This window comes from Macaca mulatta, chromosome 7 (genome assembly GCF_049350105.2).
Source record: "Macaca mulatta isolate MMU2019108-1 chromosome 7, T2T-MMU8v2.0, whole genome shotgun sequence".
Taxonomy (NCBI): Eukaryota; Metazoa; Chordata; class Mammalia; order Primates; family Cercopithecidae; genus Macaca; species Macaca mulatta.
Window position 1 is genome coordinate 28,586,960 of NC_133412.1, and position 121,896 is coordinate 28,708,855.

General features: G+C 45.2%; 1 protein-coding gene across 2 annotated transcripts; it reads left to right on the forward strand.

The window, feature by feature from the left end:
- Positions 1 to 50,310: 50,310 nt before the first annotated feature.
- On the forward strand, positions 50,311 to 121,018 carry GLDN (gliomedin). Of its 2 annotated transcripts, none has more exons than XM_015142242.3 (10): positions 50,311 to 50,882; positions 90,047 to 90,098; positions 96,059 to 96,076; positions 96,409 to 96,516; positions 107,535 to 107,681; positions 110,196 to 110,324; positions 112,907 to 112,990; positions 113,088 to 113,213; positions 114,305 to 114,455; positions 116,980 to 121,018. In XM_015142242.3, exons 1-10 carry the CDS (start codon positions 50,520 to 50,522, stop codon positions 117,455 to 117,457), a joined length of 1,656 nt encoding a protein of 551 aa, XP_014997728.3. In that variant the 5' UTR covers positions 50,311 to 50,519; the 3' UTR covers positions 117,458 to 121,018. The 2 variants fall into 2 exon arrangements, with proteins under 2 accessions (XP_014997728.3, XP_014997729.3); XM_015142243.3 differs by lacking the exon at positions 116,980 to 121,018 and adding an exon at positions 115,052 to 116,939.
- Positions 121,019 to 121,896: the final 878 nt, after the last annotated feature.

Genomic DNA, 121,896 nt, shown 5'->3' on the forward strand with positions numbered 1-121,896 from the left:
CTTCTTCCTTCCCTCCCAGCGTCATGTTGCTCTATACATAGGGGTTGAGATTTTGCCTCCTTTTCCCAAGACTCTGGACTTCCAACTGGTCCTCTAGTGCTGCCCTGGCTTTTAAGCAGCTTGGCTGGGACCCAGTCATTGATCTTCTTGCCTAGGATCTTTGCCCTGAGGACCAGAGCCCAGCGCCCAGGTATAGGTGAAGCCCCATTTCACGTTGAGCATCATTAGGGCCCTAGAGCATTGCCCCAACCTCCAGATTGGAGGCTTTGGGATAAACGCTGGCTACCCTGGTTACCCTACCCCCTTGGATTCTGTCACTGAGGTCCCAGCATGCCATGTGATTGAGCCATCCTAAGTTTGGCAGAAAACTAGGTTTGAGGCAGATCATTAAAAACCTTGAAAGTAAAGGTATGGAACTGAGAGTGGGGGCACTGGCAGTTTTTGGGTGGGAATGTGATCTGAAACATGCTTCAGGCAGTAGTGGCGGGCAGAGAGGATTGGGTGGGCAGAGCCTAAAGGCAGAGAGACTGGTTGCATGGGCCCAGATGACGTCCCTTAACATTGAAAGGAGAGGACCAACGTGAGAGTTGTTTCCAGAGAAATGGGCTTGCAGAGGTGCAGGGGAGGAGAAAGTACATTATTACAATGAAAAACTAGATGATTCCAAGCCCACTATAGAGGGGAAATGTTCATGCTAATAAAGAATAGGGAAGGAGACCAGCATTTGACAAGTGCTTATTGTATAATGAGCATTGGTAGCATTCACAGGACATGAGAAAAAAGGACTTCATTTCAAAGGCCACACAGAAAAGTGTACAACTAGGATTCCAACCTAGGTGTATGACTCCAAAGTCTTGATGATTTCTCTAAAGAAGCCGCAGCAGGACCAACATAGAGAGGGGAGATGACAGTCTTGAACATGTTGAATTGTGGGCATTGAGGACTGGACATAGATGAGACCGGCTGAGATGACTCTGGGAGTCTGTCGCAGAGTTGTTATCACGGAAACCCCACGAGTGGGACAAATCTCCAACACAGAAGACAATCAGGGAAAAAGCTCAGGCTAGAACCTTGAGCAATACACTCGGCTTAGGCACTAATGAAGAAGCAGAAAAGCAGCCACGAGGGTAGAGGTAACTTGGAGAGGGTCATTTAACTGGAGTCCAAGGAAGAAAGTAGAAAAAAAGGAAAGAGAAGCCATCAGCTTAGAACACTTTACACTGACAAATAGGGTGGGAAAACAAGAAAAGACTGGCTACTTCAGCAGTCCAAGATATTGTGACCTCTCGTCAGTCAGTCACTCAGTCAGTCAGATGCAAGGCAGAGAAGCTATTGAGACAGCAAGTGTGGACCCTTCTTTCAAGAAATTTGGCAGTAAAAGGAAGAGGAGAGACCCAGTAATGGTGGATGAAGGTGGAGGAACTCTCCTTTGGACTAGCCTAACAATCAAATTGGACAGGCATAGTCCCTCGGCTCTCAACCCTGGTGATGGTCAAAGAGAGAAATCATCCCCAACTAGGGTTAATTATTGGCCCTGAACAGACTATACTTTAGTGGCAACCGTTTTATAATGTTTCTCCTTTCATCCCCAACTGCTTGCTGGTAGTGAGTTTATAACCACCACCAGCCTGCAGAATAATGTATTTCAACACAATGCTAGGCTCCTGGACATCATCCCCGCTGCAATGGGATTGACCCAGCATGTGACTGCAAGGTGCCTTGTGCATCCCAAATTTATGGAAAGCTTTCAGCATTTTCATAAACTGGCAATCATCTCTGTCACAGGTTTAGTCTGTCCCTTGGCATATGCCTTTCAATGGTCTTGAGCCTTTGAATTGGGAAGGCAGCTGTGTGGGGAAAACAGCGTTAAATAAACCTCAGGGTAAAGCTTCCTTCATTTGCACTGGGGCAAGGGAACTGAAATCCTGCCCCTTCTTTCCTGCCAAGCTTTGTATCTATCCAGATGGGACACCTTTTCCTCAACTGCACAAAGGAGCAGACGGTAGTGGGGGTCCTGCCTATGCATTTACACTGGGGGGAAGGTCGGGGTCCTTCTTCATGGGCAGAAAGTACCTTTTTTTTTTTTTTTTTTTTTTTTTTACAGGAGAAGCCTTTTCCTTTGACTGGGGCCCTTTAGTGAACACAGGCCTGGTCCCCAAACACCAGGTGCTCTGATTCTCTGCTTGGCATTGAGGAGCATGTCTGGGAGAATATGGATTGAGTGCTCCACTGCCCATAGTGTCTTGGGTAGAAAAGGCCAGCCTCCAAAGGAAGCGACTAAATAAAGCAGAGGAAAGGACCAACACAACTGGCTGAGCCGTGGGAACAAGGAACAAAGCTTAAGAGTTCAGTGCCTTATAAAGGACTTCGGGGATTTGGGGGAAAGGGTGGGAGGGGGTGAGGGACAAAATAAAACACATTGGGTATGGTGTACACTGTTTGGGTGATAGGTGTGCCAAAATATCAAATCACCACTAAAGAACTTGTTCATGTAACCAAACACCACCTGTTCCCCAAAAACCTATTAAAATAATAATAAGTAAAAGAGTTCAATGCCTGGTGAACAATATTGCCAACTGTAGAATTCGCACAATTGTAAAAAAGTACTAGCAAGTGTGAGCTAAGAACTCCCTGGAATGAGCCAGCTGAGACCAGACTACAAGAGGTTAAATCATGTGAAAACTCTTATTTTTAAATGGAACTTCATTTAGTAAAGAACCACTTGTGTAGGGTATGTCTTCAAATCAGATATTCTTGCCATTTGCCAGAGAAAATGTGCTTTAATTCCTTGATGCCAAAGAATGTCTGATACATTGTATAATGAAAGCAGAATAATTGAGCTACTTGTTCGTTACAAAGATCTCTAGCTGAATACTCAAAATTCTTCAGCAGCTGAGTAGGCTTGGGGCAAATTAACAACATGGTTTTTTTTTTTATTTTTTTTAATTAATTTGAGGTAGGACACAAAATTTACAATAGAATTTTTTGTGAAGCACTGCTGAAGTCTCTTTACTCCAAGAAGGACCATACATTATTCTTTGTTGACAATGCCAGGGTGATTCAGAAGGACAAGTAAAATGTTAGCCAAGGCATTACACAGGAGCGCAGACCAGCCCCTCTTCTCTCAGTTTCCTTAGGATCCTCTATTACTTGCTCCCCTCCATCCCTAGGCCCAGCCTATCATGCATCTCTCTGGAGTTACTGCCAGATTGCCTTGCCTCACTGTAGCTAGAACATCTATTTTCCCCATGAATCTGTGAGCCCTGCAAAGGCAAAGACTGTGCCTTACTAACACCCTAGTCCTCAAAAGCACACAACAGAGTACTTAACACCCAGAAGCCTCTCAGGAGGCATTGCTGTTGAGTATAGAAAGCTAGAGTTAGGTAAGACACTGTGGAATATAATGGAAAATTCTATTGAATGGAATATAGTGGAAAAACCAAGTCCAAACTCAGAAAGACAGATGCGGGACAGCACTGAAGCATGGTCTTGGCATCCTCCCATCTCCTGGGCAGATAAAAGGACGTTCAAGTTCAGCTGGGTCCTTTGGGTCCAGTTCTGGATGGCTTTGGGGAGCTAGCCAAACCCTTCTGTTAGGAAGCCCTGGCAGCACAGAGGTCTGTGGAGGGCAGAGAAGAGTGAGAAAAGAGGAGTGACACAGTCAAATGTGGCCAGACCAGGAAAGGCAGGCGAAAGAATGTTTCTGGGAGCGCACGAACGTTCTCAAGAACACAGGTTGAGGATGACCATGACCAAGGACAGACTCCTGGATTTCCAGAATCTACTTGATGATTCTTCCATAGATTCCAGAGAGGGGAGGCTAGAAGCTGGATAGCAGGGAGGCCAGAGGGGCTGGGGTCTGAGAAAAAGACCACATCTTTCTAGAACCAGCATGAAGGGGAACAGGCGGGGACAGCAGCAAGGAGAGGCAGGCAAGTCAGTTGGGGGCCAGGAAAGGGGACAGACATGGGCGCTTTATTTTAGCTGTAATCCTCTGGGCAGGGATTTTTGTAGAAGAGGCCTTGAGAGAAAGAATCCGAGGAGCAGAGGAAAAGTGTGTTTTTCCCCTGAGACCTGAGGGAAAGAGAAAGAAATGGATGTCGATTTCACATGGTTTTGTGAGTGTCCCTCTCCCAAGTCAAGATGGCACGTGGGGGCATGACAGGGTTGGAGACCTTCACAATCACTTCTCTGCAGTGTGGGCAGGTCTCTAAAAAGAACAGACAGGCGGTCATGGGGATCCACGGGCCTTTGTCAGAAGGCACTGGCACCCCTAAACTTGTGATCCCCAGCGTGCCAATCCATGGGGCGGGTGTACGTCTGTGGGAAACTCGCTAAAAGTATGGACAATGAGGCACATTTTCCATAGTGCTAAATTCAGCTTAAAAGGTTGTTCCTTTATGCTGAGATTATATTCTCCTCACTTTTTGGTGTTAAAATGCTTCATGTTTGCTGGACATTAAACAATGATGGTAGATTGGAGTTTGAGTGTTTTTCCTCAACGTCCTTACTTAGCAAAATTTAAAAAAGGTGTTCTTAGTGGATCCTTCCTCCCACCACCATTTATTTTTCATATTCCTGTTCGTAAAATAAATTATTGGGGAGCAATTGTTCTAAAACTAATGTTTACACACCTTTACAGTTTTAAAAAGACCGTTTTTAAAAAATGAAGTATTTTTGAACACCCAAGGGGAGAAGTTTCCGGTTTGCTCTCCCGGTTAGGATGTACAGCCTCTCATGCCAGTGTACCAGTTGGACTGCAAACTGTTTTCTGTGAGGCCCTGGTTAAAAATGACCAGGAGGCCAAGACTTTTTTGACTCAACTGTTTCCAAAAGAGCCAAGTGACGACTTTTGTGTCCATCTCTCTCCAGAGACACCAATGAACAGGTTTGAGGTAGGAACAGGTTCACGCAGCCCTAGGATCCCAGACCTTTAGACCTGGAAGAACTTTAGAATTTATCTTGCCCACATTATTCTAATGGAGCAGATTGACTTAAGGCCATGCAACCAACTGGTGGCAGAGCTGAGACAGGCCCAGACTCCAAACACCCCGGCCAGCCCTCTCCCTCATCTCCACATGCCCCCCGGTTTAGGTTTACACCAGCCTCCACTTTAACAGATGAGCCTCAAGCCAAGCGACAGCTGCCTTTGCCCAGCATGCTTAGGCCCACCGGGGGAGACAGAGTCCCATGGAGTACAGTGCATTTTCTCCTTTGTCATAATGGCTGTTTGCCTCAAGCGTTCAATGTCTTCCTGATTGTGTGACTCAGAGCTGCTTGCTACAGCCTCTCATTCCCCTCCAAGAGGGGCTTCTTTTTCAATGACCCAGGGGTTAGTTCTAAGACCCAAGCTCCCATAAGCTACCTCAGCCTCCATGATTTTAACAAGGCTTTCCTGCAGACACCCCCACTGCTCTTCTCCCTCCCCTATCTCCCTCCCTGTTCAATGTCTACCGCAGTAGGGGTATCTTGTTTCTAGTAAACTCTACCTATTGTGGGTCCCAAATCTCCTATATTGGCACTAAAATTCTCATTGTAGTCTCTTTGTACAGTCAAACCTGTTCATTGGTGTTTCTGGAGAGATTCACTGTAGGAATGACAAAAAGACAAAAACCAAACCAAAACAAAAAAAACCCTAGGCCTGGTGGGGGCCTAACACAGTAACGTTACAATGTGACTGTAGGGGTATTATAAAGAGAGGAGGCATTAGGAGAGGATTTAGGCTACTCTGAGGAATGGGGAAAGATGCAGGAAGGCTTCACAGAGAAGACATTGGAGCTGGGTGTTGAAGCAGGAGTTAGATGCAGGGAGAGGACCTTCCAAGTGTGGCTCCCTGCCCCTGGATATTGAATTAACCCCAGAGAGCAAAGCAGGAGCTGAAAGGAAGTACTGCATCAAGAGCCCAGGAAGACATACCAGCTGGAATGCCGCCACTGTTCAGGTGGTCCTTCCTTACTGATCTGGATATGCCACCAGCTGATATTTCAGAGTTATCTGTCCATTGACTATAAACTGAGATTTAATACCCCAATGTCATTTAAGTTACTCTGTGTCTGGGGTTTGTTTAATTAACTTAGAGTTTGTACAATAATTTAGTTTTATGGAGCCCATGCTACAAAAAATGAAGTGTGATAATTGAAACTCATTAAAACAAAGAAATCCAGAAACATTCTACTGATCTTTATGGAAAGAATATTCACATAGGAATCAGGAAGAGCTGGCTTCCAGCTCTACATCAGCTGAGTGCCTCAGCCCTAAACCATCATCCACTTCACTTTCTCATCTGTAGAAATTTTCTAGGGAGGGAGAAAGCAGACTAGATGGTTTCTAAGGACTCTTCCAGCTTGGCCATTTTTAAGATTAAATTCAAGGGATTCCTTTTTTGAACAGCAGTCCAGAACATTCCCTTCCATGCCCATCAATCACATTTAGCATTTGCTTCTGAGGCTCCAAATTCCCCGGCTTTCTCAGGAACTCTTAGCATTGGTAGTTTGTTGACTTAAAAATAGCTCAACTGCTGCTGATCATCATCCCACATTAGCTACTGCTGAGGAGAAGCCAGCAGGGCTGAAGGAAGTTAGAAAAAAGAAGCTGCGTCTGGGGCAAAGAATCACCCCTGGGATAATGGGATCACTGCTTTTCCTTAAATGAGCAAAGGAGGCCTGAGCTCACTGCTAATGTGAGTTTGCCCACGTGGCTAGTGGGAAGTTGGGAGAGGAGTGGCTGGGACCAGGCACCCTATCTGCCACCCCCATGCTCCACGAAGGTTTGCTGGAACCGGCAAGGCCTTTTTCTGCCCCAGAGGGCTTCACGAAGACGTGAGGGGCCTTCCGCCAAGACAGAGGACCTTTCCTTTGGAGGTCCTGTGTACTCCTCTCCATTGTTGATGGGCATCTTCTGTCTGAAGGGCTGCTGGGCTTCTTGCCACCACCAGGGCTTCCATCTGATCCCTGGTTTACATGGCTTTCTGTTGAGCAAATAAACTCACACTCATCCCTGCCTCCAACAAGACAAAGGCGATTCATTCACAGGAGCTGCTGCCCAGCTGACAGATGTTTTGGCCTTCTGGTCCTGAATCCAGACATGCTGCTGACCCCAAAGGTGAAAGGCTCTGTTACCCATTCTCATCCCCCATTGGCCAGTTGCTACCCAGGATCATCCAAGAATTTTGACATTTGTCTTTCCTCCTCTACTTCTGCCTCCACAGCTCTTGTGGCTCTTAGAACTGTTTCCACTGTGGCCTTTGGTCAGGACAGCTAGAGAATGGAAAAGATGGGCCATGTGATCAGGGCTGCTTTGCCACAGCTGCTCAAATTCTGCGTTTGCAGACCTAACTGTGCCTTTGCAAAGAAAAGGCCATGAGGAGTGTTTTCATGCAGTTCCCCCCACACAGAATAAGCACCCTCAGTGAGAAGTTCCTTTACAGGAATTTAATGGCATCTGAAAAAACAAGTGCCACCTTTCTGGCTTATCCTAGCTTCGATGCTCAGCAATCTTCTACTCACTTGTTGACAGCCCAGCAGGGGAGATAAGACCTTTGCTAACACCCTCATTTTTAGAGTGTAGGGGAGCACCCAACCAAATGGTGGTTGAGTCCAGAGGAGGGAATATTGACCTCCCACTGGACACTCATTGAAGGTTCTACAGAGGAGGTGACATTTGAGCTGAGCCAAGAGGAGAGGTAGGATTTCGCTGGGCAGAAATGGGGATGGGAGTACTATCATTCATGCAGTTACATTTGTTTGAAAGCAAGAGAATGCACAGCCAATCTGAGCAACAGGAAGAGTGAAACGGCAACCGGTAGGCAGGACCAAACCATTGTCAGTATGCTTCTGCAGCGTGTCTATCAGCTCCCCTCAGAGTCCTGAGCCACCAGGAAGTACTGACCCCAGTTTGAGTAAAACTCTTATTTAGATGATTTTCTTCATAGAAATCCATTAAAAGGGTTTTGAGGAGGAAGTGACTCCTAAGGAGTCTTTAAAAGAGAAGGCAAATCCATGATCTCAATTTCTTGTCTAGGCTCTGTGGAGTCTTTCAACATTTTTCTACACAGTTTTACTGGGTTCTACGCTTATGACCTAAGCTACAACTAACAAGAGGGCTGCACGTAGCCTATGAGCTTCTTATTGAGAGATAAGACTCTCAATAAATCACTTTGGTGCATTTCAACGGCTTTCATAGGAGAGATCATCTCTGGGGCAGATGGTTGGGTGTGATAGAGGTTTGAGTCACCTGTAGGAGAATTGAGTGAAACTGACCCCTTGTTCCCCAATCAGTTTCAAAAAGACCACAAAGGGCCTGCTCCTCCCACCATGCCTGCCAGGCCTGGAGCTCCGGAACCCCCTGTGCCAGCAGCCTGAATGCAGCATGTGAGCAGTACCACCAGCAGCTCCTCCTCCAACCCTATACTGGGAACCAGCAGCTCCTGCTGCCTTTGCCTCCTACAGCGAACATGCTTGCCCCCAAATTACACCCCCGTTCTATGCCTTTCTTATTGTATCAAATGCTTGGGGATCCCTATTCATGCAAACTATTTAGTTTAAAAATATATGGTTATGAGGACATTCCTCAAAGAAAATTGTAACCCACAGAGACATAAAACAGTGGTAGGTCCCAAACTGAATTTGAACACCAATATTATTGGAGGCCAGCAAAGTGTTTTTGGAGAAACAGCAGGAAGGAAAAAGAGGTGAACAGAAGTGAATAGGAAGCTAAGAAAGGGAACTACCTTTCCAGGGAAGACAATGGAACCAGTTCACAGGGTGGTGGGGAAGCTGTCAGAAGGGAAGTCAGATCCAAAGGGGACTGCCACATTGAGCATTAAACAGGTATTTCGCTGGGGCTTGGAATGATCATAGGAAAAGGGCCTTTGAGGCAACCTACTGGGGGCAGACAGAAGCTGGAGAGACCAGCTGAAAGAACAGCTATATGAAGAAATCTCCAGAAGGCAGGTTTCTCATACTGGACTTGGCTATGTTGCCTCCTCTCTCTGATATCCTGAGATTCTTTGTTCTCTGTGGCTGTTCTTGCCCCTCAAAGGCAGACACTGAGCATAAAACTGAGATAGCACAAAGCTTCCTTTCCAAGTTAGATCAACTTAGCCTTTCTGGTCCTGACTTGACAGAGGCAGGCTTCATCTCATTTTGGATGCAGGGGCTACACCTCCAAGACCAAGGCTTCTTCCGCCAAGGCAGGTACATAAAAAGTGAAGTAGAAAATGAATGCTCTTCCCCTCCCAAGGGGTCTTAGGATTGGAGGCCAGAGCCCTGCATACTGACCCCTATTTGGGCTGACCCCCTGCATGCCTTCCTTCCCTTCTTTTTCTGGCCATCCAACACATGCTAGTGCTCTCTCTGGCCTAAGTCTTCTGCTCTTCATCCTTTGATTGACTAGACCTGATTTATCTGTCAGCTTCTATTTTAACAAATATCACTGGTTGCTTTGTCTTTGCAAGGCTAGGTTTATTGCTGGCTAAATTCAGCCCACTGGGAATGATTAGAATCCTGGGAAAACACTGGTTATGCTGGGATTTAAAAACAAAAGTCCAAAGCATGTGGTGCCACCAAAGATAAAACAAAACTTATTTTTGAAATTTGCACAAATATTATAAAAGTTAAGATTTTGGTAATTATTTCCCTGTCAGAGAAAAAAAAATCACAAGATTCCCTCTGTAACCTCCACAAAATGTAGAGCTGCAATTCTAAAATAGCAACAGTGGGGGAAGAAAACCAGGTACAATAAAGTATAGGCTTCTTAACCTCCCCCTTTATCACCCAGTTACCCCTTCTTGATCATTTTTGGGAGGTTCTCATCAAGTACCTCACTGTCATGTTCTTGCCATCTAATGCCACCTTCAGTCTTTTTCTTCACCTCTACCTGCCCTCATACTCTTCAAAGTATGTGTCCATTCTCACTCTGCTGACAGGCATGAGCTAGTCAATAATCTGGAACTATTGCAAATTCAATTGAGCAGTCCTGGACATATTCACTTTTGGGGATTTCTCCATCTGCTATTCTCCTGTGAAGGAGCATTATTCCCCTGAGGGAATTCGCTGACCAAGAGGACTTGCCTAGTCCCAAAGGTGTGTCATTAGCTCCACCTGGGAATCACAGACTCATAGAATCATAGGGCTGAGAGTTGGTTTAACTGCCCTCAGAGGGCACTTGTCAAATCCAAGTCTGAGTTCTCAACTTTTAGCTAATTCAAAACAGCGGCCTATTTTCATCAGGGCAATGGTAGGCAAGATGTTAAAGCAGGCAAAGCGTGATCCTTGGTGTCCTCTTACTAGGGAAGGTGATCAGGGTCTCCTTGGCCTTTTACCCTTCCCTGGCTTTCCCCCCTCTCCACCGCCCTCACAGATCACAGCCTCAGACTGAAGGTGTCTGCTCTGTAACTAGCACCACCTCCAGGCTCTGCCTGTGGAAAGTCCCCTGCCATCTTTCGAGGTCCAGCTCAAATGCGACTTCCTCTAGCAGGCCTTCTTTGATGTCCAGCCCGTATCTTTCTCTCTTCTGAAGTCCTACAACCCTTGAAATTTCCCTGGGTTGAAATTGTACTTGGCACTTTTTGCCAGTAGACAGTAAGCTCCTCAAGGGCAGGATCCATGTCTGATTCATCTCTGAGTCCCTTGCAGAGCAATGCCCCATAAACCCTCAAGGAGGTTTGCAGGCATGGTTTGGGGAGGAGTAGGCTGTGAGGAGCTCAGCCTGGGAGTCTGCTTCTTCCTGAGGCTGGTAATTTCCCTTCCCTCTTGGTCTCACTCCCAACCCTGAAGGACCTCTCTCTTTCACGGTCCTCAGCCAACTGTCACTGGGGGACAGAATCCTTTGGAAGGCTTCAGCTGTTAACAGTTTAGAATGTTGCTGTTCCCAGGAACCTTTGCACTGAACAGTGGAGATGGGGTGGGCAGGCGTGGAGGGGTGAAAGAGGTGAGGGGTGAGCATCTTTACTCCCCAGTGACCTGCACTCTGATGAGAGAATTTAGGCAGGACCAGCTGGGCCAGGAAGGCCTTTTGAGGGTGAGAGAGCTGGTTCTTGACACCCTTCCAATCATAGCCCCTTAGTACTCTGAGCTGCTTTTCCTCTCCTTCTGCCTATAAAAAAAAGAGAGAGAGAGAGATGTCCTGGCACGTGCTAGTCCTTAAATAAGTAGTAAGTAGTATTGTCATCACTATAAAGTCAAGAATGAAAACAACATAAAATGTGAAAATATACATAGCCCAGCCTAAACACACGAGTGCTTGGAGGATGCCAAGTAGGAGATGTAGGTGGGTTTTTTTTTAGGCAGAGCTTCTGAAAGGCAGTGTCCATCGGGGTTTTGAAGCATCTGCCTTCTTGGTGGAAAAAAATGTCTGAGCAAATACAAGGAAGTGAAAACCAGCAGGTATACACAAGAATAGCTAATAACTGAAATGATGGTCCCTCTAAGGGGCGGATAAGAGCTGATCAGATGTCAGGAGGCAGTGAGAGGGCAGAGAGGAGCCAAGCTGAGGGGACACTTGACAACCAATTCACCTTTGGCTGCAATTGCACGTGTCCATGTGTCAGTAAAAGGAAATGTCTTCTAGGAGCCTGAAAATCCCAGGCTGAGGATAATACATGGGACCTCATCCAGAGCAACAAGTATAAAGCAAGAGGCAAGGTGCAGGATGCAGCGGGGTGTTCAAATGCAGAGGGGAGGGCAGTAATAGTGGTGATAATAGTGGTTTCAGCCTTTCCATGCTCACCAATTGCAGCAAAAAAGTTCAGAAAGATAAGACCACAGAGAAAAATGGAGGATCAGGCAGGAGGAAGTCATTAGAAACAACTGTGCTCTCAGGGCAATTTCGTTTAAAATACTGACATTGTATTTAGTATTTTGCTAGTGATTTCAAAAATTAACATTTTTATTGTTTTTCTAGGTTGGGAGGTGTACTGAGGGCTTGACAAATATTGAGTTGAAGTTCTGGCCTGGCCCCACTCCCTTGTGCTAAATTTGCACAAGTGGTACCCCTTATCTTGGAAGTGTTGTGGAAACCATTGCTTCCACCCCACTCATCTCTTTTTAGCCCCTCGCTAGTCAGTAGATCTTGCCAAATTAAGTCCTCTTTACATAGCTTGTGCTTCCCCCTACAGTGTCACTACGATAATAAGTGAGTGTGGAAGGGAGCCCGCAATGCTTTCCAGAGATAAAGCTCTCTCCCTATTTTTTTCCAACCCAAGCCCACTCCCATGTCAAGTTAACCATGGTTTTCAGTGGATGGTAAGATCACGGGAAATGTTTATTTCCTTTAAGCTTTCTGCATTTTCCAAATATTAATTCCATAGCTAACTTTGTTTTAAAGAAAGAAAAGTAGGTTGCAGATTACTGGAGTTTATTGAAGTTATTCTTAGAAAGTCTTCTGAGAAAATCCTCCAAAGCATGAAATTCCCAGTGACTTGACCCTGTCTCTGTGTCTCTTTCAAGAGAAAATCCTCAGTGTAATATGCAAGGTTTTTAATTTAGTTTTTTAAAAGATGCATGACAAGAAACTCTACAAGGTGAGCTTTACAAATGCATTTCTAAATAGAACATTTGCCATCCATCCCCCAAGTAACTGTGTCTCTTCCTTTTTTTTTTTTTTTTTTTTTTTTTTGAGACAGGGTTTCACTCTTGTCACCCAGGCTGGAGTGCAGTGGCGCGATCTCGGCTCACTGCAACCTCCGCCTCCCAGGTTCAAGCAATTCTCCTGCCTCAGCCTCCTGGGCAGCTGGGATTACAGGCGCCTGCCACCACGCCCAGCTAATTTTTGTATTTTTAGTAGAAACAGGGTTTCACCATATTGGCCAGGCTAGTCTCAAACTCCTGACATCAAGTGATCCGCCCACCTCGGCCTCCCAAAGTGCTGGGATCACAGGCATGATCCATTGCACCCGGCCGTGTCTCTTCCTTTCAATGTAGGATGTCACTCATGAGCATCAATTCTTCACTGCATTAAGGAATGTGTGATTTTGGAAAGTGCCTGAGTATAGAATTGTGAGGGCATGGCCTATGTCTTAGGCCTTGGAGAAACTCAGCTAGCAGAGAAGAATGGAGAAAGTGGTCATAAGGTTATGATTGTCTCAAAACCAAATGCAGATAATATGACCTTGAGCTGTGAAGCACAACGTGCCACAGAGACAGGGTGGTGGGATGATGGCGGTGACAGACAGAGACACAGGGCTTTGGGCCTAGTGAGACCCTGAGCAGAGGAGCCAGCTGGTACCATGAGATAATAAATTTGCGTGTGTGTTTTTGTTTGTTTTGAGACGGAGTCTTGCTCTGTCGTCCAGGATGAAATATGATGGTGAGATCTCGGCTCACTGCAAACTCTGCCTCTTGGGTTCAAGCAATTCTCCTGCCTCAGCCTCCCGAGTAGCTGGGACTACAGGCATGCATCACCACACTGGGCTAATTTTTGTATTTTTAGTAGAGATGGGGTTTCACTATGTTGGCCAGGCTGGTCTCGAACTCCTGACCTCAGGTGATCTGCCCACCTTGCCCTCCCAAAGTGCTGGGATTACAAGCATGAGCCACTGTGCCCCACCTTGTATTGCTTTAAATTAATAAGCTTTGGTAATGACATAGCAACAGAAAACTAATACAGTGAGTAAAGAGGGAAGTAAATGTTGAGGACCGAAAGGGTGCTACATCTAGGGTTCTAGGAGAAGCTGGGAAGCAAAAAAGCATCGTGGCTGGCTGGAGTCATTCCACCAAAGGTGTTGAAATACAGTCAAGCAAAGAAAACCTGCTCTCCTCCTTAGGAGAGCAGCACTTGAATCCCCCTGGCAGGGATGAAAACCAAAGTCTCCTTTGCGAGAGAAGTGCTCAGGTGACTGGTGCCGGCTATGGCTCCATGACTGCTACCCAAGGAAAGCTTGGTAGGGAGAGTGGAATCAAGACAGAGGTGAGGTGTACACACTCAGGTGCACACAAGCGCTGCCATTTTGTTGTGCATTCCCAGTTCTTTCAGAATATTGGAGGAAAAAAAGCACAGTTTATTTTTCCTCCAAAAGAGCCAATATTTGGGTTTTCTTTCTTCTTTTTTACATTTTTGGAAGGGTCACAGCAGTTTAAAAAAAAAACCTGGTGAATCATTTTAATGTTTGAATAATTTAAAAGGGTTCAGAGGGACTATTTCTTTAATGTTGGAAATAATTGGAAGTTATATAATTTGCACAGGAAGAACAAATAGCTTTAAAAAAAACCCTTTATCTCCTTTTCTTGCACCATCTCAAGGGCCCTAAATCCCCACTGGAGACATTTTTAATGACAGAGTTATCTTTATGAAATTGCAAAGTTCTAGCAAATTGAATAATAGAATATTAAGTACCTATTCTGTAAGAAAAGCATGGCAGTGTGCCATGATGATGTCTACAACACAGAAGCAAATTACAGACATAGAAAGACAATTAACAATACAGGATAATTGTACCTGGCACGAGGAGTCCAGACAATCACAAGTGGAATTGCTAAGGAGGAGGGAAATTATCTAGAGTCAAGGCAACCAGACTTAAGCCCTTCTTGGAAGGAAGGATGACTGTCCATCAGTGGTGAGAAATGAGAAGAAGGGAACTCAAAAGGCACGGGTAAAGCTGGGAAGATCAGAAGGGTCTAGACATATTGATGCACCAATAATAAGTAAACCAGATAATAGTAAACCAGAGATAATAAGTAAACCAGGTGGTATTCGCAACAGGAAGTAGGGGAGATGTTTGGAAAAGCAATCAATGGTGGAAGTTTTGATCGCTGAGTCTAGACCTTTCCAATCTGCAATGGAAACCACTGAAGGCTTTTGGAGCCAACAAAAGCAAATGTGCCATGAAGATCCATGGTTAGTAGTGTTTGGTTTTGTTTGGATTGGTGGCAGGGAACCTGGTGAGAGTTTATGGCACTGATGAGGACCCAGCCAGGGCAGTGGCAGTGGAAAGGAGAGGAGAAGGTGGCATTCAAAATACAATATATAGAAAAATCAAAAGGACATGATGCCACTCGAGAAAATCTATTGATGTCACAAAGCTTCAAAGGTTTGGGCTGGGACCTTGCTTCTTTGAGGGGGGACAAGTGGTCTCAGGCAATCTTCTTTCTCTTTGCAGAATATAATTTTGGTGTGCTTACTCTAACATTCTTACAGAATTAGCTCATGACTAATTAAGAGTGTCAGAGATTTAAAAAATTAGTCATGTCTGGCACAGAGCATGGTAATGGTGTGAAAGAGCTGCCTGCAGCAAGTATGAGACAACTTTTAAAGATGCTCTTTGGGTGCAGGTGGGTGCCAAAAGGTGCTGCTTGAGCCCTGAGATTCCATGGGCTTCCATATATCATCATCTTTGGTTCCCAGCTAAGCTGTCAGCTTCTGGGTTTGCCTCAATTTCCTTCTCATGGAAATAGGGCCTCAAAAGAGGAGCACCCTGAGAAATGTGTGTGATTAGCCCTAATGCCAGTCTCATCTTCCCCCACCCAACCACTTGACATTGTTCTTGCCTCCTCTCTGCAGCAGTTGTGAAACTGAGCCATCAACTGCTGCCTTGTGCCTGGAGATCAGTAAAATGAAGGACATGGAGACACTAAAGGTAAGAGCTAACATTTATTGAGCATCTACAGTATACCAAGCCCTCTTTTTTCTAGAAACAAACGAACACAAAGTTCTTGGAACAGTGCCTGGCACAGTCGGGCTCCATCAAGTTTCATTTCCTTTCTCCATGCTATTAAATGAGAAAGAGGGCATGAGGAGGTGGGAGGAAACGAGCCAGAAAGGGAAGGTAGGAGACTGGCAAGAAGAAGCCCTGGCTGCTCTGAGATGCAACATGCAGGTTCCCCCAACCCTCCTGGAGTAGGAGGAGAAGCTGCCCCTCACTGACCACTCAGGAAGGAGAGAAGCCTCCCATGTCAATGCCCCCAGCTCTCATCTGGGTCACAGCCAGCAATGAGGACAGGTGGGAGAGTAGAAGGGATGACTCTTCTCCCCTGGGCTGCCTCTGATCCCCACCAAGTCTGTCCTCTGTACCCAACTTACCCTCCTGGTCAGAGGAAAATGTCCTGGGAAATAATCCCTGCCTTCCCTTGTTTTTTCTTCCTTTGTTTCATAATTAGTTTCTGCACCATTTTAGCTTTTTTTAAAGAGGGGGAAAAGCACTTGATTGAATTATACTCCAGGGAGATATAGGTCTAAAGAATCTGGGATCTGGCTTCCAAGTGGGCATCTTCCTCTCTCGTGAGCCCCCAGACTCTGCTGTCAGTGGTAAGGTCTCCTTTCCCCACACTCCTCCCCAGTATGGCTCACATGTCACTTAGGAGACTGCTGGGGCTCTAGTGGTATGAAGAGGTACATATTCAGACCCCAAAGTCTTAAAGGCTGGTGCAGTAGGTAAACTAGATAAACAGAACCCACACTCAGGAGACCTGGATTCTAGTCTACAGTTTGCCAGCTAATAGCTTGAGAAAAATCACAACACTTCAGAGTCTCGGTCTCCTCGTATACCACACAGGAAACACAACACTTATCACACAGACCTGCTGGATTGCTGTAAGGGTGGTAAGATAACTCATGCACAGGGTACCCTTGTTGGTGCATGGCATCTACTTGTGCTACCTAAATGGCTGAACCCCGATGCTTCCCTCCCACCTTTACCTCCTTTCCCAGATCCAATGCTCTGGCATTACATCAATGCAGAAAGAGAAGGTAAGTGCTTTCAAAGAGAAAAGGCAGCAGAGGTGGGCTGGGGGAATGTTATGGACTGAGTGTGTTCCCCCACAATTCACATATTGAAATCAAATCCCCAGTGTGATGGTATTAGGTGGTGGGGCCTTTTGAAGTGATTAGGTCATGAGGGTGGAGCCCACATGAATTGGATTGGTGCCTCTATAAGAAGAGGTACCAGACGACTTTTTAGCTCTCTTTCCACTATATGAGAATACAGCAAAAGTTGGCAGAGACCCTCCCCAGAACCTGTCTCTGCTAGCACCCTGATCTCAGATTTCTAGCCTCCGGAACTATGAGAAATAAATGTTTGTTGGTTAAGCTACCCAGTCTATGGTAATTTGTTATAGTGATTTGAACTAAGACAAAGATATGGTTAATCTGCTTTATGAAGGATTATCTCCTTGGCAGATGGCCCCCATCTCCCCCACTCTTTATTTTTAAATATCAGATTCGATCTACTAAAGGTGCTAACTGAACACTCTCCATTGTCTTCACTTCCCTTTTGAGTTCTGGAGCCCTAAACCAGACTGTGTTCTCTAAGTCTATGTTTAGTAGGCAAGAAGACTGTTACAAACAGGTAATCTAGGCATTTGTAGAGTTCACAAAACAAAAGGAGCATTTTATATACTGTTTTTTTTAATATACAGTGCTTTGCTATTGGTTCCCCTCAGAGGAGAGAAGCAATGATAGAAGTTTCTAGAAAGGCAAAGCTCCAGAATCAGGCTAGAAATTGCTCTCTGACAATATGTTGTGGTTCTGGGACCCACAAGATGTCTTGGGAAAGAAGCTTTCAAGCTTGGATCCTAAATTTTTACTGCAAATCCCTTTATTCCACTGGCCTATGAGCTCCTTGAGGGTGGGCACTATGTCTTCGTGATTTTTGTGTCTCCAGGATATAGCATATGGTGGGCACCCACTACCTCTTTGTTGAATGAGCATTGTTTCACGTGTCTACCCAAATCAGGTAGAAAACTTGGAGCCATAGACTCCTGGGACCTGCCACCACCAGGCCAGGGAATATAGGATTCCCAAATACAGGTTCTATTTTTGGATTCTGTCTGTGAAAGTCCTGGGGATACACTAACCAAAAAAGATGAATTCCAAGTGTGTTGCTCAACTTCTAGTTCCAACCAAATGGAAGGCATGCATTGCACACTATCTCCCTCATGATTACAACCAAACACTCTTAACAAAATACAAAAAAAAAAAAAAAAAAAAAAAATGAACCAAGGTCTCTGAAAAGTCCTCTAAAAGCAGCTAGATTGCAAAAAGAAGTCAAAATTTGCTGAATGACCAATATGGTGAATTTCCTGGAATTTGTTTTCTCCTGGCTTTGACCCAAGGGTGAGCTGAATCATGAGACCTCCCAGCAGTCATGGACAGCAACAATGCCAAGAAATGGCCCATCTTTCTGGATAGATAATCTAGAAAAGGGGCCCCTGCCAGACAGAAAACGTGGGGAAAATCTTTGTCTTTTTTTCTCTCTCAGCTCAGCCCCACAGTCAGATGCAGCCCCCAAACTGCACCGCCACCACCTTGGCAGCAGCTTGAGCACTAAAATCTCGAGAGAAAACCTGTCCCTCTGGGTAGAGAAATTCAGAAAAGGGGTCCCCGTTAATGTCAAGAGTGTCGGGAGAGTCCTCACTTTTTTCCTCTTGCACTTTGCTCTAAGGTCTGGCCAAGTTGAATGAAAGTTTGTGGTATCATCAGCGGCTCCAGCTCTGAGAGAAATCTATCCTTCTAGCTAGAGGACCAGGAAAAGGAACTGGTCCTTTTCCTGCAAGAGAGAAATCTTTCAGAGGAAAGAGCGGGAGAAAGAGACTTCATGTAGGAGCCAACACAAGTCCTGAGCTCACCCCCAAGACGTGCACGTGTGGAACACAAACAGCTTAACAAAGGCTTTGAAAAGTGAGCTGACATTGAGACCACTGCCTACAGGAGTAATGAGACAGAACTTGCTGTTGAACTTAACGGGGTTGATTGCCTGCTAAAACAAAACAAAACTCAACATGCTTTATGATTTTAACAGGACCCAGAGTCTCATAATGTACTACATGAAATGTCCAGGATACAATTTAAAACTACCCAATGTGATAAGGACCAGGAAAACATGACCAGTTCTCAAGGGAAAAGATAAGACAATATTGGAATTACAGAAAAAAAAAAAAAAAAAAAACTCCAAAGCATCTATTATAATCATCCTATGTGACATAAAGGTGAATGCTCTTACAATGAATGGAAACATAGAAATTCTCAGTCAAGCAATAGAAACTATATAAAAGAAGAACCAAATGGCAATATTAGAACTGAGAATCACAATATCTGAAATTCACTGGATGAGATGAGCCCAATAGCAGAATGCAAATGACAGAGGTAGTGTCAGTAGACTAGAAGGTAGATCAACAGAAATGATCCAATCTGAAAGATAGAAAAGTGTTTGGAAAATAATGAATAAAGCTTCAGGGATCTGTGGGACAATACTAGATGGTCTAATGTTCATGTCATTGGAATCCTTAAAGGCAAGGAGAAAGAGATTGTTACAGAAAAAAAGTTTGAAAAAACAATGGCTGAAAACTTCCCAGATTTGACAACTGACGTAAATTTAAGATTCAAGCAGCTCCTTAAACCTTTAACAGGATCAACATAAACAGAACTGAACATCTCACAACTCCTTACCTTCCCACTTGCCAATGCCCTCCTCCTCACTTATCTGGACTCTGAAAGCGTCTGAGCTTTTGACCCTGAGGTAAGGGAAGGGGCACATGAATAGGAGTCAGACCTCTGGTGATTTTAACCCTGGCTCACTGACATGTGTGAGAGCTGGAGAAAACCAGTCCTTCTGCCTGGGCCTCAGTTCCTCACCTGAAAAAAATCTCAGGGTTGAACTAGACAGTCTTCTAAGTCCCTTCAGCTCTAAAATACCAACTCTTTATCAACTCCTATGTGAACTTTTTCTGTTCAAAAATGATATTATGTATCAAACCCTAATGCTATGAAACAAAAAACTACTTTTCTTCCAAGAGTCTTTCAATCCTTATAATGGTGCAAGTGACTGAAATTGAAGATGGTTACAAAACAGAACCAAAAATGGAGTTTCATAGCAACCGGAATGGAAGTCAGCTTTCCCAGCAGCTTCCGGCGGAGCCCTGCAAGCACCATGGGAAGCCTGGAATGCATTGGAAAGGACAGGAAGCTCTGTAGAAAACTTTTCATTTTCAATAAATGCATTTCCAATTTCATCATGTTTTCCAGATGCTAAGGCACAGAATATAATGCCCCTATTGCCTTGGACTCTGAGTTTGGCATCCAGTCTGTCAGACTGTGTTAACTCACCCACATGTGTAAACACGTTAACAAGCACCGTTTGCATAGCATTTTACAGTTTACAGAGCAGCTCCCATGCATTACATCATTTCATCCTCCCAGCCTCTGAGGTTGCAATCATCTGTTTCTTCAGAAGAAACAGTTTGAGAGAAGTAGACGTTTTCCTCCAGACCATCCAGCCCTAGCTTGTCTGGCTTCCAAATTTGTCCTCTTTCCTATCACAAAGAACCAGAGTCCTGGGTAATGCCCGAGCCACGCTGTGAGCACCAGTCATTGGCCCAGGGGCCGATTGTCTCACATTTGCAGAACAGGCTGGAGAAGATTCAGATCTTCTCAGCTCATTTCTCCAGACAGAAGTACAGTGCTGAGAGCTGGCTCCAAGACTCGTCTGTCCCGCTTCCATTCCCTCCTTTGCCCTGAGGCAGATGGCTTGGCTTGGAGAGGCTCTCTGGTGTTAGACACAGCAAGTTTTTCATTCCCACACCCCACATACGATGGCTCTTTTGAAAATATCTTTCCTCCCCTCCTTCCAGCTGCTTGTGAGGGTGCAGGGCTTTAACTCAAGCAGACTTGGGGATGGATGGGACTCCTTCAGGTTTCACCATTGATTGGCCTTGAAGAGCTTTGCGGCTTGGCCCCCACTTGCTCTCCTCTCTGCCAAGGCGTTGCGATTCCCTCCCACTCTTGCACCTTCATGTGGCCCTCACTCTGCCCTGGTGTGCTCGAGGTCATTCTCCCCTCCCTTCATGAGCCATTTTCAGCTCATTTTTTGGCATATTGTCTCTTCGTTTTCAAGAAGAAATACAAAGTAGTCTCTGTGAGTGTCATGATTCTGAGTCATTGCATGCTGTCATCATTCCAGAACAAAAAGATGTCAAAAGGTGGGTGGGTTCATTTCATCTGCAAGGGAATAGGCCTTCTCTTCTTTGTTTTATTTTCTTCTTTGTTTTACCCTTGATGACTCATTTAACCTGAATCAAAGCTGAGTAGTCTTGGCCTTCAAATAGGAGGCTGGGGTTGGGGGGAGCAGAGTGGAGGCACCACCTAAACTGGGGCCATAGGCCTGAACCTTAGGAGCCATGTTCTTATGGCATGGAGCCTGCAGAAGGGGCTGAGAAAATAGAGAGGTAGCATGTGGAGCCCTTGCTCATGTTTGGACCTCAGTTTTCCCGTCTATAAAAAACTCAAGGCCAGGCACAGTGGCTCACGCCTGTAATCCCAGCACTTTGGGAGGCTGAGGCGGGGTGATCACTTGAGGTCAGGAGTTCAAGACCAGCCTGGCCAACATGGTGAAATCCTGTCTCTACTAAAAATACAAAAATTAGCTAGGCATGGTGGCGGGTACCTATAATCCCAGTTACTCAGGAGACTGAGGCAGGAGAATCACTTGAACCCAGGAGGCAGAGGTTGCAGTGAGCCGAGATCATACCACTGCACTCCAGCCTGGGCGACAGAGTGAGACTCTATCTCAAAACAAACAAACGAAAAAGCTCAAAAGGATCACACAAGAGCAGGTTGGGAAAGGGCTTGGGGTGTGTGGTCTCAGTATAAATATTTCCCTGACTCACTGTGCTTTCCTACCTAGGAATTGGAATCTTGATTCAAGAAAGGAGGTTCAGCCCTCACCTGGCTTAGGAACCTGGACAGATGGAGAGAACAGGCTTTGCTGTCAGACAGACAGGTTTGGGTACTCCCTCTGCTGCTTCCTGGCTGTGTGACCCTAGAATACCCAACTTCTCTGAGTCTCGGTTTTGAGAGGTTGAATAATTATTCTAGGGTTACACAGCCAGGAAGGAGCAGCGGGAGTACCAAACCTAAGTCTTCCATGGCCTTGGATTCACGTAGTCTCCCTGATGGGTTTGCAGGCCTCACTCACCAGTGCAGCCTGCGAGGCAGGACTCTGCCGGAGCCTAGAAGTAGTGAAGCAACACCCTGGGATGGCAGCTCTCAATATGGGGACTGGACCACAGCAGGAGGCCTATGAGAATGAAAGTATTGATTTTGAGAAAGAGGGACTTTTTGTCTTTGTCGTGGTGGAAGCCACTGTCTATGAGGGTCTCAGGCAGGCTGGGCTGTTTAGTGATCCACTGACCCCTTAAGGTTCCTACACAGGTGGCCCAGGGGTCCATGAAGAGCTCTGTGCCATTCTGGGAGAGTGATGAAATTCGTCTCTGTAATCCCTCCTTTCAATAAGAGTTTTAGTTAGCACCCCCTGGAGAATCAGCTCTTTGGGAGTCTCCCAAGAAAACCATGACCAAATCATGCTAAACAAATCACACACTGTTCTGCCTTAGAACTCTAACTTGCATCATTGTTTAGCCTGGAATGTCCTCTCTACCCACCAAAATCCTACCCATATCTGAGACCAGCTCCAATTCTAACTCTTCTAGAAAGTCCTTCAAAACCTCTATAGCCTACAGCGATTTTTCCTTGCTCAAAATACATGGTCATGCCGCCATTTTCTTCCCAGAGTAAGGCTATTGTTTTTGTTACCCTCTGTCTTTGTTTCTTCATAAATGTTGGTTTCCTCCATTTTCCTCATTTCCTACTTCCAACCCAGTCACCAAACCTGTTGGTTGTAGCTCTTAAAGTAGTCTCAAATTCCTCAACCTCTCTGCACCTCTCTGGGCTGTTTCCTGGTTCAAGCCACCATCCCAGCAACAGCTCCTAATTGACCTCTCTGAATCCAGTCCTGCTTGCTTTCATCTACTGTATATCCTGAGGCCAGAGGACTCTAACATACAAATCTGCTGCTTCAAGTCCTTTATCTCACTGGCCTTGAGATAACACAGAAACTCTCCAACAGGCTTTCAAAGTCCTTGACTTATGGGCCCCTGCCTACCTTTCTGGTGTTTCTCAACATTCCCCACCTTTACCACCACCATCACCCAGGCCTGCCGCAGTCTGGTCAGAAGGTTATGCGTGCTCCTGCACATTCTCTCCACGGGGAATACACTTCCTTCCCACTTGCCACACCCCTCTCGGTGCATGCTTAGCTTACACATACTCAGTCTTCAGATCTCCACTGTAATGATATCTCACCCACTCGGACTTGCCACGCCATCCCAGTCTACACCCAAAGTAATCACTGCAATCTTCATTCCATTTTGCAATTGCATCACTGCAATCTTCATTCCATCACTGCAATCTTCCCATCACAGCAATCTTCATTCCATTTTGTAGTTGCCTGTTTACTTGCCTCTGTCCCTCACTAGACTACAAGCAATTTTAGAGCAAGAACCATATCTGCACAGTTTACTGTTGTATACCCAGTTACATGGTTCTTGCTCTAAACCCAGTGCCAGGCTCAGTGTCTGCTGCTAGTAGAGGCTCAAGAAATAATTCTTGAATAAATGGATGAAAAGTAGAATGAACCTATACATCCAGGCCCTCAAGGGCAGTGACCATTCCTCTTGCTTCCCTGGATCTCCCTTCAGTGCCTAATTCAGGGCCCTGCAGATTCTGGGTGCCAAGGAAAGGAAGTGATTGTTTGCTCTTAGCAAAAAAGCCTTGTTATTTTAATAGCATGCTCCTCTATTTCTTCATGTTTCCCTCTCTTCAGATGGAAAGTTTTTGAACTACGTACTGGCAGGAATGTGGCTGACAACACGGTGACCTGGATCTGCCTCCAGGGGTGCTGGCAGAGCAGGGCCCTCATGCAGGGTTAGGAGATGCATGGAATTCAAGGCCTCCGAGTGACAGTTAGCAGAACCCGAATGGGCTGCTCATCAAGGAAACAGCCCTGATGGAGTCCAGGAACTTAAGTTCCAGTTCTGGTTCCTTCGCCATTCAGCTGTGCCATGATAGGCACATCACTTAGCCTCACTGGAGTTCAGTTTCCTCAGTAGCAAAATGTGGTAAGGCAAGGGGAAGAACCAATAATTTATCTTCACTTACAACTCTGAGTTATTATTCTATGAAAAAAGTATGTTGGCTGAGCACGGTGGCTCATGTCTGTAATCCCAGCACTTTGGGAGTCTAAGGAGAATTGCTTGAGCCAGGCGTTTAAGACCAGCCTGGGCAACATAGCGAGACTCTGCCTCTACAAAAAAGAAAAAAGAAAAAATATGTCACCATATTTCCACTAGAGGTGAAGAAAAATTGGGCTGTTTTCAACCTAAAAGTCAGGACAATTAACTTACCTAAAATGAGTGAAGTGTTTTGTAATAATAATCTCATGTATTAGATAAGACTTTAAACTTCTTAGTGAGTTTTTATATTTTTTATGCTTTCAGTAACTGCGGCAGAGGCAACTGTATGGGTTGCCAATATCTGTTCTCCCAGCCACCCCTATCAATTTTATTAGAAATGGCAATATGGCCAGGCATGGTGGCTCACCCCTGTAATCCCAACTCTTTGGAAGGCCAAAGTGGGTACATTGCCTGAGCCCAGGAGTTGGAGAGCAGCCTGGGCAACATAGGGAGACCCCTGTCTCAAAAAAAAGAAAAAGAAAGAAAGAAGGAAGGAAGGGCAATATGTGCAGTTAAAAACTATATTCCCCAGCCTCTCTTGCAGCTAGATATGACCATGTGACTAAATTGTAGCCAAAAAGTTATAAGCAGAAGTGTCATGTGCAGCATTTAGGAAGCCTCCCTCAAGGAAAAGAATACATGCTTTGCCCTCTTCATCTTCTGCTGGCTGAATGAGAATAAGATGTCTGAAACCCAGGCAGCCATATGGGACTATGGGGTAAGGTGCCAAGAGTGCTGGTGTGGCAAGACAGAGGGAGCATGGGTCCCCAACAAAAGGAGCTACCTTCCCAGTCCTGGGCTATCCTCCTTTTAGGATCCTTTGGCATAATCACTTTTTCTTTTCTTTTCTTTTTTCTTTTTTTTTTTTTTTGAGACAGAGTCTCGCTCTGTCACCCAGGCTGGAGTGCAGTGGCATGATCTCAGCTCGCTGCAAGCTCTGCCTCCTGGGTTCATGACATTCTCCTGCCTCAGCCTCCCGAGTAGCTGGGACTGCAGGTGCCTGCCACCACGCCCGGCTAATTTTTTTTTTTTGTATTTTTAGTAGAGACGGGGCTTCACCATGTTAGCCAGGATGGTCTCGATCTCCTGACCACGTGATCCACCCGCCTCAGCCTCCCAAAGTGCTGGGATTACAGGCATAAGCCACCGCACCTGGCAAGAGAAAAATCACTTCTAACTTGCTAAATAACTATTGTGTTTGTTTTCCTGTCCCAAACCTAATCCTAACTGAGAAAACAATGATCTGCTTTATGCAAGCCCCTGTGCTAGATGCTGCAGGGGATGCAAATGTATATTGGCTTTAGATACACAGAGACTTGGGCATTCACCCCTACACAGAATGCAGGAACATTCTGTCTAGGGGTGAAAGAAGTGCCCAGAAGAGTTTGATATGACAGAACAATGTGGGCATGAAGAGATGTGGTGAGGGAGTATGATGGAAGGCTCTTGAATGCCAGGCTAATGAGGCTGGAGTTCATCCTGTGACAGAGCAGATAATCTTGTTCCAATGTACAAATGAAGAAGCCCAGACCTCAATAGGTTGAAGGACTTGTCCAAGGTCACCCAGCCAGGGAGTGGCAGAGCCCATCTCAAGTCTCCTGACCCTTGGTCCAGTGCTATCTTTCAATTTTGTGCTCTTTGAGAGAATCTGGGGCAGACACAGCCAGAGAACAGGACTATATCTCCCCACCCCCATCACACCCCAACAGGTTCAAGAGGGGGTTTTGGGGGTTGCTACAAGTCTAGGATCTGGACCTATCCTTAACTCAGAGCCCACTCCATGGGCCTCCTGTGTAGCTCCCCTCACAAGGCTATCACAGCTGTGGTGCTATCCCACTATGGAATAAGTATCAATGTGTCTAGCACAGTGCTGGGTGCTTTATGTACATAGTCTAATTTACTGCCCTCAGCAGTCTAAAAAAATTAAAAATATATTTATTTTATAGGTGAAGATGCAGAAACTGAGTATCTAAGAAATGAAGCCACCTACTCAAAGCCACTCAGTTGATAGCAAAGTGGAGATGCAAAGCCATGTTTGTTCAACTCCAAAGACAAGTTCCATCAACCACATTCTAACATCTTCCTGATCCCTGCCAAAGCATAGAACAGTCTCCTGTCCCTACTCAGACTCCAAGAACTTACCTGATTTGATGGGCTGACCAGTGCCAGGGACCTCCTGTCAGGTTCCAGCTGGTCACGTTCTACCTGGAGCCAGGAGCCAGTTTCCCCTCCAGCAATCACATCACTCATGCCCTGCCCATGACCCCACATGGGTCAGGGATCTCCTGGACAGGGGGCAGGCCCCCGCCTTCTGTGACCTCAATCTTCCTGGGACTCTTAGTCTTGGTTGGTCATGGGGCAGGGGTGTCAGAGTTTTCCCAATCTAGTTTCTAGAGTTCACAGATTCCAGAGGGCTGTTTCCTGGGATCAAGGACACTTTGTTTTGTGTGTCCTGACTGTGGCTGTCATGGTTAGAATGCATTAATTATGAATCGAGCTGACATTCTTTCAGGAAACAACTGGTCGTTAGAACAGAATCTTCTCTCATTACCAGCATTTGGAAAGTTGAGTTTCATTTTGTCAGTCATTCAATGTGCATCTTTCCAATAATGTGGTATGTCCAGCGTTCCAGCATGAACCACATATTTCCCCAAGCTGACCATACAGCTTTCTTCTGGAACTTTCACAGGAAACACCCTGAGATGTAGCCTGCAGAGCTGAAGGCGACAGATGAACCTCAGCCCCTCTGCATTCATTGCGCAACTATGAGGGGACAAGCAGTTTGCCCTCAGTTGTCATCAGCCCACATGATTCCTGTCTGGCACAGCCTCCCTTCCCATTGGCCAAACTCTCACCATTCCTTTTCAGGCTCCGCCTAAGTGTCTCACCCCTACACCCTTTCCCTTAATCAGGCTGAAGTTGGAATGTGTTCACCCAATTTTATTATAACTAAATATATTCAGCTTGACCTAAGCTTTAGCAGATTTTAATAGTTATTAATGGAATATTCATCTATTTCCCTATACATACTGTAATCAACATTCCAATTCTCAAATGCACTAAAGTATCTGAAGATCAGACACTTTAAGTAATTTAAATTTATGACAAAGTTTTCTGAAGATATAAGCAGATCCTGTTAGATACAGATGCACTGTAGCATGATGAAATTCTTACAAACACTTTCATGCACTGTAGCATGATGAAAATATCTGACCAGAGCCTGTCACTGTACCTTGTAGACATTCTTACAAATAGCTCTTATCTAATCCTCATAATCCATCATCCGTCACCCACAGGTGACAGTTAAACCATTGGATCCACATGATTACTGAAGGCTTGCTTCTTCATTGGCTGCAGGAATCTCATGAAAATCATGTCTTCATATATAGCAAAACTTTGGGCTTATGCATCCTTCTAGGAAGAATAAGCAGTTAATGGGCATGACAGGCCTTTGAAGCCTATGTAACCCTGCATGTGTGCAAGCTGCTCTTTTAAGTGGACAACAAAAGACAGTGGCAGAAGTCAGGCTGGGCTCCAGACCCAGCTCTACCTTAATAGTCAGGTGATCTCTATCAGGTCATTTGTATTCTCTGAACCTCAGGTTTCTTGTCTGTCAATGGAAATTATAATAATGCCTGCCCTACTGTGAAGTTCAGATGAGCTCATGGATGTGAACACCTTTTGTGGGTTACAGAGCAACACTTGAATGCCAGCCATCCTTTGTTAACGTATATTAACTCTTAGTTCCTACAATACTAGGAGGTAGATATCATCCCCTCCTTTCACAGATGTGGAGACTCCAATGAGTAGACCCTTGAGGAGCTGACCTTCCAACTCAGATCTCCCCATCCAATGCTCTTCCCCTCTGTGCCCAGGCACCATCCTCGGCTCCCATCCCTGCTCACAGCTGCATCATGTGCATACTGTGAGCATCACATCATACAGTCTTACCTTAAATCTGGGGTCAAATCAGTTGTCAAGAGCCACACACTGGGAAGAGGGAGATCAAGGAAAACCAGCCAAGCTCCTCCCAATATAAGGATGTTTGCCAAGTTCCAGGGAGCTCCTGCTACCCCCAGGCCTGGGTGAAGTAAGCACTGGATAGAACAGACAGGATACAATGGCATTGCCCTGAGAAGGCTTTCCATCTGGCGAGGCAAGGACTCAGAGACACAGGTAAGCAACAGTCAAGCACAAAACAGCACATGGGGCTGGGCGCGGTGGCTCACACCTGTAATCCCAGCACTTTGGGAGGCTGAGGCGGGTGAATCCCGAGGTCAAGAGATCGAGACCATCCTGGCTAACACGGTGAAACCCCGTCTCTACTAAAAATACAAAAAATTAGCCAGGCATGGTGGTGGGTGCCCATAGTCCCAGCTGCTTGAGAGACTGAGGCAGTAGAATGGCATGAACCCGGGAGGCAGAGATTGCAGTGAGCCAAGATCGCGCCACTGCACTCCAGCCTGGGCGACAGAGTGAGACTCTGTCTCAAAAAAAAAAAAAAAAAAAAACCAGCACATGGTTAGGTGCCAGGTGACTGGGGAGGCCAGAGGGACATTCCAGGTGCTCCAGGTAAAGACACCGGCAACTTCTGAAGCTCCTTGTGGCCCCAAGAGGCCCAAAAGCTGCCTCAATCTGGGAAGATACCAAATCTGCATCATCTCTCCTCTTTCCTTAACCCCACTTCTCAGGTTTTCCTCTCAGCCCTGTTCCTCCTGTCCCCAAAACTTTGCCTTATTATCTTCCCCTCTAACCCAGTGCTATCCATGGAGATAGAATGTGAGCCATGTAAGTAATCTTAAATTGTGTAACACACAGATTAAAAAGAGAAACAGGTGAAATTAATCTTAATATATTTAATTCAACCCAGTATATTCTAATGAAATTATTTCATCATGTAATCAATATTTTTAAAATGATTGAGAATTGTACATTCTTCACATCAAGCCTTCAAAACCTAGTGTGTGTCTTATCCTTAGAGCACATCTCAATTCAGACCAGCCACACTCCAGTGCTCGAGAGCCACCTGCGGCTCGTGGCCTGTACAGTGCAGCTGGAACCCAATGGGTGGGTTCTCTCTTCCCTGTGCTTTCAACCCATTCCTGTCTCCCTACTCCAGCCAGCTTACTCCAGGACCTTGCTGTCTCTTGCCCACATCCAAGCTATAGCCTTTGAACTAGACCTGTTCTTCCCAACCACCCTGCACACTGCTGGCCAAGCCCCCCATAGAAGTCATCTGTGACCCACCAGTGCCTCTCCATTGCACATGGAATTCAGGCTCTTCACAATCATCACTGATGGACCCTGTGAGCACCTTTCCCCATCCACCCACCATGCCCCTAGACCCCCCATGACTGCCTACTGTTGGCGGAGGGAGCCCACCACACTTTCCTTCCCAGCCTCTGCTCACTCTTCTCCCTCTGCCACAATCCAATTTCCCTCATGATGCCCTGCCCAGTTGCCACCTTCTCCAGGAGCTCCTTCCCCATCTTTCGATTTGAAATCACTTGTGCCATCCTTAGAGTCCTCAAACCAGTTCATCCACCCCCTTTGGCTCTAATTTCGTCTGCATATCTAGGGGTAGATTATCTCTGAGTTCTTTAAGAAAAGACCTTCTAACTTGATCATATCTCTCTCTGTCTTGTAGGTGATTTTTAAGATCCCACTTGTGTCCCTCATTGGTCTACAGGCTCCATGAAGTCAGGTATCAAACATTTCCATTGCTATATTCTCCAGGCCTAATCTGGATCCTCCCAGGGCGGCTCTTCAGTGAACGTGTACTGAACTGAACAGACATTCACAGAGCAGATGGACAGCACTAGGGACTCATCCTCTGGCCCCAGAGGCCCATGAAAGAATATCCAGGCAGGCTGGACTACGCTGGGAAGGGGGAGGCCTGGACTCTCATCGACAGGGAGGGGCCCCAAAAGGAAGAGAAACCCATCAACATCCTGTGAACTAAATGGAAAGAAATGCTGTTTAGGAAAAAAAAACATGATAAATAAAATTCCTGAGAGCAGCTGCTAAGCCAGGGAGCACCACACTCATCCCCTTCTGCAAGAGAATGAAAAGATGGAGCTACAGCTCCCGTCCCACATCTGCATCTGGTGTGGCCTTCCCGCCACGGGCCAGGGGTCGGACCTGGTTCCACAGGCAAAGGGGCTGCTTAGGCTGGGCTTGAAATAGGCTGAGTGGAAACCTGCGCACCCCTGCCTGCCTCCCTGTACGTGGAAAGGAGCTTTCAGTGAGTATGGAGATTTCTGCCTTTGTCAGAGGAAGGCGTCCTCATCACAAGGCAGGGCAGGTGTCTGTGCCCAAGAGCTGAGCAGAGAACAAGCAGCCAGTGGAGGCTTTCGCTTGAACCGTGCAACCCTTACCTGATTGGGAAGCGCAAGTGACAATTAATAGTGAGTTACTTTATGTAAATGCCTCTCTCTTTTTGTATGCTATATTTAGAGAAACAAACTGCTTTGGCATTTAGAGATACATTTTATGTAAGAGTTTGTTGCTGATGCTGCTGTTACTGTTCATCATCCAGATAATAAAAGCAAACTAGAAATACTCAAATGCCAGTACCACCTCCAAATATATCCTAGGCCCCTTTCAGTCATCACATTCTTAATTTTTAGGAAGAGGCCTTGTCATAATCTGATGCTTGACAAAATGCTCTCTATCCTTGCATCACCCCCACTCCCCGCTTTCCCACTATGACTTTGCAAGTGCATTTGACTGTAACAACCTTAGGGGACACTAACTCACTGGTGGCGTTGAGCCAGCCCCTACTGTGCTGGGTCTCACCAGCTGGATTCAGCACCTCTCAGTTTCTCTCCCACTGTGGAGACTTTTTCAGCTCCGTGAGTCCATAACCAGTGATCCCATTAGGAAACAATGCAGTTTCTAGAATTTTATGTCTGTAGGGAATACATCCACTTCTGGCTGAACTGTCCCTAAAATGCTGCTTAACATAGAGCTTCCAAACTTTCAAGCCTCAATAATGGCTCCAAGGAATTCAGTGTTTTCTTCTGCACCAAATGAATGCTGGAGCCAGAGGAAGGGCCCTGGACAGGGCTTAGTTGGTTTGGTTTGAAGAAGGAACTTGACCTTCCTGTTTTCCCTTGCAGTGGCCTCCAGGGCCGCTGTCTCTGGGCCTCTTCCCAAACCTCTACCACCATGTTATCACACCCTGAGAGTCCAGGCCCTTGGGTGGCCCACAATTGCTCGCCATGCCTGGCCTTTCTCCAGCTGTCTCTCTCCTTGCCTGCTGAGAAGCTCCTCCTTATAGGAAGCTGCTCTCAGGTAGGGAGTAGCCACACTCAGGCATAATACTTCCTGAAGAATTTAAGTGCAGATGTCCTATAGAAGGAAAAAGTCAGTTAAGCTTCCAAAGAAATTAAAGTTAAGTAGTAGAACTTGTGGGATCAATGATAAACGGAGATGGAAATGTTTTATGGCATGAAAACCTTCCAGCACAAAATTTTTGGATTTGGGTGTGTCTCTACTTTTTTTTTTTCAACCATGTGGTCTTAGGAAATTTATTTAACCATCGTAAAATTCTATGTCTATGCCTATAAAATGGCTATGGAGCCACTGATCTACCCCCACAAGATAACGTGAAAGTGCTTGCAAACTGTAAAGCTCAGCACAGACCTCAATGTCCATGCCCCGCCCCCAGTACCCTGCCTCCTCCTCTGCCAGGGTGTCATCTTCATCTCAGCCCTGACACTCAGAGCCCTGGAGAGAAGAGGGAGGGATGTACACCGGCGCTTTCCCTTCCAACCTTCCCACACTGCATCCCGTCCCCACCTCCCAACTCACCACAGGGATTTCCAAATGTTGCTTTGTGTGTGTGGATTTTTCCCCCCAAGAACACTCCAAATTTCTGGAATCCACAAGCTGAATTTCACCACAGGGTTTCTGACACCGCCTATGAAAGGACAACGGGACTCTGTGCCAGGGCGGAAGGGAGGAGGGTCTGTGTGGAGCTTTTCTACGTCACGGCTAAAATCAGGGGACCTGGGGATCTTGCTTCTTTTTTTTTCCCCTATCCAAAAATGTGTCCCTTCTGACACTATTCACAGAATCTCTCAGCTCCCCCTACCCAAAGACTGGGCAGTGTGACGACAGGCTTGGTCCAATTTTACAATCAAGCAGCACTTGGAATGGGGCTATTCCCACACATGAAGGCCAGTCAGAAGACTCCCCGCCAGCCCCAAAAAGAGTGGACACACTTATTTATGTAAAGGTAGACATTTCTGGTCATTGCCAAAGATGAATATTTTATAAAGTCATAACTTCTTGGGAATTATTATAGTTATTTCTAGTTACCATTAGCCTCATATAATAACAATTTGTTCCCAAATAAGTTTAGGAATTTTTCCAAAGATGCTAACATAGAAATCAGAGTGAATAAAACAAAGCCAATTTATAGGCTACTAGAACATCATAAAGAGAGGGGCCATCACATTGACTGAGCCCCAGTCTGATGAATTAAGTAATGCACCCTGTGTGACAATGTAACAGGCCAATGAGGGGTAGGTTAGAACCCAGTTCTTCTAATCCAGGCCAGCTCCTGGCTGGTTGAGAATGAAATGGCAATAAAATAATATAAACTAAAACATAATTATGAGCCAAAAATAAAAGGCAGCTTTAAAACTGGTTAAAAATGAAATGTCTATTTAAGTCCAACTAACAAACAAACACATACAAATTAAAATTAAGTGAGAAAGAGCAATGGAAGATGCAAATTTCAGACAGGTAGAGTAAATGTTAACAGGAAACCCTTTAAGCTGTCCACTGATCTGGAATTTTTAGAGTTCTAGGGACCCTAGGGGTTGTAAATCTGAGGTGGAAGTGATTTTATGTTGGGAAAACAAAAGTCGTTGGGAAAACAAAAGTCAGAGGCAAAACAATAACAAAATTCTGGGGTTTGTTACAAATTAAAGTCAGAAGTAGATTTGTAACCTCATTTTTGGTGAAAATGACAAAACAGGATAAATAAACACTTCCTTTCCCCTCCTCACAAAGGGAACAAAATACCAGTTACAAGAAAAACAAAATAATTAAGAGAATTCCTGAACCAGACAAAATTTACAAGTTTAGGGCACACAGTTATGTGCCTGCAGTCCCAGCTGCTTGGGAGGCCAGAGGAGTACTTGAGCCCTGGAGGCTGAGGCCAGCTTGGACAACAAGCAAGAGACCCTATCTCAAAAAACATTGCCTGTTTGCCTAGGGTTAGTGTCCAAGCCAAGTTGCTACAGGGTGAAGCCCTTATAGTGGATCTGAACAGCAAGCTGAAGACAGATGTCCTGTGGGTGTTCTTTGCTGGCAGGGTGTAGGGGTGGTGAGGACTGAGAAGTCTGGGAAGAAAGAGCCCATTGTAAGGACGTGCAGTCCATAGATATTCGCCTCCCCTGCCATCCGCTTTCTCTGTTCTAGCCTGTTGGGCTAGCAGAGTACAACACTAACCATGGGGATTGAGCCTCATAGTTATCCAACAAGTACAGGTGCTCCTCAACTTACCACTGTGCTCATCCCTATATGTCCATTGTACGTTGGAAATATTGTAAATTGAAAGTGCAGGCTGGGCGCCATGGCTCATGCCTGTAATCTCAGCACTTTGGGAGGCTGAGGCAGGCGGATCACGAGGTCAGGAGATCAAGACCATCCTGGCCAACATGGTGAAACCCCATCTTTACTAAAAATACAAAAATTAGCCAGGCGTGGTGGCGCATGCCTGTAATCCCAGCTACTTGGGAGCCTGAGGCAGGAGAATAGCTTGAACCCAGGAGTCAGAGGTTGCAGTGAACCGAGACGGCGCCACTGTACTCCAGCCTGGTGACAGAGCCAGACTCCCTCTCAAAAAAAGGGGGGGGGTTGCATTGAGTCCACCTAACCTACCAAACATCATAGCTTAGCCCAGCCTACCTTAAATGTGCTCAGAACACTTACATTAGTGCACAATTAGGCAATCATTTAACACAAAGCCCATTTTATAATAAAGTGTTGAATAGCTCATGTAATTTATTGAATATTGTACTGAAAGTGAGAAACAGAATGGTTGTATGGGTACTCGAAGTACAGTTTCTACTAAAAGTGAACGTCACACCATTATAAAATTGAAAAATCACAAGTTGAATCACTATAAGTCAGAGGTGTCTATAATTAAGATAACTCCTGAGTCTTCCCCAGATGTTCCCAGTTTGATTAGGGTAGGTATCCAAACCAGATTGTCACAGAGTAAAGATTTGTCTTACTGAGCACTGTCAGCTCAATGCATAGTTTACCCCTGGAGCTCCCACGGCCCAGCTTCCAAGTGGCCAGACGCGAAGCTCTTCTAGAAAAAGAAAGGAAGAGAATTGCATGGGCAGCATCAGATGTCCAGAACTCTTGAACAATGAAAATGAGACTAGAACAAAACTCATAGTAACCCAACATAGACCTTACAGTTAAAGAATTCTTGCTGTAGAATTTTCAACTACGATAAAGTTGAGAATGTGGCTCAACTTTAAGCATTATACTAGTAAATCCCAGGGATCTAGACTTTCAATTTTCTGTATCAGATTTGTCCAAAATCATACTAAGTACCTAAAGAAAGGAACAATGTATATATGATGCAGTGGTGTCCTTGAAAATAAAAAATGACAAGTTATGGAATAGAATGCAATTGTATAACAGAAAATGTTCTTTTTCAAATTCATTGGCCAGAAACATAGAATTTTGAACCTGGAAGAAATTAATATGAGACCCAGGTTTAGGATAGTGATACCGTCTAACAAAATGCGACACAGGGCTTTGGAAGGGGCCAGGGCAATGAGAGGCCTGAAAGTACAAGTATTTTTAACTTCATGTTGTATCTACTATAAACACATCGCTGTGTAATTCCTCTGAATCGTTGTTTACTGCATTTCATTGAACCATAGGTTTAAACCTGGAAATATGAACTAGCTTGCCCATGGCCATACATCTAGTTGTGGGGAAAGTCTGGGGTCAAGCTCAGTCTTTTGCATCCAAACCCAGAACTGTTTTCCCTACTCCCACTACATCTCCAATGACTCTGCATACACCAGTAATGATCCAAATGCAGCCCGTATTTTTTGGTTTTGGGTAGTCAAGAAAAGGTCTTAATCGTCTAGCATCTTGAAAGAATAAACACGAGTAACATTTAGAAGTAAAGTTACCTAGGACTTAGTCCAGCCCTAAGGCCAGTGGGTGATCCACGGCGCCATATGCCAGGCTGGTTACTGCCCAGATCTCTCCTGTGTTCATCACTGTTCTCCATTTCTTTCAGAATCAAGTGCCAGGGCTTAATTAAACTCCTGAGTAAAGCCTAAGGCACCATTAGGGGCTCAGTTGGTGAGCTGGCTGGTAGAAAGCACAAAGCAGTTTCCTGTGTTTGATTTCCACAGACACTGGGATTAAATTAGTAGAGCCATCTAATGTTCTCATCCCCCAAATCACGCATGCATGCATTCACTCATCCATCCATTCACTAATTCATTTGACATTCTTTTTTTTTTCTTTTTCTTTTTTCTTTTTTTTTCCCTTTGAGACAGAATCTTGCTCTGTCATGCAGTGGCATGATCTCAGCTCACTGCAACCTCTGCCTCTGGGGTTCAAGTGATTCTTCTGCCTCAGCCTCCTGAGGCACACACCACACCCAGCTAATTTTTGTATTTTTAGTAGAGATGGTGTTTCACCATGTTGGCCAGGCTAGTCTCAAACTCCTTGCCTCAAGTGATCCACCCACCTTGGCCTCCCAAAGTGCTGGGATTACAGATGTGAGCTGCCATGCCTGGCCCATTTGACATTCTTAATGAATGCCTTAGGACACAGAACACATCCATTTCCTCCCTCAAGGAGTTTACAGTCATTTTGAGAACATAAGAAGTGAACTTATGAAAAAAAAGTTAAGGTGCAGCAAGTGGGCAGAACAGAGAAGTGGAGAAAGAGGCTCCTCGATGTGGAGCGGATCAGGGAGGCCTTCACGGAGGAGGCAGGGCCTGCAAGCTTCTGGGAGGAGCTAGGTGTGAAGCCTCTTGATTCTTCCATTCCTTGGTAGAACACAGAAATATTCCAGTGACACTGAGGAGTAGGACTTATCAGTCAGTTGCTTGGGGACTTAATCTCTGAAGTGTCCTCAAAGTGGAAAATAAGGTAATCAAGGATCCAGTGCCTTCGGGATCCAGTGTCCACAGGCCCCTTGGGGCCAGGCTCAGCCCAACAGACAGATGTGTGTTCTTCACAGGCACTAGTTCAGTTGAAATAGTGGCTCTCTGCCACATCAGTGTCCCTTCTTATAACATAAGACTCCGTCTCAGAAAAATCAAACCAATGAAAACAAACAAACCAACACCACATAACTTGTAACTCTCCTTTTGTTATGCTCAGTTGAAACCCATAGATAATATATCTACCTACACACAACATTTTCTCCCAAAATTCATAATATCAAAAAAAAAATTATAATGCACTCACTGGGTTATAATCAAGAAAGAAAGAAAAGCAATTTTATAGAAAAATAAGCATTTCAGTATCTGAAAAAACTTGTACATGACTACACTGGAAAACCTAGTGTGTAGTTAGATGTCTGCACCTATGTGTAGAGTCGCCATGAATGCAATAGATATAAATGCACATAGATTCACATGTGTTTTTAGGATGGCTCAAACACTGTGATCACCATTGCCATACATAACATGATTTTCCAAAATGGTGAACAATCTTCATAAAGTCCTGAACAAACATGTACCATCTTCACTCTATGCTGCATTCCTGAAAAATTCAGTGTATGTTAAAACTGCAAAAAAAAAAAAAAAAAATCCTGTGTGTTTATATATAAAATGGGGTTGGATGCTAGATCCACCTAAGTATACACAGGTTTTCATGGACATAAACATCAAGTGGGACATTTGAAAGTCATGAGGGACAGTCACTTGTGATGTGGATGGTCCTGACCACTACAGAGCATCTGACATCCCCCCCACCCGTCCCCCATCGACATTTATTGGACAATAAATATTAATGGCATCCCACATTCGTCATCATAACAAACTGTGATAGTAACAAATGCCTCCGTAAATTTCCAAAGACACCTCTTAACGGGTGGAACCACCCTCACTGGGAATCCTGAGTTACAGGGCAGGGGTGTGTGTGTGTGTGTGTACGCACACATGTGTGTGTAGGTTAAATGTGCCTTCCAACAGCTGGAGTTGAGAGTTACCTGATCACCCTATTGCTCCCTGTGATGGTTAATTTTATGTGTCAACTTGACTGGGTCATAGGATGCCCAGATATTTGGTCAAATATTTTTCTGGGTGTGTTGGGGAGGGTGTTTCTGGATGTGATTCACATTTAAACGGAATGAGTTGCAGTAAAGCAGATTGCCCTCCCCAGTGCAAGTGGGCCTCAAAAAATCAGTTGAAGGCCTGAATAGACAAAAAGTTACCATCCCCCGAGTAAGAGAATTGCTGCTGCCTGACTGGCTTCAAGCTAGGACGTTGGCTTCTTCCTGCCTTCAGATACAAACTGAAACATTGGCTCTTCCTGGGCTTTGAGCCTGCTGGTCCTCAGACCGGGCCTACACTCTCGTAGGTCTCCTGCTTGCCAACTTACCCTACAGATCTTGGGATTTGTCAGCCTACATACTTGCATAAGCCAATTCCTTATAATAAATCTCTTTCTGTATACACCCTATTGGTTCTGTTTCTCTGAAAAACCCTGACTAACGCACTCCCACACGAGTCTGAGCCATGTTCTTGCCCCGGCCTGCCTCCTCTCTTCTCATCACTGACTCTGGGATGCCAGGCTCTTGGCCATAACAGCCCTTGGTCCATGCTGAGATGACCTGGAGCACTCTAACAGGCGGCTACTGCTTCCACACATAGGGCCCCACTCCAGACTCAGCAGGAGCCAGGCAATGGCAAACCAGAGAGGCAGGAGACACCAACAAGGCACCCTCTGAGAGCTGACTGCCCCAGGATTTCCACTCCTTTTCAGTGTCTATTTGGATATTAAGGCTAGGGGCCTTTTGAAAAACAGCTGAAGACATGGCTATTAGTAGTGCCCCCCAAGAAGTGTAATGGGAAGGCCAGCAAGGCCAGGGCCAATGACAGAGGGAAATTTTACGAGGTAAACACGTATAGAGAACTCCCTTCAAATACCACCAGGGATGAAGAAAGTTTCCCAGTGGAGAACCATCTCTCAGTGGGCAGAGGGTGCTGCTGGTATGAAACTGATCACTCCCCTTCAGCAAGTGAATCCTGTGGTCAGGAAGGGAGATCTCCAAAAGAAATTGTAAGGGCACTGCCCTCTGTCACACATTCACTCATTCAAAAATGTGTTGAACATCTACTACATGCCAGGTATGCATGAGGTTCTGGGAGTATTAGATGAGCAAGATACAGGCGTATCCCCAAGGAGTTCACAGCCTGGCAGGGAGACAGACAGGAAGCAACAGGCCATTGAGAAATGACCAGATATACACCAGGATGGGTAAATACAATTGCAGTGGAAGCGCACAGTCGGGGCAGATAGCCCTCCCTGGGAGGTGGGACTGAAGGGCTTCCCAGAAGGGACAGCAGATGTGTGTTTTAAAGAATAAAGTCAGCCAGTCAGAGAAGGGGAGAAGAGGAAAACAGGCAAAGAAATGAGCATGACAGTGGCAAAGAGCAGGGAGGGAGAAGGCACCTCCCGGAAGCTGGAAGAAGGAACATAAGGCACAAGGGCAGAATGGTGAGAAACAGGGCAGAGAGAGAGTAGGCAGAGGTGGGGCACGGAGGGCCCTGTGTGTGAACATATCCAACGGACTGAAGAATCGAGTCTGGGCTCACAAACTAGCAGACTGGGAGTAGAAGGTGCACTTGGAGAAGTGGCACGGTGACATCGTTGAGGTGTGTTGTGAACCCAAACTAAGGTGCAGGACAGAAAGGAAGAGGAGGAGGGAAGAGCATAAGAAATGTCAAGTGAGGAAAGGATTTATACACATATACCTACAAACATGCACAACTGATCAGTGAAATACGAAAACATCTTGCTGTCATTAATAAAGCAACAAAAAATAAAATGATATGGTACCTTCTTCCGTCACACATGGAGTCACACCACCGGTACTTGCCTGGGCAGCAGGCAGGGTTTGGGTATGTGGTGGTCAGAAGCCTTGGCAGTGGATTAAATCATCAAGGAAGAGTCAACAGCGTGAGGATGTAGGGCACAACCCTGGAGAACACTAGCAGTTGAGGTGCACAGAAGGTGAAGAACAGTTCAAGGAGGCTGAGAATGAACAATCAGAGAAGTAGGAGGAAAACCAAGAGAAAGTAATGTCATGGAAACTCAGAAAGAAAGGGATGTCAAGGAGGAGGAAGTGATGAAGAGCTTTGAAAGTTGCAGAGACGTTCAAGTGAGATTGACCTTTAGACTGAAAAGTTTTCATTGTATTTTGCAAATAAGTCATCAGCGACGTTGGCAGGATGGGTTCAATGTTTGGTGGGAGGAGAAGCTACATGACCATGACTTGGGGAATGAATGAGGGGTGAGGAAGTGCAGCTGAGGAGTATAGCCGTATTAAAGATGGCTGGTTGACTTTGGGAAGAATAAGGTGGCTTTGGAGTTGTAAGGAGACCCCCAGAATTGAGTTCCTGTTTTCTCCACCAGAATTCTAAACCAATCAGGTGGTAGGATGAGAGCCAGGCAGATGGAGATCAAAACATCCACTTTATTAGGGATAAAGCTGACATTGGAAATGGTGACATTAAATGCTCAGCAACAATTTTTCAAAATGAGAAAGACAGACCCACTGATCACAGGCAGCACTGAACACCCGAGGCCTTTCTGCACAGAGGCTGCCCCTGGAGAGCTGGAACTACTTGAGTGTAGACCAGAATGACAGCTTGCTGATAAGGCTGGCTATGCAGAGGAAAGAGGAGAGGTGAAGAAGATGAGTCAGCCAAGACATTCCTCCTCTCTGGGGAGAAGCAAAGGGGGAGAAGGGGAAAGAGGACATGGGACATTTTAGAGAAATCTCTCCTCATAGAAATAAGGAATGGGGGCAAATCTGTAAATACTGACCCAGAAGGAGATAAGTATTGTTAGCATCTTTTGTCTGCGTCTTTGCAAGTGCATATGTATTTGTATGACCCAGAATGGTTATTTATGGAGTAGAACTGGATAGAATGGGAGCGAGTTCAGGGGGGCGCAATTTCTTGCTGTCTGTAAAGAAAAAAGGTACTGGAATCACACATGGCTTTACTAGTTTTCACATTTGATTTTTAACACATACTGGTTAGTGACTTTTTGCAAATTATTATCTTATCATTACATAGCAACTCTGTCTTATTCAGTGCTCGTTACATTTCATTTTGTTGGGTATTAACATAGTAATTCTTTCCTGCTTTGTTATTTGGATTTGCCTGGTATTTTTTCTTGACTTTTTATTCTCAATCTTTATCACATTTGTTAAATGTGTTTCTTTCTTGTGTTTGTGTGTGTATGTATATAGATATACATATATATATATAAACAAGAAAGCATATAACTGTCTGCTTTTAGATTAATCTAATAGTCTCTCTTTTAAGAATAATTCTATTCACATTTAATAATACACTGAATTTTATTTCTTCTATTTTACTTAATATGTATTACTCATCTAAGCCCCCTTGATGTTCTTTGTATTAATTAGTTATCAAGTTGCTATTCATTATTTTCTTTCTCTTCTTTATTTGGGAGCTCTAGTCTAGTTTTTCATTCTACCAGCTCTTTCTCATTTTTGTCACTGGTAGTCAAACTCATTCTTTTAGTCCACTATACCAACATAAGAGTCCAACTGTTTCCCCAGATTCTCTCCTCTCCTGCTGTTCCTCCTCCCCCAGCATGAGGCCTTTAGAGTGCTTTCACTTCCCACTCTCACACACCAATGTGAGACCTGTGGAAACTTCACTTCCCCTCTTTCTCCTTTAGAACTTTTTGTTCCAGGCTATTGTTAACATTTCCCTTGAAATATGTCTCTTCTATTTTCGCAATTACACATTCCTGAACTATCTATTATTATCTGTCTGAATTTAACTGATGATGTGTTGTAAGGCTCCTTTCTCGCCACTAATTTTTTTCTCCCTTTTCCTCTTTTCATCCTGCAGCCTTTAAGCTGATGCGTCGATTGTTTGGTTAGATCTTAACACCCTTTTCTCTGATGGAAGATATGGGTGACAAATCTTTTCCTTGTATATTCTCAACTATGTTTCCTTGACCCTGACAGAGAAGTGGGGTCTTGCTACAGGATTCTTGGTGTGCAGTATTTTTCTCTCAGTAATCTTCACGCAATTGGCCTCAATCATCCCTACTTCAGGTGTCATAGAATAGAAAGCTGATGCCCCCATGATCCTTCTTCTCCTATAAGTCACTTGTACTTTCTTTCTAGAAGATTGTAGGATTTTCTTTTCATCCTTAGACTTCTGGAATTTCCCAACCTGTGAATCATTTGTCCTGCCCATAACTTGCCAAAACTTTCCAATAGGCAGACTGAGGCCCTTTCTTAACTTGGAAAATTTACTTCCTATTAACTACTACCTCTCTTTCCTTCAGCTACTGAATTTGTCTGCAGATCTTGTCATTTGGTTGCAGAAAGCCTTTTTGTGCTCTACTGGAATTTTTATGTCCTAATGTTAATATTTTAAAACGTATTACTGTTCCCTAGTGGCTTGGTTTCATGTGAGCCTCTTCTAAGAGCATTGCTATGCCCCTTAGGTATGAGGGTAATGTTTTCTTTTGTCTGCTCTCTAGGCTCAGGCCCAGCAGCTGAGGTGCCTTCTCAGAAGGGACAGATCCACAAATGGTGGTTATCAATCCCCTATCAAGTCACTGCGGGGAGACTCTCATCTTCCTGTTTTCTCACACCTCCCAGGCTCAGGAGTAGAGATAGACTCAGCACACCTCTACAACTCCCTTACCTCATCCAGCCAGGTCCATCTGCCAGGATACTCACTGATGCCCGGATACTGGTGCCCTCTTATGATTACAGAATCGGGGGTGGTTTGGAGACCATGTGTTTGCTCACACAGCTTTAAGAAAGTAGCACGGGTTTGGGGTCCACAGTTTGACCTAAAAAGTGACATTTTCTAGAACTCAGCACTTCCTTATTTCATTTGGAAAGGTGGTTTTAAAGGCTAAAGTTGGCCCTGGTGGAGGTCAGAGATCATACATGGCTTCCATAGTGACAGAAGCCACTGCAAGTCTTGGCAATAAAAGGTAAGCTTCCCCTAGCTGGGGCCGCTCATCTGGTCCCTGGCTTGAGTCTCCAGGCTCAGCAGATGGGGTGTCATCTTCTTTAGGCTTGATATTGGCAGGAATCCCTTTTGGTCACTCCCAACCAGTCTCTTTGGAGAGGTAAGGCATATCTATTCTAGTTTGTTACTCTGCCTTTGCAACCCAGGAAGGAAAGGTCTTAGGCTACCAGGCCCCAAATTCACTTTTTTTTTTTTTTTTTTTAGGACTTCTATGCACCTATTCACTGCAGAGATGACAGTTCCCCTACATGGTTTTTAGGAAATCATGTAGTTACATCATTGCTCTCTTAAAACCCTCCTCACTCTGCTAGACCAGGCTTGGCTTTCTCTCTTGACTAGCTTACACATTCTAGCATTCAGCACCTGCTCCAGGTTTGTTTTTAAGCCTTGGAGCCAAGTGCCAGTCTGAGCCCTTTTCCACTCCATCACTTTGAATCACCTCCCTGCTCTACTGTTTCACTTCCTGTCCATCATTTTGAGCATTCCTCAGTGGCCTGAGATGGGGGCCAAAAAAGTTCCTACTTTTGATAAAAAGGGCGTGGGTGAACGCTGATGAGGTTTCAACAATGTGACCTTGGGCAGATTACTTAAACCTCCTGAGCCCTGACTTCCTCATCTGTGAAATGCTTATAAAACCTGCCCTGCCCCCTTCACAGGCTTATTATGGGACTCAAATGACATGAGCAAGTGCTGTGAAAACTGAAGTGCTCTACACATGTAAGGCTTTGTTTTATCCTTTCAAAAACAGTGACTCGAGTTTCGTTAAGTGGAGCTTTGCAGTTTTAACTTACTTCTGTGGATTTAGCAGTTTCAAATTCATGAGCCATTCTCATGATTTCACAGAATCCACTCTTAGAGCTTCCCTTTATATTTTCATTGTTCTGAAAACAATCGCTTTTTTATTCATTGAAAGGCCATAACTCCAGGTGAAAAAGGAAAAGATTTCTTTCTACAGCCTGACACGGTTACAATTTAAAGCCTTCTAATGTTGGAATGGCAGATTCAGGTGGTTGATGTGGTAGACGTGCACAGCACTTTCAAGAAAGGACTGACCGCCTGGCTGCAGAGATTAAGATTAAAGCATGCTTCAGCTACAGAGAGCCACCTGGCCCCAGGGCAGCCCACATCTGTCCTGTGACTGAGTGAAGTGGGTAAAAGCCCAGTCACTTTGGCCTGACACGGGACACTCTGATGGGCAATACAAATCCAATCTTCCCAGTGGGTTGGCTGAGGCTTCACAGGGTTGGACTGTGCTGGATTTCTCCCTCTGCCCAATCCTGCTTCTCCTTCTTTCCTTCATAGGTGCTGATCCCTAATAACCATCTTGTACTCCAAATTCCATCTCAGCACTTGTTTCCAGAGAATCTAACCTGTGACAATCGGGTACACTACACTAGAAAGGTGGAGTGGGGTGGGGTAGGAGGGCATGTTTGTTGTGAAGAAGGAGAGAAAACAATGGAAAGCAGGGATTTGAAATGGCATTACCTTCCCAACCACAGACAGCTCCATGTCAAACAATGAGTGTGCAACTCAAAGCTCTAAGACACTGCTGCTACGATAGGTAGAAATCTGTTGTTACCAGCCCGACTTGGACTAAAATCTCACAAGGGAAGCAATATTGTCTATTCTTATTCCCAACCCTAGAGATAAGCAGATTTGGTGCTTTTACCTGGAAGCACCAAAGGCTAACTTCCAAGAAAATGCTAACAACACACTGTGTATTATACAAAGACCCCTACTAGTATCAAGATTGGCTAAATGATCTAAATGTTAGTCACGGTTCTGTTTTTCAACTACTTTTTTACATACAGATGAAAGAGAAAGTGACATTTTCTAGAACTTAGCACTTCCTTACTTCATTTGGAAAGGTGGTTTTAAAGGCTAAAGTTGGCCCTGGTGGAGGTCAGAGATCATACATGGTTTCCATAGTGACAGAAGCCACTGCAAGTCTTGGCAACAAAAGGTGATCTTTTAAAATGAAAATCTATCATCCATCTACCCACTCCTTCCCATCCCACACACATGTAAAACTCCTCCTTGGTTTCTCATTGCTTTTATAGTAAAGGCCTCAACCCTACACGGCACGTCCCACCCACAGAGTCTGGCCCCTGCCTTGCTTACAGTCTCTTTTCACTCCCTCCTCCTTGCTCCTGACGCTCCATGCAGCACCACATTGCCTTCCTATTGTTCCTCAAATAAGCCATGCCATCTCCTGCCATAGGGCCTTGAACATGTTGTTCCTCCCCTCTGCATCTCTCCTCACTCCCACCTTCGCCTAGTTTACAACTCAGCTTCAGGTGCCAACACAAGCATCCTTTTCTCAGGGAAGCCTTCCCTGAACCACACATCCAACTCTAGGACAGGCTCTTCAGTGATACGATCTCAAGGAACTGCGTTCCTTTCTTCCAGAGGATTTATCTCGTGGCCGCATTTAGAACTGCACCCTCATGTCTAATATTGCTTGGTAAATCTGTCTCCCCACTCTGGACTTCAGGAATGGTGCCTGGCTTTGCTCTCCATGCTATGCCTGGCTCCTAGCACAGTTCCTGGCAGATAGTAAGCACCCAATTACCATTTGCTGAGTGAATGAATACCTGAAAGAACAAAAGAAAGAAAAAAGGGAGAATTGCTGACTTTGGTTGGGTGGTGTGAGGTTTCCTGGGGTTTAACAGTAGGAATGGGGAGTTACAACCAGAAGAGGCTGAGTGGAAGGTACATGTGGTAACAACTTTTAGGGTGGCTCTCTCCCTAATCACCAGTGGGGTGGAAGGGCGGTGGGGCAGCAAAGCCATCAGAAGTCACAGCGTAGCTGTCAATCTCATCACTGAAGACAAGAATACCCGAGTGCTAGGCCAGGAAAATTATTCACTTCACAATCAGGAAGAAATGCTGTGGAACTAAAGTTGGGGTATATTCTTTAATTTGATTTTATTCTCCAGAGCCCTAAAGTTAACCAGCTGGAATCATTTTTAAGGACCATTCTATTTAACTTTTGGAAATGAAGCATCTGCCTTTTAATGGAAAACCTACTTCTCATTGTAAAGATAGCACACAATGTTCTTGGCCGCTTTGGTCTCCAAAAAAAGGGAATTGAGATATCTCCCTGTGTCCCCACTATATCTTGAACCTCCTGTGTCAACAAAACAGGCCAGATTGATAGCTGACTTTTTTTTTTAATAATAAGTAAAAAGTAGCAGCCCATTCTGTGAAGTAGCAGGCAGGGCAGCCTATGCAGGCGTATCTGCCTCTCGAGAAATCTCAGGAGGCTTAGGGATCCACACTGAAAGGCTCCAGATAACCAACCTCAAAGCCACTGTATTCAGACAAGAACCCAAGTTTATCATGCATTCAAAAGTTCTGTTCCTCAAAAAGCATCTACAAAGTATGATTAGTCAATCGATTAATCAAATATTCCTACTTGGCACAAGTCCACTCTGTGAGAGGACACAGTTAAGATAAGTCCCTGCCTTAAGAATACTGTAACCCAACTGAATAAATAGGATGTGGGAGCACTAAGATGTCAATTAACAGCATAAGGCACAGAAGAACTAAGATATCAACTAACAGCACAAGGCACACACTGTAAGTCTCAGCCGGTTCATACGGCCCATATCCAACAATACCAACCTGTGTTGAACATTTATTATACAACAAGTGCTTTACATGTATTTTCTCATTAAAGCTCCATAACCCTATGAAATAGATACAATTACAATCTCTTTAAAGAACTTGAGTATCTAAAATCATGCAGTTAAAAAACAGTTTCAAGGTCAGGTCTGATTCCAAAACCCAGGTGTATAACCACAGAGCCCCTGCAGCTTGTAGAGCTCACAGTGCTTGGGGCTGGCCTAGGAAGGCAAGGCTGGATGAGGATGGGGGCTCTGAGCTAGGCCTTAAAGTGGGCAACACTGAAATAGGCCAGTGATGGAGATAGGTCACTGTGTGGCACTGTGGTGGAAAGAGGGTTGGAGAGAGAAGATAGAGGAGAAGGGGAAAGAGGACAGAGCATGGCAGCTGCTTGGGCACAGCCACTTTAGGGTGAGGGATGAGTGAAGATGTCTACCTTGTAGGCCATATCGACATGTCCCCCTTCTTCTGTGAAAAATGCCATCATCCCACACAGGAAGAGTTGTAGAGGGATCCGACAGTAGAGTCTGGTCGGAAAGGAGTCTGGCCTTTCCTTTGCCGTTCCTTCTGCCCCTCTCTTGCCCCAGAGTAATAGCCCAGGCTTTCCACCCACCCAGCCCACGGGGTGGCCATGCTACAAGCCTTTTGAGTCCTGCATCCCAAGAGGGGCAACTTCTTGGCCTGAAGGTGTCTGATAGAGCCTGCCTGGCTCCAAGCGGGCCTCATGTCTGCTCTGTCTACTGGATCTGGGCTCTGAACTGGGGAGGGAGGTGGGGAAGTGGGGAGACTGGTTCAGGCTATCACTTCCTCTCCTCACCATTGGATAGCCAGCCTTGCAAGGAAGGTGAGGGGCCAGTTCTGTGGCATAGAACAGTATAGTTCTTAGATCCTCCTATTCAGAAAAACACTCAAGCCATGTTTTCCCTCTGCTCTCACACCATGACACCAGTCATCAACACAGAAGACTTCCGCGACCAAATGTGTGGGGATCTTCCCCCACAAACCAAGTTGCGGGCACCAGCTGGGTGTCCTCCCACTCAGCTCCAACGCTATCTACCTGGAAAGAGTGTCTGATCCCACAGGTTGAGGGTTCAGTCAGATGAAGAGATACATACGCGAAGTCTAGAAGATCCTGAGTGCAGGAGCTTCTGTGCTGACAGGATAAATTCTTCTTCACCTTCCTGTTTGCCTCCACATGTTCAGCCCTCCAGAAATTCCCTGAACCCTGTCCTCTGGGTCTTTTATGGAGATTTCATTTGTTGTCCATGACTGAAGCATGTGATTGAACAAAATGCGATTGGACAAAAAGAGTATGATCTAATCCCAGCAAGATCCGTCTGTCCAGATTCTTCTTCATCTCTCTGTGCAGCATTCCTTCCTCCAGGGTACGGGGCTTGACCTCCTCTGGAATGAGGGTCTTATGACCCACAGTCAGATTGTAGAGTCCTGCCTTGGGTGGATGAAAGGAGGGCAAAGAAGGTCAGAGAAACATTCTGTTTCCTGAGGCCTAAAGCACCTCTACATGACAGCAAAAGACCACAAGTGTCATAGGAGTTATGGACCAGGAACCATGGACAAAAACCTATATACATGTAATCATAAGATCACACCCCCCACCACACACCACATTGTTCTACATAGAAATGCCTTCACGATACAGCCTTTCATTTATTCATTCGTTCATTCACTCACTTATTCAATGGGTAATACTGAATTCCAAACCAGGAACTGTGCTATATGTTGGGGATGACATGACCCCTAGCCTCGGGAGACTTCTATTCCGTGGTTAATGGTGGGTATTGGTGACAGATGATCAGTCAACAGTAACTGTAATGAATGTTAGGATAAAGAGAAGCCCAGAAGGCTCCATGATGTTCCAGCTGCTCACAGGGTAAGCTGCTTGTCTTGTTTATTCCTGTATCTCCAATACCCATTACCATACCTGGCACAAGAAGTGCTCAGTTAAGTGTTTACTGAATTAAATGAAGATCTGACTGATGCTAAGTGCCAACCCTCTCTCTCAGTGGCTCCTCCCCATTGGCCCTAAACCTGATACCTGGATGAAAAGAGATAAGAATACATGACAATTCTTCAAGTAGGTCACAGAACATTGTTTGAGTTGGGAGGAAATGGACAAAGCTTTTTTTTTGTTGTTGAGACAGAGTCTTGCTCTGCCGCCCAGGCTGGAGTGTAGTGGTGCGATCTTGACTCACTGCAAGCTCCGCTCTCCCGGATTCACGCCATTCTCCTGCCTCAGCCTCCTGAGTAGGTAGGACTACAGGCACCTGCCACCAGGCCTGGCTAATTTTTTTTTTTTTTTTTTTGTATTTTTAGTAGAGACGGGGTTTCACCGTGTTAGCCAGGATGGTCTCGATCTCCTGACCTCACGATCTGCCCGCCTTGGCCTCCCAAAGTGCTGGGATTACAGGCGTGAGCCACCACGCCTGGCCTGCACAAAGTTTTTTACATCGCTGCCATCCCCTCCCAGTCATCATGTTCCCACAGTGGGGGTACTTTATGAAACACTTGGACCTTCATGCTTTCCTAATTTCTCCTTATCCTGGATGCTTTTCTAAGAATACTGAAGTTGGTCAATGTTCCTATTAAAACTCAGGAATCTAAACCTTGACCCAGAATTTCTGATTGAGATGTCACTTCAGTTTCTTTGTGCATTCTCAGAGGCTCTACCCTGGCTCACCCTGGAAAGTAGGGGGCAAGAAGTCAGATGCTACCCAGCTTTCTCTGCTGTGCCAGAAATACCTACCTGCAAGAATTGGAATGTGTATTCGTCCATTCTCGCCTTGCTATAAAGAAAAGCCTGAGACTGGGTAACTTACAGGAAAAGAATTTTAATTGGCTCATGGTTCCACAAGCTGAACAGGAAGCATGGCAGCACCTGCGTCTGGGGAGGCCTGAGGGAGCTTTTACTTATGGAGAAGGCAGAGCAGGAGCAGAAACATCTCACGTGGTGGGAGCAGGAGGAAGAGGGGGCAGGAGAGATGCTACACACTTTTAAACAACCAGATCTCATGATAACTCACTATCATGAGAACAGCACTGAGGGATTGTGCTAAACCATTCATGAAGGACCACTCCCATGATCCAATCACCTCCCATTGGGCTCCACCAGCAACACTGGGAATTGCAATTCAACATGAGATTTGGGTGGGGACACAGATCCAAACCACATCGGAATGCAAATCTTTGGGGAGTAGATGGTTACAGAGCTCCTACCATTAAGTCAAAAGGTGCTTGCTCTCCGATCATTCTACTGGTCTCCCCCAGGTGCTGAAACACTGTGACCTCTGCTAGAGGAAGTCCTTTCTCTATAACTGCTCCAACTGGCTCAATGGCAGGGAGCCACCTCTTCCTTGAGTTATTGGGTTATGGAAACAACAATCCTGCCTTCTGGTTGGGTCTCCCAAAGAGACATCCATACAGAGTGATTTTTTTTCTTTCCTTAAATAATGTCAAACTTGAGGTTCTTAACATGGAGTTTGAAGATTGCTGTCTACATTAGTTTTCCATAGGCCCTGGGGCCCCAGGGAAGCAGAGCCATTCTAGGAGAAGCTGAGAAAGATCATGAGTGAAGAAGTTCTCTGAGGAGGCTCAAAAGTGCCTCTGCATTTGGTTGACAGTGGCCCTCGAGGCAGAGCAGGTATTGGGCAACATAATAGTTGTGAGGAGTAAATGAGAGGCATGGGACAACATGCTTTCCTAGGACTAGGTGAGAACCCAACCCTGGCCCAGCTCTCCAACCCTTAGGCCAGAAAGCACCTCCGCATGGTCTTGGGACATGCTCAAAGCCTCCCAGCCGAATAGCAACAGAGTGGCTTTAGAACAAGGTCTCCTGATTCCTGTTTTTGTTTTCCTCATCACCCTGCCATTTTCTGGATGTGGATCTCATCGGAGAGTTCCTGGCTTGTCAAATCCGGGAACTCTCCCTTCAAGGACGAGCCCCGTTGGCCAGGCAGTCCTGGGCTTTTCTGGTTCTGATGGGTGGCCTTTTTTGCCTTCCAGTGCCAAGTGTCTTCCTGCCCCTATCGATCCCCTTCCTGCGAAAGGTCGTCTGGGGTCTTCAGTGGCCCCGTGGAGCCTCATGGCCATGGGTGGGGAGTGATGGGCAGCCTGGGGCTGGGGCCAGGACCAGACCTCCCATGGACAATGGGCAGGTGCCTTAGCATCTGGGCATGCTGATCTATTTCTCCAAAGAGGGCAGTGTGGGGGTAGAAGGGGGCGGAATCCGGAGACTTCTCTCCATAAGAATTCCTGCTCTCCCCCTCAGTCTGACCCTTGCTTTGCCTGTCTGGGCCACGGCAGTGCCCACGGGCAGAGCAATGGGAAGAGGAGGAGAGGGTTTGCTCAGCTGGCGGGACTCTGGCAGTGCGAGACCTGCCAGCCCCTCCTCCGCGGGCTGTCTCGGCTGGCTCCTCTCCTGCTTCTGCCCGCCTGTCCCTCTGGGCTGCTCGGGCGCCACCACTACTGTCCCCATCCTGCCCCGCCAGCTGGGCCAAAGGGTGACTTGACTCACGGCGCAGCCACCAGCCCACGGCTTGCCCGAGGCGTATAAAGGCTGCCAGGGCCGAAGGCTGCCAAGCCCTGCCCGGCCCAAGGCGCACAGAGCATGGCCCGAGGCCCTGAGCGAGGCCGTGGGGACGCGGGTTGGGGCCTGCGCGGCGCCCTGGCGGCCGTGGCGCTGCTCTCGGCGCTCAACGCTGCGGGCACGGTGTTCGCGCTGTGCCAGTGGCGCGGGCTGAGTGCGGCGCTGCGGGCGCTGGAGGCGCAGCGGGGCCTGGAGCAGCGCGAGGACAGTGCCCTGCGCTCCTTCCTGGCCGAATTGAGCCGCGCGCCGCGCAGGGCGCCCGCGCCACCCCAAGACCCGGCCAGCTCAGCTCGCAACAAACGCAGCCACAGCGGGGAGCCTGCGCCGCATATCCGTGCCGAGAGCCAGGACATGCTGATGATGATGACCTACTCCATGGTGCCGGTAGGCGGGGGCTCGGTTCCCCGTGGCGCCCCCGCCGGGTGGGCGGCTGGGGGTGTGGGGCGAGGACGCCGACGCCCTCTTCTCCCCTGGCCAGCGGCGAGGTGCTGCAGAGAGGGCTGTGGGCACGAGTAGCTGGGGATGTCACCTTGGCAAGCACCTCAACCCACTGGAGTCTGTTTTCTCATCTGTGAGGTTGGGGAGAGGGTGAAGGAGGGAGTCTCTTCTACCTCTGACATTCTTTGAGTCCGCACGTAAATGAAGGGCGAAGGCAGTGTTTTTAAAAGCCTATTTTCCTCCTCTACTTACACAAGTTTTCGTCTTCTGGTGTGAACGGAGCCACAGCAGCCTTGGGGCTCCGCCTGTGCCACTGGCCTGTGGGTGGGGCCCTCTGAGAGGATGGAGGCGCGTTTCTGAAAGAGCGTAGGCTTTTTCAATAAAGGGATTCTTCCTCTGGCATCAACTAGTGGTCTGGCTTTTCACCTGGCATCACCTCATTCCTACAAGATGACCGGCCTAATTGTTTCCGTTTAAGTGAAAACATCCCTAGTTTAACTGCCCACCTGGGACCTAGATGCTGGGAAAGTTGCCCCTGGATCTCAAGCAGTTCCAAATGAGAGACATCAATACGGTGCAATTTTTTTCTTAAAATGCAGCGTCAAAGCTGAGGTTGTTAACATGGGGCCTGCGGATTACTCTCCCCATTGGGCTCCAGGGAATATATGGAACTGCAGAAATTGCCAAGTGTGTGTGCCTGTGCCTTCCTGCCCATGTGGATGAGGGTCCGCAGCTTTTCACTAGATCTTCAACGGGTCCCCCATTGCATGCCGCCCCCAAAAGGTTTAAGAAACACTGCTCTGAAGAAAGTCTTCAAAGCCTCAAAGATTTGTTTTCCACTGTTAAGCTTCTTTGCTTTTGCCACTTTTAATTCAATAAGTATTTAACAAATACTGTTAGATCACACTGCAGTTCCCCATCCCATTTCATTATCTATTACGATTGCGACAGTCTTATTTCACTTTATACTTAGAAAGATTTCGGCTATTACCTCCAGTCAAGTGTGAGCCATACTTCAGAATCCTAGGTATTTGAAAATAAATCGACTTAAAGCTTCCATTATCATAGAAGCTTTTAAATATCTTACATGAGCTGAAATGCTTTTGAAATTACGTAAAAGCACTACATACTTCAAATACATCTTTTGAGAGAGATCAAGTTTTCCATTCCTCACTTCATTTGTTTTTTAAATTCATGTTATTTAAAAATCTGGACCAAAGCAGAAATTTCCAAAAAGGACTTCTGTAAGATGAAAACGCCTCCTTAGGGGATTCATTCTCTCCCTCTCAGCTCTCTACCCTACATTTTAAGGCTTTTTTAAAACCCTCAAACCCTCATGAGCATCATTGTTGTATATTTTTAATCCTGCTTTTAAGGTAGAAGGTTTTGTATCCAAATTGCAACCTGTTCTGTCACTAACAAATTGAATGGAGACACTCATCTCTGTGTCAAATTAACTCTAGGTGACCTAGCAGTGCTACCACTAACGCTGTTACAGGGCAGAGAGCAGAACTATCACATTTGTCAGACTGGAAACTATTAGTAGATTATCATCAACTCATCCCCCACCTGCAATGGGTATGTTTTGACCTTTTAGAGTCATGGGGGCCTGTCCCTGAGGCTAGGAGAAGGCAATCATCTTACTACTGACTTTCCTCTTGGGAGCAGTTCTCAAACAGTAGGCTCAGGAGTCAACTGGAAGCATATTACAGTGCAGATTGCAGGGCCTCTCCCTCAGACCTATAGAATCCTCTCCAGAATCTTCTTTATTAGAAGTCCCCTGACCCTCATCCCCCCACCTCCTATGCCATTGGTGAGTTTGATGCAGATGGTCCAGGCACCACACTTTAAGACACACTACTCAGTCTCTAACACTGAGTCTTTATTGTGCACACGAATATTTTGGGGATCTTGTTAAGATGCAGATTCTGCTTCAGATGGTCTAAGCTGGGGCCTAAGATTCTGTATTTCTACCAAGCTCCCACTGCTACCAATGCTACTGGCCTGAAGACCACATTTTGAGTAGTAAGGTTGCCTACTGGAACTATTTGGGGAGCTTTCAAACTTACTAATACCTGAATCCTATCCTGAGAGATTCTGAGTTAATTTGTTAGGCCCCAGCCTGGGGGTGGAGTGCTCACTCCCCAGCAGTAAGGACCTTGGCATGACTTCCTGTGGATAGTAGCTGTGTTAGGCATCACACTCCCACCAGATCCCCATCAAGGCCTTTGCTTCAGGCTGAGGAGCCAATTTTATTACTGAAAAGCTTTTAAATTTATGACAGCAAGATTCTTTCCATTCAGCTTCACAGTTTTCCTCATCTTTACTCTCTGCTTTTCTCAGAACAATTATTCATATAAGAAAACAATTTTTAAAAAACATCATTTGGTAGCTCTTGGAGAGAAGTTAAGAGAATGATCTAGTGTATATCGTGGAGGCAAGTGTACACACTTCTCATAGGTGAAGGCTACACCTTCCCTGGCCCTTTTATACACCACCAGATCTTGAATGAGAGTGAGATCCAAGGTCCTCACCCTGAGGTCTTATGTCCTTAGAGGTCTAGGAACAAAGAAACAAACTCTATGCAGACTAATGTCAACATTTCAAAAAGCCTTCCAAAATGGTTCATTTATCCAAGATGAACCTCAATTTAACTGATAGTTTGAGTTTCTGTACTGGTTGGCTGAAAATACATCAACTCAGCATGAGAATTCTGTTTAGCTGAGCACATTCTTACCAGAACCTGGTTGGCAGCTGTAAATGACTTCATTAAAAAGGCAAGATAATTATTAAGTACAGTTAATTTGACAGAGCCAAGAAGCACATTAAATCTCTAAAACCATGTGCATACTCTTGAGAGAAAGTAATAAAAGGGGCCCTGGATGGGGCTTGGAAACCACTGAATTAGGCCGATAATGGGAATGGGGATCTGGTGAGCGTGAGTGGGGAGAGAAAATTTGACCCATCTGCTACTAACTCCTGCGGGAGATGCTACTTCTGTTTATTCTCTTTTTCTCTGACCTCCTCTCATATTCTTTTTGTTCTCTTCCCATCAGCTACCCTCTCTCGTTCCTCTCTTCCTGTCTCACATTTGCTGATCTTCTGGTAGCTTTATCATCCTGTCTTTAAGTAAAGTCCAAAATCTAGGGTCAAGCACCCACAGGGAGTTTCATAAATATTTTCATAAATTAAACAAACATAGAGAAGATGTAATACACTGAGACTGGTGATTACGTATCCATGATAATTGTTGTCCTTGAGGGACCATATGCATTTCTACGCCCAGGATATTGTTCAAAATGTCCTTGGAACCTCTCTAACAAGAAAATCAGCCTGGCTATTTTAAAGCAGGAGTTACAATTCAAATGATTTTTTTAAGGAGGGCAAATATGATTCCATAATTGTCAAATGATGAAAAGGCATTTGATAAAATTTAACATCTATGCTTGAGTTTTAAAATATGCAATAAAATGGGAATCAATGGATTATTTCTTAACACGATAAAATGCAATTGTGTCTTGCCCCCAAGACTATAGCTTTCCACTGAATTGTCAAATCCTGGAGATGTTTCTACTAAAATCAGTATTAAGACAGGGATGCCCACTATCACCAATAGTATCTCGAATTGTCATAGAAGGATCAGCCAGAGCAACAAGACAAGGGAAAATGGTCTAAATATGTTAAGAAGTGAGAGTCTGGCTATATTCAGATCATACGATTATATACCTGGAAAACCCTAGAGAATCTGTTGATAACCTACCACTAACAATAACAGAATTCAGTGGGAAACAAGGCATTAAAATATTACTAAGAAATCAATAGACTTCTTATACCAAATCATCTGTTGAAAGATAAAATGAAAGAAAAGATGTGCAAAACCTGTGTGTGTATCTATATACTTATCTTTTGCGTTAAGAAAGGGCTGGGGAACAACTCTTGTAGAGCACAAAATATTTAAACCAAATGGAAAAAATAACATGTTTTTGGATAGAAAACTTAGCATCATAATGAGTTAACTGAAAGTTAACTTAGAAATCTGATGCCACCCCAACATAAAACTATCAATAGGTTTTATTTTCTAGGATTAGACAAACTGATTCAAAAGTTCACATGGAAAAATAAGCGTTCCTGGCAAGGAAACCACTGAAAAAGAACAAGGAGGAACACTAGGTTCTACAAGATATTAAAATATAATTAAAGCCTGATACAATTAAAACAGAGTGGGATATGAATAGATAAACCAGTGGGACAGAGTGGAAAGTCCAGAAAAAATCTTAAATACATATGGCAATTTAGTACATAATAAAGACAGTATCTCACACCAGCAAGGAAGAATGAATTTAATAAATGATTTTGAGACAACAGGCAAGCCCTCTGGGAAAAGATAAAGGCTGGAAAAGAATAGTTTTATTCTCACAATGTCTACTTTAACAAACTCTAAATGGGTCAAAGATTTACATTTTTAAAATATGAAACTAAAAGAAAATATGAGTATATCATTTTTAATTTTGGAATTGGGAAGGCTTTTCTTTCAAGTTATAACTCAAAAGCCAGATGCAAACAAACAATAAATAAATTTGACTATATTTTAAAAGCACATGAAACAGCAACAAAACTTCTGCATAGCAAACAACAACAAAAATAAAAACACCACAAACAAAAGCAAAAGATAAATAACAAACTAGAAGGCTGAGTGCAGTGGCTCACGCCTGTAATCCCAGCACTTTGGGAGGCCGAGGTGGGTGGATAACCTGAGGACAGGAGTTCAAGACCAGCCTGGCCAACATGGTGAAACTAAAAAATACAAAAATACAAAAATTAGCCAGGCATGAAGGTGGGCACCTGTAATCACAGCTACTCGGGAGGCTGAGGAGGGAGAACCACTTGAACCCGGGAGGTGGAGGTTACAGTGAGCCGAGATGGTACCACTGCACTCCAGCTGGGTGACAGAGCAAGACTCCATCTCAAAAAAAAAAAAAACAAAAAAACAAAAAACAAGCAAAACAAACTGGAAAACTCATATCATCTCTCATAGACACATAATCTTGCTAATACATTTGGCATTCCTAAAAGATGATTAAAAAATTTAATAGGAAAATCAGCAACAGAAATGAGAATCCAATAGGACAATGAGACAGACAGTTCTCAGGCAAAGAAATACAAATGTCTCAGAAGCACATGGGAAAAGATCTCTTCATTTAAAAATGTAGATTACAACTACCCCAAAATGTAATTTTCACCTAACACGAGCTTATGCAATCTGTGACCCAGGATGGCTTTGAATGTGGCCCAACTCAAATTCATAAACTTTCTTAAAACAGTATGAGTTTTTTTGTGATTTTTTTTCCTTTTAGCTCATCAGTTATTTCTAGTATTCGTGTATTTTATGTGTGGCCCAAGACAATTCTTCTTCTTCCATTGTGGCCCAGGGAAGCCAAAAGATTGGACACCCCTAACCTAACAGAAAGACAAAACTACAAAAGTTTGACAACACGCTCTATTAGGGAAGATGAAGAGAAACAGACAAGCTCTTGCATTGCTGTTCGGGGTGCAGAATGACAGAACCCGTACAGAAGGCACTTTGGCAAAATCTGGAAAACATTACAAATACTCTTTGACCCAGCAATCTCACCATAGATTTTATCACCTATGAATGACATATGTGCATATTCATTGTAGAATATTTGTAAAAGCAAAAGACTGTAAATAACCCATATCCACCAATTCAGTACTAGTTAAATGAATGTATACACCCACTGGAATACTAAGTAGCTGTAGAGGAATGAGGAAATTATCTCTATAATGAGAGTTGGAACAATCCCCAGGATATATTCTAAGTGAACAAAGCAAGGCAGAGAAAAATATATATTGTATTACTTTGTGTAAGCAAGAAAGGGAAAACTAATTGAAGAAATTAACAAAAGTGCTTACTTTTGGAGGGTATAAGGGAGGAATGAACCCCTCACTGTATAGCTTTCTGTATCATTTTGACTTTTGAATCATGTGACTGTGTTACTCTCTTCTTTATGCGAGTAAAAGGGGCCTTGCCCACTGGGTCATCCGGTAGCTGCTCCTGGGCTGGGGAGCAATAGAGCGTGGTAGGGACTGCACCAACCTGAGGTTCATCTGCTTTGTCTAAAGGAGAGGCTCCCACTGATGGTGACTGTACAAGAACCAAAGCCTCCTGCTTCCTGTGCCTGATTTTTTTTTCTTTTCTTTTCTGTTCTTTACTATTTTATTTTATTTTATTTTTTATTTTATTTTATTTTATTTTTTATTTTAGAGACAAGGTCTCACTGTGTCGCCCAAGCTGGAGTGCAGTGGAGTGATCATAACTCACTGCAGCCTTGACTAACTGGGTTCAAATGATCCTCCTGACTCAGCCTCCTGAGTATCTGGGACAAGTGTGTGCCACCACACCTGGCTAATTAAAAAAAAATTTTTTTTCTTTAGTAGAGATCTCACTATGTTGCCCAGGCTGGTCTTGAACTCCTGTGCTCTAGAAATCCTCCTGCCTCAGCCTCCCAAAGTGCTGGAATTATAGGCATAAGCCACTGTGTCCAGCCTGATTTATTTTTTTTAAGAGAAGTACAAAATCTGTTTTTTAATGTGAAATCTCCTGGCTTTTAAATATTGACAGCAATTCAAAAAAGTTCTCTTTTTTTTTTTTTAAGTTGGCTGACAGAATGTTGGCCAAACAACACTCACATTGTTAAGGGCCATGTTAGGACTTCCAATCATGCATTTGCAGGAGTCTCATCTCAGAATCATGAGCGGCTTTGAACCCAAAGGGCTTTATTTAGCTTGACCACAATGCCCTTATTTACCAGCCTGACTCTGAAAGTATAGTAGTTACTGTGTCATTGTGATTGTTGCTATTACTGATTGAGGTCGATGTGGTTTTTTGCATTGGGTTTGGTTTCAGTTTTTTGTTGTTTTTTTGCTGTTTCTAAAACTCAACTTCATCTTTAGTGGATGGAGATTTCCTGTCACTGTGGCTTTTCAAAAGCATGTGCTCCTGATTCTCAGGGTAGTTCCCGAGTGGGAGATTCCAGCTGGATTAAGCAGTAACACATTATTATAGCAAACAGGTAGCTTTGCATTATGACTGCCGTAAGCTACACTGATATGAATCTAGAAATTCTATTGTTTATAGAGAAAAAAATCAGATTACCTGCAGTCACAGCTCCTGTTTGCATGGGTGCTGTATTTCCTTAAATTGGCTGTGCCAGAGTTTATCTCCCTTTCCCACTTCCTTGGACTGGGTTATTTCCAAACGTTGTAAAAACTGAGGATTTAGACTGGGGTCAGCAAACTATGACCTGTAGGCCAAGTCCAGCCTGCTATTCGACTTGTTTTTGTACAGGCCATGAAGAGTGGTTTTTACATTTATAAATGGGTGGGGAATAAACAAAAGAATAATAATATTGCATGACATGTGAACATGATATGATATTCAGATTTCAGTAACCATAAATAAAGCTTTATTGGAATACAATCATGCCCATGTGTTTACAAACTGTCTATTGCTGCCTTGGCACTACAGCAGCAGAGTTGAGTAGCTGCAGCAGAGACCATGAGACCCACAAAGCCTAAAATACTTTTTCTCTTGTTCTTCTCAGAAAAAGTTTGCCAGAGCTCCACTTACATCGTAATTCCCTGGAACAGCACTAGGGTTGATTCTTTCTTTTTCTTTTCTTTTCTTCTTTCTTTTTTTTTTTTTTTGTTTTAAGACAGAGTCTCTCTCTGTCACCCAGGCTAGAGTGCAGTGGCGTGATTTTGGCTCACTGCAACCTCTGCCTCCTGGGTTCAAGCGATTCTCCAGCCTCAGCCTCCCAAGTAGCTGGGATTACAGGCACCCACCACCACGCTCAACTAATTTATTTTTTTTTTTTGTATTTTTAGTAGAGATGGGGTTTCACCATGTTAGCCAGGGTGGTCCTGATCTCCTGACCTCGTGATCCGCCTGCCTCGGCCTCCCAAAATGCTGGGATTACAGGCATGAGCCACCACGCCTGGCCTAGGGTTGATTCTTAGTAGCTTGGGCTACTAAATCAGGGGTGCTCCAGCCTTGGTTAACTCTGGGGTCTAACACGTCTCCCAAGGCGATGGAATGCAAGACAGAGACGCACTAAGAGTGCTGTTCCATCTACAATGAGGCTGTAGGGCTGAGCCAGGCTGCTTGCTGGCTTCCCAAACTGAGAGCAAACAATGTTAGGGGGGCTTTTGGCCATCCATTATTCCCAAATCTAGGCCTTGTTTCAAACTCTATCTGTTCCCTTTGATTGAAGGAGAGAGATGCATACCACGTTAGGTCCTGCGGAGTGAGGGGCTGGGGGAACTGATGAGAGGTTAGAGGCCTGATACAGGAGGATTAAAAAAGACAGGGTGGCCAAAGTCAAACCCCATGTAGACCCTGGGAAGTGGGTTTCCGTGGCCCTTCTCACGGCAGCATGTGCACAGGTGCCCTTAGGATGTCAGGGCTGTGTACTCTGAGCACACCCGACACTGTGTACTTTGTTCCCATGTTAGAAGCCACCTCTAGTTATCAATTAAGGGTTGGGAGAGAGCTTGCAGCCATATCTCTGCTAAGATTGTGTCTAGTGGTGTTGGTGATGGGAACACACCTTTAAGCTTAACCCATGTCTTAGGCAATGATGGTGCACAAGGAAGACAGGAGGGAGCTGGTCCCTGAGATCCATTGCACATACACAAATAAAGCATTCCATGTAAGAAATTATTGGCATGATTCTCTAGGGACATATATAAGAAACAGGTGGGTCAAGGCTGATCATCTGGACCCATGAGAATAGAGCAGTTGTGTTGACCAAAGGAATGGCATGAAACCATCAGGACCTACTCCCATGTCCCAGAACTATTAAAAGCCTCCAGTCTCTTTCTATCCAAAGCAGCAGAGGTGAGGGCAGTAGGAATGAGCCTACCAAGGCTTTATAGACTGAGCAGGGTAGAACCTTCTGGGGCTTGGTGAGTTGTATGCTCTTGTCTTTTTTTTTTTTTTTTTTTAAGTGAACATAAACTCAAGATTTTATTGTATTCATAATAAAACAAAAGATGACACTTAAAATGAAATCTCTTGGCCCTTTCTCTTCTTGTGTCCTCCCAGTTCAAAGTGCTTGCATCTCTTGATAGCCAGCATTCTCTTAGATCTGTTTAGAGACAGGGTCTCACTATGTTGCCCGCGGTGGTCTGGAACTCCTGGGCTCAAGTGTTCCTCCTGCCTCAGCCTCCCAAAGTACTGGGATTACAAGCATAAGTCACCACACCTAGCTGCTCGTGTCTTTATCCACACTATTTCCCTGCCTTTCCCTCAAACTTCCCTGCCACTATGCCAGGGATAAAATTGATTTTTGTCTTGGAACTCAGAGCCACATTAAAAGTACCTGAAAACTGTCTCTCCACTGTGGTGAGAGAGCAGTACCCTGTGATCAGCCAATTGGTTAGTAGCACTGCCCACTAGACCACAGGCTGAGAGATCCTTAGGCAAAGGTCCCTTCCTGTGTGAGTTCCAGAACAATTTCTCAGATCACAAGTCCTTCAAAGCTGAAGGCTGGTTCATCCTTCCCAAGCTCTTGTGCCAGGATCTCCCTATGGCAGTTGTAGGCTTCCCTGCACATGGTACTGCTGCCAACTTCAGCCCTCATGTACCTGTCCTTAGCTCAAGTAACCTGGGATCTTTCTTCATTGTTAAGTTCCCAGCCCCATTCTCTCTCCCTAATTATTTGAAGTATGTGATGGTGGTAAGCAGTGTGGACTTGGAAGTCAGATGGATTCACATCCTGGCCCTATAGCTTGGTAGCTGGGTGATCTTGGGCAAATCTTTTAACTTCACCAAGCCTCAGTTTCCTCATCTGTATGACTGAGAAAATAGTACCTACCTCATTAGGTTGTTAGGATGTTTAAGGGAGATCATATAGGTAAAGTGCAGTGCCTGGTATAGTCAGGTTCTCAGTAAGTGTTCATTGTTGCTGTTACTAAGATTTATCATATTCTTAGTCCATTCAGGCTGCTATAACTGAATACCCATAGGCTGGGTAGCTTATAAATGACTGAAATTTATTTCTCACAGTTCTGGCAGCTGGGGAGTCTAACATCTAGGTGCCAACAGATTGGGTGTCTGGTGAGGGTCTGTTTTCTGGTTCATAGATGGCACCTTCTCACCTTCTCACTTTCCACCATGGTGGAAGGGCAAGGCAGCTCTCTGGGGCCTCATTTTTATAAGGTTATTAATCATTTTTATGATTTTATGAAATCATTTTTATAAGGTCATTAATCCTATTTATGTAGGCTTTCGCTTCATGACCTAGTCGCCTTCCAATGACCCTGCCTCCTAATACCATCACATTGATGATTAGGTTTCAACGTAGGAATTTGGGGGTACACAAATATTCAGACCAAGGCACTCAATATTGCTTTGCCATTAGCCCTTTTTGCCCTATGCTGCTAGTGTCTTGTTTCTGGGTTTACTCTTTATTTCCATTTCCTTCAGGGTGCCAACTTGTCTGTTCATCTGTGCTTTTAGCAGCTGCTGCTTTGGAATAATATTTGGCCTCAAAGTCTGGATTGGAATCATACCAACCTAAATCATCTTGCCATTGACAACAGAACAGAGTTCCCCTTGATATGGCAACAGGGCTTCTTCAGAGATTCAGGATTTCTCAGCTCCCACCCCCCGAAACTGCCTTAGCAAAGATTATAATAACAGTGTGAAAATTATGACAGTGAAAGAAATCTGACCTAACTGGCTCCATCTTGCTTTTGACCTCCAAGCTGCCCTCATTCATTCCTCAAAGTAGGCTGAACTAACTTTGGAAGGAATTTAGTTTATAATTCAACTTTTTAACAAAGATATCAGCCCCTCCCCAAAATGTACTCCCTCCTGGCTTGGGAAGTGGAACACCTTTGTCAAACAAAAAAATTAGCCACAAGATTAGAAGTTATGGCTCAAGAGTCATGCAGCCAGACACCTCTAGATTCCTAACCTCCCCAGTTGCTCCTATGCATAACTTGACTATTGGGAAACCTAAGATTGGTGTTCAAGGTATTTTTTAGACTCTGCACTCTGATGGATCAGCTGGCACCACCAAGACCAATAAACTGGTTCATCTGGTCTTGTGGCCCCCACCTTGGAACAGACTTGGCATAAGAGGAGAGCTTCGACTCCCTGTTATTTCATCCCTGACCCAACCAATCAGCATTTCCCATTCCCTAGTCCCCCCACCCCCACCTGCCAAACTATCTTTTTAAAACCCTAGCCTCTGAACTTTTGGAGAGGCTAATTCAAGTCATAATAAAACTCTGGTCTCCTGTTTAGCCAGCTCTATGTGTATTAAACTCTTGGTCGCAATTCCCCTGTCTTGATAAATTGACCCTATCTGCACAGCAGGCAAGTGAACCTGTTGGGTAGTTACACCTCTGTGTGGCCACTGGTGATGAGGTTTGACATTCACTGAAAGGCAGTCATCTTCACCACTCTCCGACTGGCTCAGCTATTGTCAACTTCTGTTGATTCCTGTTGGTGACATTCCTGAAAAAATTTTTGCATGCTTGCATTTGGAAAATTGAGAAAATGTGAGTGGAAGGTAGAGCAAAAACGGTTTGAGAAAGAACAATTTTACTTCTTAGGGGTCTTGTGTTCTCCAGGATATTGTTGCCAATGTGGGAACTATCAGAACAATCCTCAGATTTGATTAAAAAAAGAAAAAAACAGTCAATTAAAAAAAAAAAGACACTCTTTTATTCCCTCTACATTCCTCAAACTCGCCACCACCACCACCACCACACACACAAAAAGAAATTCTTGGCCAAATCTACTTGACATTCAAGATTAATTTACATGCATTTTATCTACAGACTAAAGGTCATGTTGTTTAAAACAAGCTGAAACTTTTAAGTTGTAATTAAGCTACAAAGGGAGCATTTTGCAGCCCATCAGTTGCTTTTATGTAGATTTTAACAGCTCTATACTTTAAATAGATATAATCTGCTTCTAGTTATCTAAATTGAAGACACAATTTTCTTTTCTGAAAGGTAGCCTTAAAACAACAAAGCCAATTAAAGATCATTCAAAATGCAATTTGTGGAGTTTGTTCTGAATCCAATAGAGTAACCCCTTCATCTACCACTCAGAAAAAGTTTGTGCTTGCCAAAGTGCTGGGGAATTTGGAGGCCCTGCCTAGGCTCTCTATAAAAACTGTGAAGTACTTTGTAATGAGTTGTGAATAAGTGCACTCTAAAATGTTGAGCTGGTGATGGCAAAAATAATTCCCCAGTTTTTTTGTTACTCAGTGGGTGAGTGTTGGAGTCTGGAATCTCTTTTACTGGAAGGTGGAAAATACCTACCCCAACCTAAGCCACATTTGGGGACCTTGGAATCAGTCTCTGAACAGGAAGACCTTTAGAGGAAAATCCTTCACAGTGACTATGTGGAGAGCATGGGGCAGTGAAGAAGAGAGAAAATAAGTCCTCACTAAGGAAACTGAACTCAAATGGGCAATGGAGAGTTGTTGAGACTGGGGCAGGCAAGGAGGGTGAATCATTCCAAGTATAGGCAATAATTTGAGCCAAGGTCTAGGGACTGAAATGAAAATGGTGCAAGTCAGAAAGAACAAGAAGCCAGACAGACCTTCCTGTACTGGAGAGTTACACTTTTCTACTTTTGAGAAGTTGAGAATGAACCTAATGAACAACTGGGAGCCATTGTAGATCCTTTACCAGGGAGGAGTCATAAAGACAGTGGTTTTATAGGAGGACAGATCTGTTGGTGCAAGGCAGGAAAGACTGGAAATGGGGAAAGACGGAGGCAAGAAGAAAACTGGAAAGTTATTACATTAATCCAGGCAAGAAACAATTCATGTCTGGCTAAGATAATGGCATTGGAAATGAAGAAGGGTTATATCATAGAAATATCAAAAGAGAAGCATGAATTAATCTGGCTAACTAATTGGATATAAGGAAAAGCGTTCCCGGAAAGAGGTCCTGATCCAGACCCCAAGAGAGGGTTCTTGGATCATGCACAAGAAAGAATTCAGGGTGAGTCCACAGAAAAAAGTGAAAGCAAGCTTACTAGAGAAGTAAAGAAACAAAAGAATGACTACTCCAGAGGCAGAGCAGCCCCAAGGGCTGCTGGTTGGCTACTTTTATGGTTATTTATTTATTATAAGCTAAATATGGGGGTAGATTCTTCATGAGTTTTCTGGGAAAAGGGGCAGGGATTTCCCAGAACTGAGGGTTCCTCTTCCTTTTAGACTATATAGAATAACTTCCAGCCATTGCCATGGCATTTGTAAACTGTCATGGTGCTGGTGGCAGTGTCTTTTAGCATGCTAATGCATTATTAATTGGCATATAATGAGCAGTGAAGATGACCAGATGTCATTTTGATTGCCATCTTGGTTTTGGTGGGGTTTGGCTGGCTTCTTTACTGCATGCTTTCTTGTTTTTGAGATGGAGTCTCACTGTCACCCAGGCTGGAGTGCAGTGGCGTGATATCGGCTCACGGCAACCTTCGCCTCCCGGGTTCAAGTGATTCTCCTGCCTCAGCCTCCTGAGTAGCTGGGATTACAGGCACGCGCCACCAAGCCCGGCTAATTTTTTGTATTTATAGTAGAGACGGGGTTTCACCATGTTAGTCAGGATGGTCTTGATCTTCTGACCTCGTGATCCACCTGCCTCGGCCTCCCAAAGTGCTGGGATTACAGGCATGAGCCACTGCGCCTGGCCCTACTGCATGCTGTTTTATCAGCAAGGTCTTTGTCACCTGTATCTTGTGCTGACCTCCTGTCTCATCCTGTGACTTAGAATACCTAACCTCAGCTGGGTGTGGTGGCTCACACCTGTAATCCCAACACTTTGGGAGGCTGAGGTGGGCGGATCACGAGGTCAGGAGATTAAGACCATCCTGGCTAACATGGTGAAACTCCATCTCTACTAAAAATACAAAAGATTAGCCAGGCATGGTGGTGTGCGCCTGTGGTCCCAGCTACTCCAGAAGCTGAGGCAGGGGAATCTCTTGAACCTAGGAGGTGGAGGTTGCAGTGAGCCAAGATCGCACCACAGCACTACAGCTGGGGAACAGAGCAAGACTGCATCTCAACAAAAAAAAAAAAAAAAAGAATACCTAAGCTTCTGGGAAGGCAGCAGCACAGCAGGTGTCTCAGTCTTATTTTACCCAGCCCCTATTCAAGACGGAGTCGCTCTGGTTAGAACACCTCTGACAAAAGGGGCCACTTGGTCCAGATGCATTTAACATCAAGGATGGTGGTGCTATGGACAGAAGTGAGGAAACATGGAAGCGGGCTAATTTAGAAGTGAGGATGCTGAGTTTGTTTTGGGACTGAATATGACGTTAAAAGAGAGAAGGAAAACTGAGACAAGAAAGAATATTCAGGGAAAGGAGAACATCCTACTTCCAAGGAGAACTCTGTCTTCTCCATGTAAGAGGCCTTTGCAAATTAGAAAGTAAAAGGCAGACCCCAAAATGATCTAAGCCTTTATAATGGTAAAGAGCATGGGCACTGGAATCATACTGTGAGTTCACTTGTGGCTCCCCATCAGCCGTGTGACCTTCGGCAGGTCACTCAACCCCTCTGCATCTCAGTTCCCTCGGCTTTAAAAAGGTGGCAATAGCAGTATCTAACCTACAAGTTATCATAAGAAGTCAGTTCAATAATCTATGTAAAGTCCTTACTACAGTATCTAAAACTCAATATGTGTTCACTCATCGATATTATTTTAGTATTTTTCAAATGCTGCCATTCTGTGCTTCAGGGAATTTGGATGCCTTGTAATAAAAAGAATTTGGAGATAAATCAAAAGAACTTGCCAGAGAAACAGCAGATTCTAGAATGACCCTAAAGTTTGGAATCTTGGGTGATTGGGACAACACACAGACCTCTAGAAAAAATACTGTTTTCCAGATAGGTGTTTTGAAAGTTAATGGGGACTAAAAAGGAAAAATGTGTTTTGGATATTGGATTCAGGGAAATTACTCATACCAAGCATAATTTGAAAAGATTTGACTGGAGTCAGGCAACCCTTCTGGGTCCCCTTCCACCACATGGAAGCTTTGCTTTAGCTTTTGCTTTCCTTTCAGTTTTGCTTTAATAAATCTTGCCACTGCACACTCTTTGGGTCTGTGCATTTCTCTAATCGAGCTGTGACACTTGCCACTGTGGTCCACGGCTTCATTCCTTGAAGCCTGTGAGACCACGAACCCTTCAATCGAGAAAAATCTTTGATCAGGAGAAGACTTCTCGTCTCATTTCAGGGGGTCTGTCCGGGATTTCTCCAAAGCGGTGAGTAACACTGGACCCCTTTCGCTTGCTATTCTGTTCTATCTTCTCGCTAGAAATTGGAGGAAAACACCGGGCACCTGTCAGCCATTTAAAAGCAATTAGCATGGCCACTGGACTTAAGACACAGGTGTGAGACTTTCTGGGCAAGGGCTCTCTAACAACCCCTGGCCCTGCGGGCCGGGAGCATTGGTTTGCCTGGAACCAGTTCCACCTTTCTCCACCTTTCCTGGGAAAAGCCAAGGGCTGACTAGAGGCGGAAAACTGTCATCCCGAACTCCCAGCACTGACCCAGTTGAGATCATGGCACAGCCAGAAGCCTCTACTCCACAGCCGCCCATGCATGCATTCCCCGCCTTTTCTGACCCATGCCTCCTGGGTCCTAACGTCCTTAGAGAAGACTTTCTAGAGGCCCTATCCTCTAGGATCTTTCCTACCCGAGTCTAAGAATCTTTGGGCTCGGAGCCTAAGTCGAAGGGGGTGGCAATCCAAAGACCCTTGCCCATGGTGCCCCCAGGCTTATTCTTATTCAAATGGGTACCAATAAACTTATATAGGACCTGTCCCTCATAACCTGTACCCTGGGCACTATCTGGGACATCAAAAGGCATGTCAGTGGCTGATAGAAGGCCTAGGACATTTTTCCTTTTGTTGCCCTATACTTACTCCAGATTATAGAGGCTACTTTAATTATCACCTTCCCATCTGGGATCAGTGATTAGAACTGTAGAATTTCTCCACTCGAAGCAGTCAGACATATGGGCCGAAAACAATATAATAGACAATAGGTCCCCCGATTCAAGTCCAAAGGTCAACGAATATTCTTAGGAGGGCAAATAGGGGACAGAAAATTCAGGTACGAAAAGCACTGTTCCAACCTTGGTCCTCCAATTTGCCGCTGCCTACCCTAAAACTGTTGTGCTTCAGTGCCATTTTCAAGGAATTTATCTTGCTGGGACAGCTCTAAGCCCAGAAATATGCTAACTGGTGCCTGGTATCTGAACTCAAAATACACCCTAAACCTAAGACCCACTCGCAGGTGCAAAGGCAATTGTGGGCACGCTGTTAAGGAGCCACTAAAATCCAGCAGCCCCAGCCCCCTTTTTTTTGTGGCTAAAAAAGGGCAGGAAACGAGTGTGAGCAAAACTGCTACATCAGTAAGCACAATTAAATCCGATAAACAGGGTTCCATGGGTGGCTGTGCATCCTGGAAATAAAAGGACACTAGAACCATAGGGGACACCCTAGGGCTAGTGCTCACTAGTGGATGACTAGGGGTGTGGGCACTCCTATGTTCTCCTTCCAGATGGGAGACATCCCTCAAAAGTGAAACCACCCCTGAGGTGTATTCTGGATAATTGGGACCAATTTGACCCTCAAACGCTGAAGAAGAAGTGAGTTATATTTTTCTGCAGCGCCGCCTGGCCACAATAGCCTCTTCCCAGAGGAAAGACGTGGCCACCCGAGGGAAGTATAAACTATAATACCATCCTACACTAGATGTCTTTCATAAACAAGAGGGCGAATGGAGTGAAGTGGCATATATACAGGTTTTTTTCTCACTAAGGGATAACCCACAATTATGTAAAAAATGTAATTTACATCCTACCGGGGCTCCTCAAAGCCTACCCCCGTACTCAGGTCTCCCCACGTCTTCCCCTCCCACTAGTAAAGACTCTCCTTCGGCCCTAATGGCCCAAAAGGAACCAGATAAAAAGATAGTCAAGGAACCGAAAGGTGCCAGTGACCCTCGACTGTGCCCCCTCCAAGCCGTAGGAGGAGGAGACTTTGGCCCAGTGCAAGTACATATCCGCTTTTCCCTCTCAGACTTAAAACAGATCAAACTGGACCTAGGAAAATTCTCAGATAATCCTGATGGATACATAGATGTCTTATAGGGATTAGGACAATCTTTTGATTTAGCATAGACAGGTATTATGTTGTTGTCAGGTCAAACATTAACTCCCAACCAAAAAGAGGCTGCCTTAGCTGGGGCCCCCAATTTGGGGATCTCTGGTACCTAAGCCAGGTAAATGATAAAATGACATCAGAAGAAAGGGAACAATTCCCCACAGGCCAACAGGTGGTTCCCAGTGTGGACCCCCACTGGGACCTTGATTTGGAGCATGGAGACTGGAGTCACAGGCATTTACTGACTTGTATACTAGTGGGATTAAGAAAGACCAGAAAAAAGCCAATGAATTACTCAATGATGTCCGCCATAACACAGGGAAAGGAAGAAAATCCTATGGCATTTTTAGAGAGGCTAAGGGAGGCATTAAGAAAGCATACTTCAGCCAGGTGCGGTGGCTCATGCCTGTAATCCCAGCACTTTGAGAGGCCGAGGCAGGTGAATCACGAGGTCAGGAAATCAAGACCATCCTGGTTAACACAGTGAAACCCTATCTCTACTAAAAATACAAAAGAAATTAGCCAGGCATGGTGGCAGACGCCTGTAGTCCCAGCTACTCAGGAGGCTGAGGCAGGAGAATGGCGTGAACCTGGGAGGCGGAGCTTGCAGTAAGCCGATATCACGCCACTGCACTCTAGCCAGGGTGACAGAGCGAAACTCCGTCTCAAAAAAAACAAAAAGAAAGAAAGCATGCCTCTTTGTCACCTGACTCTATTGAAGGTCAACTAATTTTAAAGGATAAGTTTATCATTCAGTCACCTGCAGACATTAGAAAAAAACTTCAAAAGTCTGCCCTGGGCCCCAAGCAAAATGTGGAAACTCTATTGAATTTGGCAACTTCGCTGTTTTATAATAGAGATGAGGAGGAGCAGGACAAGAAAAAGGCATCCACCTTAGTCATGGCTCTCAGGCAGACGAACTTCGGGGGCTCTGAAAGAAAGAAAGGCTGGGCAGGCAACCCGCCTAACAGAGCTTGTTATCAGTGAGGCTTACAGGAGCACTTCAAAAAGGACTGCCCACACAACAAGCTACCCCCTTGTCCATGTCCCTTGTGCCAGGGGGATCACTGGAAGGCACACTGCCCCTGAGGGCAAAGGTCCTCTGGGCCAGAGGCCACTAACCAGATGGTACAACAACAGGACTGAGGGTGCCCGAGGCAGGCACCAGCCCATGCCATCACCCTCACAGAGAGCCCTGGGTAAGCTTAACCATTGAGGGCCAGGAAACTAACTTCTTCCTGGATACTGGCACAGCCTTCTCAGTTTTACTCTTCTGTCCTGGAAAACTATCCTCCAGGTCTGTCACCATCAAAGGGGTCCTAGGACAGCCAATCACTACTAGATATTTCTCCCACCCACTACACTGTGACTGGGGAACCTTATTTTTCTCACATGCCTTTCTTATCATGCCTGAGAGCCCTACTCCTTTACTAAGGAGGGATGTACTAGCTAAAGCAGGGGCCATTGTCTACTTAAATATAGGACAAGGAATATCTGTTTGCTACCCTCTACTTGAGGAGGGAGTTAATCCTGACATCTGGGAAGAGGAAGGACAATATGGACGAACCAAAAACGCTTGTCCAATTCAAGTTAAATTAAATGATCCTACCTCCTTTCCTTATCAAAGGCAGTACCCCCTCTCAGACCAGAAGCCCCACAAGGGTTACAAAAGATCGTCAAAGACCTAAAAGTACAGGGATTAGTCATTCACTCCCGCTTGCTAAATTTATTTAATGTCACCCTTACCGAAACTCACAAGGCCTCCAGCCAAAATCCAACAGACTGCTGGATGTGCCTCCCCTTAACGCTTTAAACCGTATGTCCCAGTTCCTGTTCCCAAACGTTGGAACGCCACTGAACTGAAAACAAACACCATAGGCCTGGTGGGCCCTTTAGTTTCAAATCTAGAAATAATACATACATCCAATCTCACCTATGTAAAGTTTAGCACAATCATTGACGCAGCTGCCTTCCAGTCAAAACACAGATTACCCTACCTCCACGACTCTCTTGCTTACCATCAGGAATCTTTTTTGTTTGTGGTTCCTCAGCTTACCACTGCTTAAACGGTTCCTCCAAAAGTCTACGCTTTCTCTCATTTTTGGCGCCCCCTATGACTATCTATACTGATCAGGAGTTAAAGAATTTTCTTCTACCCAAACCCCGTTATAAACGGACACTAGTCCTGCCATTCATTATCGGGGCTGGGATACTAGGAGGACTAGGAACTGGCATTGGAGGCATTACCACCTCCCCCCAATTCTATTACAAATTATCACAAGAGTTAAATGATGACATGGAATGAGTTGCAGATTCGCTGGTCACCTTACAAAGCCAGTTTAACTCTTTAGCAGCAGTAGCCCTTCAAAATCAGAGAGCCTTAGATTTATTAACAGCCGAAAGAGGTGGAACCGATCTTTTTCTAGGAGCAGAGTGCTGTTATTTCGTTAATCAATCCGGAATTGTCACCGAGAAAGTTAAAGAGCTTTGAGACCGGATACAGTGCCGGGCACAAGAGCTCTAAGACACAGGACCTTGGAGTATTGTCAACCAGTGGATGCCCTGGCTTCTCCCCTTCTTGGGACACTTGGTGGCTATTGTGATGTTGCTTATCTTTGGGCCCTGCATTTTTAACCTCCCTGTAAAATCTGTCTCTTCCAGAATAGAACCATAAAACTGCAAATTGTTCTACAAATGGAGCCCCAAATGACCACCACTAGTACCTAGTTTTGAGGACCCCTAGACCGACCCGCCAACCTGTTCTGGTACCATGACACCGAAGACTCCTCTCTCGAGGAAACCTCAACTGCAGAGCCCCTTCTACATCCCAGTTCAGCAGGAAATAGCTAGAACGATCATCGTCCAACTTCCCAACAGCACTTGGGCTTTCCTGTTGAGAGCGGGGACCAGGGACTACGTGGCTAAGTTGGCTGGACTTCCTGCATCAGTAGGGACTTCCGTAAGGGGACTTTCCCCTGAACCAGAATGAGTCATAGCTGCAAGCTAAGGGATTGAAACTTCAACCAATCCAAACGGACTTTCCCCTAAGCAAAAATGAGTCACAGCTGCAAACTAAGGGATTGAAACTTCAACCAATCATATAGGGCGTTTAAGCTCTAGCTGCAGCCTGACGTTTTTAACCAAGCAGGCCTGCCAACCCACAAGCAGATAGAAAATAAGCTAATCCGATAGGACAGAAAAAGGAAAAGGGGAGGAGACATAAGCAGATATAAGCATAAAACACCCAAGCCAGAAATGGCAACCCTTTTGGGTCCCCTTCCACCACGTGGAAGCTTTCCTTTCACTTTCGCTTTAATAAATCTTGCCTCCACACAGAAAAAGAAAAAAAAAAAAACGAAAATATTTGACTGTAGTCAATAATAATTTAATTGTACATTTTAAAATAAAAGAGCATAACTGGATTGTTCATAACACACAAAAAAATGCTGAAGTAATGGATACCCCATTTACCCTGCTTTATTACACAATTACTCATTGTATGCCTGTATCAAAATATCCTATATATCCCATAAGTATATATATCTCACAAAAAATTTTTAAAATTATTTTAATTGCAAATATTTTTTATTCATTATGTCCAGCGTGAACTCACGCATTCATTTTTTTTATTGACTAAATCTGCATGCTGGTTAGACCAATGATTGCATCCAGCCAGTGTCCTGATGCTAACAGCATCAACAATTGTTTCACGGGTAAGCATCTTACTATACCCCAAAGGATCTTATTCAAATGTTTCCTGGAATTATCATATCATATCATATCATATCATATCATATCATATCATATCACCCCAGGGCAGCGTACAAGTCTCACCTTGAAGGATGGGAGAGGGGAACCTGCTTGAGCAGCAGGTACACAGGTAGCTATCCCCTGCGTTGAGGAAGGAGGGGGCTGAGCAGGGAGTAGGTTGAGAAAACACTCTTACAGATGTTTTTGCTCTGTATAAAGGACACCACAGGGCAGCATTTGAAGATAATGGTCTAATTCTTTGTCCATTCCGCCCAACATCAGACGAGTTGGTTAACTATGATTTCTGACTATTGGATGAATGTAAGAATGCTTAGATAAAAATCAGAAAGTATCTGAAGTTGTTTTTGAAGGGAACAATGTGAGTACAAAATATTGCTGTTAGCGGTTACTGAAAGATGATCCCAGCAGTACTCCTGCTTAGAAACTCCATTAGAGGCCTGGGGAAGACAAGTGATTCTCAGCTCACTTCAAAACACTCATCCCTTCCTACCCTAACTTCTTCTGCACTTATTTGTATCATACAACTCAAACTTTGGTTTTCTACAATTTTAGCCTCTAATTTGTCACCTTTAGTCACCTTATCTCTTTAAATATGTCTTACAGTTTTTTACTATGCCTTTACTGAAGTATTTGATGAATACCTCTTGACTATAGACAGATCCACGACTCGATGAGTGCATAATAAATTTGTGTATCTGCCAGTTTCTGAACCTGGCTTCTTGCCATACTAAGAGTTTTGGAGGTGGGTCCCAGAACACTAAAAAAATTCCTTCCTAGGAATTCGTGCTACTCACCAAATAGGAGATGAGATCAGGTATTAGTAAGACTGACTTAGAGAACTGCTCTACTGATCAAAAATTCATTCATTCAATATGAAGTCACTGAGCACCTGTTATATCCAAGGCACTATTGTAGGTACTCAAGAAACAGTGTAAACAAAACATACATATCCCTGTTCTCTTGAGGTTTATGTTCTGGGGGGAAGGAGACAAAAACCAAAGCAAACAAGTAATTTATCTATAGTGGTAGAAGGTGATAAGTGCTATGAAGAACAATAAAGTGGTTGGGCATGGTTGCACATGCCTGTGATCCTAGCTACTCAGGAGGCTGAGATAGGAGAATTGCTTGAACCCCAGGAGGCAGAGGTTGCAGTGAGCCAAGATCATGCCACTGCACTCCAGCCTGGGCAACAGTGCAAGACTCCAACTACAAAAAAAAAAAAAAAACAAAAAAACACTAAAGCAGGGAGGAGGATTAGGGAGGGGTAATAGGAAGCTGTAATTATAAGTAGTGGGGCTGGGGACGCCTCACTGAGGAGGCAACATTTGAACAGAGACTTGAAGGAGGTCAGGGAATGAGCCATGTGGATACGTAGGGAGAGGGCCATTTGGGCAGAGGGAATAGCGAGTGCAAAGGCCCGGAGGTGAGAGAGCTCAGGGAAGGAGACTGGAGCAAAGTGAGTGGGAAGAAGAATAATAACAAAGGAGGTCAGGGCCAGGCATGGTGGCTCATGCCTGTAATCCCAGCACTTTGGGAGTAGAAGGTGGGCGGATGACCTGAGGTCAGGAGTTGGAGACCAGACTGACCAACTTGGAGAAACCCCATCTCTACCAAAAATACACAAATTAGCTGGGCATGGTGGTGCATGCCTGTAATCCCAGCTACTTGGGAGGCTGAGGCAGGAGAATCGCTTGAACCAGGGAGGCAGACATTGCAGTGAGCCGAGATTGTGCCTCTGCAGTTCAGCCTGGGTGACAGAGCGAGACTCTGTCAAAAGGAAAGAAAGAAAGAGAAAGGGAGAGGGGGAGAGAGAGAGAGAAAAGAAAGAAAGAAAGAAAGAAAAAGAAAGAAAGAAAGAAAGAGAAAGAAAGAAAGGGAAAGAAAGGAAAGAAAGAGAGAGAGAGAAAGAAAGAAAGAAGGAAAGAAAGGAAGGAAGGAAGGAAGGAAGGAAGGAAGGAAGGAAGGAAGAAAGAAAGAAAGAAAGAAAGAAAGAAAGAAAGAAAGAAAGAAAGAAAGAAAGAAAGAAAGAAAGAAAGAAGGAAAGAAAGAAGGAAAGAAAATTGGGTGGGGTGGGGGAAGGAGGAACAAGAGACCAGTTCATGTAGAGCCTAGGAGGCTATTGTAAACACATTGACTTTTATGGGGAATCTTTGGAGGGTTTGGGGCAGAAGAGTGACATGATCTCACCTGAATTCTCAGTGAATCACTCTGACTTCTCAGTGATGAGAATCTGACTTTTCAATGATGAGAATAGACTCTGGGTGGGCAAGTTAGGTAGTGGAAGTAAGGGGGCTATTTACAGAGCCATTGCAATAATCCAGGTGAAAGATGATTGTGGCTTAGACCAAGTGGAAGCAGTGGAGATGATAAGAAGTGAATGGTGTATAGATATGTCTGATACTTGAGCTGATAACATTTTCTGACAGTTTAAATGTGATGTGAGTTGAGCTGATAAAATTTTCTGACAGTTTAAATGTGATGTGAGAGAAAAATAATAGAGGAATTGAAGGACTTCAAGGTCAGTGACTGAGCAATGGGAAGGAAAGAATTGCCATTAACTGAGATGGCAAAACTGCAGATAGAACAGGTTTAGGGGGAAGATCAAGAGTTCAGTTTTGAATGTTGTTAACGCTGAGATGTTCATTAGATGTCCAAGGCAAGATGTCATCAAGAAGTAGCTGCATACTTGGGTCTGGGAGGGGGTCCCAGCTGGAGGCATAGTCAGGAAATCATGGAGATGCTAAGCATGATATTATTCATTACTGGGACTTAGGGAGGCTTCATCAAGAGTCTGTCTATTCCTTATGAAACCCAGACTGTTATTTTTTCAAGTCCTTTATAAACAACGAAATTCAATCAATCAACTGTGAGCCTTTTGTGCCCACAGATTTTGCCTTATTTTTAAAAGCACAGGGCCCGGCTTATCATGTGTTTGCTGATGAATACATCGGTACTTCTAAATCAGTCAAAAATATTTTGGAAAGAAGCTTAAAAGAAGCCTTTTCGCAACCAAGTAAAATGTAAATCAATGTAACAAACACTCAGCGCCTGTTATGGGCATGTGGGTGCGCACTGTGGGTGCTGAGGAAGAACAAGAAAGGAACCCTCAAGGAATTCACAGGCGAGTGGGAGGGAAAAGAAAAATCCTCAAACCCTTACGACACAAGCAATAGATAATGGGACCCTAAGAGGGATATGAATAAAGTCCAGTGGGCGATCAGGAAGGGTTTTGAGAAGGAGGTAGCACACCAGTCAAATCTTGAAGGATGGGAGAGGGGAATGCCCTTGAACAGCAGGTGGTTCACTTTAGCTTGAGCATGATACAGGTAGATGCAAAAATGTCTAAAGATTATTTATTTTACCTTTGCTTTTGAAAATTACTGGGACTATAGAATTCTAGACAGAACATGTTTTTCTTTCGGTACTTAAAAAATGTTACTCTACTATCTTCTCACTTGCATTGTTTCCATTGAAGAAGTCTGCTGTTATCCTTAGCTGTGTTTCTCTCTGTGGAATGTGCCATTTTTCCTTTAGCTGCCTTTAAAATTTCTCTTCATCACATGTTTTAAACAGTTGTATTATGATATGCCTTGGTGTTATTTTCTTCATGTTTCTTGTCTTTGGGGCTTCTTGAGCTTGTTGAATCTACGGGCTTATAGTTTTTATTGAATTTTGGAAATTTTTCTGCCCTTGGTACTTCAGAAATGTATCTGTCCTCCCTGCCAGCACTGGACTCTAATTACACAGGTACTGGGCTACTTTAAGTTGTCCCATAGCTCACTAATACTCTGCTCATTTTTAAAAAGCATCTCTTCTCCTTGTGTTTCATTTCAGATAGTTTCTACTCCTATGTCTTCAAGTTCACTAGCCTTTCATCTGCAATGTCTAATCTGCCCTTAGTCCTGTCCAAAATAAGTCCTGTACTTATTTTTTCTTTAGAGACAGGATCTTGCTCTGTCACCCAGACTAGAGTGTAATGACGCAATCATAGCTCAGTGCAGCCTTGAACTCCTGGGCTCAAGTGATCCTTCTGCTTTGGCCTCCCAAAGTGCTGGAATTACAGGTGCGAGCCACTGCACCCGGTCTAGTTTACTTTTCATATCAGACATTGTAGTTTTCATTTTCAGAGTTGGAGTTGGGTGGTTTTTATATGATTTATATTTCTGTCTAGCATGTTCAATCTTTCCTCTAGCTTCTTGAACATAGGAATATAGTTAAAATAACTATTTTATTGTCTTTGTCTACTAATTGTTTTGTATCAGTTCTGAGTGGGTTTCAATTAATTGATTTTTCTCCCTCATTATTGGTTGTGTTTTCTTGCTTCTTTGAAGGTCTGGTAATTTTTATTGACTGTTAGACATTGCGATTTTTACCTTGTTGGGTGCTATAGCTCAGTGAGGCACCCTTTAATTACCAAGGGGAAGAAATAGCCTTGAGTAAGTTCCACATAGCTGACCGTCCCAGAAACTACACATTCTAGCCTCATGCCAAAAATGTCCTACTGTTTATTTAGCAGTCAAATAAGAAATCAAAGCACAAAAACACAAAAGAGGGGAGCCCAACTCCTGATGGATTGGACCACTGACACCAAGAGGGGGCTGCAGGTGTTTGATTATGGTGAGAGTAATTTTTTAAAAATATATTCATTGGTTATTTGAATTTGTTTCATTGTATGAGATTTTTTCATTAATTTTCTTTATTTTTAATTGGAGCTTTTAGTCTTTTTTTTTTTTTTTTTTTTTTTACTAATTTACAAGTGCTCTTTATATAGGAACGTTATTAGTTTTTTGTTTTATATTTTCCCTATGTTTCCATATTTTTCCCATAATAATAATTATAATGTTTATTGAGAACATACAACATGCCAGGTGTTATGGTAACAGCATTAGGTATGTGTTTCAAAAAGGTCTTTATCTTATCCTGATAATAACTCTGTGAGGCAGTCATTATTATTATTATCATCATCATTATTATTCCCATTTTACAGACAGGTCATTGAGGCTGGGAGAGGCTGAACATGCTGTGCAAGGTCACACAGCCAGCAAGTGAAGGAGTTGAAATTCAGAGTATGTCTGACTCCAAAGTCCACAATATTTACATTACACCTTTGGCCTAAGGTGTTATCTACATTTTAATTTTGTTTTTGGGTATTTTGGGAAGAGATTGGACATTTTTCATTTTCATGTAGTCACATCTATAAAAATCTTCTATTCATGGGTTCTTCCTCTGCTTTTATGTGTAGAATGTTCTTTCCCACCTCAAGATCTCAAGATCAGGTAAATATTCGCCTGCATTTTCTCATAAATACATATAATTTCACTTGAAAGCTATTCTGTTACATTCGTATGTGTTTAAAACAGAGATTTAAAAAAAAGCCTGTCCCCTTTAAGGAACAATTGTCCCGAATAAGTTGCAGACTCACAAATAGGCAATTCACTACCAAACAACTTCTTAAAAATAAAGTCAGGGCAAGGATGTGATATCAGTAAGTTGATTTAGAGATGCTTCCTTTTTTGTGACTGGGGAAGAACTACCTCAGGGTCAGCTGCAGTAGTTAAGCAGATAGAACGTCAAGTTGTCACTGTGTGTGTGTGTGTTTCCGACCGGGAGGAAGAACAATCCAAACACAGCCATACTGGGAGAACACGGTCAGAGGCCACCTTTGACAGTGGCCCAGGATTTCAGGTTCTGGACCTGGGTCAGCCAGTTCATGCAAGAAGGAGGCCTTGCTGCCAGCAGCTGCCATTTAACCAGGCAACCGAGGGAAAAGCACAAGGACTTGTCATTACTGAGTGGTGGTGGCTTGAACTGAAGACTGGGCAAGGCTGAAAACCTGGGGCTTGATGGAGCCTGGAGGGCTCCAGGTGGGAGAAGGGAAAGGTTAGGAAGGTAGTTATAATGACCAATGACGACTTACAGTTAGTGCGTTAAGGCACTTACCCGTTTATGCCTGGCTGTGTCTATAAGTCTTACTCAGTAAGATTTATTCAGATTACATTTTGAATTCAGTTGTTAAACTGAGCTGGTGATTAGACTTTCGTGAATATCTTTATTAAAATAGCAGGAATTCAAATAAGCGAGGTGGCTCACACCTGTAATCCCAGCACCGTGGGAGGCTGAGGCAGGCTTATTTGAGCCCAGGTGTTTGAGATCAGTCTGGGCAACATAGGCAGACCCCATCTCTACATTAAATTTAAAAACCAGCTGGGCATGGTGGCACGTGCCTGTGATCCCAGCCACTTAGGAGGATTGCTTGAGCCTGGGAGGCCGTGGCTGCCACTGCACTCCAGCCTGGACAACAGAGTAAGACCCTGTCTGAAAAACAAAAGTATGAATTGAGGATTTTTCAGAAAGCAGAATTAATTGATTTACATTTAAATCATGACCAAATGTGTTTATAACAGTACAAACGTGCAAAGATTGCTTTTATTTTTTTTATTTTTTATTTTATTTATTTATTTATTTTTTTTTTTTGAGATGGAGTCTCGCTCTGTCGCCCAGGCTGGAGTGCAGTGGCCGGATCTCAGCTCACTGCAAGCTCCGCCTTCCGGGTTTACGCCATTCTCCTGCCTCAGCCTCCCGAGTAGCTGGGACTACAAGCGCCCGCCACCTCGCCAGGCTAGTTTTTTGTCTTTTTAGTAGAGACGGGGTTTCACTGTGTTAGCCAGGATGGTCTCGATCTCCTGACCTCGTGATCCACCCGCCTCAGCCTCCCAAAGTGCTGGGATTACAGGCTTGAGCCACCGCGCCCGGCCAAAGATTGCTTTTATAAGGACCTCTTAATCCTCACAGCCACTCCCTGGGGATTGTCACCTTTCCTATTGCATTTCCTATTTCATCAGAGAGGCTGGGAACCTGTCCAGGGTCTTGCTGCGGTTAGTAAGAAGAACCTCCCAGGCTATCTGCTGCCCCTGCTGGCTTATTCAGCCTTCCCCTTGACCTAGGGTTGGATCCTGAAGAAGCACACCTGGTGGGAGAAATCCTCCTTCAGGGACTTCAGCCGCGTGTTTTCAGATGTTCCCAATGTTAATCAATGTCATATGGAGTGTTTCTCCAAAGCCCTTATTTCAACTGAAAGTAATTTTGCCGGAGACATTGGCGTGCAGGCGTTTGCTGGAACTGCCTCTTTCAAATGAGATTGCTGAGGAATCCTGAGCAGAGCCCCAGCTCCTGTGACTGCCATAGCCCTTACTTGCAAGAGGGCTGGCCAGGGCTTGTGGGTGGACTTCAAGCCAACACTTGGTAATTATTTGTTTAAGATTTTATTAGAGAATCAGGGCAATGACAGGCAGGGTGGGAAGGAGCGCTGCTAGAATTTCTACCCAGTCTCCAACAATTCAGTTCAGCTTTGCAGACTCGACTCAGCAAAACAAATGACTCAAGAATAAGCCCTACCCCTTGAAAGGCAGGCTGGCCTCCATCCCCATCCTAATCCACTTAGCAAAGCAGGAAGATCTAGTGAATATCATGGTTTCCCCATTGCATTGCATGTTCAGTGACGTCTTAGCCTCCTTTACATGTCAGCACCCCAGTGTCAGCCTGGCTGACCCAGCCCGGACCAGCCCTGGCTGCAGAACCTCACGCAAGTGCCCTGACTCAAGATAGTGTGAAAGGCTTGTGTATTATTGCCCTACAGACCAGGCCACATCAATGGTCTCTGGTTTTGCTGTGATGTTAATAGAGACAGGAGGGGGATAGCCATGTCTCAGGAACCCTAATTAGATAACCCTAGCATCTCCAAGGTCCTGTTTTCTAGGGATTATTGGAGTGTCTGCAAAAATAAAATTATCCTAAACAGGCAGGCACAAAGAGAAGCAGGTATCCCCATGAGAGATTTTCAGTTTCTGTGAACAAAGTGACTGCCTGTCTGAAAGGAAGAGTATCATTTGTTGGGGAGCACATTCCCCTCCCAGTTGAGCAAGTAATCAATACTGAAGTCTTTTTTGAGTACCTACTATGTGCTCGATGCCATTCTGGTGCTGAGAAAGGGAATGGATGAGTGAATGTGGCAAACAGAAAAAGGACAAAATAGCCTCTACCATTCAGAGCCTAGTCGAGAAGTCAGCGTAACAGCGAAAAAGTGAGCCAGTGACCGGCCATGCTGCTGGACTCAGAAGTGGGCAGTCAGTAGGAACTGGGCTCTTTGGGAAGGCTGAGCAAGATTCCGCTGGACTCTGCAGATCCCTGGCAGAATGAACTGACAGAACACTTGACCCCCAGGCCGCTGATGTGGGATGGCAGAAGATGGCTGGACAGGCTCACATGAGCCATTAAATGCCTGCAGCCCAACACGAGCTGGGACCTAGGAGTCACACCCCAGAATTTCACTGTGGTGTTTCCAAGCAGCTGCATACAGGGTATCAAAATTAGGTCAAGTTGGGATTTTAAGAGTTTATTGTGCATACAAAGAAAAGTTCATGAACTAAGAGACCTCAAACTGGAAAGTGGCAGAAAGTCTCAAATTTACAGCAGTTACAGCTTAGTTTCAAGAGCATAAAGGAGGAAGCATTTTGGCCTGTTTCAGGATTGAATGTCCTATATTCTTTCTTAAGGCATATGGCTGTGTAAGCTGATTTGCCTACAGCCGATCGGTTTAATTTCATTGAATCATGCTGATAAGATGAAAAGCTTACTGAATTGTTTTGTTTATGTTGAAGGTTTATGTTTTGGGGGGCAGGGAATCAGTAAGAGCTAAGTTTTGGTTATGTGGCTATGAGTAATTGGCCTTGGGTACTAACCTGTGGCCTCCAGTTTTATTTATTTACATTTAACAAAGGCAAGACCCACATTCCCGTTGGTGTTTGCAGAGTGCCCTCACCCTGTCTTGGCCCCTGTGTGAATTCCTGCCTTTCCCAGAAATGAATCCAGGGTGTCTGACCCCAGCTTCAGATCCCATGAAGCATTCTTCTAACATCTGTGGTCTAACCCTCCAGTGACAAGCAGATGGACCACCACATTCATAGCCCCATCTCTCCAGTCCAAGCAATCTCAGCCAATGGTAAGGTGAATTATCAGCTCCTGGAGCTTTTTTTAACAGGATCATTTGCATGCACATAATAACAGCAGTATACATAATTAAGGAGAGTCATACAAAGTATTCAGTTGTCTAAGAGACATGGAATTTAAGTTACAAAATAGGTCAGACCCGGAAGATGACTTAGCATGTAAACAGTGTTCCAGCTAGCAAACTGTAACCTGTGCTTGGAGAACTTCAGAGAAACCATGACAGGCCTCATTGTTTCAGCAACACACAAACCAGAGTAGCTGATGAGAATGAGCACGTTTGCTCTCTTACTTTTGCATGAATTCATCCTGAGAGTAAAAGGTGAGAGAAAGGGAGTTCAAGAGAGCAGCCAGCCAAACACTGTGAGGTTTTGAGTTCCAATGAGCAATAGCAGCTTACCACATTTAGCTCTCTATTCATTCTGATGAGAAAAACATGCTTTTGATTTAAGCCTTTCACCTGCACACAGAAACTGGCACATTTTAAATTACACATCTATTAGTAAAAATGTAATATCCTGTTTATATGCAAAGTACACTAAAGCAAAAATCTGTGTTTCAAGTTGAATTTGGACAATTCCTTTTGCAAAGGCTAAGCAGTACAAAAAAGTAGCAGTGGCTCACGTCTATAATACCAGCATGTTGGGAGGCCAACACAGGAGGATTACTTGAGCCAAGGAGTTCAAGACCAGCCTTGATAACATAGAAAGATCCTATCACTACAAAAAATAAATAAATTAGCCGGGCATGGTGGCACATGCCTGTAGTCCCAGCTACTTGGGAGGCTGAGGCAGGAGGATCTCTTGAGCCTGGGAGGTTAAAGCTGTAGTGAGCCACATTCATGTCACTGCACTCCAGCCTCAGTGACAGAGCAAGCCACTCTCTCCAAAAAACAAAAACAAAACAACAACAACAAAAAAAGGTAGATGAAGGGGAAATAGTCTCAGCTCTGGAAGCCAGCGAGGTGAGCCTAAACCAGCTACTCCCTGGCTTCTCTGGGCATCAGCTTTCTCATCCTTCCTCTCCACATCCTCTGAATGTTTCTCACTACCTCCTACCCAGCATCCTCTGATGGGAGCAGAGTCTGAAAATCATCTGTCATATCCAACTCTCTCATTTTACAGACAAGTAACTAAAGTCAACCCCACTTGTTTACCCAGAGCAGCTCCATTTTTATTTGCTTTATATTTTGGGATTTGGTACTTATATAAGAAAAAGAAAAGTCTTATGGCTAACAATTTGAAAATCACTGGACTAGACAAGAGTTCTAGTTCATTCTATTCATTTGCCTAGAAACAACAGAGATCTGTCCAAGTAATTTCAAGTGATGGGGGTAATTGTAAGAATGTCTTGTTTGGGTTCACACAACACTAACATGCTTTCCATTCTCTCTGGATTACTAAAAACACAGCAAAGTAAAAAATCACCTATTATTCCAACATGCCTTTAAAACCATCTAAATTAAAAAGTGAAAAAAAGAAATCTGCCAGGTACGGTCGCCTGTAATCCCAACACTTTGGGAGGCCAAGGTAGGCAGATCACCTGAGGTCGGGAGATCGAGACCATCCTGGCCAACATGGAGAAATCCTGTCTCTACTAAAAATACAAAAATGAGCTGGGTGTGGTGGTACATGCCTGTGATCCCAGCCACGTGTGAGGCTGAGGCAGGAGAATTGCTTTAACACAGGAGACGGAGGTTGCAGTGAATCAAGTTGGTGCCACTGCACTCCAACCTGGGCAACAGAGCAAGACTCCATCTCAAAAAATTTAAAAAAAAAAATTTTTTTAAGTATCCCCTTCTGGCCGGGCGCGGTGGCTCACGCCTGTAATCCCAGCACTTTGGGAGGCTGAGGCAGGTGGATCACGAGGTCAGGAGATCGAGACCATCCGGGCTAACACAGTGAAACCCCATCTCTACTAAAAATATAAAAAATTAGCCAGGCGTGGTGGCAGGTGCCTGCAGTCCCAACTACTCGGGAGGCTGAGGCAGGAGAATGGCGTGAACCCAGGAGGCGGAGCTTGCAGTGAGCCGATATCGCGCCACCATACCCCAGCCTGGGTGACAGAGCAAGACTCCGTCTCAAAAAAAAAAAAAAAAAAAAGTATCCCCTTCTTGTCCTCTAGTCTCAGTCTCTAGGGGGAAGAATATCAGTTGGTTGGGTTCATGAACCTCCCAGCTTTTCTGTGCACTTATACAGAAACATCTAGGGATTCTTTTTCAACCAAAAAGTTGTGTTGCATTGTGTGCCTTGGGCTGCACTTTGGTTTTGTCACTTAACGCCATGCCAAGGCTGTCTTTCCAACAGTACATATAGATCTACCTCATCCTTTAAAATTTGCTTAACAAGACCCTTATTGATGAGCCTTTGCATGTTCTGCCACACAATGTTGCTTTGAGCATTTTTGTCCAGATATCCTTGTATACTCTTCCAGGTGGAATTCCTCATTTGCAGCATTTTCTTTTTAACAGATACTGCCCAATTATGTCCCATCTCTCTTTAGTTTGAATTAAAACAAGCTCAAGCCATCTGACGCCAGGTTAGCAAGAAGTCTGTTCTTTTTCTCCTGGGGCCTCTACCTTGGCCAAGATCCCCAAGAGTTCTGCTAATCCAATGAGAATCCCTTTTCAGAGAAAAAAACTGGAAAATCTGGTCAGGCTACCAGTAGGGCCCATTTGTGCTATCTTTTCCCCTAATGCTATTGTATTAGTCCACTTGCTGTTTATTATAACAGAATACCTGAAACCAGATGATTTATAAGAAAAGGATTTTTGTTTTCAACATGGAGTCTCACTCTGTTGCCCAGGCTGGAGTGCAGTGGCTCTATCTCAGCTCACTGCAACCTCTGCCTCATGGGTTCAAGTGATTCTCCTGCCTCAGCCTCCCAAGTAGCTGGGATTACAGGAGTGTGGCACCATACCCAGCTAATTTTTTTGTATTTGTAGTAGAGACAAGATTTCGCCATATTGGTCAGGCTGGTCTTGAACTATTGACCTCAGGTGATCCGCCTGCCTCGGCCTCCCAAAGTGCTGGGACTACAGGCATGAGCTGCCGCGTCTGTCCAGGAATTTATTTTTTACAGTGATAGAGACTGAGAAGTCTAGGGTTGATGGGCTGCATCTGGTGACAGCCTTCTTGTTGTGAGGATTCTCTGAAGAGTCCCAAGTGAGACAGAGCATCGCGTAGCAAGGGACTGAAGTGTGCTCACTCAGGACTCTCTTTCTCTTCATGTGAAGCCACCAGTTTCCCCACCATGATAACCCACTAATCCATGAATGGATTAATCCATTCTTGAGGACAGAGCCCTCATGATCCAATAACCTCTTTAAAAGGCCCATTTCTCAGTACTGCCACATTCAGGATTAAGTTTCAGCATGAGTTTTGGAAGGGACATTCAAACCATAGCAGCTACCAAACATTCAATGCTGAAAACAAGTACTTCTGCAATGTAATGTGTCTCTGTCCATTGCTGCATTGATCTTCCCACCTGGGAGATGAACCTGATGGGCCCCAGTGTTTCTTCTGAGAGATAATTCTCACTCCTCAGTGATGCTTACAGCCAACAGTGCGTTCATCCTGAGCTCTCGGGGCTACTGTTTATTATCTAGCACTTGGGTTGACGGCCCATTGTTCCCACCAAGTCTGTCCTCCATGCTAGCGTGGCTGGATTGGACTTTTTCCTGTGCTTCACCCACCCTCTCCCCAGCACCACCAGATTCTCGTACCATGAACTGATTAGCAATTTACTGTCACCTTCTCTCAGGGAAACTCTCCCTTGGAGACTGTTGATGTGTTTTCACACCTGAACCTTCTCCTCAGCAGAGAAGTTCCAGGCCTGGGACCGGGCACTATTCTAGACACAGGGTACCTTAGTCTCTTTTGTGCTGCTATAATGGAAAAACACAGATTGGGTAATTTATAGTGAACAGAAATTTATTTCTCATAATTCTGGAGGCTGGGAAGTCCAAGATTGGGGGACCGGAATCTAGTGAGAGCCTTCTTCCTGCATCATTCCACAGTAGAAGGCAAAAGGGCAAGAGAGTGAACTCAAGCCCTCTTATAATCAGCATTAATTCATTCATGAGGGTGGGTTCTGCAGACCTAAACTTCTTCCTTTAGGCCCCACCTCCCGACACTGTTATGTTGGGGATTATGTTTGCCACACATGCGTTTGGGAGGACATATTCAAAACATAGTACAGGAGATGCAGACAAAACAAAGAAGTTTTTCTGCTCTCAAAATGCTTCCTTTCTCTGGGGAGCAGGAGTAGGTAATAAACATATAAGCAAGAGAATACAGTCATTCCTCAGTATCTGTGGGGGATTGGGTCCAGGACACCTGTGAATACCAAAATCTGCACACGCTCAAATTCCTGATGCTGGCCCTGTGGAACCTAAGTATATGAAAATTCAGCCACCCATTTCTGAGAGTTTAGCATCCCTCAAATACTGTATTTTCGATCCATGTTTGGTTGCAGGTACAGGACCTGTGCATATGGAGAACTGACTGTATTTACTGACAAAAGCTTGTGTACAAGTGGACCCATACAGTGCAAACCTATATCATTCAAGGTCAACTGTACTGAATAATGATAAGTGCTACAAACGCAAAAGGCCAGATTAGGTGATGAGGAGTGGCTGCCTGGGCTCCCATCAGCTGAGAGCCAGGGAAAGCCTGACTTGAGGCATCAGTGAAGCTCACCAGGTAAAGATGTGCTGCACAGCACACTAGGCACAGCCAAGACCAGCGACAAGGCCAGTGTGACTGGAGCAGAGTGACAGTGATGGGCAGGGAGGGGGAAAGCACTGGGAGATGCTCTACAAGGTTGGGGCGCAGGGCCACAACATGGATGTGTCATGCCCAGTACCCCAGGACAATGACCTCTAAGGACTCTTCCAGCTTCAACCTTCTCAAGACCTACCTCAAGATTTAAGAGGTTCTTTATGCCAAATATGATTCCTTAATTTGACCATCTAGATTTTGTGACTTTCAATTCGGAGTTTTCTTATTTTCATTCCAATTTTTAATCCTATGACCAGAAAAAAAAGTTTCTAACTTTATGGCCACACCTTTTCATATACCATATGTTTCATCTCAATACAATCTTATATACACAGCCCAATTTCGTTAAAAGACTATTCTTGAGTAAAGATTAACATAATTTACTGGCAAATATCTAAATTGACATTTAGCATACAAATGAAACCAAAAGGTCAGGAAATGAAAACTGCTTCATAGTTTTTACAAAAGCTGCACCTGGCCCAGATCAGTGATTAGTACCAAAGAGAAAGGCTAATTTTCCCTATTGATGCTTCTGTTGTTTCCGACCACCCCTTCTGCTGTGATCCCCCAGGCAACAAATGAAGCCATTGTGAAGTCTTTTCTGGTCCTTTCAATGGGCAATTACACATTTTTTAAGACAATAAATTTTGTTCTAGTGCAGCTGATTACATTCGTTTATGAAAATGACTAAAGGCAGTGAATCATTTTTTTTTTCTGTCTGGTGATGTTAAGATAATCGCCAGAGCCATGATAGACAAGTGGAGTGGACCTGGAATTAGGAAACCTGGAGCTGAGTCCCATTCTTCTACCAGCAAGCTGTTGATTTTCAGTAAATGATGGCATCTCTCTAAGCCTCTATTTTCTTATCTGAATAAAATGGATAAGTGTACTCCAACTCAGAGAGCTACTGGGGGTAAGGGGACATCCGGAAGTCTTCCAAGGCATTGGTAAACTTCCATTTCATATATATGTGTTTGTCATATTATTCATCATTAAATATCTGTACACATTTTTTTTTCTTTCTTTTTCTTTTTTTTTGTTTTTGAGACAGGGTCTTGCTCTGTCACCCAGGCAGGAGTGCAGTGGTGGGATCACTGCTTACTGCAGCCTCAGCCTCCTAAGTAGCTGGGATTATAGGTGCATGCCACTACATCCAGCTAATTTCTCATTTTTTTACAGAGAAAGGATCTTACTATGTTACCCAGGCTGGTTGGGCTCAAATCAATCTTCCCACCTTGGCCTAAAAAAGCACTGGGATGGCCAGGCGCGGTGGCTCACACCTGTAATCCCAACACTTTGGGAGGCCGAGACGGGCAGATCACGAGGTCAGGAGATCGAAACCATCCTGGCTAACACGGTGAAACCCCGTCTCTACTAAAAAAATACAAAAAATTAGCCAGGCGCGGTGGCAGGCGCCTGTAGTCCCAGCTACACGGGAGGCTGAGGCAGGAGAATGGTGTGAACCTGGGAGGCAGAGCTTGCAGTGAACGGAGATCGCACCACTGCACTCCAGCCTGGGTGACAGAGCGAGACTCCATCTGAAAAAAAAAAAAAAGCACTGGTCTTACAGATATGATCCACCACATCAGGCTCACATTTTCTTCATGTGTGATATGTATGATATATTCCATAATAAGTTTCTAAAACAGGCAATAAATAGCTGTTGACATACTCGACAAAAAGTAAATACAATATGAGTTTTCCTCTGGATCTCCTAACAAAAAGAATAAATCTAGATACAAGACAAAAATCATTTTCCCCTCACATCAAAACATGGCATTTTGAAAAATAGTTTAATGGAAAGAGTAATCAGTGACATTGTTGAAAAAGACAAAGACTGTATCATGTTTAGTACAGCTCCCTTCCACCCTGGCCCTCCATTTTCCCCTCACTTGTGGTTTGCTAGATTTATCTCCAGAAATATTCCGGAAAGACCAAGAAATTATCTTAAAACCAGCAAGAGAGAAGCTTATAGAAGCACTTCCGTGTGCAGCACTGTTTTACATGAACAAAAGTATGTTATATGTGCTGCTCTATATTTGCATTTTTTTCATTTATCTTAGAGATCTTTCAGTATCAGCCTATGAATTTAGCACAGATTTGTTTTTTCTGAAGCTCACTGGAGCAGCGTGGAGAATGGGAAGGGGTATACAGTGGGTGTGAGGCAGACAGATGTTTTCCTTATTCCCAGTGGTTTTGAAAACATCAGGCTAATGCCATGCTGCAGTGACCACCTGCCACAGGTGGTCATCCAGCGGGAAGTGTCCATATGGCATGAGAATCACTGCCACCCAGGTGCAGTTTCCACGTGCCGGGTACCGAGCAGGTCAGTCCTCAAGGCCAGCTGCTTACGTTATTCAGAGGGGGAGATCAGAGTTCCGAGAGGTTAAGTACTTCATCTGTGCTCACCCAGTTAGTCGGTGCTTCCTCCCAACCACTAGGTTCACCACCCCTTTTATTCAGGCCCACAAATTGAGCCCTCCAGATGCTGTGGGGGCTGGCTCATGACAGTGGTGAAAGTTGGATTTGGCAATTCCCTCGTCATCCTCTGTCAGAATGCCATAGAAATTCAAGGAAATTCTGTTGATGATGTTGATAGATAAGCTGCTGACAGCAAATATTCTTAGATCTTTGAAGAGTTTCTTTCAAGTGTTAACTACAGTCATGTAATCACAGGGATACATTCTAAGAAATGTGTCATTAGGCAGTTTCATTGTGTAAACATCATGGTGTGTACTTGCACGAAACTAGATGCTATAGCCTACAGCACACCTCAGCTATGTGGTAGAGCCTATTACTCCCGGGCTACAAACCTATACAACATATTACAGTACTGAATGCTGTAGGCAACTGTGACATAATGGTAAGTATTTATGTATCTAAACATAGAAAAGGTGCCCTAAAACAACAGTATAAAATATTTACAGGCCGGGCGCGGTGGCTCAAGCCTGTAATCCCAGCACTTTGGGAGGCCGAGACGGGCGGATCACGAGGTCAGGAGATCGAGACCATCCTGGCTAACACGGTGAAACCCCGTCTCTACTAAAAAATACAAAAAACTAGCCAGGCGAGGTGGCAGGCGCCTGTAGTCCCAGCTACTCCGGAGGCTGAGGCAGGAGAATGGCGTAAACCCGGGAGGCGGAGCTTGCAGTGAGCCAAGATCGCGCCACTGCACTCCAGCCTGGGTGACAGAGCGAGACTCCATCTCAAAAAAAAAAAAAAAAAAGATTTAAAATGGCTCACCTGTATAGGACACTTACCATAAGTGGAGCTACAGGACTGGGGTTGCTCTGGGTGAGTCAGTGAGTGAGTGGTGGGGGAATGTGGAGGCCCAGGAAATGGCTGTGTACCACTGCAGATTCTATAAACACTGTACACTTAGGCTACACCAAATTTATTTTAAAATATTCTTTCTTCAACAAATTAACCTTAGCTTATTGTGACATGTTTACTTTATAAAATTTTAATTTCTGTTACCTTTTGACTCGCAATAACACTTAAAACACAAACACATTGTACAGATCTACAAAAACACTTTATGTCCTTATTATGTAAGCTTTTTTTCTATTTTTAAAATTTAAAATTTTTTTGTTTGTTTTGTTTTTTCACTTTTTCAGCTTTTTTGTTAAAAATGAAGACACAAACTCACACGTTAGCTGAGGCCCACACAGGGTCAGGATCACCAATATCACTGGGTTCCACCTCCACATCTTGTCCCACTGGAGGGTCTCCAGGGGCAATAACAGGCATGGGGCTGTCATCTCCTGTGAGAACAGTGCCTTCTGGAATACCTCCTGAAGACCTGCCTGAGGTTGTTTTACAGTTAACTTTTTTCTTCTAAGTAGAAGGAGTACACTCTAAAATAACAATACAAAATATGGTGAAGTCAAGCTGTCAGCTGGAAACTTTTTAAAAAGATTTTGAAAAGTATAACATAGTAAATGCATAAAGCAGTAATAGTCACATGTTATCAAGTATTATGTACCATATGTAATTGTACGTGTTATGCTTTTTATAATCTGCAGTGTGGTAGCTTTGTTTATACCAGCATCACCACAAACACGAAGTCACGCATTGCACCAAGACATTATCCCGTGACTAGACAAATAAGGTTTTCAGCTCCATTGTAATCTTATGAAATCACCATTGTATACGATTCATTGTTGACTGCAACATCACTAGGTGGGATATCACTGCGTTTTGCTTGAAGTTCCACGAGTTCTCCTAAAGTTACTTGGTGACTTTTTATTATTGCTTTCTGCTCATCTGAATAAAGGGTGAGCCCAGGGCCTGCTGCCCACTGTCTGCTCTGATGACCCTCTCTCCCCTGCAGATTCGAGTGATGGTGGACCTGTGCAACAGCACCAAGGGCATCTGCCTCACAGGTAGGCCGGCCGCTGAGCAGAGCCGCTCACACGCGCCACCGAAGGCCCGTGGTAGAATGAACACCTAGGGACACTTTGTGTTATAAAAATACATGTTGGTTTACTTTTACCAGATGTTTTTAATGAGTTGAAAACCCATTGCAATATGATTATGAAAAATAATATTTTCAGTATTGCCATAGAAATATAGCCATGGAAAATAACTAGGACTTGGGTAATTAGAAATGTGTGGTACCTTGAACCAGAGCCATAGATGTTTTTCTTATTCCCATTAGTTTTTAAAAGGGGGGGAAAAGGAAGGGAAAAGACCTTGCTAATTGATACAGTTCTTTTATCAGAAGTACTTATTGGCCAGATTGGCCAGGTGTGGTGGCCCAAACTGTACGTTGTGGAGTGCTACAGCAGTCCCCTCTGACTGTAAAACATGACCATGAGACCGGAAGCCACCTGAAGCTTTTGCTGGATCTCTCAGTTGATGGTCCCAGTCTCTGGGGAGGCCGGGCTAGAGCTTCTCAGGTTTGAGAAACCCTGCACAGTTTGCATCATGTCGTAGGAAGCCTAGCCTTTTTCCACAGTACTTCCCCCACCTCCCTCTCGTTACCTGCCTTGTATTAGAAGTGCAACGTGAGTTGGCTGAGTGAATAAACCTGTGGGTATATGAGTGTGTGAACGGAGGTGAGATGGTAAGAAAGAAACTTCCCTCAGGAACCCCAAATCCAAGTCTGACTCTCGTTCACTTATTTTGGCCTCAGAGAGAAAAACTATAATCCTGTGGCTTCTTGGGAAATGCTAATTGAATAACTCAAGTCATATTCCGGCCCTCACTGAAAATTAAAGATCTTCAGAACAGCTTGGTCCTTTATTCTGAAACTCTTGTAGCTTAAGCATCTTTCTTCCATCTCTGGAAGTCCCTTTTCAGAGTTACATGCGACAGTAATGAGTGCTAGAGAAATGGATGGATGGAATTACAGGCACAAAAGCCTGTTGAGAGGCACAGGAAAAGCCTCTTCCTTTTTTATTTTTTTTTAATAGTGATAGACCTGAGAGCCAGGCTGTACAGTGAATGCACGGGACGGAGCTATTGAGACCACTTAGGAGAGATTGGCAGGGAGTAGGGGATGACATCCGTGCTGGAAGTGGGTTGAGTAGGTTTTCTTTAGCACTTTGAAAAGCTTTTCAAAAGACAGCACCTTCTCCTTTCATGCCAGCTTGAAATTGGGCCTCCTTTTACACAGAAAGTTCTTCAATTAAAATTAGATGTGAAAAGTACAAGTTGCAAAGTGAGAGGATGCTTTGGGATAGACCATGAGGTCCGGATTGGGGGCAGGGTAGTGGGCAGGAGGCTGAGTGACAGGACCCAGGAATGAACTGGGTAGCTTCAGAGGGTGGACAGAGAGCACTGGTCTTGAGCCCTAAGAGGATGCCTGGCAGGAAGACGTGCCATAGCAGAACCTGGGCTTGGGGACTGGGAACAAGATTTATCGTTCCACTGGATTCATCTTTGAAAAAGCAGGTACTCATAACTTGAGGCTAGTCCAGCTGTGACCAGGTAACCTGGCTCCCATCCCTCTTCCTTGCCCAGCTGTTGCTGCTATGCTGCTATGGCAGTCAGGACAGATGCTATGTGATTTTGTGCAACCTTTAACATCTCAGGTGGATTGTGAGGGTAATCCCCTAGCTAGAGAAATTAGTTATTTTTGCTAGTACAGAGTTTGTCAAACAACACATGCTTTTCTGAATGCATCTTACTCTGGAGCCCAGATTTCCTTGGGAACCCAGAAGCATATCTTCTGGGAGAGCAGGTGTCTTGAAGAAGCCGTGTTATTGGGTTATTCTTCACTCACTGCATCCTCTTCATGTGTATCTGTTGGAAAACATCTAAATCATCACGTTACTGAACTGCATATTGGGGCAGAAGCACTACACATTCTCCTTGCAGCCAAGTGACCCTAACCCAGTTATGATACGTGTCACTACTCTCTCATTCTGTACCTAGGCAAATATCAATCATGGATCAATGCTGCTGAGCACAGCCTCACAGCATTCTTTTCTGCTGTTCCAGAAAGCCAACGCTAATTGACTAGAACTGCACTTCTCTCTGCAGACTGATTTGTTTTTGGTGTTCATGGCCATCACAGGCCTCAAGTTTACATAACTAGGGGCATTGTGGGCCAATTTTAGATTTCAAGGAAAAAAAAATATCTAAGTGGCTCAGCTCTTATCAAGCATCCACCCAATTTTAATCGATTCTGGTTAGGAGTGTGGGATGGGTACAGTTAGCATGAGCTACATAATCTGTAGGGCCCAGTACAAAATGAAAATGCAGGGTTTCTTCTCCAAAAGAAGCAGGAAAAAGGCTTTCTTCTTTCTTCCACAGTCTTGACCTGTTTTGGTGTGAGTTTTTATCTGCTACCTAATGTCATACTCCGCGAAGCATGGAATACTTATAGGGCAAGTACAGACCCAGGGGTCTTGCCTTGTGACTCAGGCATGCAGGGCACCACTCAGCCCCACTCTTCCTGCACTTATACCCCAGCCCCTACCAAGGTGGAAAGTGGCAGAAGTTACTGATGGGGCAAGGAGTACAGAGAGTACAAAGAGTACATCATGGGGCAAGGGAGCAGGTGGCATGTCCTAGGAAGGTGGTGGGAGGTGAGACCCCACCAAGCCCTCTGTGCATACTTTATTGACCCGTTGGACTTCACTTACAAAACACAAATTCAAAGACAAGATCACTGGGAATTTCTAGATGGCGACCGCAGAGCATTAAGCCCACACCTGAAGCCCCCTTGTGAGGTGAAACCCTATGCACCTGCGTGGGTGGCAGGCCCCGGACACCAGCCTTGCATGCACTGTTAGCATGAACATGGATGTCTGCTCACATTCCTCGAGGATGTGCTATTCAAGAAAGGGAGAAGGGTCAGGAGCTGAGAAACAGTTTTCTAAACACCCAGTTGGCAAACATCATGACATTTGACATTATTTGACACATGTAGGAGCTCTTCCAGATGTCAGGCCCCTGGAGAGCTGGGCTGGTATTCTGAGAGGACGGGGGGCATCCTGCCATCACCATAGCTCCCTATGCCTCAGCACATTTTATGTCTGCCTGGACTGCTGAGCTCTCTGGGGCTGTCTTCCTTTCTCTTCTGAAATTCTCTCCTCATCTAGCTGTGGGGCATTAGACCTGCTGGATTTCCTCCTCCACGTGTCTTCTGACAGCTCTCTCTTTCCTGGTGCCTCTTCTCTCACTTGCCTCTCCCCAGGTGGGGTGTGGCCCTCCCGCTCTTCCATCCCCAATTCTAGCCCAGACTTTTTACTCTTGCCTTAAGACTAGTAGCTCTGAACCTTTTTAGGGTCAAGAACCTCTCTAAGGATCTGCTGATGGTGACTGATTCTTTTCCCGGAAAATTTTCACACCACATCAGAGGGCCCATGTCCAGATGCATTCCCGTCGCCTATGATGCTTGGTAAAAATGCAGATTCTTGGGCCTCTAAATCTAAACTGAATTAGGAACCCCAGATGGGGCCTGGGTATCTGCATTTTAATAGGCATTGCAGGCAATTCTGTGGATTCATATGAGAAGAACTCTATCCACAGGGCGTCAGTGGAGCTCTTGCAGGACACCCTAATCTAATCACCATAGTTAAAGCCTTGGCCACGGCTAATATGTCCTGAATATACAGCTTCAGCCGGGAGCTCTCACCAACAGTACTGATGCATGGGCATGGTTATCAGACTGTCGTGGGAACTCTTGAAACCTACTGTGTACAGGCAAGTCTTGTGTCTTACAGTCAAATTATTCCTTCCACCAATCTCTGTATCCGAATTTGGCTCCCTCTGTCATCAGGAACGATGATTAATTGATTTCCTCTGACCTCTGTTAACTGGACACATCACCCCCTTCCCAGTACGTGTGCGCCATCTGGTGGTAAAGTCATGGAGACACAGGCTGTACTGAACCTAGAGGATGTGGTGCCGTCTTAGCCAGCCATTTTTGCCCTGAGTAGGGCTGTTATGTATTGAAAGCATATCCTCAAACACCTATTTATCCCAAGAGTCCCTACGCCAGTCAAAATAGCCTCTATCTATCTGTATTGCTGGCCCCCTGTTGTCTGAAAGTCCTCCTCCTTTGTCTCCTACCCAATCAGATGTGGATTCTTGCTCATTCTGCTGAAATACCTCTTGAATGTCTAGCTTTCTCTACAATTCTACAGTCAGCTCATTTATACACAACCTTGTCACCGAGTTTAACTACAAAGATCCCCTAGGGTTTTTTTTTCTGCAATGCCCATCCTCCATGTCTCTCTTCCTGTGTCTGTGTCACTGTCTCTCTCGTCTTGTTGCACCTAGTTCTATCCGTCTTCCAGCTACAAAGAGGCTATCAAACCCACACTGCTTTCACAGCATCATCCCCCTGCCTAAGAACCTCCCATGGCTCCCTCCTGCCTCACAGATACCATCTACACCTCCCGGCTTGACATTCAAGTGCTTCTGCCACCCACCATACACAGGTCCTTCTTCAGCCTCATCTCTACACACTTGACCAGTCCTCTAACTTCCTCCCACCCTGAATCTTATGAGTCCCCACCTCTGTACCTGTACTCCTGGTGGCCCCTTCATGGAAATGTCAGACCTCATCTGCTGCCATCTTAAGCCCCATTTCTTCAATGTCATGGCTCCAGGATCATCATCTTGAGATGCCTTCTCAGACCACTGCATGCCCACACTTCCCCAGTACCCTTTGTCAGGGGTATGGGAGTGAACACTTCACTGTAGCTCTCTCATACTGCATTATGATTTCAAAGAGTCCATCTTCCACACATAGACTGTGAACACAACAGATACAGGGACCAGGATTTCTTGGTGGAGTTTGATGCACGTAGTAACTGCTTAGTTAATGCTTGTTTTGTGAATGGTCACAGGCTTAGATTTATAGAAAGACCTCGCCATTCCAATATTGGTAATCATTATATGTGGTCTAAAGAGGTGGGTGGATCACGAGGTCAGGAGATCGAGACCATCCTGGCTAACACGGTGAAACTCTGTCTCTACTAAAAATACAAAAAAAAAAAAAAAAAATTAGCCGGGTGTGGTGGCGGGTGCCTATAGTCCCAGCTACTTGGAACGCTGAGGCAGAAGAATGGTGAGAACCCGGGAGGCGGAGCTTGCAGTGAGCCGAGATGGCGCCAGTGCACTCCAGCCTGGGCGACAGAGTGAGACTCCGTCTCCAAAAAAAAAAAAACAAAAGGAATTCAACTGCTCATGTTACAACCTCATTAGCTTGTCTGAGTACTCAAATAGAATAGTTGACAATAAGACACCCCTATTTGTGGGAACAAAATCAATTTGGATTCATCTGAACCCCTTAGATCCTTGGGTAATTACACGCTAAGGAAGGTATGTGTTACCTGATCTGGGCTCTCAATTTTCCTCAGGCTAGTTCATATAACAAAAGAGAAATCTAGCCAGACAGCTTTCACTCCCGACTCCCCCCAGTGGCTCAGATGAGACAAGCTAGCTAGATGAGAACACTTGGAGGCCTCCTGGGACAGCCAAATCTCAGCCCCACAATGACAGCACCATCATTTGCTAACCCCCTGTGCTAGGGCTGCATTCATGGCCACCAGTATTGTTACTGGCCCTCCGTTTATTAGGTTGACTGCTTGAGAGATGACTAATTTAGGAATCTACAGTGAGGACAGCTCAGAAGTTAATCTTGGTTCCTTGAAACAAGCAAATGTGGTTTGATTGGCAAATGGGTCTTTGTTGAATTGCTTTAAAGGAAGGGTCTTTTGGCCAAATATAATGAGTTCTAAATACAAGGTGTAGAATCCGTTGCTTAGGGTCAGTAGATAATTAGGAGATTTGAAGGTCGGGGGTGATCTTTGTTTTCGGGTTCGATGCTGGTTTCTCTTTCTTCCACCCATGGTTTCTCATTTAAATTTTTTTTCTGTTGTAGGACCTCCTGGACCACCAGGTAAGAGCCCTTGGACTTTTCTAGTTTAAGGGGAGGCTGTGGGTGGCCAGACCCCTAGGATCTCTCTGATGGGACAGATGAGGGGAGGGCAAGAGCCTGGAGGCAGTCCTGCTGTGTGTCTCCTTCTTTGTGCCCCTCACCTGAGGCTCCTCCATCACCATTCCCCTACTTGGCACTGCTTTTGCCAGAGAAGGAAGGGAAGAAGTGAGAGAGGATGTGGAAAAGGTATTGATGCCTGCTCAGTTTCATCGGTAAAGGAAATTACAGTAACTTCAGTGAAGAATGTTTTTTGTTGTTGTTGTTAACGTCCCTGTTTCTGTGTTTTGATGCAGGACCTCCAGGAGCTGGCGGGTTGCCAGGACACAATGGATTGGATGGACAGCCTGGTCCTCAGGGCCCAAAAGGAGAAAAAGGAGCAAATGGAAAAAGAGGAAAAATGGGTATTTTTGGCAACTCTTCTAATTAATTTCCCTGTTGTTTATCTCCATGATTGCATTTGGGTTGACTAAAGCTGTGTGCAGCAGGGGTAAGGTGCTTCATCTCTGCACAGTGTAAGACCGGTTTAACTCTTACCTAGAAGCCATTGTGTTCTGGGATACCAAGGGTATACTTCTGGGTCCCACCTTGACAGATGTTTATTTCAAACTGGAGAAGCCGTCTCCTGGGAACTGACTCCCTTCTGCAGACGGGAGGTGGAAGGAGCAGGAGCCCACAGCCCTGGGAGGGGCACTCTGTGGGCCGTGTGACAGCTGGTGCTGGCACATGCTCTTTCGAGCCTCAGCTCCTACCTTGCCCTCTATTGCCTCCGCCTGCCCAGCGAATCTGTGTTTGGTTGAAAATCAATGAATTGATGTTGGCCCCTGGTAAAGTTTTCTTGGCTAGAGGAATAGCTCAAACTGCTTGAGTGGAAAGGCAGCATCCCGGCGTCCCTGAGGCCGGCACTCAGGTCAAAGGGTCTCCTCTTCAGGGGCTACAGGATAACTACGAAGATATGGCTGGCATCTCGGAGGAGCTTCCTGTGCCCTGTTACAAGCAGGGCCGTGCCACCACTGGAGCAAAGACCCAGAAGCACCAAGGCATCAGATGTGCCCAGGGAGCAGTAAGAAGCAGGGGCTGGTGCAGGGCCTGGCAGGAGGCTGGGGCACAGAGGGGAAGATTCTGAAGGGCTCTGAGCCCCAGTCCTGGGATCCCCAGGGCAGATCCACCTGAAGAAAGCTAGCACATGGTGTGTTGGGAGCTCAAAGACCAGAGGGTAAAAAACGACTCAGGAGGCTCCTATGAAGGCCTGGCTCTCAGCCACCCGTCAAGGCCACTGCTGAGAGGGGAGGGAGGTTGTTTTCGGCCAGAGACTCCACTGCACCGTCTCATTTTCAACCTCTTGGCTCTGCTACCCAAACTCACTTGGACTTGCCCTGGACTAGAAGAAATGGTAGAAACTTCTTCCAGACAGCAATTACTCCTTTGGTCACCTCCACTCTTATTCTCATTAGCAATTGAAGTAAGGGCCAGTGGAGAGGGAAAAATTGTCGAGAACCTCTGCCACTTGGCAGTGCCTACCTGCTTGTGTTCCAGAGGGCAGCTTCAGAGAAAATGGGCACACACCGTCCAAGCCAGCTCAGTTCTCAGAAGGCCAGCAATTACCATTGGAATTACCGAGCAGGAATGGATCGTTCATATAGGATAATAATTATAATTATACATGAGCATCGCTGTAGAATAATGATGCCTATTAGCTTATCCCAGGAAGACTCCAAAAATGTGATTCAGTCCTGAGGCCTCGGCAATGGGCATGATGAGGGCAGGCTCAGGGGCAGGAGGGCACCCTGCTAGAGCTGGGTGTGGGGCACGTAGGAAAGGGGTGGTTTTCAAAAAGGCTTGAGACAGATCCCTGGCCTTGAGGATGTGCTTTGCATGCAGTCTGCAGCCCAGGGAGTACAGAAAAGAAAAAGTGCATTCATTTATGGAGCACATATTTGTGTGGCAGGTACCATTCTAGATGCTGGAGATTCAGAAATAAGCTCCCCTCCTCCACCTTCATGAGGCTTACATTCTAGTTGGGAGAGATGGATAGTAAATAAGATAAACAAAATATACAGTCTGGTCCATGGTGATAAATGGTAAGGAGAAAAAATATCATAGAAAGGGGTAGGAAGTTTAAGTGGGGTTAGAGGCAGTACATTTAGATTGGGAGGCCAGTAAGACCTCCCTAAGAAGGAGCCTTTGAGCAAATACCAGGAGGAGGTAAAAGAGAGTCTCGGGTTTCTGGGGCAGAGGGCTCTGGGCAGAGCGTGTAAGTCACCAGGGTACCTGGACAGTTTGAGGATCAGCAAGGAGGCCAGGGCAGCTGGACAGAAGGGATGAGTGGCTAACCTAGTCTAGTTGAGATCAGAGAGGTAATCAGGCCAAACCAGGTCAGCCCTGGGCATTTCGAGAACTGTAGTTTGTACTCAGAGCAAAACAGGGAGGATGTGAAGTGGAACAGTGCTATGCCTGACATATGGATGAGAGGCTGGCCCGACAGCTGTGCTGAGAGGCTATAGGAGGGAAGGGAAGAGGCTGGAGCAGAGGACAGCAGCAGAGAAGGGAGAAGGTGTTGGATCCTGTTTGTCACTGGAGGGTGACCCCAATCCTTGGTTTGTGGGAGATCTCATAGGAACTACAGCAAAGACCCCCTTCTTTACAGCAGTACCCCAGAGAGTAAGGCTTCTGGGGGTCGGCAGCGTTAGACCGTGAAGCCTCCACTCATACTGAGGGTGGAAGTTGAGTCCCCGAGGCCCCCACAAGGAGTCCATTGTCCCAGGCCAGGGGAAGTGGGAGACTAGCCACCAAAGGCTATCTGAAGAACCCAGCTCGATGGGGTCACTCACTTCATGGGCCAGCTCAGGCTGCAGAGCAAGAGCCACACTGTCCTGTTAACCCTGCTGAGGCCCCAAGGCTGCACTTTCCCTCCTCACCCACTCCTGAGCCCTGGGACAGATTCCCTTCCTACCCAGCATTTGCAGGAAACGGATAGGGAGGAGGGTCCAGAGGCAGCAGGGCCACTGAGGGGAACAGGGTTCCTTCTGAGGGCCATGAGAAGCCCCAGAGGGTTGTCAGGTGGGAGAGACTGATGGGATCAGATCTGCCTCTCTAAATGCCACTGTGGCTGCTGCGTGGAGAGCGCACTGGAACCGGCAGGCGAGTGAGCCAGCGTAGAGGCAGGGAGATGGCCTCCGTAGGCGGCGGACAGTGGGCAGGGGTGGAAAGACCCACAGGGGTAAGTGATATTTAGGAGTGAAGCCAGCAGTTCCCAGTGGACAGTAGATACAGGGAGTTAGGGGGTCAGGGAGGCACCAAGACTGACTCTGAGGTTGCTGTCATGCTCGACTGGATGGATGGATGAGCTGCTCGGGCCTGAGGCGGGCAGCCCCGCATTCAACTCAGATCTAAAGGAACAATTGTGGACTCCGCCTGGGATGTGCTGAGTTTCAGATGCCCTGAGGTATCCAGGAGGAGGTGGGACGGTGGCCTTGGAAAACAGGTCTGTAGTCGGAGGAGGTCTGGGGTGAGAGATATATATCAGAGAGTCATCGAGGCACCTGGGCGTGTGGGCAGGGGGTGAGGTCACTTAGGGAGAGAGCCTGGCAGGAGAGGAGGGGCTGGGTTTCATCCCTGAGAAGCTCCAACCTCAAGTGACCAAGTAGAAGGGGACGAGTCAGCGAAGGGGACGAGTCAGCAAAGGAGACTGAGCAGGGGACTGAGCAGCAAGAGGAGCACCAGGAGAGGGTGGGGACATTCATCAACAAATACTTATTCAACAGACGTCGAGTGCTGTTGGGGAACAACAAAAGACACAGACACTGTTCTGGAACTTTCCATCTTTGGTGGAGAGGCCAATATCCATAGTCGACAGTCACATCCACCTACCATCTCAACATGAGACGTGTGTTTGAAGGGAAGAACGAGGTGCTCCGAGGTACAGTGATAGAGAGAGGGAGGGCAGGGAGGTAACAGCTTTGGCCAGACATGAAGGGAGGGCCCGGCGCACACAGAGGGTGGGGTCACACAGTCAGGCGAGGTTGGAGGCTGGCCCCAGGCCTTTCCAGACCTTTGGATAAGCAGCCAGCTCCCAAGATGGCCCTGCAGGTCCTCACGTGGGTATGCAACCTGCCAGGCCATTGCTGTGACTGTAGAGAAGGAAGGACTGTCATTTAAACTGAGAGTTAAAGGATCATTCATGGTTTGCCAGGCAGGGGTGGGGTAGGAGAGGTGTGGGAGTGCATTCCACAAAGAGGGAACAAGTGTTGTTTCGAAGAAAAGGAAAAAAGGCCTGGGTTCCACAGAGTTAGGGACCCAGTTAGGGTGGGGTGTGCCTTCTAGCAACAACCTTCAGAACCATAATACGCAGCCAGCATTTACCACCAGACACTCCACTAAGGTCTCCGTACACTCAACTCATCTAGTCCTCACAACAACCAAGGGCATGAATACTTTCATTAGCCATATTTTTTCCAGATGGAGATACTTTTGTCTTTCTCAAACAGGCCAAGCCCACCCTTGCCCCAGGACCTTAGCACGAGTACCGCCAGGGACCCAGAGTAGATTGGGGTGGGACTAGGGCATAGTGGCCTGTGCCCACTGCCCAGAATGCCCTCTCCCTGACTTCCCCTGTCTTCCCATGGTGCAGGTCTTAGCTCAGATGTCATCTCGTGTATATCATCATCCCTGGCCTCTGTGTCTAGCCCCTGTCTTACCTACTCTGTCACATCCCCTGCTCTTTTGAAATATTGACCTCTTCCTGAAATCACCCCATGGTGATTATTTGTTGCTGCACTGAGGGTCTGACTCCCCAAGTGGAATCAATCCAAATTATTGATCTTTCCCTGAAATCGACCCATGGTGATTATTGCGCTAATGGTATGACCTCCCAAGTGGGATCAATTAAAATATTGATCCCTCCCTGAAATCATCCCCTGGTGATTATTCGCTGTTGTGCTAATGGTCTGACTCCCCAATCGGAATCAATCGAAATATCCCTCCCTGAAATCACCCTGTGGGGATTATTTGCTGTTGTGCTGTTGGGCTGACTCCCCAAGCAGAATGTGAGGCCTGTCAGAGCTTGGCCATGTCTGTCTTGCTTAGTTCCTACCTTCAGTGCCTGGAACACACAGCCAGGGAGCTCAATAAATTCACTGTTGAATTATTGGATATAACTTGTGTAATGTCAAAAGCTAAAAAGTGAAGGAGGCAGGACTTGAATCCAGGTTTCTCTGACTTCTGGACCCCTGCTCTTAACCACAGTGACACTCAACTTCCGTGCTCAAGGGGCTTGGGCCCTGTTGTGAGAGCAGGGTTACAGGAGGTGCCGAAGAGCAGGAGCAAACAGGAAGGAAGCCTGGGCCTTGAGCGCTGGTGCAGTTAATGATTGAGAATATAGGGCTTCAGACACCCTCCAACCTGAGCTTCAAGGCTGAGTCTTCCTGGGAGGGCTGGGAGCCTTCCAGCCCTTCAGAGAGGCCTGCAGGACACTGTTGAGAACACACAGTTCAATGAGTATAACCTGCCAGTCAGAGACGGTTGATTTTGTCCCTCTTGTTCCCTGCCTTCAAGGCAGAGGGGAACAGTGGAAGGAGTTCTAGGAGCTCTTGCCTTTATTCCTTACTGGCCCTGAGGCCCTGGGCAAGTCACTCCAAGATGAGGCCTTGACCTCCTCATCTGTAGCCAGAAGAGGTTGGGTTATGACAACTCTAATATGGTTTCTGGTTTTAAATAGTCCACTATAGTGTTTGTCAGTGAAGGCAGGGACTATGTTTTATAGATTTTATTATTCATCGCATCTCTTAGCTAGGGCCCAGCTAAGACCCAATAAATAATTGATGAATGAAGAATGAATGAATGCATGAATGAGAAGACTAGAACATCATGTCTGTATATAAGGGCTTACAATCCAGTTGAAAGAGAAGATACATCGTGCAACAGCAGGTACTCGGTAACTACTAATTCCGGTTGGAAGACTGCTTTATACTTCACAGCAGGCAGTACTGCCAGAAGAAAAAGCCAAACTCCCCTGTGCAGAAGATGAGCAAATAGGACCCTGTGTAGAGGATGGATTGTGCAGTAGAACTAAGCACAAAGCACAAGAGATAAAAGAGGGATCAGCACCTTGGAAATAAGTAGAGGAGCGGTGGGAAAGGCTGGGGAATGGGGCCCAGTCCCAAGACACGAATAAGAAGGAAGGCTTTCATTTCTGTTTTTTTTTTTTTTTTTATGAGAATTTGATTTTTAGAGAAGATACTGCAGCAGCATTAACCGCAGGGAGAGAACAGAAAGGCCTAGGCTCACAGGTTATGAGGCCATCCCTGGGTACAAGTGGGGATCCTGGCTAGATTGGGGTAGGACTAGAGGGTAATGGCCTTCAAAGTAAGGTCGGGGGGTTCAGCTCCACATACGCAGGAGGCAACCAGGAGCCGTTATAAGACTACCCTGATGAAGCCAGAGTTTAAGCTCTGTAGCCTAACGGTTGCTTCCAGGAGATTGACACATCAAAGCTTCTCAGGTTCTGACCTTAGAAAAGCTAAGAATGATGGTGGAATAGCTCAGAGCCAGAGCTGGAGCCAGATGATTTGTGTCCCGGCTCTTCCGCTTACAAGCGGTATGCCCCTGGGCAAGTTATCACTTTGTGCCACAATTTCCTTATTTGTAAAATGGGAACAATAATAATATTAACCTCATAGTGTTATTAGGAAGATTAAATGAGTTAATATATACAAAGTGCTTAGAAGAGGGCTTGTCACATTGTAAGTGCTATACTGGGGTTAGCTATTATTGTTGTTTTCAAAAGTGGGGAAGGAGAAACTTTATTTTAAACCAAAAGGAAATCTAAGTGGAAGTGTTCTGTATTCATTTGGAAACACCAACCTAGATCTGAAGAAAAAGGTCAGAACTGAAAGAAACCTAAATGTTGTCAACTGTGCAACCAGCATCTTCTATGAAGTCTGATGTTCCATTGCCTCAAAAGCAGTTTCTTTCCTTCCAGCTGCCTCTCATTTTCTCACTTAAGAGTTAATGCTGCAGTATCTTCTCTAAAAGTCAAATTCTTATAAAAACAGAAATGAAAGCCCTCCTCCATATTCGTGTCTCGGGACTGGGTTTTGTGTGACACCCTCTCGCCCCTTTCCCCCGCCTTAGCAACAGATGATACTGCTGAAAATAAAACATCCTCCCTCACCCCATGTTGTGAAGATGAGAGCTGACCTCAGTCTCGAGATACCACACAACTCCAAACCCGAATGCTGATGAAACTGTTTTGAGTGGGCGACACCAGAGAAAAACAGTAGAGAGCCACTCCTCGCACAAGTTAGGCAGGCAGAGTCTGGCCTTTCTTCTCTGGCAGAATGTGCCGACTCAAAGCCAGCCAGGGGTCCACATCACATAGTGTCATAGTGTCACTTTGCACAGCTGGCATCCCTGACCTTCCCTGGGACAGGGCAGGGAAGAAAATGCCACACACAGGTTCCTGATGGTGAATCGTGATTAGGTGGTATTTAATTTCTGACATACCACGGCGAAAGCACAGCCAGGGCAATTTTACCAACAAAGACGAGGGGATGCTTTGTCAGAGCTATGGTGGACAAGAGGGCAAAGGCAGACTCTATGCAGACAAAATGTCCCCCAACCCTTTCTTAATGAAAGCTATAAAATGATCATGCATTTCCCAACTAGAGTCAAAATGCAGCCTCAAGCAAAGGCCTTGAATAGCTTTAAATACCTGCCCCTGTAGGGGGCGCATTACAACAGCTGCCCTCTATTTCACATATGGCCTTTCTAAGAAAGAAAAGACAAGACATAAGAGGAAGAAAGAAAAGAAAGGAAGAGGAAATAAGATGATGATGCAGAAGGCTGTTTGTGACTAGAATAAATGCCTGAAGAATATATCCCTGCAGTAACCAGCAGATACCATTTCCCTGAGCACTGCTAAATCTGGGTCACGTGAAACCTTTCGAAGGTGTCAGTTACACTTGGTGCATTGTGCGGGCTGGACTCTATGGCAATGCCCTGTCTTTTGTCTCCTTCAGATGATGTGCCAAATTGCCTATTTAAAACACTGACAAAAGAATGTCTTCTCACACAGAGGGCCTGGCAGAAGGGCTCTTCTCAAGTGAGTGAACCACTTTCCACCCAGATGTCCCGATGACTGAGGGCTGGGAGGAGCCAGTGCAATGGGTTTTTGGTGCTATCGTGAGGGAGGTATTACGAGCCATGACCCCTCAAAGAGGCATGATTTGACCCCTATATCACTGAATCCATGGCAGAGCCACCGCTGACAATGGAGGGATCCCCTGCTCCTCTTCACATCCTCTTCTACTGTGCTCCCCCAGCTCCACTGGACAGGCAGCCGCCGTCCAAGCTTACCACTGGTAGTGGTGAGGACCCTGGGACTTCTGACTCCCAGCTGTAGCTGAATTTCATGGTTTTCACTAAGTTTTTTTTTATTGGTTGGTTGAAATCTAGCAATTTTTTTTTATTCACTACAGTTTTCTTCTAACAGTGATCAACACTTTGAGGCTTTGTCATGCACTGCTGTCGTCCTTAGAATAGTCTGCGGACACTTCCCTGAATATGGAATATGAGCATGAATATGGAAGAGCAGAAACCATTTTGAATATTTATTACTGCTCTGGGGTAAATGAAAGGTGCTAAGAGCTCTAGGTTTATTTTTAGGGTAGGGGTCCCCAACCCCTGGACCCATATCAGTCCATGACCTGTTAGGAACTGGGCCGTACAGCAGGAGGTGAGCGGCGGATGATTGAGCGAAGCTTCACCTGTATTTACAGCCACTCTCCAGTGCTCACATTACTGCCTGAGCTCCCTTCAGATCAGCAGCAGCATTAGATTCTCATAGGAGTACAAACCCTATTGAGAATCTAATGCCTGGTGATCTGTCACTGTCTCCCATCACCCCGAGATGGGACTGTCTAGTTGCATGAAAACAAGCTCAGGGCTCCCAGTAATTCTACATTATAGTGAGTTGTATAATTATTTTGTTATATATTACAATGTAATAATAGAAATAAAATTCATAATAAACGTAATACATTTGAATCATCCCAAAACTATCCCTCCCCACACCCCGGTCTATGGAAAAATTGTCTTCCACGAAACTAGAATCTGGTGCCAAAAAGGTTGGGAATCGCTGTTTTAGGGAATAATTAATCTGGTGGCAATGCAGGGCATTTGGATATGAACTGTGGGATATTGTGAGATGCTCACTTCCCCATCACTGAAATCTCTGCCACTTGGGCAATACCTCTGTTAAGCAATATCTCCAAGGGGCGGTGGTTAAAATGAGCACATATTCTCTGAGATAGGGTATCATGGTAATTGATCCATATCTGGCAATAACTTAGTACAATATTACATAATAACTTCCCCTCTCAAGGACCCTGTATAACTGTATACTCAAGAGTTCTAGTAGCCTTTTTATAGATTCCTTGAGATTTTCTACGTAAACAATCATGACATCTGCAAACAGTCTTCATCCTTTTCAATCTGTACGCCTTTGAGTTATTTTTCCTTGCATTATTGCACTGGCTAGGACCTCCAGTAGGATGTTAAATTAAAGTGATGAGATTAGATAGCATCACCTTCTTTCTGATATTAGGGAGAAAACATTCAGTCTTTCACCATTAAGGATGATGTTAGCTGTAGGTTTTTTTGTAAATGCCCTTTTCCAGACTGAGGAAGTTCTCTTCTATTCCCAGTTTGTTGACAAATCAAGAATGGGTGTTGAATTGTATCAAATGCCTTTTCTATATCCTTGAGATGATCATATACTTTTTCTTGCTTAAATTGCTAATACGCTGAGTTAAATGAACTGAATGATTCAAATTTTGGACTCTCAGCAGGCACAGAGTCAGGCAGTTAAATCACTGGCAGATAGGTTTGATCCTTTAGAAACTTGTGTTGAAACTTTGTAATGATGGAGTCCACCACAGCCTTTAACCTGGGGCTAATTTAGCCCCACTACTAAAACTAGACTTTTTCAAGGACTCTACCCAGTATTTCAGTATTTGATGAGATTTCTCCATGTTGGCCGTGGGAATGAGAAATTTTTGCTGTGTGAGCCCTGAGAATTTTATAGCGAACAGTGTGTGAGTTCCTTTCCCAGCCCTCTGGAATTCCCTCATGTGTGGAAGTCATCCCTCAGTCACAGGTTCAAGAGAGCCCTCTGCAGATCCACAGGGCTCTCTCACACAGCTGTCGTCTTTCTGCTCTTCTATCTTGCAAATTCTAGCCATCTCCATCTCCCCAAACTCTGGTTTTTGGCCCCTCAACTTAGTGAGATTGACAGGCTATTTGAGATCCTCCTCCCTGTGCCACTAGGAACTACCTCCCAGCAGTGAACTGGGACAATCCAAGGGTGCTTTCACTGCTCAGGGTTCAAGGCTGACACAAGCTGTTACTTAGACCTTGACTGGTTTCTAGCAATGTAGGGAGGACAGCAATTCCGGTAGTCATAGCTCCCTGTGAACAGAGGCAGAAATTTCACCCACTACCTTTTGTTCACCATCCCTATTAATGGTTGTCCTAAAGCAACTTTACCTGTTTTCCTATTGTGATTGAAAGTATTTTGCATTGGAATGTCACAGAAAAGGGCACTGGAGATGGAATCAGAGGTGCTTTGCTGCTCTGACTTGGCAGCATCTGTTATAACCACTGTAGGCCTTAGTTTCAACATCTATAAAATGAGAGTAAGGATGACTGCCAAGCCTACCACTCCAATATGTTGTTAGGAATAAACTAAATAATGTGTTTAACACTCACTATTATGGCAGCAGACACACGCCTCTGAGCATCATGGTTGCAGACTTCTCATTAGGCCTTCCTTACCTTCTTTCCACTGTTGCTGTCATCGCACCCTCTTGCGGTTCACTCCTCTCTCCAACCTGTTGGCTCAGCCAAATTTCTCTAAAAATAATCCAGCAGTCCAGGAGTAAGTGGCTCACACCTGTAATCCCAGCACTTTGGGAGGCCGAGGCAGGCGGATCACCTGAGGTCAGTTCAAGACCAGTCTGGTCAGCATGGCGAAACCCTGTCTCTATTTAAAATACAAAAATCAGATGGGTGTGGTGGCTCACGCCTATAATCCCAGCTACTTGGGAGGCTGAGGCAGGAGAATTGCTTGAACCCAGGAGGCAGAGGTTGCATTGAGCCGAGATCGTGCTATTGCACACCAGCCTGGGTGACAGAGCCAGACTCCGTCTCAAAAAATAAATAAATAAATAATCCAGCAAAGCCACCTGGAAATGCTGTTCTTTAATGAACGTATGGTCACACTACTGCTCTAAAACAGTTATGAAAAGCTGTGTGTTTGGTGTATAAAACTGCTTCCCTGGAAAGCACAAAGTACAATAATATAAAGTGGTATGCCAGAACTTTTTGCACCATAGGCTAACATGTCATTTGCTTTTTTGGTCAGGGATACCTGGAGCTGCAGGAAATCCAGGGGAAAGGGGAGAAAAGGGAGACCATGGTGAACTGGGCCTGCAGGGAAATGAGGGCCCACCAGGGCAGAAGGGAGAAAAGGGTGACAAAGGAGATGTGTCCAACGATGTGCTCCTGGCAGGTAAGAGGGGTGCGCTCTGGCTCTCTTTGAGGGCTTGTGTGCCCAGAGAACTTCCTGGCTTCGAACACCAGGGCTGCTCCTGTGTCTTTTCTCCTTTATGGCCTTATGTGGCCATCTGTTTTGCAGCATGTTTTGGAGTTCTATGCTTTCAAAGAGGAGAAACCTGAGCATGTTACTCCATGTGGCAAGACCAGATCTGGGTTCTAAGCATACATGGTTCAGGTAATTGGGTCTAAAAACCACAGTTGACTTGAATGGAATAAAGGAAGTTTTCTTTTCCAAGATATATTGAAATCCAGCACAATCCAGAATAAGACAAGTAAGCAGGCAACTTACGACACCTCAGAGGACAACTGACAGGAAGCACAAGCATTTGCTTCACTGATGAGGTCGAGCCATCCTCAGGCCCTGATCCTAATGGCCTTTTTACATATAATTAGGGCAAAATATTGTTGTGCCAAGCCCTGATCAACCTCAGTAGGGATGGCAACAGATTCAAGAAACTAAAGAAGAAATCCAGGGCCAGCAAATGTGACACGGAGCTTTACTGGAGGCTTCGTACAGAGGAGAGAGTACAGTGGTGGCGGACTGGACAGGAGAACCAACTTAGCACAAAAACAACCCAGGGGCAGTGGGCTGGATGAGCCAACCGCCTTACCTGCAGCCCAGGGGCAGTGGACTGAGCAGGAAAACTGCAGCCACTTGCAAACAGCATGCAATTTACCTGGCATTTTCACTTAACACCTGTACTAGTCTGTTCTCACATTACTATAAATTACCTGAGACTGGGTAATCTATATATTTTTAAAAAGGTTTATTGGCTCATAGTTCTGCAGGCTATACAAGAGGCATGATGCTGGCATCTGCGCGGCTTCTGGAGAGGCCTCAGGAAACTTGTAATCATGGCAGAAGGTGAAGGGAGAGCCGGCACATCACATGGCGAGAGCAGGAGTGAGAGAGAGAGTGAGAGTGGGGTGTGAAGTGCCACACACTTTTAAATGACCACATCTCGCAATAACTCACTTATTACCAAGGAGATGACCCAAGCCATTCATGAGGGATCTGCCTCCACGATCCAAACACCTCCCACAGACCCCACCTCCAACACTGGGGATCACAATTCAACATGAGATTTGCGTGGGATATCCACACCACATCAACACCCTCCCCTTAACCACCTCCACCTGGCAACCTTCACTTAACCCAAAACTCAGGGCCTCAATTGCCTGCACGGCCCCTCTTCCATGAGATGGGCCGGGGGTTCAGATGTTCCTCAAAACAAGGAACAAAGCTCTGGGTTGGCAACTCCCAGATTCCCTAGCTCTGAGCACACATTCAGATGCATCTGCCATCCAGGGTCATTCTAAGGATACACTTCAGTTATTGCCATCAGGGGCGTTTCCCCTACAAATACAGTGGCTGCTTTTCCAGCCCAGGGTAAAAGCAGATAGTTGGTGTTTGTGGGAGAAGAGGGTAAGGGACAGAAAGTCACAAAGCAATAGCACAGGGGAAAGAGCAGGTAACAGCTGACTCTCATGGAGGAGCAGGAAGCAGAAGAATTTTTAAAGCACAGTACCTTGGAGATCATCTATATGATAAAAATATAACATGTAAATATAACTATGTAGTCAATACAGATTTATCAAATACTAGAGAACACCATTTCTGAATCAGAGACTTTGCTAGTAGCTGGAAATGAGGAAGACATAATGTCTGTCCTCAGGAAGCAAGGATGATGCTAAATGTTCAGAATAATGACCGTGAATCAGTTGCCCATCCAACCATCTATCCATCCATTCAGACTTGATTGAGTGCCTATTGTGTACCAGGCACTGTGCTTAGACCAAAGTATCAAGGAAAAGATCGAACTTGGTTAATACATCTTGTCTCATGAACAGCAGATGTTGCTATGCAAAACATGTATAATTTCAGAGGTGTTTTTGACAGGGTAATATACATAAATGTATTTGAAAAAATATAAAATTCTGTTACACTTCTGTTACATAGAAAATCTACACATCCGGAGTACCGTGTTCCTCCATGCTGCTGACCACATGAGGGGTGATGACAAACCCTTCAGAAAAGCACCATCCCTTATGAACCCCAATTGAAAAGACCAGGTCAGAGCAGAGGGTGTCCCCTGGAGGAGACTGCAGAGGGCGTAGGAGGTTGGGCCTCATCTGCTCTGCTTGCAGATCTCTGCCCCTTCCTGGTGGACAGAGACCTGCCTCCAGCTTCTGTGGCCGCACTTGTCCACTTGTAGAGAAACTGAAAAGCCTTATTTGGTCTAAAGAGACCTTAGCTGACCACTCTCTTCCCTTTTTCCCACCCTCTCTCCCTTCTTCCTTTCCTCCCTCCCTCCCTCCTTCCTTTCCTCCCTCCCTCCCTCCTTTCCTCCCTCCCCTTTCCTTCCCTCTCTCTTTTCTCTCTTCTTCTCTCCCCTTCTCTGTCCCTCTCTCCCCTTCCTCCTTCTCCCTCCTCCCTCCTTCTCTCCCTTTCTCTCTCTCTCTCCAGGTGCCAAAGGTGACCAAGGCCCACCCGGTCCACCTGGGCCCCCAGGCCCTCCAGGTCCTCCAGGACCCCCTGGAAGCAGAAGAGCCAAAGGCCCTCGGCAGCCAAACATGTTCAACGGCCAGTGCCCAGGTCACCAGCTCTCCCCCATGGGGCCCGCCTCCTCTGTCAGTTATTCCAAACTCTTGGTCTGGACCCCAGGCTCTGTGACCAGATTTGTTTTAATAGAGGGAGGAGGGTTTTGTCCAAAATGAGAGTTCCCTTCTTGCAACCTTCTCACAGGAGGTCTTCGTAGTCTGCCCCGGGGCTGAAGACCAGGGACAGTATTAAAATTAGGCCTCCCACTCCCCTTCCCTCCTCCTGCTTCCTTCATTTACCAGCAGCCCAGTCCTCCTCCTTGCCCTGTCCACCATCCCTTTCCCCTGAAACAGTCTGGAAAGCTAAGCTGCTGTTTTTGCACTCTTGGGAAGTGAGAAGCTTGACTGATGCTCAGGAAATGAAGGGGAAGTTTGGATTGGTTAAGTCCTCACGAATAGTAACAACAGTGCTTCATTAAGCCAGGCACAGGGCTATGTGCTTATTTAATTCTCACAATAATCCTATGATATTGGAATCATTATTGTGTGCAACTTACAGATAACAAAACCGATACCCCAAAGAGCTAAGGAACTCGCTCCAGGAGTAAATAGCGGAGCTAGGATTCAAACTCAGTTCTGCCTAACTGTAAAGTCCCAGCTCTCAGGGCATCTTCCATTTAAATAGAAATTCACACTTTGAGACCTGACCCAAGGTCAAGCCAACCAAGAGCAAGGAATACTTGACCTCTGGTGGACTTGTTCTTTAGCCAGTTTGTGGCACAGTGGCCACAGGGTTGAAAGCTAACTGGAAATTGAGGATTATATTAATGGAAAATACTTCTAGGGTGATGCTAGGACTTCTCCCCCAAAAGGGGTGACCTAGGATCTGTCACCTAACTGAAACTATGACGAGGGCCACTTGCGGCCATCTCCTCAATGGCACTCATAAGGAGGATCCTCACTGGAATTTCTCAGCCTTGCTGTGGCCATTGCTGTCATTTTCCTAAACAGTCTTGAGTTCTGTTTGGTGCACTGTTCTTTCTGAAAGACATTTGGGGGCACACAGTCAGCTGTCAGAGTGGGCGAATCTGTGCTTTCGAAGATGGCACCATCGCCCTCCCCAGTTCAGTAGAGCCTGATTGTAATTCTGCAACATGAGACCACGGCAGAGCTGCTCCTCTGCTGGGCTACTGTGCAGTGCCTCCCCAGCCATTAGCATCAGCCCTTTGCTCTGCTTCCCTTGAAGAATGAACTGAGCGGGACCTCCCCTGAGAGAAGGGGGCTCTGACCCGAGCTTTTGCAGAATTCTAATTTGCCACAGGCTCTGCCAGCCAGTGACAGCTCTTGTCTGGAGAAGCAGTCTCTGGGCTTAGCCTAATCTATCAGGCGGCTGGATCGGCAGGGGCTGGATGCAGAGTAAGGAAAATGGCTTTAAATGAAAGGCATTATCTTCCACTCTGCCTCCTAGAAATGAGTCTTTGGTTGCCAGGCATTTGCGTCTGAACTTGGCCCTCTCTCCTGCTCCAACTCCATGTCTTTAATACCCTATAGTTTCCTAAGTGGAAACCCCAGTTGAAACCCTGGGGGCAGCAGGACAGATCCCTGAGCCCGCTCTCATCAGGTGACAGAAGGACTTCAGGGAAACACAGGCTTTTCCAGCTGGAAGGAAGCTTAGAGATCACGGAGGGTCGGGAGCCCCTTCAGATGACCCTTTCCATCAAGCAACCACAGGGTGATTTGAAACCCTCAGGATTTGAGTGGGCCTGCGGTTCAGTCCATGTCCTGTCCTCTTCACCCTGGCCACACGCATCCTCCTCCCTCTTCTCTCTCAGCCTTACTTCTGCTGCCCTAAGGCACCTCTTCACCAAAGGTCTAAATTCAGCCCATTCATTAAGGGGGACACTGATAAGCCAAGGAGGATGAATCATAGCTCAGCTGTAGCCTCAAGCCAACTTGAACCAGGCCCCTGTCAAGGACTGTGTTTCTCTAGGCCCTTACACAGAGACAGTGGGGGAAACGGTCATGAGGGGACTCCCACGTAGGCCCTTAGACAGAGACAGCGGGGAAACGGTCATGAGGGGACTCCTGTGTCTCTGGGCTGGATGGAATCTAGATTACTTCTTCCTCTAAATCTGTGTTTCCCCTCCTGATGCCTCTCCCAGGAAGATGCTGCATAAAGCGGACCACCCCATTCTCTGGGGTTGCTCTTTCACAGCTTCCACCAGCTTCCCTGAAAGTGAAAATCCTTCCAGAACAATGCATTCATGATAGTGATACCACCTGCCAGATGGGCCAGGAGGGCGTCAGCAAGCCTCTCATTTCCCCCAAACTGCTAAGGCCTTGAACTGGCTGGCTCAGTTCACTTTGTTGCTTTTACTGACATCCTTTTGGGATTGTATTATCTTACCAACTGTACTCCTGAAAAGCTTCTTGGGAACTCAACAAGCAGGGTGAAGACTTTGGAAGGCTATGATTTGGAGTTGCTTAAAAGCAAGCAACCAAGGAATCTGGTGACCTATTGCAAGGGATGCTTATGAGACTAGAGCCTGAAATGAGGTGGGGAAGAGCAGCAGCTATAAAGTCCAACACATCTCACTGTGCCAGCTGTGTTTGCTCTGATGATTGTCATCATTTTAGGTGAGACCTGTGCCATACCAAATGATGATACCTTGGCTGGAAAAGCTGATGAGAAAGCCAGTGAACACCATTCCCCACAAGCAGGTATGGAAACAAAGCATCCTGTCTTGAGATTCAGAAACTGAATGCCTTCAAGTCATAATTGGCAGGTAAGTGACTTTCTTTTCTCTTCTTTTGGCAGAATCCATGGTCACCTCCGTTGGAAACCCAGTGCAAGTGCTGAAAGTGACAGAGACATTTGGGACTTGGATAAGAGAGTCTGCTAACAAGAGTGATGACCGGATTTGGGTGACAGAGCATTTTTCAGGTACTTACACTCGGCCGATGACCCATATCTATGTGGTAACTGTATTTTTTCGTCTATTGCCTACCTTTGGGCGTATTCCATTTGTGTGTGTCTGAAATCCTCAGTAGCTGGTGTGATAAATGTCTCTTTATTTTAGAAAGACCAATGAGTGGGCAGAAAACTTTCTTCCTTTGAACGTGCTGGTGGCAAGCTTTGAAGTTCAGGTCACAGGAGCATGACGAGGGTAACCCAGAGATCGCCTGTTTTAGGACAAGTATCCAGAAGGAAACAAATAGCATTATGACTGCAGGCCTCATAAACCTCCAAACCATCATGGGAAAAAAATACCAAAGACAAAATCCTTGTGGACCACCCATCTTTCTCTAAGGTTGCCCCCTCTCCCAGAAGACTACTTTTGGACATCTTTCCCAGCCACCTGTGGGACAGAGAGCCCAGGGAGAAGGTGAAGGTCCACCTTGCAGTTACACTGTATCTGAGCAGGACCCTAGTTGTACTGTCCCAAAGAGAGGTGGTCAGGAACTGCTGGTGGTAGTAACAGTGGCCTCATTAAAGAAGGGGTCTGACCATACTCACTGGTTGGAGAAATAGCTGAGAAGAAACCACTTCTTTGTTTTATCAAGGCCAGTTATTAAACGGGGAAGCTGGTAGTAACTGCCCAGATTACCAGGATTTGGGGACTCAAAAAGAAAGTAATGTTGTGCATTAGTAGTGGCTGCTGCACAGTGCAGGAAGAGGTGGGAGGAGGCAAGAGGTGACTGTCCAAGCGCCAAGTATCTGCTATTCCTGGTGAAGGCCTACACCACTCTCATAGAAAGTGATAAACAGTATAGAGTGGGGTGGGAGAGGGTGATACATAGTTCTCCCGGGAGTCAGGCCAATTCGATGCCTACCACATTTGAAAGACATTTCAGAAATCCATATGGAGAGCTGGACTTTGAGATGGGGAGTCTTGGACTCTTCACACTGGAGAAGGGACCTTAGGGAACACTTCACTCTCAACTTCCCTCCTTTGAAATTCCTCCCAAGGACTCCCTCTCAAGCTGTGATTGCTGGAGGTAGGTAACGGCCTCTCCCTGGCTTCCCTCCTACAGGCATCATGGTGAAGGAATTCAAGGACCAGCCCTCACTTCTGAATGGCAGTTACACGTTCATCCACCTTCCGTATTATTTCCATGGCTGTGGGCACGTGGTTTACAACAACTCTCTCTACTACCACAAAGGGGGTTCCAACACCATAGTGAGGTGAGTCGCACCACGGCACCTTCTCATGCCTCTCAGGCCACACCTGCCCATGGTGCTTTTGTGAGCAATTGGGGGTAGGGACTGTGTTTTCATCATCTTTGTGTCCCTAGGGCTGACACGCAGAGGTCAGTCAGGGTTTGTCGACTGAATGAATCACAGGATATGTTACTGAGCCCCATGACCCAGCCCCTGCCTGGGGTCTGCATTTGTTGCTGGTCTGGACAGCCCGAGGAAGGTCAGAGCCAGGGAGAAGTGGACCTGGAGTAGTAATGGCTGCAGCTTCCCCTTCCTCTGAGAGAGAAGCAGCCTGAATTCGGAGCTCCCCCTGGTGGAATGTGCTGCTGCTCCCTGATGAAGTTTTGTTTTGGAAAATTTTGGGTGTGGGGAATTTCATGTCACAGCTGAGATCATTGAAGACTGGGGAACGAACCCCAAGTCAGGCATCTCTGCCTTCAGATCCATCTGTCATCCTGATGGAGTCCTCCCAGGCTGCCCTCTGCTCTCCCACGGGGAAGCGAGGAGGGTCACCTGGGTAGACATTGCCCAAGGCAGCTGCTGAGCCTTCCCCACAAGAGTTGCTGAAGTTCTGTCTTTAGGGTTCAAGAAGAGGAAATCAAGCTCTGGCCTTTGGAGGCAGAAGATGGTCGTCTTGGGCAAATCAAGAGAGCAACGAACCGAAAGCCAGGACACTTGGTTTCTGGCTCCAACTCTTCTGCCTCCTCTATGGCCTTGGACCAAGAGACAGCACTTCCTATGTCTCCCTGTCCTCAACTAAAAATAAAAAGATGGACTACAGCCTCTGAGTCCTTCTAGCTCTTCCCCATCTGAAACAGTAAACCCAGTATTATGAATGCCACAGTCCTACTCATTCAAAACAAGAGACAGTGACCTTGAGGGAGGACTGAGTCCCTTCTCTCTCCCTCATCCTTCCCCTACCCTTAGTGAGGTCCAGCTTTAACAACCTTTGGTGTTTGAATGCCAGGTTACAATGGGGTGAGTTTCCTAGTATAATCTGCAATTTGATCAGACATATCGGACACTGGCGTCAGCCGTGGCAGGAAGCATCCCTTCCTTTGCCTCTCACTTCCCTGTACATGACACCTCCATCATCATCTCTACACCTCCCTGGCCGCCTCATTTGGGCAGTCTTGTGCTGGTAGAAAAAGGCAACTGACCTACCGCCTGCTCAGCAGTCCTCGCTCTCAAGACACACTCCTTCATCCGATGCTGCTCACTGAATCTTGTCCCCTGCTGCCATGTTCTATAGGGCTATTGCCACACGGAGGTGGGGTCGGGGGGAGTTCTGAGGTGGATAACCTCCACAGTGAGAACTGGCCTCTTCAAGGAGGTGTATCTTCTAAGGAAGCTAAGTTTGGATGCAGTGGTTAGGAGACTGTACTGCTCTATGCCAGGCCACTGACTGGGACCTCACAGAGAGGCAGAGCTGAATTCGACCCTGTAATTGCTGGGAGAGATGGGTCTCACCAAGGAATGCAGCTGTGAGGTGGCAGGACTAGACACAGCCAAATGGCAGCACTAAACCCCAGGTATTCAGAGGAAGAACTCCCGTGAACTGAGATGTGCAGGGACCTTCCCAAGCCTCACTCTTCTCTAGTTTCTTCATGGTTTCTTAATAGAATTCAAGTCTGTTATGCTCAAACGCATATCCACAGATTCACACATTTCATGTTTCTTCTGCTGCTCAATGGCACCCTCTGGTGTTTTCTTTTAGCCCTAATGTTCCTGAATTTTCATTCCTGGAGTACCCTTTGAATTATAGTTCACTTTTATGCTACAGCCTAGAGTTGGAATCTGTCAAATCAGCCTCCAGGAGCTAAGGGGCATGACATTCCATGCTATAGTTTAATGTATCCAGCCACTTACTTGACAAGAAAATGGTTTTCACAGTCATGACTTTGCAACAGCCTTTCTCACCTGGTGACTTTCTTTTCAACTTTGCAAACTGTGAAACTCTTTTTTTTAAATTTCAGCAGGGAGTAAAGGAATAACCACCACACTTAGAGTTAGAAACCCTAAGTTCAACCTCTGGCTCTGCCTCTTACTTGTAGTCTCGGGCCAGTCGCTTCTCATTTTTTGCTTATAAAATGAAAAGATTGGACTAGATCCTCTCTTACAGCCCCCTTGCAGCTCTAAGAATCTTCGAGGGGGCATTTCAGGAGGCCAACAAACATCTGGGCATTAGTGAAGTGGAGGTCACATGGCTAGTAAGTGGTCACTCAGATGCAAATTCATTCTGACTATAGGGAGTATTCTCTTTAACACCACACCACTGTCTCCCTGTTGCCTCTGCTAGCACAGCCAGTCATCGTCTCTTACATCCTCACTGCTCACAGCATTGCCCAAGGACCAGCAGAGCAGGCATTACCCGGGAGCTTGTAAGAAATGCAAAATCCCAGCCCTCACCCCTGACCCACTAACTCAGTTTAATAGAGGAGCCTAATAAACCACCTTTGTCCACAGAAACAGTGATTCATGTGTACTTTTCTTTGTTTGCATATTTCAGATTTGAATTTGGCAAGGAAACATCCCAAACTCTGAAGCTTGAAAATGCCTTGTATTTTGATCGAAAATACCTTTTTGCAAATTCCAAGACTTACTTCAATCTAGCTGTAGATGAAAAGGGCCTTTGGATTATCTATGCGTCAAGTGTGGACGGCTCAAACATTCTTGTAGCGCAACTGGATGAGAGGACATTCTCAGTGGTGCAGCACATCAATACCACGTACCCCAAATCCAAGGCCGGCAACGCCTTCATTGCCCGAGGAATCCTCTATGTCACAGACACCAAAGATCTGAGGGTCACGTTTGCCTTTGATTTGTTAGGAGGGAAACAGATCAATGCAAACTTTGATTTAAGAACTTCCCAGTCTGTTCTTGCCATGTTAGCATACAACATGAGAGATCAGCATTTATATTCGTGGGAAGACGGCCATTTAATGCTTTATCCTGTGCAGTTTTTGTCAACTACCTTAAATGAGTGATGTGCTGCATTCTGCTCCCTTCAGCAAATTTCAGGTGTTTTCTGGGACCAGTTCTCTGCCAACAGGAAACTTGTTTTTTTTTAACGGCAGCCAGATATTTAGAACATAACCTCATGACATAAGTGTTTAAATGGTCAGTGAGCCCCCCTTAGTGAAATAGCAACAGATTGGAAGTTGAAATGGCTGAAATGTGGTGATCTCGCCACATCTGGCTCTGCAAGTTACCTCCTTCTCCTTGGGCCTTAGTTTCCCCATTGGTAATCTGAACCATCTGGCTAAGATGATTGGGAAGATTTTCTCTACCTGTAGGAAATTTGGTGATTCTTGGCGGCTTCTCTTCTCACAACTTTTATGTATCTGCTTCTGTTGTTTAGCTGTTTTAGCCACATGCTGACCAAATTTCCCTTTGAGTTGAGAAGTCCAGTGGCTTGAGTAGTGAATCCCTCAGTGCTGACTTAGATCTGGTTCTTTGAAAAGGTGCATTAACTCTTTAAGACATCTAAAGTATCACATTATCCATAATTTATTGCTTTTCTTTGCATCTGCACCTGCCACCACAGAATAACCATTACCCTCAGCTGCTGACTGGGCAGCTCTGAGATTAGCAAAAGCCAGGGACAGCTACATGTTCAGGGTTTTTTTTTTTCTCAATAAGCTATTTTTTTTTCTTTTCTTGTTTTAAATAGAGAGTCTTGCTATGTTTCCCAGGCTAGTCTTGAACTCCTGGGGCTCAAGTGATCCTCCTGCCTTGGCCTCCCAAAATGCTGGCATTACAGGCATGTGTGCCTGGCCCAGGTTTCTTTTTTTTTTTTTTTTTTTTGAGACAGAGTCTTGCTCTGTCACCCAGGCTGGAGTGCAGTGGCATGATCTTGGCTCACTGCAAGCTCCGCCTCCCGGGTTCACGCCATTCTCCTGCCTCAGCCTCCGGAGTAGCTGGGACTACAGGCGCCCACCACCATGCCCGGCTAATTTTTTGTATTTTTAGTAGAGACGGGGTTTCACTGTGTTCGCCAGGATGGTCTCGATCTCCTGACCTCGTGATCCACCCGCCTCGGCCTCCCAAAGTGCTGGGATTATAGGTGTGAGCCACCACGCCGGCCCCAGGTTTCTTAATAACAGAGAATCACAATCTTCCAGATTCCCCCCAACTTCTTATGTTGATTTGTAGCTGTGGATCATGAACAGTGAATCCTCAGATCACACTGACTTCTTATGCTTCTTCTGTGGATCCACTATCAAAGTACTAAATGCTGTGTAAGTAGACATTAATCTGGCTGGAACCATGGGAAGCACTTTCCAGTGTTCAGAGGAGAGGCGCCATTTGTGGTTATTACGTAGAACTGGGCCAGAGCCAGTCCATTGCCTGTTTTTTAAATAAGGTTTTACTGAGCACAGCCACGCTCATTTATTTATGCAGCACGGCCTGTGACTGCTTCTGCTCTGCACCAGCAGAATCGAGTCATTGCAACAAACAGCGTATGGCCTCACAGTGCCTAAAATATTGACTAGCTGCCCCTTTATGGAAAAAGGTTGCTGACTCCTGATAAAGAATATAAAGTGAGCCTGATTCTTGAAAAAATCAGAACCAGAGCCTGTTTTGTTTTATTCTAAACTAACAAGCCACATAGGAGGGACTTGCATTTTGAGTAGAGGGGAAGGGTGATAACGGCGTAAAATGAAGTGGCCCTCCACAAAGGCTGGTTAGGGGACTGTTCTTTAACATAGTTTTAAAGGATGTGATCTGGTCCCCTTGGATGCCAGGAGAGAATCCGGTTGAACTTGCTCCTAAATGCTCTTAAATATGCATATTTTCTGCCAACTCACTTCTTTAAACATCTTTCAGCCCAGCGGTGCGGCCCCCGGAAGGGCCACTGCGAATAGAGAGGAAGCTGGAAAAGTTCCTGGGGCTCTGCAGCCAGGAAGGGGAACCAGGACAAATCTTATGTAAAGATTTCCCAGCAACTTGCCCCAATTTGTGTGTGTTCTGAAACTTTTTCTCTGGGACCAAATTCATTCTCAGTGGCCCTGAGTTCAATACATTATTAACAGCAGCATTTTAAAACTTAGGGGATGAGCTAGGCATGGTGGCACATAACTGTAATCCCAGCTACTCGGGAGGCAGGGATGGGAGGATCACTTGAGGCCAGGAGCTCAGGACCAGCCTAGAAAGACCCCATCTCTAAAAAATAAAATATAAGTAAATAAAACTTAGGGGATGTACAGATTTAAATATTCAAATCTCCCAGCTCCCCTGAAAGTCCCCAGGCAGCTGTTAGTGACTTGTTTGTTGTGTCAGTCAACATGATGGGTATTTGAAACTTCTCCCCCTACTTTTTCATTAGATTGGTTATGCCGTGTTACCTTAGCTTGCAAAAATACTCTTTTCAGATTCACGTTCTCTAACAAACAGTCTCATGTTCAAGATCGATATGTCTAATGAGTGCTGGTGTCCTTTTAAAGTATTTAAATATATATGTTGCCATTGCTGAACACAGGAGACCGGGTAGGGATATAGTTTCATAGTAATAGTATATACAATACTAATTCTATATACGGTAGCAACCAAAAGAGGTTAATTAGCACATATTCCTTTTAGAAAAATGGTTTAGAAACCTCAGTCTTGATATCTGAGCTATCTTGGCTTCCTTACTTGTGAGTAAGGGATCATGCTCACTGCTGGAGAAGCTTACACTGGGACTTTTTTTCTTTTTTCTTTTCTTTTTTTTTTTTTTTTTGTTATGACAGAATAATGCTAATGTAAGGACAACTGAGTTTGATCAGTGTTTAATGGCAGTGGGTAATCTTATCTGATTGTCTTTAAAAGTGAAAAGGATTAAGATTTTATTCTTTCTTGTAAACATTACTTGATTTTTTAAAAAAAGTTTTGGGCTCACTGCTAAAATAGATTATGCAACCTAAGGTTTTTAAGTCAAGATACTGTTTTAGGAGTTTGCCCTCTTATTTATAACCAAAGTTGCTCTAAAGCACTTTCCAAATATCTGCACTTCTGATGTCAGAATCAAACCAGATAATTCTCTAATTCTTCTTTCATCTAAAGTAGATAGCTTCCCACTGGAGAGTAAACAACACCATCCCTCCCAACCTCAAAGCTAGGCCACACTGTAATTCAAAGCATTTTCTTTCAACTGATAAGGTGTCTTCCTGAAGCCAAACAGGTGGTTCTGGTCTCAAAGTATCATTAGGCACAGGTGCTATCACAGAAAAAGTTCTGGGGTGGAAGTTTTAAGATGAGGAGCTCTGATCTTAGGCGTCTGAACAGTCACAAGGCAAAGTCAAATGAAACAGTACAATTCTTGATGAGTCAGGTGTCACCTTCCTGTCACACAGAGGACGTTTTGGCTATGATCATCTGATGGCAAGTGAAGGAGAAGTGAGTGATAGGGCTTTTCATTTTCATCCAGATGCCGTGGCCTTGTGTTTCACAGCATTAAGGGCCGTAATTTCCAACCTGCACAGATTCTGAACAACAAATGAATAATGATGAATGTCTTTTTGGTTGTAATTTAACAAGTCAAATAAAATAATCATTGCTGAGCACAATCACATGTTGAAATAAGTGTGTTGTTATTTTTACCTCTTGTTAATTTATATGTAACATTTAAAAGAAAAAATCCAAAACAATATTGTGGTAGAATATTAGTTGCTCCTCTGTGGAAACTCTCAACTTGCTAGCTCCTTCTGAATACAGTACTGGAAAATTGTTGATATGGACTGTCTTTTCTCTGTAAGAAAACACGAGCAATGGAAATATCATACTAGAACTGGGTTATACGTAGACGTAAATGCAATGAAGATTTGCCAATTCATCAGCATGGGCAAGGCAACTGAGGACATAATATTTGAGGCTAAAAATGAAAAGAACAAAAATTTAAAAATGGATTTGTGTGAATTTGGGCAAGTCTCTTAATCCCTCGGAGCCTCTTTCATCTGTAAAACATGTCTAAAAAAAAGTTACAGTATTTACTTCCCTTGGTTTTTCTATGCGAAATGCTCTGATAATTATACAGTTCTTGACAAATTATAATTGTTACTTTTATTGTTCCTCCCTGCAGGGAACCAGAGTGACCCTGTTGTTCTCATGGCCTTATCTAGGGCTGCAGAAATGGTTAGGGACACCATGTGAATAGTTTCCATGGGCTGAGACCAAAGACCTGTTACATCAGGTAACACTGTCACAACACCAAAAGGTGGTCCCTTAGTTAAACAGATTTACATAAAACTCCCCAAATAATGAAAAAATGGTTCAAGTACCTGTTACCTTGACCTATGGAGCTTCTTTATAACCTTCCCTAGAAGTGCTTGTTACTGGACTTTTGTAACTGAAATATTACAAAGTGAAAAAGAAAAGTCCAAGGAGAAAATAATAGTCTCACCCCTTTAAGTGGATCATTCAGACCGTGCATGTGATGTTAAGATAT

Excerpts from the sequence above, each read along its gene's own strand:
- GLDN (XM_015142242.3), top strand. The coding sequence starts at position 50,520 with ATGGCCCGAGGCCCTGAGCGAGGCCGTGGGGACGCGGGTTGGGGCCTG. Across the intron at positions 113,214-114,304 it reads GGTGACAGAGCATTTTTCAG|GCATCATGGTGAAGGAATTC; the intron begins GTACTTACACTC and ends TCCCTCCTACAG. Across the intron at positions 114,456-116,979 it reads GGTTCCAACACCATAGTGAG|ATTTGAATTTGGCAAGGAAA; the intron begins GTGAGTCGCACC and ends TGCATATTTCAG.